Raw genomic sequence first — 144,179 nt, forward strand, 5'->3', positions numbered from 1 at the left:
TTTTAAATGCGGGCGTTAAAATACTAGGAAATTTGTTGGTCAATCGCCTCACCTGGGTGATCCCAACTCTCATTTATCCTGATCAGAGCGGGTTTATTTCATTGAGATCTATGGCAACTAATATTTGTAGGTTATACCTGACAAATTTGGAGGCACTGCTGAGATAATGAAGATACAGAGATATGAAGATATTTCATCGTTATCCGGACACAAGGGGACTTCGAAGCAGAGACGGACAGATAATGAGCTCAAACAAGGTAATAAGTTATTCTTGTACCTGTACCATCTCTCCCTCTCTGCTATGATCCGCCCCAGGCCGGGTGAGTTGAAATATGATAAGTCTGTATCTAAAGAACTATGAAATAGATATACTGTGTTGTTTTTATGTTGTCTGTGAAGAAAATGTTCTGAGTGTAAGAAGGTGTGAGCTATGGGGGGTTTTGTATTGTCTCTGTAGAAGTAAATGGTGTGAACAGACTGTGCAGGTTAATAAGGAACAAAGAAAGTAGAATAACTTGTTAAAAGAAAGCAAAAAGGAAAGTTGATGTAAGCAATTTTAGCTGAAGGTTATAGTAGTGATTCTGGTTAAAAACAGTAGTGTCCATGCGGTCAGAGAGTTTCCATTGTGCAACATGTGGCTGAAGAGGTCTCCCTTTGTTATGTGGGGGGAGGGGTGCACATGGAATGCTTGTATTTGCCATGTTGGCATACCTCAACTCAAGGGAATTTGGGCTTGGAGTAAAGATGTGGGCGCGCCAGAGAAGTCTCCTCCGATTATGGCAGGCCAAGCAGGCTGTTGAGGTTCCACAATGTGGTGCCAAAAGTACAGATCTGCGCCATGAGGTGCGGGAGTAGAGAATCTCAATTAATTAAGGATTTTTCCAATTACGACAAGATGGGCAGGGACGAAATTGTAAGTGCTTATTAGTGGTAAGCCAGACCTGTGTCGTGAGTTGTGGGAAAAATCGAAGTATGACTCGCAAGCAAATTCAGTGAGATGATGTTTGTAAACATAACTGGACACACAAAAATGGGTGAAGGAAAAAGCAAGTCAATGAGTTAAGGAAAGGTAGAAGGTTTAACAATGAACGGTGATAATAGCTGCTATCTGGAGTGGTGAATATAAGTATGTGGATGGAAATGGGCATAAGTTGTATTGTGTTTGTCATTGGATAGCCTATTCTGAACAAAATATGTAAAAACCGCGGTACATAAGAGTTTTCTTATATATATACTTTGTTCAATATGGGAAGTTCTATGAACAGTAAATACAATCCCAGTTTCTACTTCACATGAGATACTTAGCAGTCTGTATATATGAGTGAGTGAAAACCCCAGTGAGTGTGAATTTGTGTGTATAAATGAAGGGCCCGTATGAGAGTTAGATTGTGTTATATGGTATATACTGTTCGGAGGCTAGAAATGAAATGAGGCAAGAAAGACCAAACGCTGAGCCAGACCACAGGGGGTGGAGCTAGGTGATGTAAGGAGATGGGAGGGAAGAACAATAGGAAGAGGTCTTGCTCCACCCTCAACACAGATCAGCCTAGGAGAGAAGTGTGTCTCCATTTAAGTGGATGTTGGTATATATATATATATATATATATATATATATATATATATATATATATATATATATATATATATATATATTGTGGTAATGTATAGAGGGAAGGTCACTCTTAGACTCCATGTTAAGTCTCTCACTTGAACAAATGTAGGTGGCCAAAGGAGGGGCATCTAATTTATTTCTGAGGGTAGTTGTGTGAGATAATAGTCCAAGATTGCCACAGTATATATCAGTATATATATATATAGGTTCTTTGAGTATGTGGAGAATTTAAAAATATTGAGTCGTGTTATTTTGAATATTATTGAATTAAGATACTAAAATGAGATAATTGTGTACTTGAAACACCTGATAAGTACTTTAGTCAAATTAGTAACAAAAGTTCTATTCTAGAGTGTATCTCATTTTCAATTAACAGTATTTTACGTACAGATTGTTACATTTGAAAAATAAGTACATTTTTGATGCCAGTAATTGAGTATATCCCGAATGGTATCAGGGGTACGAGTCCCTTAGTAAACCAGTAGTTTACCATCATTTGTGCAGTTGTTATGGTTGCAGATTGTAATAACAATATTTCCTCTCCTGTTTGCAGTATGTTTTCGTACAGGTACCAGAGATGGTGTGGGGCCCCTTAATATCATGCTTCCTCAAGGGGTCATAAAATACTGTATAGAGTGCAAACTAAACATCTTTCAGCTTCCAGACTAACTATGTATGAGACTGCCCTGCTAGCACCCTCACATATCGCAATCAAGAGGGGTATAGTTCCAAATGCCGTTTCATGTCCTTTACTGAATTCAGAAGGTTGAGAGGAGGGGCAACAGGTGCAGACCATGACATTTAATAGCAAGCACATGATTGTCGGAAGATTAATGAAAAGAGAAACTAGGGGTCCTAACATTAATGTTGTAACTGCCATGATTAATGTAAATCTTGAGTTTTACCCATAGATGGTTCCAAATATCGACGAAATGGACAAGTAAAACAGGCTATGCAATGGTAAACTACAGAAAGAGGTAATTGTACAAAAACCACTCTTTTCCTCCCGAGACACTCAGTTACTCAGGAAATAGAGGTGATGGCGCTCACTGAAATATGTAAGCTGGCTGCAGGTAAGACTGTTTGTCTGCACCGACTTAAGGTACACATTGGGAATCGTACACGATTTCACATCCTTTATGGCACAGTGGAAGTTTCATGGGGTCCTTGAGTAAGCCAATCCAGAACGCAGAAGCAGTGTCTTTGTTCTACAAGGTTTTAGCTCTTTCCACACAGGTGACTTATCATCAGAGTCCAGGCTTATGCCACAGAGACAACCACTGAGGCTGAAAGGGACCAGAGAGCAGGCATCGCAGCAGCCTGACTTCCCTTGAATGAGGTAACGGCTGGTAACCTGCTTGCACCTGAAACAGGGGTAGATATTTCTCTGTTGCTTGAATTACAGGAACAGGCCTCAAAAGAAGAAAAAGGAGGAGTGGAAAAGCGAGCAGAATGCTACTGGGGTCTGGCAGAAAGGTAAATGCCTGTGCCTCCCCTGCACGCTGTACTCCATGATGTCACATCTGATCCCTGAGCTAACCCATTCATCCAAGGAGGTAATATGTGGTATGGTGTCTTCTGCTTGGCTTACCCCAGGGTTCAACACTGCTGCAATGGGGTTTGTACAGGGAGGCACGATATGCGCCCGTTACAATCCAGGCCAATTGGTCAAGGTACCTTCTCGATGCGAGCCAGACTATCTGTATCAGTGACTGCAGGATGATAGCATACAGCTACCACAGGTAGGTGTTTGGAGTTGTTGGTTTGCATAGACCTTTTTTCATGTTATTTGGAGGCGTGGCTTGAGAAAAAAAAAAAATAATAATAATTTTTAACACGCCAAAAATATGACCTAAGAATATGTTTTATGAAAGTAATTTTGAATATTTGGGTACACCAGAAGTAATAATAATAATGGAGGTAAACATTTTATTAGTCATCTACTTGGTCAGAGCCACGCCTAAATATAAGACTAAGTTGAGGCCCTATGAAGGTTTTGTTTGGTAATGCTGCTGTAATAGGCCTATGCCTATTCCAGGCCAAAAAGGAGGGCCTTACCTCCCATGTGAGTGCCTTATATCAGGAGTTATATCATCTGTCACTCATAAATGTGTATTCTCCGTGTTTCCAGATCAAAATGCAAAGAATCCTTTCAAGTGCTGTTAACCACTACGGTCTCAGTGAAACCTCAAGAAAAGCTAATTTGGGTTCATGTCAGACATTGAATAAAGATAATCAAGGAAGGAGACAAATGTGGCCCATAATCCTTTGTTATATGTAGGACCCCTGCGGTCATTGGGCTGTCATTTCTCTTCTTCCTCATAAGGGATGTGGTAAATACATAACTACTAGAGATGAGCGAACACCAAAATGTTCGGGTGTTCGTTATTCGTAACGAACTTCCCGTGATGCTCGAGGGTTCGTTTCGAACAACGAACCCCATTGAAGTCAATGGGCGACCAGAACATTTTTGTATTTCGCCGATGCTCGCTAAGGTTTTCATGTGTGAAAATCTGGGCAATTCAGGAAAGTGATGGGAATGACACAGTGACGGATAGGGCAGGCGAGGGGCTACATGTTGGGCTGCATCTCAAGTTCCCAGGTCCCACTATTAAGCCACAATACCGGCAAGAGTGGGCCCCCCCCCTCCCAACAACTTTTACTTCTGAAAAGCCCTCATTAGCATGGCATACCTTAGCTAAGCACCACACTACCTCCAACAAAGCACAATCACTGCCTGCATGACACTCCACTGACACTTCTCCTGGGTTACATGCTGCCCAACCGCCCCCCCTCCCCCCCCACAGCGCACACCAAAGTGTCCCTGCGCAGCCTTCAGCTGCCCTCATGCCACACCACGCTCATGTCTATTTAGAATTGCGTCTGCCATGACGAGGGACCGCAGGCACACACTGCAGAGGTTGGCACGGCTAGGCAGCGACCCTCTTTAAAAGGGGCGGGGCGATAGCCCACAATGCTGTACAGAAGCAATGAGAAATAGAATCCTGTGCCACCGCCATCAGGAGCTGCACACGTGGGCATAGCAATGGGGAACCTATGTGCCACACACTATTCATTCTGTCAAGGTGTCTGCATGCCCCAGTCAGACCGGGCTTTTTAATTCATAGACACAGGCAGGTACAACTCCCTATTGTGAAGTCCCTGTCGACCCACAGCATGGGTGGCTCCCTGGAACCCACCGGCGGTACACAGAAATATCCCATTGCATTGCCCAACACAGCTGAGGTAGTAATGTCGTGCTTAATGCAGGTGGGCTTCGGCCCACACTGCATGCCCCAGTCTGACTGGGGTTCTTTATAAGTGTACAGATGTAGTAAAAACTCCGTGTGCACCTACAGCATGGGTGGGTGCCAGGAAGCCACCGGCGGTACACAGAAATATCCCATTGCATTGCCCAACACAGCTGAGGTAGTAATGTTGTGCTTAACCCTTTCCAATCCAATTTGTATATGGTTTTCCTAGGGGGCTTACTCTTTTTCTGCCGTTATACAACGGCGCTATATGCTGGCTAAAGCCAGTACTGCATGAGCTGACACGTAGGATAGGCTCCGACAGCAGAGAGGCTGGCAATATACAGTAAGAGAACCCCGACGGACGTCTACCAACAACGGAGCTGTACAGCCTTAAACCCTAATGTCTTCACAGGTCACACAGTGGACTGGAAAGGGTTAATGCAGGTGGGTTTCGGCCCACACTGCATGCCCCAGTCAGACTGGGGTTCTTTACAAGTGGACACATGTAGGTTTAACTCCCTGTGGACCCACTGCCTGGGTGGGTGCCAGGAAGCCACCGGCGGTACATAGAAATATCCCATTGCATTGCCCAACACAGCTGAGGTAGTAATGTTGTGCGTAATACAGGTGGGCTTCGGCCCACACTGCATGCCCCAGTCAGACGGGTTCTTTAGAAGTGTACAGATGTATTAAAAACTCTGTGTGCACCTACAGCATGGGTGGCTCCCTGGAACCCACCGGCGGTACACAAAAATATCCCATTGCATTGCCCAACACAGCTGAGGTAGTAATGTCGTGCGTAATACAGGTGGGCTAAAAATTAATTTGATTACACTGTAGGCGAGGGCCCACAAAAATTGGTGTACCAACAGTACTAATGTACATCCCAAAAATTGGCCATGGCCAGCCAAGAGGGCAGGTGAAACACATTAATCGCTTTGGTTAATGTGGCTTAAGTGGTAACTAGGCCTGGAGGCAGCCCAGTGTAACGAAAAATTGGTTCAAGTTAAAGTTCCAACGCTTTTAAGCGCATTGAAACTTTTAAAAATTGTTCTGAAAAATTATTTGAGTGAGCCTTGTGGCCCTAAGAAAAATTGCCCGTTCAGCGTGATTACGTGAGGTTTCAGGAGGAGGAGCAGGAGGAGGAGGAGGAGGAATATTAGACACAGATTGATGAAGCAGAAATGTCCCCGTTTTGGATGGTGAGAGAGAACGTAGCTTCCATCCGCGGGTGCAGCCTACGTATTGCTTACGTATCGCTGCTGTCCGCTGGTGGAGAAGAGAAGTCTGGGGAAATCCAGCCTTTGTTCATCTTGATGAGTGTAAGCCTGTCGGCACTGTCGGTTGACAAGCGGCTACGCTTATCTGTGATGATTCCCCCCGCCGCACTAAACACCCTTTCCGACAAGACGCTAGCCGCAGGACAAGCAAGCACCTCCAGGGCATACAGCGCGAGTTCAGGCCACGTGTCCAGCTTCGACACCCAGTAGTTGTAGGGGGCAGAGGCGTCACCAAGGATGGTCGTGCGATCCGCTACGTACTCCCTCACCATCCTTTTGCAGTGCTCCCGCCGACTCAGCCGTGACTGGGGAGCGGTGACACAGTCTTGGTGGGGAGCCATAAAGCTGGCCAGGCCCTTAAAGACTGTTGCACTGCCTGGGATGTACATGCTGCTCGATCTACGCACATCCCCTGCAACATGGCCCTCGGAACTGCGCCTTCTGCCACTAGCGCTGTCGGCTGGGAATTTTACCATCAGCTTGTCCGCAAGGGTCCTGTGGTATAGCAACACTCTCGAACCCCTTTCCTCTTCGAGAATCAGAGTGGGCAGGTTCTCCTTATACCGTGGATCGAGCAGTGTGTACACCCAGTAATCCGTAGTGGCCAGAATGCGTGCAACGCGAGGGTCACGAGAAAGGCATCCTAACATGAAGTCAGCCATGTGTGCCAGGGTACCTGTACGCAACACATGGCTGTCTTCACTAGGAAGATCACTTTCAGGATCCTCCTCCTCCTCCTCCTCCTCCTCCTCCTCCTCCTCAGGCCATACACGCTGAAAGGATGACAGGCAATCAGCCGGTGTACCGTCAGCAGCGGCCCAAGCTGTCTCTTCCCCCTCCTCCTCATCCTCCTCATGCTCCTCCTCCTCCTCCTGTACGCGCTGAGAAATAGACAGGAGGGTGCCCTGACTATCCAGCGGCATACTGTCTTCCCCCGCCCCCGTTTCCGAGCAAAAAACAGCTGCCTTTATGGTTTGCAGGGAATTTCTCAAGATGCATAGCAGAGGAATGGTGACGCTAATGATTGTAGCATCGCCGCTCACCACCTGGGTAGACTCCTCAAAATTACCAAGGACATGGCAGATGTCTGCCAACCAGGCCCACTCTTCTGAAAGGAATTGAGGAGGCTGACTCCCACTGCGCCGCCCATGTTGGAGTTGGTATTCCACTATAGCTCTACGCTGTTCATAGAGCCTGGCCAACATGTGGAGCGTAGAGTTCCACCGTGTGGGCACGTCGCACAGCAGTCGGTGCACTGGCAGCTTAAAGTGATGTTGCAGGGTGCGCAGGGTGGCAGCGTCCGTGTGGGACTTGCGGAAATGTGCGCAGAGCCGGCGCGCCTTTACGAGCAGGTCTGACAAGCGTGGGTAGCTTTTCAGAAAGCGCTGAACCACCAAATTAAAGACGTGGGCCAGGCATGGCACGTGCGTGAGGCTGCCGAGCTGCAGAGCCGCCACCAGGTTACGGCCGTTGTCACACACGACCATGCCCGGTTGGAGGCTCAGCGGCGCAAGCCAGCGGTTGGTCTGCTGTGTCAGACCCTGCAGCAGTTCGTGGGCCGTGTGCCTCTTATCGCCTAAGCTGAGTAGTTTCAGCACGGCCTGCTGACGCTTGCCCACCGCTGTGCTGCCACACCGCGCGACACCGACTGCTGGCGACATGCTGCTGCTAACACATCTTGATTGTGAGACAGAGGAGGAGGAGGAGGAGGAGGGTGCTTTAGTGGAGGAAGCATACACCTCCGCAGATACCAGCACCGAGCTGGGGCCCGCAATTCTGGGGGTGGGTAGGACGTGAGCGGTCCCAGGCTCTGACTCTGTCCCAGCCTCCACTAAATTCACCCAATGTGCCGTCAGGGAGATGTAGTGGCCCTGCCCGCCTGTGCTTGTCCACGTGTCCGTAGTTAAGTGGACCGTGGCAGTAACCGCGTTGGTGAGGGCGCGCACAATGTTGCGGGAGACGTGGTCGTGCAGGGCTGGGACGGCACATCGGGAAAAGTAGTGGCGACTGGGAACTGAGTAGCGCGGGGCCGCCGCCTCCATGATACTTTTGAAGGACTCCGTTTCCACAACCCTATACGGCAGCATCTCAAGGCTGATGAATTTTGCGATGCGGACGGTTAACGTTTGAGCGTGCGGGTGCGTGGCGGCGTACTTGCGCTTGCGCTCGAACACTTGCGCAAGCGACGGCTGAACGGTGCGCTGAACTACACTGCTGGATGGGGCCGAGGACAGCGGAGATGAGGGTGTGGGTGCAGGCCATGAGGCGGTAGTGCCCGTGTCCTGAGAGGGGGGTTGCATCTCAGTGGCAGGTTGGGGCACAGGGGGAGAGGCAGGGGTGCAAACCGGAGGCGGTGAACGGCCTTTGTCCCACCTTGCGGGGTGCTTGGCCATCATATGTCTGCGCATGGTGGTGGTGGTGAGGCTGTTGGTGTTGGCTCCCCGGCTGAGCTTTGCGCGACAAAGGTTGCACACCACTGTTCGTCGGTCGTCAGGCGTCTCTGTGAAAAACTGCCAGACCTTAGAGCACCTCGGCCTCCGCAGGGTGGCATGGCGCGAGGGGGCGCTTTGGGAAACACTTGGTGGATTATTCGGTCTGGCCCTGCCTCTACCCCTGGCCCTGGACACCGCACTGCCTCTTGCAACCTGCCCTGCTGATGCCCTTGACTCCCCCTCTGAAGACCTGTCCTCCTGAGTAAGCGTTGCACACCAGGTGGGGTCAGTCACCTCATCGTCCTGCTGCTCTTCCTCCGAATCCTCTGTGCGCTGCTCCCTGGGACTTACTGCCCTTACTACTACCTCACTGCAAGACAACTGTGTCTGATCGTCATCGTCCTCCTGACCCACAGAAAGTTGTTGAGACAGTTGGCGGAAGTCCCCAGCCTCTTCCCCCGGACCCCGGGAACTTTCGAAAGGTTGGGCATCAGTGACGATAAACTCCTCTGGTGGGAGAGGAACCGCTGCTGCCCAATCTAAGCAGGGGCCCGAGAACAGTTCCTGGGAGTGCTCCCGCTCCTGAGCAGGTGTTATTGTAGTGGAGTGAGGAGGCTGGGAGGAAGGAGGAGCAGCAGACAGAGGATTCGGATTGGCAGCAGTGGACGGCGCAGAACTGCGGGTAGATGATAGGTTGCTCGAAGCACTTTCTGCCATCCAGGACAGGACCTGCTCACACTGCTCATTTTCTAATAACCGTCTCCCGCGTGGACCCATTAATTGGGCGATGAATGTGGGGACGCCAGAAACGTGCCTCTCTCCTAATCGCGCAGCAGACGGCTGCGACACACCTGGATCAGGAGCTTGGCCTGTGCCCACACCCTGACTTGGCCCTCCGCGTCCTCGGCCGCGTCCACGTCCTCTAGGCCTACCCCTACCCCTCAGCATGCTGTATTACCAGTGATTTGATTTCACAGACAGGAAATAAATTGGCGCAAGACTGCAGGCCAAATATAATTTTTGCCCTTTTTGGAAAACGAAAGGCCCCACTGCCTCTAGTGAATGAATAATCTAAGTTTAATAACTGTGCTGTGTCCCTGCTAATGTGTCACAGAACGTGAGGGTAGCAGAGTTATTATAACTCTGGCAGAGCAGGTATTTTTTTCCCAATTAAGGAAAGCAAATGGCGAAGCCAGCAGTAAAGCGTAGCTGGGTGCGTATGATTTAGCAATGTTTTTCACGCAGCTCACACGTCTCCACAGGCGTAAGGACGGACAGAGGCTGGACAAATAGATTTGTTTTCAGTTTTTTCCCACCAACAGGCAGCACTGCGTATATTCTATGAATAATAACTGTGTTGTGGCCCTGCCTATACAATTCTTTCCCTGCAGTATCAATGGAGGGTGCAATGGTCTGCAGAGGCGATTTTGAGAAGCCCAAAAAAAATGCAGCACAGCTAACAGCAGCCTGGACAGTACTGCACACGGATAAATATGGCCCTAGAAAGGACCGTTGAGGTTCTTGAAGGCTACACTCACTCCTAACACTCTCCCTGCCTATGCAGCACTTCTGTCCCTAATGCCAGGTGCAACGGTCTGCAGAGGCGATTTTGAGAAAAAAAAAAATCCCACTGCTAACAGCAGCCAACACACAGCTATCAGTGGCCCTAATAAGGACCTTTGGGGGGTCTTGAAGCCTACACTAACTACCAATTCTTTCCCTACAGCAGCTCCGGTATAAACAGCACTGTCCCTCACTAACTCACACGGCATCTGAGGCGAGCCGCGGGAGGGGCCGACTTTTATATTAGGCGAACACCTGATCTCGCCAGCCACTCACAGCAGGGGGGTGGTATAGGGCTTAAACGTCACAGGGGGAAGTTGTAATGCCTTCCCTGTCTTTCAATTGGCCAGAAAAGCGCGCTAACGTCTCAGGGAAGGAAGTGAAAGTAACCAGAACACCGCATGGTGTTCGTTACGAATAACGAACATCCCGAACACCCTAATATTCGCACGAATATCAAGCTCGGACGAACGCGTTCGCTCATCTCTAATAACTACTGATGAAGAGGATTATGACAAATCTAGGAATATTGCGTTGTGGTGCAAATATAATTGGCTATTTGTAGCTCTCCATTTTGTCCTTCATCCTCCATTTTGTATTTTCCTTTTATTCTCCATTTTGTATCTTACATACGAATAGCTATGAACATTCATGTGGCCTTCAACCCTGTTTGGTGTAGGAAGCTTTGATGTAACTGTGAAATGTGACAGAACAATGCTAACTGCATTAACTACAGTTCCATTTGTATAGGTTTGTTTGAGCTCTGTCCATATACATTGTATGGCCAGGAATCTATTGTCTTGTTAATCCTGTGATACCATCATCATTGTCTAGGGAATTGAGTTGTTGATTCTGAACCTTTAATCAATGAAACTGGCTCCTTCAGATGGGGGGGGGGGGGGTCTCAGACTGATAACATCTTGGTTTACAAAGCTTGTGTATGACCTAGCAAGTTTTAGTGTATAAAATAGGACAAAAAAAAAAATGTCAACAGATACAATAAGGTAGCAGTAAGTGTACCAATGTTTCAGCCATATTGTGTAATCAGACCAATGTTAACATGTAACAAACAATATAACCTGAGATCACACTTGGAAAGCCAGTCACATTCAACATGTTGTATCATCTAAACTATGAACAGGGTGGCTTATGCAGAAAACGTGAAATAAAGATCAATCTTTCAGGAGCCATCTACCTAGAATACCGTTGGGAAACTGTAACGTGTTGTTAGGTATTTTCCTTATCCTGGATATCACCCAGCAGTAGGCAGGGATAAGGAAGGTGACAGCTAGGGTCCCCTGTAGGCGGTAGGGAAAGGCCCGAGAACACAAATAGGAAGGAAAAACTATCCAGGAGAATGAAAATACGCACAACAAAGGAGGGAATTGTAGGAGATATCCTATATGTTCACCATTCTGTATGTATTTTCTGTTATCAACTGTGAATATACTGTATTTTGTCTATAATGGTCTGAAACTCTGGGGGAAGTGAAGATCACCCCCCCACCACCTCCACAAGAATTTAAGGAGCAGTGCCTATTGTCCCAAATACTGGTTAAACCAGTTCTAACTGGCCAAACCTTTTTAGGAGTGCTTTGTCTTGGACAGCAGAGAGGAGAAACACAGGATGTTCTTCTCATGAAGCTAAATTCAAGAATGAACTGAGCATGCTCACTGAAGTTCCTCCCAGATGGATGACATCACAAGCTACCTCACAAATACCTCCCTCTGAGGACAACCAATCAGCACGCTAAATAATGTAACTGTATACTTCCTGTGTTGAAACTTATTTAAGTTTCAACGCGCGCAGAATAAAGACAGACTCTTTTGGGAACACATGATGTAGTCCATGTGGTCTTTGAAGGCTCTCCAGGCCTGTACACATTTTATTTAATTTGGAACACATGGTATATCTATAATAGCGAATTTTGCGCTAACATACCTAAACTTGCAAACACCAGCAGATAACTGGGGAGAGCGGGTGATTTGCTTATTAGACGCAGCCAAGGCATTTGACAACATAGAATGGATCTGCGTGTGGCAGGTGATGGCTAGAGAGGGATTTGGTCCCACTTTTAGGAGTTGGGTGCAACTGCTGTATACTGATGATAAAGCCTGCATGGGTGTAGATCGAGGTAATACCAGCACATGGTGGAACGCAACAGGGCTGCCCCCTCTACCCCTTATTATAATAATGGCGTGTAATATAGCGGGATATCACGAGGAGAAAATTGCATTATATGCAGATGATATTTTGGTGTTTCTGGGAAATGCAGGGAAGTCATTAGAAGTAGTTAGCAATATGATCTGGGTCGCCACTCTGGACTTGAAATTAACTGGAATAAGTCCATAGCGATGCCATTAGATAGGCTCCATCCAACAATTAACATAGACCGTGCTCCACTGATATGCACAACTGTCTTTAAATACTGGGGGGTGAATATATCAAAAACATTTCAGACTACACTAATGGGCTCGTGTCCACGGGTGTTTTTCCACCACGTATTACGTATGCTTTGCACGCACGCCTGATACGTGGTGAATAGAGCCTTTCTATGAGCTCTGTATGAAATACTGTTCCTACGCAGGCGTTGCGAGGGGCTGCGTTTTAATACATATCTCCACTCTAAACAGAATTTGAAAAAAAAAAAAATCACACTGCGCATGTCCGTGACGTCAGATCCCAGATATGTGCAGTGCATACTCAGCCCATGCGCGGTCTCTGTCGGCAGAGCATGTGGGCTGTTAGGTGTAAAACGGTGTTGGAATTTAAGCAGAAGTTATTCAATGTTAAGTGCAAAAGTATTGGCGCCCCTGTGTAATGTACCAAATCTAATTCTCTAACTTCCCGATGTTGTACAAACATGAAATTTGGCTCAAGCATTCTTTAGGTCCTAAATGAGGGACATCGGTACATGCAGCCTGAGGAGAATCTAACGCTCCTCTTTGTGTATACATATTTTATACCTCGGCTCCTCTAAAGTAACCATGACTTCATAAAATTTTCCGTACTAGCAACACGTAAACACTTGCTTCAAATTAACTCGGGCTAAGCCGGGTATATCAGTTAGTATAGATATAAAAGCAATGAGCTGCAGTGTAAATCATAGGGGAGAGCCTCAGATATAGATATAAAAGCAATGAGCTGCAGTGTAAATCGTGGGGGAGAGGAGAGCCTCAGATATAGATATTGTAGTAGTGCAGTACACAGAAGGGCTTGTAGAGGACTGTAGACAGGACTTCTGGTGCGAGGGTTAACACAAAGGGGTGGAGCAGGAACTAGAAAAGGGCCAGTTCCTGCCAGAATCAAGAGAGAGAGGACCAGTGCAGCAGAGCTGAGGTGCTGCAGGCTGGTGGCCTAGCAGAGGCTAGAGTCCGACAGGGGCGACAACCCTGGACTCACACCCAAGTGGGGTGCATATGGACGGTGTATATTGACGCTGGATGATATTGCTCTGTTTCGTGATTGCAGTGATAACAAATAAAGGCTGGCAGGAGCCAGATAAGGAAAGCCACATCTCCTGAGCAGTTTCTACACGTGTGGTGTGCCATTTTCATGTGCAAGAGGTCGGCGATCCACAGGCAAGTGTACCCGAACTTGCTACAAATGGTGGAGGATGCGCTGGCAAGTTCTGGAGTGGCGCACAAAGCTGCAGGAGGCAACCAGAAAGAGCCATGCTGGGGGTGTTTGCAGATGAACTTATGTATGTTCTGATGTCCAGTGGCAAAGTGGCCAGTAAAACCCCACTGGTCTGTGTTGGAGGCTAACTGCAAAGCTTTGAGGGCACAACAGGAGGGGTCCCCGCCAAAGGACTGTAACAGAGATCTGGAGAAGAATCCATGAAGTGGTTAAAATGCTGCATAACAGAATGTTTTTCTTGCAGGAGAGTACTGAGAAAACTGCAGTGTCTGCACTGGGTGCAAAAAAGTTCAAAAACAGTACGGTACATAATGTGTTGCATGATACGTTTTCTGTGCACAATGATCCCATGAAAGCCGCACAGTGTGCATGGACATTTAAGGAAGGGTTGTCTGAGAACTGTGTAACCCTGAAATGTCATCTGTGGGGGATGGTGGGATGTATTCTGTGCCTAATATGTGTAGATATATTTCCTAGAAGTTGCTACAGGAAGAGACGCAGCAGAGGCTTGGTCTCAGTGCACACCTGAAGACTATGCAAGATGAGAGAGATGTGTTCCTCAAACAGGTAGAAGCTAAGAGAAACTTGTCAGAGCAGATTGCAACACTTCAGGGTGAGGTGTCTGACCTAAAATATGGACTGGAGTGGAGTGCTGTGTGCTTGGATTTTGCAGAAGAGCAGGAAAGAGAAGTACAAGAGGAGTTAGAAGCTACAAGGCAGAAGTATGAAGAGAAGATAGCTGCCTGTGATAAACTGGAGAAGGTTAAAGTACATCTTCAGCAAGAGATAGAAGATGCTTCTGTGGAGCTTGGTCTCCAAAGGAACTTGTGTCCAAACTGAGGAAGACGCAGACGCAGAAAATATGTGAACAGCGTCTTACAGAGGAGAAAATCAGGTCTGCAAGATATGTCACTGAATGTGAGCGTGCTGAAGAAAGGGTCTGTATGAAAGAGACTGAAGCGCTAACCTTGAAGCGCCCCCTGAAGGTGGTGTCAGAAGAAAAAGTGGTATTGCAAAGGTCCGCTAAGAAGTTAAGTGCAAAGGGGAAGCTCTGGGAGGCAAAGGGTCATATTGCTGACAAGAAGGTTCAGAGACTAGAGAGGTCTAGGGCCCAGTTCAGATAAGTGAAAAGAAAGTAGACCCTGTTGAATTCTAAAAAGAAGATAAAAAGTGTGAAAGGCATTGAGAAAGTGAGAGCTGAGCTACAGATGGGAGGTGAGCAATCCTCTGAAGTTCAAGTCACCAAAGAGAAGGCAGAAGGTGAAACTGCAGAAGCAGAGAAGGCCATGAAGGTGGCAGAGACTGGGGGAAAAGCCTCAGAAAGTACTCCTGTCCGGGATAAGGAAGCTGTGCAAACGAATGGAAGTGTCTCTGTGGTAGAGGGCACACAGATGGAAATAAGGGTACATGCCGCTACTATAGTGCAGACTGAAGAAAGGGCACCTGCAATAGTTGAACAGATGAGTGCTGTACCATGTGAAGTATTCAATGTGGACGTTGAGCTTCAGAAAGTGGCAGTTAGGGCAAGAGACCACCGAACCTGGAGTTTTGACCCTGGAGGGGCAAAAAGAAATTGTGATACGGCCTACAGCCTATATCAAAGGGGTGTGGAGGGGGGAGGGGTATGTAGTAGTGCAGTACACAGAAGGGCCTGTAGAGGGCTGCAGACAGGACTTCTGGTGCGAGGGTTAACACAAATGGGTGGAGCAGGAACTAGAAAAGGGCCAGTTCCTGCCAGAATCAAGTGAGAGAGAGAGAGAGGACCAGCGCAGCAGAGCTGAGGTGCTGCAGGCTGATGGCCTAGCAGAGGCTAGAGTCCGACAGGGGCGACAACCCTGGACTCACACCCAAGTGGGGTGCATATGGACGGTGTATATTGACGCTGGATGATATTGCTCTGTTTCGTGATTGCAGTGATAACAAATAAAGACTGGCAGGAGCCAGATAAGGAAAGCCACATCTCCTGAGCAGTTTCTACACGTGTGGTGTGCCATTTTCATGTGCAAGAGGTCGGCGATCCACAGGCAAGTGTACCCCAACTTGCTACAAATGCGCTGGCAAGTTCTGGAGTGGCGCATAAAGCTGCAGGAGGCAACCAGAAAGAGCCATGCTGGGGGTGTTTGCAGATGAACTTATGTATGTTCTGATGTCCAGTGGCAAAGTGGCCAGTAAAACCCCACTGGTCTGTGTTGGAGGCTAACTGCAAAGCTTTGAGGGCACAACAGGAGGGGTCCCCGCCAAAGGACTGTAACAGAGATCTGGAGAGGAATCCATGAAGTGGTTAAAATGCTGCATAACAGAATGTTTTTCTTGCAGGAGAGTACTGAGAAAACTGCAGTGTCTGCACTGGGTGCAAAAAAGTTCAAAAACAGTACGGTACATAATGTGTTGCATGATACGTTTTCTGTGCACAATGATCCCATGAAAGCCGCACAGTGTGCATGGACATTTAAGGAAGGGTTGTCTGAGAACTGTGTAACCCTGAAATGTCATCTGTGGGGGATGGTGGGATGTATTCTGTGCCTAATATGTGTAGATATATTTCCTAGAAGTTGCTACAGGAAGAGACGCAGCAGAGGCTTGGTCTCAGTGCACACCTGAAGACTATGCAAGATGAGAGAGATGTGTTCCTCAAACAGGTAGAAGCTAAGAGAAACTTGTCAGAGCAGATTGCAACACTTCAGGCTGAGGTGTCTGACCTAAAATATGGACTGGAGTGGAGTGCTGTGTGCTTAGATTTTGCAGAAGAGCAGGAAAGAGAAGTACAAGAGGAGTTAGAAGCTACAAGGCAGAAGTATGAAGAGAAGACAGCTGCCTGTGATAAACTAGAGAAGGTTAAAGTACATCTTCAGCAAGAGATAGAAGATGCTTCTGTGGAGCTTGGTCTCCAAAAGGAGCTGGTGTCCAAACTAAGAAAGACGCAGCAAATATGTGAACAGCAGCTTACAGAGGAGAAAATCAGGTCTGCAAGATATGTCACTGAATGTGAGCGTGCTAAAGAAAGGGTCTGTATGAAAGAGACTGAAGCGCTAACCTTGAAGCGCCCCCTGAAGGTGGTGTCAGAAGAAAAAGTGGTATTGCAAAGGTCCGCTAAGAAGTTAAGTGCAAAGGGGAAGCTCTGGGAGGCAAAGAGTCATATTGCTGACAAGAAGGTTCAGAGACTAGAGAGGTCTAGGGCCCAGTTCAGATAAGTGAAAAGAAAGAAGACCCTGTTGAATTCTAAAAAGAAGATAAAAAGTGTGAAAGGCATTGAGAAAGTGAGAGCTGAGCTACAGATGGGAGGTGAGCAATCCTCTGAAGTTCAAGTCACCAAAGAGAAGGCAGAAGGTGAAACTGCAGAAGCAGAGAAGGCCACGAAGGTGGCAGAGACTGGGGGAAAAGCCTCAGAAAGTACTCCTGTCCGGGATAAGGAAGCTGTGCAAACGAATGGAAGTGTCTCTGTGGTAGAGGGCACACAGATGGAAATAAGGGTACATGCCGCTACTATAGTGCAGACTGAAGAAAGGGCACCTGCAATAGTTGAACAGATGAGTGCTGTACGATGTGAAGTATTCAATGTGGACATTGAGCTTCAGAAAGTGGCAGTTAGGGCAAGAGACCCCCGAACCTGGAGTTTTGACCCTGGAGGGGCAAAAAGAAAGTGTGATACGGCCTACAGCCTATATCAAAGGGGGGTGGAGGGGGGGGGGTATGTAGTAGTGCAGTACACAGAAGGGCCTGTAGAGGGCTGCAGACAGGACTTCTGTTGCGAGGGTTAACACAAATGGGTGGAGCAGGAACTAGAAAAGGGCCAGTTCCTGCCAGAATCAAGAGAGAGAGAGAGGACCAGTGCAGCAGAGCTGAGGTGCTGCAGGCTGGTGGCCTAGCAGTGGCTAGAGTCCGACAGGGGCGACAACCCTGGACTCACACCCAAGTGGGGTGCATATGGACGGTGTATATTGACGCTGGATGATATTGCTCTGTTTCGTGATTGCAGTGATAACAAATAAAGGCTGGCAGGAGCCAGATAAGGAAAGCCACATCTCCTGAGCAGTTTCTACACGTGTGGTGTGCCATTTTCATGTGCAAGAGGTCGGCAATCCGCAGGCAAGTGTACCCCTGCTTGCTACATAATAAAACAAATGAGGTGCAGTATAAATCATGGAGGAGAGAAGAGCCTTAGATATAGGTATAAAAGCAATGAGCTGCAGTGTAAATCATGGGGGAGAGAAGAGCCTCAGATATAGATATAAAAGCAATGAGCTGCAGTGTAAATCATGGGGGAGAGGAGAGCCTCAGATATAGATATAAAAGCAATGAGCTGCAGTGTAAATCATGGGGGAGAGGAGAGCCTTAGATATAGGTATAAAAGCAATGAGCTGCAGTGTAAATCATGGAGGAGAGAAGAGCCTTAGATATAGGTATAAAAGCAATGAGCTGCAGTGCCGTTCACATTCAGCATCTCCAGTGCAGGAAACTCCACTAAGGCCGCATGCACATCTGCGCCATCAGGAAAACGGAACCGCTGGATGATTCGTCACATAACGGAACCGACTGCCGGACTGACCTCATTGGCTGCAGCGCGGTCCGTTCGGTTCCTGCGGGATTTCCTGTAGTATCTGCCCCGTAGGCTCTGATACGGATGTGAATGAGCCTCCACCACATAATGGGGGGCTTTACAATCTAACATGGTCGCATATTAACAGACTTTCCAAAATTCTTGGAGGCCCGGGGTGCAGGACCCCGTACAATAGCAGAACCTGCGCACTTCAGGCCTTATTCTACAACTCCATGTGACTAAAATGTTTGATCCCTTTGATACTGCTGTTGTGGTGTGACTCAGATGGTGTGTATAAAACATTGTCCTCTGTGCACCACTGGAGTTAGACCTCTAGAGGCCGCCAGAACACCAATGACTAATCTGGACATCGTACCCACAATGCATCTCGGCCAGGCTGGTATACGGTATATACTGCAGTGTTTGTGAGTTTAAGCTCTGATACTTACCCGGTGACACCAAAGATATCATGCAATAAAACACATACGTCTCGCTAATAACGGGAAGCGGACCCCTCTATTACTTGTTTATTCTGTCTTGGAGGCCACGATACAAGGCCATGGACAAATGTATAAGGGAATCTGATGCACATAATGCACCCCATTCTTCTTGTCTACCAATCCTGCCATGATGCGAACCAAAAGTAAAGAAGACATCACCCTCACAACCCACACAAGCCCCCTCACAACCCACACAAGACCCTTCACAATCCACACAAGACCCCTCACAACCCACACAAGACCCCTCACAACCCACACAAGACCCTTCACAACCCACACAAGACCCCTCACAACCCACACAAGATCCTCACAACCCACACAAGATCCTCACAACCCACACAAGGCCCTTCACAACCCACATAAGACCCCTCACAACCCACACAAGATCGTCACAACCCACACAAGATCCTCACAACCCACACAAGATCCTCACAACCCACACAAGACCCCTCACAACCCACGCAAGACTCCTCACAACCCACACAAGACCCCCTCACAACCCACACAAGACCCCCTCACAACCCACACAAGACCCCCTCACAACCCACACAAGACCCCCTCACAACCCACACAAGACCCCCTCACAACCCACACAAGACCCCCCTCACAACCCACACAAGACCCTCACAACCCACACAAGCCCCCAAACAAACCACACAAGATCCTCACAACCCACACAAGCCCCCTAACAACCCACACAAGCCCCCTAACAACCCACACAAGACCCTAACAACCCACACAAGACCCTCACAACCCACACAAGACCCTCACAACCCACACAAGACCCTCACAACCCACACAAGACCCCTCACAACCCACACAAGACCCCTCACAACCCACACAAGCTCCCTCACAACCACCCCAGGACAGTGTCTGTCGCAGGACCTTATCCAAGACAATGCTTCCACCTCTCCATATATATCTCCACACCACGGCCCTCCTCACGGGCTCCAGAGGCTTTACAGGTACTTCAGTGGCACACAAGGTACCACGACTCTTAATGCCAGTGTATGATAGAAGGCTGGAGGGGGCTTCACACCTCAACCAACTGCGCTTTATCAAATGCCCGAAAAAATAACAGACTTGGAAAATAAATGGAGTTCCTCTTAAATAACAGTCTATGATCTGCAGCAGACGGTATCTAGATGCCATAAAACGAGCGAGCTCCAAGAGAGAAACCCGAAGACCCAGGGAATCCGGAGGAACAATCTACATTGTAGGGGTCATGGGGAATGAACTTCTTGCTCTACTAACAGAAGAGCTGCCTGAAGCCCTAACTCAAGAAGTGCCACTCTATAGAGTCCAAGGGATAGGGCCTCACCGACTGTTAGATGCCAATAATCAATGTCTTCGACTGGTAATTGTGAAGTATCATCATTGGGCAATGAAAGAATGCATTTTGAAAGCCTACCGTCGCCAACCAGTCCTGAAAATAAGGACCTTCACAGTTTTGATATTTCAAACATTTTCTGCCTGAGTTTCCCAAAAACAAAAAACCTTCACTCCAATATGTCTTTATCTCCAGGAAAAGGCCATAAGGGTCCAACTACTATTTCCAGACAAATTATAGGTGTGGGACAAAGGCCAACAGCTGATCTTTGATGATCCCGATCAGCGCGCCAGCATTTCTGTCTACAAGATGACGGTCAACCGCAGTAAGCCATAATTTGGAGCTGTGTGTACTTCCCACCCAGACGCCAATTCAAAATTTTGATCCAGTATCGAGACTTTTGGACTGTAGTGTGTTACGTAACCTGAAATACACAAAAGCACACACAGAACACTAAGAGAAAGTGAACTGGACTCATGGGCAGACAGACATAACGACTGACAAACGCCCAAAACCCTTACCTAGCATACCTGCACACATACACAGATGGAATAGGTATGGTAGGAGGTATTGGTTCATATTTTGGCTAAGACACTTAAGCCCACGAGCCTGCGACAAGGGTCCTCGTTGTCTTGTGAATCCCTGCTCTCACAAGACAACTTACACCAGGAATCCTATCTGCAAGCGGGCTGATCGTCCCAATAGGGACAGCCCCATGCTGGAACCTGATGCCCTAACTAGCCTTAGATGGGCACACCCCACAGAACAGGACTGTTCATACCACATATCCTCCGGCCACCTGCTCAGACCCACAGAACACGTCACTGTTCACACCATACAGAACACCATGCATGGAAGCAAACACCAGGGTATTGGGAAAGCATCCTCTAGCCAGAGGGGCTGGTACATATGTGCAGCAGACCGGTGGTGATTGGCTGGAGAACACCACACCCAACCGGTACAATTATCCCACACCTGTGAAGGTATGCTCCTGGAAACCCATAGTACTACAAGTCCCAGGAGCACAACCTAACATAGTGTGAACTCTTCTTTTCTTCTCCGGATTGTTTAAACAGCGAGGCTTAGACTTCACTTTAGATTGGAGGTTGTTTGACAGTTTTGTTGGATATAAGGTTTTGACATCAAACTGTTTCTCTCCCTTGTTGCTCTCCAGATTTGACCCGCCAGCACACAGATCCCTTACCTTACCCCAATCAGCCTGCCCTTGTTCGCTGGGACAATATGGGAGCGGGACGGACCACACAATGCAGTCATTATGATGACAAATGTTGGGAACAAAACAGGAATATTTAGTTTCCACGGACAGTAAGCTGCTGTTGTGAAATGTGGCGGCCGCAACACTAATTAACAGAAAGAAGGTCCCAACCCGCGTGACATACAAAGATGGAGGAGATAGAAAAGGTGGAGCAAAACCCGAATGATTGTGATACGACGTAAGAAAATCTAGGACTGTGGATTAGTGCTTGGGATAATAGAGGTGCTGCCAACCAGATAACGCACCACCGAAGTGAGTGTGAATGCCCAGGAAGATAAAGCCAAGAGAACTGGAGGTTTGGTGCAACACTCCGAACCAATCAGCGGCACGTATGGCCGGCAGTGGCGAGGAGAGAGAACTGCTAACTGGTTGCACATTTGTTTGCGCAACAGCGAGTTTGCACAACCGCAATTTAGTTAGCGCGATTGCACGAATAAATGCCGATGCGACTTATTCGACACGTTCACCTTATAAGACGAAAAATAAGGTAAGTGGGAGCAAGGGTTGGGATGTCTTGGATAACAGGGACCACGGTTTTCCTCAATGTTTATGTTAAGGAGTTCTAATTTTGAGAAGGGAAACTGAATTTTTGTGGAGTCATTTGGAGAAAGATAGTTTATGATTCTATGTTATCAAATGGTGATGAGAGGGACTGATTGGACCAGCGTAACCAAGAAGAACATTAGAAAACAAAATTAGGCAAACTGCAATAGAGAAACAATAAGTAGCTCATACTTAAAGGGGTTGTCCCGCGAAACAAAGTGGGGGTATACACTTCTGTATGGCCATATTAATGCACTTTGTAATGTACATTGTGCATTAATTATGAGCCATACAGAAGTTATTCACTTACCTGCTCCGTTGCTGGCGTCCTCGTCTCCATGGTGCCGTCTAATTTTCAGCGTCTAATCGCCGGATTAGACGCGCTTGCGCAGTCCAGTCTTCTTCCTTTCTGAATGGGGCCGCTCGTGCCGGAGAGCGGCTCCTCGTAGCTCCGCCCCGTCACGTGCCGATTCCAGCCAATCAGGAGGCTGGAATCGGCAATGGACCGCACAGAAGCCCTGCGGTCCACCGAGGGAGAAGATCCCGGCAGCCATCTTCGCTCGTTAAGTAAGAAGTCACCGGAGCGCGGGGATTCGGGTAAGTACTGTGCAGTTTTTTTTTTAAGCCCCTGCATCGGGTTTGTCTCGCGCCGAACGGGGGGGGCTATTGAAAAAAAAAAAAAAAAAACTGTTTCGGCACGGGACAACCCCTTTAACTCTACAGAGGAGAACGGATTGTTGAGGAGATGTATAATAACTCAGCGAATCAGGAGGTGTCTGTTAGGAGTCGTCTTCTCGGGGACCCGGTATGGTCTGATCCCATTCTTCCCATCTTCTTAGGCTTGTTTGGGGTGACTTGGATCCAGGAATCCGTTTTGGGGAGAGGGGGAAGATCAAGTGGTTCCTCTGCAGATGTCCAGTCTGGGATTTGGATGTGTGAAAGGTCTAGTTTGTTTAGGACCAGGGGAAGGTCCTCCGGCGTTTTGATGATCCATGTTCTGTTTGGACTTCAAATGGCCAGGCCGAATAGGAAAAGCCATTTATACAGTATTTCTTTTTCTCTCAGTACTCCTGCGAGGGGTTGGAGTTGTCTTCTTAGGTCTAGTGTAACTTTGGAAAGATCTTGGAAAATTTGAATCTCTCTGTCATCATATTCTCCTTTTTTGGCTATTCTGGCTTTGTATAGGATCTCTTCTTTAATTTTGAAGCTTTGTGGGCAGCAGAGGATGTCTTGTGGTCTGTCAGATTTCGCGGATCTAGGCCTAAAAGCACTATGAGTCTTTTGCAGTCCAAGATCCGCGCCTTCATCTCTCTCAAAGAGACCATTGAAAATTTGGGAAAGAGCGGTACAAATTTCTTTGTCAGCAATGTTTTCTGGGATTCCATGTATGTGCATATTGTTGTGTCTGGAGCCGTTCTTCAGATCATCTTCAGATCATTCTTTGGCGGTGAAGTTCTTTAGGCTGGTTGATCAGAATGGTTTCTGCATGGTTAATCATTATGGCGCATGAATCCTCCAGGGTGTTAATTCTGGTACTTCTTTTACGTCTCTCCTTAGGTCTGAGATCTCTTCCTTGACTATTTGGGTAAATTCTTTAAAACATCTTAGATACAGTCTTTGGTGGACAGAATGTCTGAGTCTGAAGTTATTAGTAAATCATCTTCATATTCACTTTCTGAGACCGGAGAAGAGGCAGAGGGGGTCTTGTTATCCTCTTCCAGTGATGTCTGTTTGGGTTTGTTTATTTGCAGAGTATCGAGAGAAGATTTTCTGGATCTTCGGGTCTTTGGGTCTCTGGTGTTTTCAAAGTTGACAGGTTTTAATTACGCTGGGAGAATCCAGATTGAATTGTGCTGACCTTCTGTGTTTTATTGTAGCATTTTTTTCCAGGTCTAATACCTTTATAGAGGTTGTAGGTTGTTATATTGCTTTCCGTGTTAGAGATGAAGCAAGTCCCCATCAAGCAAAGGGGTGTGCTGTTATGTTGGTGGAGTAGGCCCTCTAGAAAGTTGAGAACATGGGTGATACTGCTGTTTTAATTTTGTCAGAAAGTCCCTAGGTAACGTCTATACAAGCTGCAGCCCCTCTTCTCCAGTGAAGCTGATGGGGTCTCCACAGGTAGATGAGTTCCTGGCTGTTGGATGGTAAAGCAGGCCGGTGGGCACCAGGCAAGTGACAGCTACCAGGGGGTATGACATCAAGCCTCTGCCTGTGCAGTGATCAGCAGCATTACCAACCGCATCTCCGGGTCAGCTTTAGCTCAGAGGAGAGTGAGAAGGTCCTGGGCCGACGTCTGTAACAGGGGGAACCGGTGGGAAAGCCGGGGTGACGGGCCAAAGAGTGTCTATGCTGGTCGGCTGAGTCGAACTCTACAGGCTGGTAAAGAGGAGGCCTCAGTAGACCTTGCACTAAATTGATATTAAAGCGGAATGTATAGCCTCTGCAAGGGTCCCCAGAGGTAGGAGAAGATAGCCTGAAGGTAGATGAGCTGATGGGGAGTCACGGAGGGCTAGGATGGCTCAGATTGGTTCCAGGGATCCTGGAGCTCATCCATTCCCATGGATGGCTAGGCCACACACCCATCTCCATCACTGTCTACATGCATTATGTCACTTGGGTTTTCTCAGCACCAGGTCACGTCCTTCTAGATGCAGTTTTTGTGTCCCCTTAAAGTGTGTTTCTAGACGCAACACTAAAAAAGGAGCAAATGTGAAGGTCAAAGTTATCACAGAAATGCCTCCATGCAATCACTGCGGCACATAAAAGGCCTGGAAACCTCCAGAAGGTATTACCGCCATCATACAGCTCCATACAGCTCAGTACTCGTATGGAGACGCATTCAGTGAGGTTCTGCTTTTCTTTTTCTAGTATTCTTCATTTAATTTACTTCTTTATGACTTACAGACTTTACAGAATCCCTTTATTAGATAATACCGGCGTGTCACATCGGCTTTATTTCAGCCTCGGTACAGTAAGCTGCACCATTACATATCTGTGGGCATTATTCCAAATATACGGCGGCCACAGAGGTACAAAAACCTCCAAATTACCGCCATAATACGCTGAGGACCTCTCAGAACCCGTACGGAGTCGGAAGAAATGCACGAACTTGTTATCTTGAGGTTCTGCTTTTCCTTTCCTCATGTTCCTCATCTCATTTATTTTTTCAAGGCTATAAGCGTCCATCCACCCCCCCCCCCACCTCCACCTCCATCTCCTCCCCACTGCTCGGACAGCAAGCGGATGTATGTCCGTGTGCGCTCCAATGCGATTTGCGCTCAACAATTTTTTAACTCGTATATGCCCGTGTGAATGAGCCCTGTTTGTTAGTGACTCGGTGCTATATTCCCTGCTCGCCCTCGTCCCGCTATATTCCCGGCTCGCCCTCGTCCCGCGCCACCCGTCCCGCTATACTCCGTCTTTGTCCTCACAATTGTCAATGAACTTTTGTCTCTGCAAATCCCTCGGCTCCCAAATCTCCGTCCTGAAGCCTTTTTATAGACGTCCAATCAGAGCTGGGCGCGGCGGCGCGGTGACCCGTGACGATTCAGCACCCCCTCATCAATATTTGCGCAGAAATATTGTAATATGTGCGGCTCCACATCAGCGCCGGCTAATTACCGGGGATGGGGAATATTCATAGGTGAGGAACGGCGCAGATTGTGTTTGCTGATGATACAGATCTTCTGCCTGACTATTGTGGAGGATGGGACCTGAGCGTAATCACGCTGAGCGGATTAATATTAGCAGCTTATCAGATATAGGTCAGGTGGGCGGCTTTAATCGCCGCAGACACTTTCCCACAAGGAGAGAAAAAGATAGCGACAATACCGTTAAACTTACACCAGTGCGAGAAATCCGAACGCCGCTCTCCACAGCTCGCAAAAAAGCAGACTAAATAGTAAGAAAGGTCGTACGGCTGCGATTAGCGGTGGCGGCTCGCGTTTTCTCGCCAAGGGCCGGGCTGGACCTGCGGGCAAAGTGCTAACGGTGGTCGTGTAATAGCAGCCTATTATACCGCTTAGATGAAAAGTTTGGTGCGGTGGGCGGCATCACTATACATCTAGGCAGGGGCATGCTCATTGCCAGATAAAGTCCCACGCAGTGCCGCATCGGCCGAGGGGAATCTGCGCTGCGCACCGCGTCAGAGCCGTCGGCACATCCATTGTTAGTGGCCATGTCATTTTGTAGGTAAAACTGCCATTTATCTGCCAACCCATGTGACTATTCACAGGCTACATGAAAACTGCACCACCTGCCAATTGGAGCGTCTTTGGACAGACTTGATGTTATGCAGGACTGGCGTCAGCACCTGGCGCACCGGGCAGATGCCAGGGCTCACAGCAGTCACCACAATGGTTGTAGGCGGAAGTGTGTTTAATGAAAAGTCTGAAAAATCTCCATAGCGTCGCTCTCCTGTGAAGGGCGCCATTGTCCTCCGCCGACTCCCACTTCTGTGTTGCGTGATCATATGACAGTCACATGATCGCTGTAGTCACTTCCCATCGTCAGCGATAGTTAAGGTTGGGGAATGTCAAACAATCATAACTCTTCGATTCTTAGCGGTCTTAGCGCTTGTTTTCTTGCAGGAAGAGTTGTACATTTTTTCAATGGTGCCATGTGATGTACTGGAAACCTTTACGCATGCTTAGGGCTTATTCAGACGTGCGTATACAGGCCCGGACGATATACGCTGTCCCTCCCATTTACTGACTCTCCTTCTCCCCTCCGAGAGGTTTGCAATGGGAGTGGGTGGAACGGGGGCGGAGCTAAGCTCTCTCCCCTTCCCCTTGTCCATAGCCTCAATGGGAGTGGGTGGAATGGGGGCGGAGCTAAGCTCTCTCCCCTTCCCCTTGTCCATAGCCTCAATGGGAGTGGGTGGGATGGGGGCGGTGCTAAGCTCTCTCTCCTTCCCCTTGTCCATAGCCTCAATGGGAGTGGGTGGGACAGAGTGGAGCTTAGCTCTCTCCCCTCAATTGCAAATGCAGGAGTGGAGGAGAGAGGCAGAGAGCCGGTGGGGGGAGGGAAGGGGGCGCTGCTTAGATGAAAGCGTATATCGGCCGGCCGTGAAAACACCAACCAATATATGCCCGTGGGAATAAGCCCATAAGTGGATTGAAATGAAAACAAAATGCAAGGGCTCTTTTTTTTGAGGGACGACCTTTCATTTCCATTGGTACCACGTTGGAGTGCCGACAACTTTTTGGCCGCTTTGTATGAAAAAAGTTTTTGGAAAACAAGGTGACCAAAAAAAGTGCAATTCTTGCGTTGTGTAGTTATTTAAGATGAAGACATTCACCATTTGGAACAACTGATGGGGTATTTTGAAAGACTTTTATGAATATGATGATGCCAAATAGGTTGTTTTTTTGGTATTTTTATTTTCAATACTTTTATTATACGTTATTTTTTAGTTACTCGCTCCTCTTTTCTTCCTTTTTAGTCCCCAAATGGGACTTGAACTTCCAATTGTTTGATCTCTCCTACAGTATAGCATTATACTGCATTCTAACAGGCAGGCTATCAAGATGTGCCACAGACATGCCTTGATAGGCATTGCTTAATGGCAGCCCTGGGGGTCTTCAAGACACCCGGCACCCGCCTTGCTTGCAGCAGGATTGGCTGCCCATCCCGTTCCATGTATATCCTCATCCCCATGACATATATATATGCCCTGTGGTTTGAAGGGGTTAAAATGTTGTGCCTATACACTTCTGTAAGTAGGGCATGCTGGGAAATGCGGTGCTACAACCAGTTGATTGTGGTAGCCTTGTTCCACGGGTCAATGTATCTCACACCCAAAGTGCAAATCTAATGAGGTCATCAGCTTCTAACTGTTCCTAACGAGTTGTTGATGGGAAGCGGACGGAGCGGTTGTGATGACTTAATTGAATTCTATCCTGTGGAAGGAGCCGCTCCCCAGACGCTCGTTATACCTGGAGGCGAGAGAAAGACTAATAAGGAGCGGTGTGTTCCATCGTACACAGCAGGAAAGTGCGCACGTGGCTCCGCGGTTTTCTCACATCACTCTGGGACCAGCGTTTAACCAGCCTCAAGCCCTAAGGGATAAATTATATTTTATAGCAAGGGTTAATTAGAAGGACTGTGTGGTGTTTACTACAGCAATGTATGATGATATTACGCACTTTGTAATAAACCCTCCGGCCCCAGATGAAGTTGTCGTTCTGCTGCAGACCCCGTCCTGCGGTTCCATCTCAGGCAGATCTGTAAATAATGAGAGTTGTGGTGATTAGATGGACGGTCTTGTCACCGGAGGCCCTAAAAGTGGTTCCCCCCTTGGCCTATAAGAGGCTCTCGGAGGCTCCTTGTGTGTAGTGACCTCTTCTTCTGCTTGTAGAGCTTGTTGGCCACTAGATGCCTCTACGACGCAGAGAAGAGATTTCACCTCGGTACCAGAGGGGGGCGTATTATTGGGATGTGAGAAGCTGGAGGGTCGTATCCATGAATTGTCCCCCACCGGGCCGTTCTGACCAGACTGTTAGGAGGTGTTGGGACCAGTGGATGGGGGCACACAAGGTTCAGGATGCCCCCTACAGACCACCAATAGAGAGGAGCGTCTGACCAGACTGTTAGGAGGTGTTGGGACCATTGGATGTGTTAGGACACACAAGGTGACTGGGCACAGGACCCCCTGACAGACCACCAGTAGACAGGAGCGTCTGACCAGACTGTTAGGGGGTGTTGGGACCAGTGGATGCTGGAATACAAGGTCACCGGGCTCAGGACGCCCCCTACAGACCACCAGTAAACAGGACCATCTGATCATCCGACATGCACCAGCAGCTCCAACTGTTCCATTGACTGCCATCCAGAGACAGGGGGCGCCATTGTTACACCCCTGTGTCTGTCGAAGTAATTTCCAGGCACTTGGCTGAAGGACATTTGTTCTCACGGCCCCCATTATACGTACGGCTTCTGACCCCCACCGTCGCCTACATTACATGTACGGTCTCTGACCCCCACCGTTGACCCCATTACATGTACGGCCTCTGACCCCCACCGTCACCCCCATTAAATGTATGGCCTCTGACCCCCACCGTCGCCCCCATTACATGTACGACCTCTGACCCCCACCGTCACCCCCATTACATGTACGGCCTCTGACCCCCACCGTCGCCCCCATTACATGTACGACCTCTGACCCCCACCGTCACCCCCATTACATGTACGACCTCTGACCCCCACCGTCGCCCCCATTACATGTACGGCCTCTGACCCCCACTGTCACCCCCATTACATGTACAGCCTCTGACTCCCACAGTCGCCCCTATTACATGTACGACCTCTGACCCTCACCGTCACCCCCATTACATGTACAACCTCTGACCCCCACCGTCGCCCCCATTACATGTACGGCCTCTGACCCCCACCGTCACCCCCATTACATGTACGGCCTCTGACTCTCTCAGTCGCCCCTATTACATGTACAACCTCTGACCCCCACCGTCGCCCCCATTACATGTACGACCTCTGACCCCCACCGTCACCCCCATTACATGTACGGCCTCTGACCCCCACCGTCGCCCCCATTACATGTACGACCTCTGACCCCCACCGTCACCCCCATTACATGTACGACCTCTGACCCCCACCGTCGCCCCCATTACATGTACGGCCTCTGACCCCCACTGTCACCCCCATTACATGTACAGCCTCTGACTCCCACAGTCGCCCCTATTACATGTACGACCTCTGACCCTCACCGTCACCCCCATTACATGTACGGCCTCTGACCCCCACCGTCACCCCCATTACATGTACGGCCTCTGACTCCCTCAGTCGCCCCTATTACATGTACAACCTCTGACCCCCACCGTCGCCCCCATTACATGTACGGCCTCTGACTCCCACCGTCGCCCCCATTACATGTACGGCCTCTGACTCCCACAGTCGCCCCCATTACATGTACGACCTCTGACCCCCGCCCCTATTACATGTACAGCCTCTGACCCCCATCGTCACCTCTGTTTGCAGTGGTGTCATGAACAATGAAACTAGACGCTACGGAGGAGAATCGGGTGTTTTCAGCGATGAATCCAGGTTTAGTTTGGGTGCTGGCGACGGCCATGTTCATGTCTGTGGACCTCGGAGTGAGCGCCTCAATCCTGCCTTTGCTGTGGAGCGGCACACTGCCCCCTGCTGGTGTGATGGTCTGGGGGACATCACATATGACAGTCGGTCCCCCCTAGTAGAGGTACGAGGGACAATGACAGCTCAGCGATATGTTCAGGACATCCTGCAGCCACATGTGTTCCTCTCATGGTGGCTTCCAGCAGGATAATGCTCGGCCGCACACATAAGGGGGTCACAGGAGCCCCCACAACATTGTCACACTTCTGTGGCAGCCAGTCACCAGATTTATCACCAATAGAACATGTATGGGACCGTCTGGGATGCCAACTTCCACAGTCTATGGGTTTACAAACTCTAGAGGCTCAATTACAGCAAATGTGAAGCGGTATACTGCAGGAAACCATACAGAACCTGTATGCCTCCATGCCCGCCCGTATCACATCTTGTATCCAAGCTAGAGGCAGTACAACAGGGTACTAGAGCCTCCATGCCTGCCCGTATCACATCTTGTATCCAAGCTAGAGGCAGTACAACAGGGTACTAGAGCCTCCATGCCCCCCATATCACATATTGTATCCAAGCTAGAGGCGGTACAACAGGGTACTAGAGCCTCCATGCCCACCCGTAGCACATCTTGTATCCAAACTACAAGCGGTACAACAGGTTACTAGAGCCTCCATGCCCGTCTGTATCACATCTTGTATCCAAGCTAGAAGTAGCCCAACAGGGTACTAGAGCCTCCAGGTCTGCTCGTATCACATCTTGTATCCAAGCTAGAGGCGGTACAACAGGATACTAGACCCTCTGTAGTGTCCCAGAGTTACAATGTTTCTCTTGTCTTTTTCCTGGTGTCTTGTGTCACTTCAGCATATGTATTTTGGTATGTTCTCTCTCCCAATCTTGCTGAGTGTGCGTGATGAGTCAGGAACTTTGGGAGGGGAGCCAGAAGAGAGTGGTAGTCGGGGAAAGAGAGAAAGGAGGTGATGCAGGAGGGCAGCAGTGAAAGTTGCTGGACTCAGAGAGTGGAGATGTGATAGAAAAAATAGGCCATCCAAGGGGGAGACAGGAGATCTGAGGCTTACCCGAGTCCCAGGCTTACTTCCACGTTATGGGATGCCTTTCCTCTGGAGAGTGTAAGGAGCAGATCCTGTTTCCTTGGAGTCGGTGGTGGCGAGTGCATGGTCTCTCCATTCATCTACCGCAGTAGTAAGCACAAATGAGAACTGAGTACCCCAATGTTTGAGCGTGACTGTAAGAGAGAGATGGAAGCGCATGTGGTATATGCTCAACAAGTATCGGAAGCACCCCCAGTAACTGTCTGTCAGATAACTGAGACTGCAGATATTCAGAGGTTGAAAATGGGAAGAATAAGGAACAAAAGTGTTTGCATTGTTATGCCTAAGACTGTTTAATGCCATCTATTGCAAAAATCTAAAGTGACTGTGCAAGTAAAAGAAAACCCCGTGCCTCCAGTTTAAAACTATTTTCTTGACTGTGGACTTTGTTAAAAAGGGCACTGACGTCACGAGGACAAACATATAATAAAGCTATTCAACATGGTTACTTATACTGGGTCCTGTGTGCTGCTGGGCCCACTACGCCTTAGGTGTTTAAGGAGGAAATGGTAGAGCCACCTGTGACCTTATAAGACTTTATCCCGCTGTCTTCCCCGACCCAAAGAACTGACCCTGTCCACTCCACTACACCTCCATGCCCACCTGTATCACATCTTGTATCCAAGCTAGAGGCGGTACAACAGGGTACTAGTGCCTCCATGCCGACCCCTATCACATCTTGTATCCAAGCTAGAGGCGGTACAACAGGGTACTAGAGCCTCCATGTCCGCCCATATCACATCTTGTATCCAAGCTAGAGGTGGTACAATAGGGTTCTAGAGCCTCAATGACCACCCGTATCACATTTTAAGCTAGAGGCGGTCTAACTGGGTACTAGAGCCTTCATTCTTGCCCCTATCATATCTTGTATCCAAGGTAGAGGTGGTAGAGCAAGGTACTAGAGCCTCCATGCCCCCCATACGACATATTGTATCCAAGATAGAGGCGGTACAACAGGATACTAGAGCCTCCATCATCCTTGTATCACATCTTGTATCCAAGCTAGAAGTGGTACAACAGGATCCTAGAGCCTCCATACCGCTTGTATCACATCTTGTATCCAAGTTAGACGCGGTACAACAGGGTACTAGAGCCTCCATCCTCCTTGTATCACATAGGTGTTTAAGGAGGAAATGGTAGAGCCACCTGTGACTTTATAAGACTTTATCCCGCTGTCTTCCCCGACCCAAAGAACTGACCCTGGCCACTCCACTACACCTCCATGCCCACCTGTATCACACCTTGTATCCAAGCTAGAGGCGGTACAACAGGGTACTAGAGCCTCCATGTCCGCCCATATCACATCTTGTATCCAAGCTAGAGGTGGTACAATAGGGTTCTAGAGCCTCAATGACCACCCGTATCACATTTTAAGCTAGAGGCGGTCTAACTGGGTACTAGAGCCTTCATGCTTGCCCGTATCATATCTTGTATCCAAGGTAGAGGTGGTAGAGCAAGGTACTAGAGCCTCCATGCCCCCCATACGACATATTGTATCCAAGATAGAGGCGGTACAACAGGATACTAGAGCCTCCATCATCCTTGTATCACATCTTGTATCCAAGCTAGAAGTGGTACAACAGGATCCTAGAGCCTCCATACCGCTTGTATCACATCTTGTATCCAAGTTAGACGCGGTACAACAGGGTACTAGAGCCTCCATCCTCCTTGTATCACATCTTGTATCCAAGCTAGAAGCGGTACAACAGGATCCTAGAGCCTCCATACCGCTTGTATCACATCTTGTATCCAAGTTAGACGCGGTACAACAGGGTACTAGAGCCTCCATCCTCCTTGTATCACATCTTGTATCCGAGCTAGAGGTGGTACAACAGGGTACTAGAGCCTCCATGCCCGCCTGTATCACATCTTGTATCCAAGCTAGAAGCAGTAAAACTGGGTAGTAGACCCTCCATGTCCGCCTGTATCACATCTTGCATCTAAGCTAGAGGCAGCCCAACAAAGTACTAGAACCTCCATGCCTGCCTGTTCAACCAACACCTCGTATCTAAGCTAGAGGCGGTCCAACTGGGTACTAGAGCCTCCAGGCCCACCCATATTACCATTTGTCAGCATATCTAGGGATATATTTCCCCCTGCAGTGGCCGTCATTAGCATTTCATTCAAATGAATCCTAGCTGCTGACCCCCGCAGTGACTTCCATATGCTCTAGTGATGGATGACCTCTGACTTCCCTCTGACCAGCTCCTTTATCTTGCTATGCACCCTGCAGATGGATTGTAAGCTCTGCAGGATAGGAACGCTATGCCTGATCAGTTCTGTCTACAGTACTATATAAATGAACACATAAGGCAATGCCTAGTCTAGCGACATCTGGCAATCGCCCTAGTTTTTCTGCCTTTGCCCCCAACTGTCCAGGAAGGGGTTAAAGAAACATTATCCTTTCATCGGCCTAAGGAGAAAAACAATCATCCCCGGCCAAGATCATGTAAAAGGAGGAATCAGAGCTTATGTAGGGAATCTGACATCTGGCGGACCGTCTCTAATCAGATCACCACCGCGGTCCCAGGGCGCGGACTTTCTGCGCTGCCTCCTGAGGACTGCGAGAGTCCTTAGCCCGTAGTCTAGTGTGGTCAATGCTCTGTAGTCAAAAGTGAAGCTGGAAGCTCCGGGGTCTCGGGCCACGATCTGTAATAGCCCCTCTCCCATCTACCATGTACTGTTTATAATACTGGGGTCTCCAGTGCATGGTTGTAGAAGTCATAGCAGTTGCAACGAGACCCCACGGCTAATATCCCCACACTAACGCAGACTGGGCTGATATGTCTGTAATGCTCTGCTGCCTGACAGCGCTGCATGCCCATGTGTGTATCTTGACTCGGACCAGGGACAGAGGAGGAGGAGTCAGGATATGCACGCTGACGCATTTTAAGCTTCCGCTGTCAGCCCATCAGCACACCCCAACCCAATAGAGTCACTTAGTTCTGCTACTGTATTTATGTTATGGTTCTTTGGTTGTATCCGAGGTGACCAGAGGTCCCAATTTAGGTGGGACAATCCCACTTTGGGACCCTGTGTCCCACCTTCCCCATGGTCCTAAGCAGGACAGCCTTGGCTCCCCACTGGTAATCATTCAATGGCACTGCTCTGGGATACACAGACTAAAGACAGTGTGTGCACCCAGGATCTTCATCCCCTGACCTCTCATTTGTTCTGCAGGGGGTGAGGAGGAAGGAGGAGGCATCCGGGCGCACACACTTCCGCCCACAGCAGCACAGAGAAGAGGAGCAACGGTGCTCTGAAGAGCAGGAGAAGGATGAGTATATTGGTTTCAGGGGGTTACTATTACTACGGACGGCCACTGTGGGGGTCACTATTACTACTGAGGTCACTATTACTACTGGGGCTCCTGTTGTGGGCACTATTACTGCTGGGGCCACTGTGGGGGGTCACTATTTCTACTGAGGCCACTATTGGGATCACTATTACTACTGGGGTTGATATAAGGGACGCTATTAGAGATGAGTGAGCATACTCACTAAGGGCAATTACTCGAGCGAGCATTGTCCTTAGCGAGTACCTGCCCGCTCGGAAGAAAAGATTCAGGTGCCGGCAGGGGGCGGGTAGCGGCGGGGGAGGAACGGAGGGGAGATCTCTCTCTCCCTCTCTCCCCCCCCCACTTCCCCCCTGCTCACTCCCGCAACTCACCGCCTCCCTGCGCCGACACCCGAATCTTTTCTTCCGAGCGGGCAGGTACTCGCTAAGGACAATACTTGCTCGAGTAATTGCCCTTAGCGAGTATGCTCGCTCATCTCTAGACACTATTACTACTGGGGCTACTTTTGAGGTCACTATTACTACTGAGGCCATTATGGGGGACACTATTACTGCTGAGGATACTATGGGGGACACTATCACTACTGAGACCACTCTGCCCATGGAAGAATACCTCAAGCTAACTTATGGTATATTTACCTGTGGCAAAAATGCTGAGGAATGTCCTGGGCATTTCTGCATCCAAAACACAGTCAAAATCTGTACCATTGGTGCGGCTTTTGAGTGGAAATCCGCTGCTTACCTGCAGGTGATTTCATACAATGCGGTGCTCCCCCTCACCCCCTCCGAAGGCTTCCCACAGTAAGTGCCCCCTGGCTTCCGGTTCCCAGCGGCGCCGCTGGTCAGGTGATGCTTGTCAGATGAGACCACTACAGGCTGCTGGGAACCAGAAGTCAGGGAGCGCTGACAGCGGGAAGTCTACGGAGGAGGTGAGGGGGAGCGCCACATAGTATGAAATCAGCTGCGGATACACAGTGGATTTCCAGTCAAAAGCCGCATCAATAGTATAAATTTTGACTGTTTTTTGATCGCGGGATTCGCTCCCTGCCTTTTTTTAAAATGGCTCTGTACTTTTTTATAACGACGGAGGTAAAATCATACTTTAGGATAAGCCCCGCCCCTGACCACACCCCTCTGTCCAGCTTTGAACCTTGGAAAATGTGGTCACCTTACTGTTTCTATGTTGTGAGCTTTGTTCTGGTTCAGTATTTATGTATTGAAGTTGGTTATAGTGCTGTATGTATTACATGAGCTTGGTTCTGGTTCTGTATTTCTTCACTCAGTTGTTCTGCTATCTCGCTGCTTTCTACCTATCAGTGCAATACATTTTTTTTCTTTTATGGCCGCTGGACGGAGAGATCACAAATAATTCTGCACAGAATGTTATCTAGCCTGAGGTCGGCACTATTCGTGAGACACAGAGAAGGGGCCATGGATGATGCCTAAAAGTCTGGCTGTTTATTTAGATTTCGGTCTCCATCTAGTTTGACTTTTCAATTTCTTTTCTAACAGGACAATAACCCAAAACTCAGGATGTCGAAGGACCATCTGTGGAAGAGAAGGAGTGATGGACCCTGCAGAAACAGAAACCCACCTCAATAGGGTTTAGTCTAGGGCCAAAGTGTGATGGAGATAGCTCAGTGCATAGAAGATGGTTGAGAAGCGGCAGCAATAGCTCAGTACATAGAAGATGGTGGAGAAGCGGCAGCAATAGCTCAGTACATAGAAGATGGTGGAGAAGCGGCAGCAAAAGCTCAGTACATAGAAGATGGTTGAGAAGCGGCAGCAATAGCTCAATACATAGAAGATGTGGAGAAGCGGCAGCAATAGCTCAGTACATAGAAGATGGTTGAGAAGCGGCAGCAATAGCTCAGTACATAGAAGATGGTGGAGAAGCGGCAGCAATAGCTCAGTACATAGAAGATGTGGAGAAGCATCAGCAATAGCTCAGTACATAGAAGATGGTTGAGAAGCGGCAGCAATAGCTCAGTACATAGAAGATGTGGAGAAGCATCAGCAATAGCTCAGTACATAGAAGATGGTTGAGAAGCGGCAGCAATAGCTCAGTACATAGAAGATGGTGGAGAAGCGGCAGCAATAGCTCAGTACATAGAAGATGGTTGAGAAGTGGCAGCAATAGCTCAGTACATAGAAGATGGTGGAGAAGCGGCAGCAATAGCTCAGTACATAGAAGATGGTGGAGAAGCGGCAGCAATAGCTCAGTACATAGAAGATGGTGGAGAAGCGGCAGCAATAGCTCAGTACATAGAAGATGGTGGAGAAGCGGCAGCAATAGCTCAGTACATAGAAGATGGTGGAGAAGTGGCAGCAATAGCTCAGTACATAGAAGATGGTTGAGAAGCGGCAGCAATAGCTCAGTACATAGAAGATGGTGGAGAAGCAACAGCAATAGCTCAGTACGTAGAAGATGGTGGAGAAGCGGCAGCAATAGCTCAGTACATAGAAGATGGTGGAGAAGCGGCAGCAATAGCTCAGTACATAGAAGATGGTGGAGAAGTGGCAGCAATAGCTCAGTACATAGAAGATGGTTGAGAAGCGGCAGCAATAGCTCAGTACATAGAAGATGGTGGAGAAGCAACAGCAATAGCTCAGTACATAGAAGATGGTGGAGAAGCGGCAGCAATAGCTCAGTACATAGAAAATGGTGGAGAAGCGGCAGCAATAGCTCAGTACATAGAAGATGGTTGAGAAGCGGCAGCAATAGCTCAGTACATAGAAGATGGTTGAGAAGTGGCAGCAATAGCTCAGTACATAGAAGATGGTGGAGAAGCGGCAGCAATAGCTCAGTACATAGAAGATGGTGGAGAAGCGCCAGTTTGCAGGATTTCACTGCTCTTTACAAAATGTGGAAAATAGTAAAAATAATGAAAAACCTTCTATGAATAAAAGCGTCCAAACCCTTGACTGGTAGCAGACAGGACGTCCGCTAGTGACCCCAGTAATCCACCTCTGTCCATTAGCCGTGTCAGAGCACTCAGCTACATGGAACACAGAATATCTGTACAACTGGGAAGGAAGTAATGGCAGGTGAACCTCCCTACCGACTCCGCAGTCTGCTGACATTTAGTCGTTGGCGCTTCTGATGCACCAAAAATTGTTTACCTTCATAATGTGCGCCACGAAATTCATTCTTTTGCTGTGAAAGTGCTGTGAGAAGAGCCGTGAGTCACCAGGAGTCGGCGTGTTCAAAGACTTTTAGACCGATTGATTTATTGTAAAGCCAGGAAAAAAATGGTACAAATTTTAGTGCAAATCTACTAGATTTGATTAGACTTCACTTTCAGACTTTACTGTAGAGCAGTCTAAAGCGTGCCAAATTTAAGAGGCGTGCGCCTCCACTCCGATAAACGCTTTTTGAAGCAGACATCAGACTTATTACACACGGACTTATGGTTTTTTAGGTCCAAATTCTTTGCTAATTAATATCTTTGTATATTTTGTTAGCGATCAGATCCGATTTTCTGATACAGAGCTCCAAGTCCCCTGCGAAGACAAGCAGTGATGATACTATTCTTTCTGCCTGTAGCCACCAGTGGAGAGAGATGACTGCATACAGTATGTACATTGAACTCCATGTTAACACAGTATACAGTAAGTTCCTGAGCTCCCCCTAGTGGAAGCTGCAGGCAACCAGAATTTTATCGTTTAACTCTAGGTCTATTCACAGGATTTGTAGCTCTGTATCGGAAATATAACACTTGCATGTATGTAAAGATATATTAAAGGAGTTGTACCATAAGTACAAGCTATCCCCTATCCAAAGGGGATAACCTGCCGATCTCGAGAATGGGATTCTTATGTCCTGATCTCCCCTGGCAGTGACGTCAACATAAAGGGAGCGCTGGCTGAGCATGTGCAATCAGTTCTCCATTCATTTCAATGGGGCAGTCACATTGAAAGTGAATGAAGCACTTGTGCAACCAGCACTTCATTCAGTCTTCTCCTCACTGTGGGGGTACAGTAACGTCACAGTGAGAAGGATGGGGAACAGGGAACCCCCATTCTTGAGATTGGTTAGGGTGCTGAGACCCTCACCAAGTAGCATGTTATATTCTATCCTGTGGATGTCCTATGGATAGGGAGTAACTTGTAATTCTGGTACAACGCCTTTAAGTAATCAGTGCGAAATTGTGCAAATATTTAATTAAAATAAAACAAAAAAATGACATCTAGGAACAGACAATCCCTTTAAGCACTTGAAAGTTTTGACCCATTAAAGAGGTTATTTTTTCCCAAAAGCTGTTCAGCCTGCAGTACCAGCATAAGAGAGGATATGTTCAGCTTCTCCGCTCCCCTTCTGCTGGTCCCACCGGTCTACAGTCATGGGTGCAGGGAGCCAGTGATGATGTCATCAAGACCAGGGTCATGTGACCAAGTGAAGACTACAAGAGACTGAGCACCAGTGGAACGGCAGCAGGGAGGATGAGTATGTTGGGAGGTAACTATAATGGGTGCAGAGCATGCGGCTGTACTCGGGCTCCGGAGCCTCACGAGGACCAGTAGCATGAATGGGGCCCAGCAGCTGCGAGTTATATCTCTGACGTCTTCCTTTATGCTGGTACGCATTTTAGCTCCATTTTTTTGTGTATTTTGTTTTAATTAATTTTTTCCATAGTGTTTGCCATACAGGATAAAAGATGTGTTCAATTTATTGTACGAGTCGTCACGGATACGGTGACAACAAATGGGGTTTTTAAATTTCTTTTTAAACATAGCAGGAAAAAGTTTTCCTCTCTACTTTTTTTTTAATGCGTTTTTTTTACTTTATTTTTTTACGTCCCTCTATGGGACTTGAACCTGCGATGCTATGATCTTGCCGATAATACTCTGCAGTACCTCTATACTACAATGCATTATTGCTAATCATAGCGATCACAGGCCATGGCAACTCATCATCTCTGCGATTACATGGCAGAGGGCCGATGATGTTACAGAGAGAGCGCCCTCCCTCTGTGAACCCTTTACATGCTTCAATCAACAGCATGTAAGGGTTAAACAGCAGGGATCGGTATGCTCACCGATCCCTGCTGTTGCAGTGGGAAGCCAGCTGGCAGTAACAGTCAGCTCCCGCTGCGGATGGCATTGGCCCCCGCTTCTCCATTTACGGGAATGTATGTCCATTTGTGAGAACGGCTTCCCAGCCTGGATGTACATTTACGCCCTGCGACCGGAAGGAGTTTAGCGCGCTCTCACGCATACCGGAATACTGCCAAAGATGCTGTGGAATATTCCGCACAAACCCCACATTTCTGAATGCAGATTTCGCCTCGGTTCTACGGCAGAATTAAACCATTTTCAGATTCACGAGAAAATCTGCTATTCATGTGGATTCTGGTGCAGAATGGAATATTCCGAGCGTCCTGCCTAATATTCTGGGGAAAGGAAGGCAACACGGCTTCCAAGATGCTGACACCAGCGAGCTGTGCTGAGATGAGGTCTCCCCGGTATTAGAAATGATTAAACTGCTGGAAAGTTTCTTTACAAGACATCAAATAATTGGAACTACATGTGACTCCATGCCGGTCCCCGGGCACAGGAGCCTCACATCTCATGGCAGTGCCAGTCAGTGCCAACCTCCGACAGAAGAGGAGCTTCCTACCTGGTCCCGACAGCTCCGGTGTCTGCAGTCCTGGTTAGATAGAAACTGGTTTGCATGAAGAGTCATCGCTGATATAAAGAAGACCAGTAAGAGGTAAGCGGAGAAGGGAACCTCGTATATTGTTCTCATCGCTGTGAGAACTTAGACTACGGGCGCTAGTCAATAATTGGAAAATATTAGAGAGACACCATCGTAGAATACCTCAAGGAGAACAACGGAATAACTCCTCACCAGCATGGGTTCATGAGGGGGCGATCATGTCAGACCAATCTGATCAGCTTCTACGATGAAGTAAGCTCTAGGCTGGACCAGGGAGAGTCTATTGATCTCGTATATCTGGACTTCTCTAAAGCATTTGACACCGTGCCACATAATAGGCTGATATATAAAATGAGGCAGCTCGGATTGGGTGAAAACGTGTGTAATTGGGTAAAGAACTGGGTCAGAGATAGAAAGCAGAGGGTGGTAATAAATGGTTCATACTCTGATTGGGCCCCCATCACTAGCGGGGGCCACAGGGTTCAGTATTAGACCCCATTCTGTTCAATATATTTACCAACGACCTGATAGAGGGGCTGCACAGCAAAACATCAATATTTGCAGATGACACAAAATTATACAATATAATCAATACAACGGAGGACAATGTGCAGCTACAAACGGACCGAGATAAGCCAGGGGCTTGGGGGAGGGGGGGGGGGGAATGGCATATGAGGTTCAATGTTGATAAATGTAAGGTTCTGCACATGGGCAGGAGAAACGGATGTCACTAATATACACTAAATGGGGTACTGCTAGGGAAAAGTGAGATGGAAAAAGACCTGGGGGTACTAGTGGATTGTAGACTAAACTGGAGCAACCAATGCCAGTCAGCTGCTGCAAAAGCCAATAAAGTCCTGGGGTGCATTAAAAGAGGTATAGGGGCGAGGGACGAGAACATTATCCTCCCACTATATAAGGCACTTGTCAGACCTCACATGGAATACTGTGTACAATTCTGGACACCGGCGCTCAGGAAAGATGTTACAGTGCTGGAGGGGGTTCAAAGAAGAGCAACTAAACTAATACATGGAATGACGGGACTGGAATACCCAGAGAGGCACCAAAACTGGGATTATTCACCCTGGAAAAAAGACGGCTAAGGGGCGACCAAATAACTCTGTATAAATCCATGAGGGGACGATACAAGGATCTCTCCCAGGATCTGTTTATACCCAGGACCACGACGGTAACAAGAGGGCATCCGCTATGTCTAAAAGAAAGCAGGTTTCATCACCAACACAGAAAAGGGTTCTTTACTGTAAGAGCAGTGAGACTGTGGAACTCTCTGCCTGAGGATGTGGTGATGGCAGGATCCATAGAGGAGTTTAAGAGGGACTAGATGTCTTTGTAGAGTGCTATGATATTACAGGATATAGACATTAGGTGACCAGCGGGGTTGTTGGTCTTGGAGTCTAGTAGGAACTATCAAACATTGATCCAGGGATTATTCTGACTGCGGTTATGGAGTCGGAAAGGAATTTTTTCCCCCAAAAAACGGTCTGAATTGGCTTCTGCCTCATTGGGGTTTTTTTTTTGCCCTCTGGATAAACAAGGGGGGGAAGGAAACAGGCTGATGTAGATGGACCTTGCCTGCCTTCAGCCTACCATACTATGTTACTATGCATGTTACTATGATATTGTACGGGCACAGGCGGCGGCTGCTCTTAGAGATAATTGCCAGGCGAAGTTCGGTTGCAAAAAATAGCAGCATAAAGTGCAGTTGCAAACTGCGTACAATTTTTGGCACATTTTACTACAAACATAGTAAAAACACACCTGGTTTCACCAAGGCACTTTTTGGTTTGGTTTTTATTGCAACCGAACCCCTTGTGAATGGAGCCTAAAAGTGCGCGTCCAAGAGCAGCCCAGCAATTACTGCAGCTCTAAGGGCCGCTTCACACGCACAATACACACTGAACACAACATGTCTGCATTCTGTACCAACATTTCATTTGTGCAAAAAAAAACCCGCAGCATGCACCCTGTTCCTGCACATTAAAAGTCTCCATATAAGTCAATGGTGGCACGCAATACGCAAGGAGATGCGTGATCCGCTGTGTAATTCTACTGGAATAAGAACACATCTGGAACTCATTACACTAAATTAGCCACTTCAATCGGTATATTTGTTCACCGCGTGCAAATAAACGCGGGCGGAAAAAGTACAATAAAATGCACAGATACGTGCGCAAATATGTTGTGCTGAGGTGCGCGCAGATACGCATACACCCGTGTGAAGGGGGCTAATGCTGGTTTCAGACGAGCATATAAATACACGTCCGTAATACGGATCACACCTCGATATCAGAAATATCTACATCCGTATTTGCCCCATAGAAAAATACAAATAAGGACACAAAAATGTAGATCAGGCTGTGTTTTCAAAAAATATCTGTAAAAAAAATACCGCCAGGTGACTATCCCTGTCGATAAAGGCCTCCGGCACACGGCAGCAGCGGTGCACGCGCGTACCTGATCACTTTCATTTTCATCTGTGCCGCGAATGGTCCGCACGGCGAGCCGGCAGACAGTTTTCTTAAACTCCTGCTTTTCCCGCATCATCACCCAGCAATGACGCGGAATCTGCGACCTTTCCGCACTGTGATTGCCAAAGGCCCGCGGATCGGACAGCTTCCATTCACTTTAATGGAAGCCATCCGCACACAAATTGAGCATGCTATGACTTTTCCTCCGCTTGCAGAAACCACACTTAGTTTGCGCAAGTGTGCAGGAAGAATCAATTTGCCATAGCATGCTCTGGGCGCTATTTGGTGCAGATGCCCACCGTGGATTCCACAGGAAACACCCGTCCATGGGCAGGAGCCTAAACCTCAGTGTCCAACCAGCGACCTTCAACACGGACCGAATATGGAGCAAAAATATGCTTGTAAGCGGCCCAGTATTAGGGGCACTCATGTGGGGCTGCTGCTACCGGAGCAACATTATCACTCGTGTCATAGCGGGAATTGCTGCACTGCGTCCGTGCTTGCGGGTTCAGCTCTGCAATCATCAGGAAAATGCAAGTGCCAGCGGCAGCCACCAGCGCTTGTATGACAGCAGCCTTCGGGCTTATTTACATCAGCGAGAAAGCCGCTTCAATGGAAGCCATCTGTGCATAGCCTGCACAGAATCCCAGCATGCCACCATTCCTCCTCCGCAAGCGGAAAATCGTAATCCATTTCCACTCATGGAGATGAAATCCCGTATTTCCATAGCATGCTATGGGCGGTATTTACTGCAGAGTCTGGAGGCGGACGCCCGCAATGCGAATCCACCCGTGTGCAGGCGGACTAAAGGGAAAAGTGAAAAAAAGTAAAGAGAAATTTAAAATGGCCACAAATACTTCCAGTGTGACGGCCGTGGTATGGAAATGGTTAATGTAACAATTATTATATTTATTACAGTATGCTACCAAAAATACTGAAAAATAATATAATAAATGATTGTAAAAGAATAATAGTAATATCTGAGCAAAGAGAGAAAAGCCCAGCGAGTATATCAGACGGTGAGCCATGCGGGTGTGAGGGACGGGGATGACATCAGGGCTGCACCGCTGGGTCATAAATAGCCATAATAATAAGAGAATGGTAAATTTACCGCAAAGAGGGACAAATAGAGAGAGTAAGAAAAGAGAGATGAAGAGGGACGGAGAGAGAGAAATACAGACAGGAAGAGGAAAGAGAGAAAGAGTAATAGAAAATAAAAGCAAGAGAGGAGAGAGAATGAAAGAGTGTAAGAGAGTAAAAAGAAATAGAGGGAAAGAGCAAAGGGGACGAGGGAAGGAGAGAGAGAGAAATAAGAGGGAGAGAGAGAGACAGAAAGAAAGGAAAGCAAAGAAAGAACTCGAGAAGGGTAGTAAGAGAGATAACAGAGAGAGTAATAAAGCAGGAGGAAGAGAGAGACTGAGTGAAAAGAAAGAGAAAATGAAAAAGAGAGGGAGAGAGAATATAAAAAATGAAAAAGTGGGAGGGAGGAAGAAAGAGTGTGAGAGAGAAATAGAGAGAGTAAAACGAAATAGAGAGAGAGCAACAGAGAGTAAGATCAAGGGAGAAGGGGGAGATAAACAGAGAGGAAGAGATAGAGAGAAGGATAGAGAGAGGAGGAACTAGAGAAAAGTAGAAAGAGAGATAACACAGAGAATGTGAGAGAGGGAGTAAGAAAGCCGGAGGAAGAGAGAACAAAAAGAGGGATAGAGAGAGCGCAGGAGAGAGACAGAGTGAAAAAAAGAGGAAATGAAAAAGAGAGGGAGAGAGAATATAAAAGAATGAAAAAGTGGGAGGGAGAAAGAAAGAGTGTGAGAGAGAAATAGAGAGAGTAAAACGAAATAGAGAGAGAGCAACAGAGAGTAAGATCAAGGGAGAAGGGGGAGATAAACAGAGAGGAAGAGATAGAGAGAAGGATAGAGAGAGGAGGAACTAGAGAAAATTAGGAAGAGAGATAACACAGGGAATGTGAGAGAGGGAGTAAGAAAGCCGGAGGAAGAGAGAACAAAAAGAGGGATAGAGAGAGCGCAGGAGAGAGACAGAGTGAAAAAAAGAGGAAATGAAAAAGAGAGGGAGAGAGAATATAAAAGAATGAAAAAGTGGGAGGGAGAAAGAAAGAGTGTGAGAGAGAAATAGAGAGAGAGAGAGAGAGAGAGAGAGAGAGTAGAACGAAATAGAGAGAGTAAGATCAAGGGAGAAGAGGGAGATAAAGAGAAAGGAAGAGATAGAGAGAAGGATAGAGAGAGGAGGAACTAGAGAAAAGTAAGAAGAGAGATAACAGAGAATGTGAGAGTGGGAGTAAAAAAGCCGGAGGAAGAGAGAACAAAAAGAGGGATAGAGAGAGCGCAGGAGAGAGAGACTGAGTGAAAAAGAAAGAATGAAAAAGAGAGGGAGAGAGAATAAAAAGGAATGAAAAAAGAATAGAGAGGAGAAAGAAGGCGGGTGGGAGAGAAGATAAGAGAGTGAACAGCAGAGAATGTGACGGAGAGGGGTTGGTGCGTCTAGATTGGGATCACATCTGTACAGCGCCGCGGTATGTGTCAGCGCCGGGCAATAATCATCTTATTACAGAACATGTGGAGAGCTGCAGCCCGGACCCACTGCAGTACGTGGCCATGCAGTGTACTGTCCAGCTGTTGGTCACACATCAGCTCTGTATATATGAAGTGTAAGCACCGGCAGGAGGGAAGAGGTGTGAGACGGAGTAAACCAGCAATCTTCTTAGGAGGCTTCCTGCACAAAGCAGGGATTAAACACATACTGGCAGCTCCAAGTAATGCTCTGCTGCTGACCTGGAGGTCACAGGCTGCCAAACTGCGGCGCTCCGCGCAAACACACCGATTGTTTCACCAATTGGGAACTTACTTGGAATTCTCAAACGGGGGAATTTTACTAACGAGGGTCTGACAAGCGGTGGGCACAAAAGAGGAACCTCCAGGGGCGACTGACCCGCGGGCATTATGTGCAGGACCCTAAAAGTGCCAGCCTAGAAGTGAGGATGCCTAGTGGGGGCCACATCACACATGTGTTACATTCTGCAGGATGGTGCTTTGTTGCTGGATTCTTGGCCCATTGATATGGAATTTACTGACTTCTTAACTGAAGATAAAGGCGATAAGAAGAAATCCGGCGGTGGATACAGGACTGTGTGCAGGACCGCGGCCCCATAGGGGGAGATGAGAGGGGAAGACAAGTGGACACAGCAAGACTGCCTGCAGAACTTGGCAGGGAGCTGTCCTTGGTGCTGAAATCCTGAACTTGGAGACTTCTAAGGGTTAAACGAGGCAGTAATCATCCTATAATGTCCTGCATACAAAGTTTATAATGGACTCTTGAAGGGTAAGTGACTGTCCTTGGCAACCCTTGTGTGAGGTCTGCATTACCACCCATAGAATAGCTATACAGATAGACAGATAGGAGATGATAGATAGATAGATAGATAGATAGATAGATAGATAGATAGATAGATAGATAGATAGGAGATAGATAGATAGATAGATAGATAGATAGATAGATAGATAGATAGATAGATAGATAGATAGATAGATAGATAGATAGATAGATAGGAGATAGATAGATAGATAGATATGAGATAGATAGATAGATAGATAGGAGATAGATAGATAGATAGATAGATAGATAGATAGATATGAGATAGATAGATAGATATGAGATAGATAGATAGATAGATAGATATGAGATAGATAGATAGGAGCTAGATAGATAGATAGATATGAGATAGATAGATATGAGATAGATATGAGATAGGAGATAGATAGATAGATAGATATGAGATAGATAGATAGATATGAGATAGATAGATAGATATGAGATAGATAGATAGATATGAGATAGATAGATAGATATGAGATAGATAGATAGATAGATATGAGATAGATAGATATGAGATAGATAGATAGATAGATAGGAGATAGATAGATATGAGATAGATAGATAGATAGATATGAGATAGATAGATAGATAGATAGATAGATAGATAGATAGATAGATAGATAGATATGAGATAGATAGATAGATATGAGATAGATAGATAGATAGATATGAGATAGATAGATATGAGATAGATAGATAGATAGATAGATAGGAGATAGATAGATATGAGATAGATAGATAGATAGATATGAGATAGATAGATCGATAGATATGAGATAGATAGATATGAGATAGATAGATAGATATGAGATAGATAGATAGATAGATAGATATGAGATAGATAGATAGATATGAGATAGATAGATAGATAGATATGAGATAGATAGATAGATATGAGATAGATAGATAGATAGATATGAGATAGATAGATAGATAGATAGATATGAGATAGATAGATAGATAGATAGATAGATATGAGATAGATATGAGATAGGAGATAGATAGATAGATAGATAGATAGATATGAGATAGATAGATATGAGATAGATAGATAGATATGAGATAGATAGATATGAGATAGATAGATAGATAGATAGATAGATATGAGATAGATAGATAGATAGATAGATATGAGATAGATAGATATGAGATCGATAGATAGATAGATAGATAGATAGATAGATAGATAGATATGTTTTCTCTGATATCAGTCACCATTCAAGTCAATGGTTGTGCAAATAATGCACTGTACACAAACTGACATCCTTTTTCACGGACTGGAACACGGATGGAAAAAAATGGGCCTCTTTCTGTTTTTATGGTGTTTTTTGCATTCATGAAACAGTTATGACACGTGAAAAAAAGGTCACATAAGGCCGTATTTACACGGCTGATGTATTCTCGCAAGTCTGCAATGGGTTCTATTTGTATGTGCGATGTTTCTCTTGCAGCAATGCTATGAGATTAAAAAAACACACAGCATGTTATTTTTTTTCTGAGATTCCATAGAAAATCTGCTCATTATTTCCTGGGGGCGAGTTTTAAAAAATTGCATCATATTTTCAAGTTTCATACAAGTGCGACTTTTACATTTTCCTATTGAAACAACATGCTGTTCTCACACCCGTCTTTCATCAATGCCGTGTGTTTTTTTTCACAAAACGCCTCACACTTGCAGGCCAAATCGCAGGTTTCAAGCTGTACTTATACAAGCGAGATACAGAATACTTGCATGGAAATAGGCCCTACTGTTTTCAATGGGCTCCTTTACATGTGAGGTTTTTCCCATGCAGCGGTGCTCCAAGAGAGGACAGTTATAGATTCCCAGAGAAGTGTACTGGATTCTGGGATTACAATTTCAATTTAATTAGTAATTAAATTATATTAAAAACTTAACTGCAAACTATAATGTGCCAAACTATAAGATCTAGGTGGGCAGGCAGCGCAACCGTCCTGAAAAGGGCGATCCCACACTAAAACCTGACCTGCCTCTCCCTATCTTTCCTTAATTAGAAAAAGGGCAAAGATAAGAGAAGGGGAGGTATTATATACCAAGGTCAGAGTTTTTTTGCCATTATTTCCTATTGGTGAGTGATAAATTGCATGTACATGTGGGTGCAGTGCATTTTTTTTTAAATTTCTATTGCAAAAATTGCAATTTTCATGCTCATGAGAAACATGCCTAAAATCGCATGTTCAGCAATATGATGTGATTTTCTACAAAAATGCACCAATTTTGCAATTTTACAAGTGTGATATTGGTCCAGGTTTCCTACAATTGCCCGTGAGAATGTAGCCTGAGCATGACACACAGAGTCTAATCAGTCGGGTTTTTTTTTGCATGCTCGTAGGGCCTTAGTAGCTAGATATTAGTAAATAAGTAGTCATCACATGAAGAGTAATAAGTAGTGCAGCCTGTAGATGGTAAGGGGTTAAATCCATAGCATACAATAATAATAAAGCATCCTACTAGAACCAATCACAATCTAAACTAATAATATGCTAATATATGCATACAGAAACCACCATAATACTAATATAGAACCAGAACCCCGCCCACTGCATCCTAAACTCTTACAGCAGATTAGTGGCAGAGGTCACATTATGAAATCCGCTAAGTTCCTCAGAGGAGAAGTTTTCTGCCCCTTCAAGGAGCTTTAAGACCAAAATTGAAGACACACTTGATACTTTGTATAAAGTTAAGAGATTCTGTATTGTACTGCGCTAATCCTGGCGGCTGCAAACTCCTCCCCCCGTGACCCAACATCTGGACCAACAAGGGGGGGAAACAGGCTGATCTGGATGGACATTGTCTGCCTTCAGCCAACATATTATGTTACTATGTTCTCGCCCGTGTCAAACCGGCCTAAGGGTGGAGTGATTTATGTCCATTGTTGTATCACTGCATATGGTGCCTCTGAGGAGTCTGGGGCATCGCTGGGGCATCCATTGCTGGGTTTCTCATGCTCTCCATGTGGGGCATCATCCAAGTTGATGGGGATGTAGAGCCATGAACACTCTGTAGCCACTGACAGTAGTCAGAGAAGTATGGCGTCACATGGCAATGGGAAGCCCTTAGTAAGTTGCCAATGATTAATGCAGATCCTAGTGCACAGTGCCCATATGGAGGTAGGAAAGCAATACTTGGTATGACTAAGGTATATGATGGAAGACACCACCACGAATCTGTGAAGTAATAGTCTTCATGTGAGACCACAGACATGCGGTGGTGCCTGACAACATCTATGGGTGACAGCTTCATGCAGGAACTGTAATACAGTGGAGTGTATATAGTGGAGAAATAGGGCAGAATAGTGAGTGCAGCTCTGGAGACGTTCTGTACCGATATGTGTCTCTTGCTCCTCCCACTTGCTAGTAACTACATAGAGATCAAGAAAATGGTTGCTGGTCATCTGTGCTGGGTGCAGGATATTGTATTATACTAGAGCCCCCCCCCCCCCCCTCCATATCACATCTTGTATCCAAGCTATGTATGTTGCACATTATATTCTGTATATGGTATATTATCCCAGACATCACCAGTACTGAACCCCTCAGCATAAGCTGTGATACCATATAGCGGCCGCTCACACAACTGCTAAAGGCCTTGTCTCCACTGAGAAGGTTATTGTAAAGTGACAACCAAGATGGCTGCCCTTCCAGTTGTTCCTTTTGCAAAAAATAGTTTAGGTAAAAATTTCCCTTTTAAGCCAATTTTACATATAAATCCGATATTTGTGAGAGATTGGTGCAATTACGGGCACATAATGAAAAAGGGACTCGTTATATAAAAGGGAGGAGTGTTGGGTAGGCCAAGCTGCTGCGGCAGAACATAGGCAGCGGTGTAATGGGAAGTTCCTGTATCCCCTTCTAGCCTTTTATACTCTGGGTGAGAAGGGGTTCCCACGAATGGGCGTACTGTTACATCTTGTGGATGGCGTGCCATCTGCAGTGGGAGTCACACATGTAAAAGGTTCACGCATGGAGGGCGCTTCCTCTGTGACATCATCAGCCCTCCACCATCTGATCACGGAGGTGCCGATGGGTTGCCATTGCAACCAGACGCCAGTCAATGACATCTCAGTCTGCCATAGCCTGTAATTGCTATGATAAGTGATGATTCATTGCAGTACAGAAGTATTGCAGTGTATTATCAGAGCGATCATAGTATCGCAGGTTCAAGTCCTCTACAGGGACATAAAAAAAAAACGTTAAAAAAATTGAAAAGAAATCTTTTTTTGCACACTTGCCCTTTTTTTATTTAAAAAATATATATTTAAAACACGTTTTATATCTTCGCATCCATAACGACCCATAGAATTAATTAAACTTTTTATCCTGCACAGCAAACTCTTTATAAAAAAAAAACAGAACTAAAATGTTTTTTTTCTGTCCGTCTGCCTCCCCAAAAAACGCAAGAAAGTGATTGGAAAAGCCAAAACGGTACCAATAAAATCTACAGCTCGTCACACAGAAATCTACAGCTCGTCACACAGCCGCAATCAGCTGGCGGCACCCATGGACTTCTATGGGAGCTGCCGGGAAGGGGAGGGAGTCCTGCGAGGCTGGCGCTGCTAAGTGATTTAGCCGTGACCTATTCGCAGCTTTTTACGGCTCATACGTTTTTGCGACTGGCTTAAGAATGCATCGGCCGTGTGAAAGAGGCCTTATGCTGCCAGATTAAGGGTACATGCACGGACGCTTTTCCGGTCCGAATATTGGACAGAAATAGCACCCATCCATATGAACAGGGGTTCCTTATACTTGTACTGATAGTCTAGGTAAAATAAATCTCAGTCACATGGGCGATCGGTCTGGTCTGCAGCTGCACAGCCCCATATACAGCAAGCTGCGATGCCCTGAGTGATCCCACACCTTTCTATCATCGCCAACAGGGATCAATCAGTAATTTGCCCAAGTGTCGCGCTCTCTGGGATGGGACCAGACGGAGCCATGAGTACCCATCTCACTGTCGCTGGGCACCAGTTGCCCTTCCTTGTACCACTTTTGGTGGTCCCTAACCGCCACATACTGGGACACCCCACAAGTCTGATCGTTCTGGAGATTGCAATTTCACATTTGCAAAAAAATGGTCTATCTGTCACTATTGCCCTGGGTTGGGTGGCACTCATGGGTTACAGCGTACGAGCGGGCGCTCTGCTCTTCGCCTCTCCCTTAATAAGCCAGCAGGGATTTGGTGTTCTCATTGCAACTCTTCTACAAATCCTTCTTCCTTGTGCTGACAAAGCGAGGAGCATTAAGATGCTTCTAATCCATTCACTTAATTCAGCTGTAACATATTCTACGTCAGCCTGCGATTCCTCCAGCATCCTAAGGAGCTGGGAGGGCTCATGGGAATTAAAAATGGACGCCCAATTGTAGTACAATTTTTATTTTTTGGGGTGGGGGGATTCTGGCTGCTGCTCCCCTACTTTAATCAATGGCCACAATCAGTGCAGCTGCATAATCTATAGGCGTCTGAAATCCACCTGCTGGCTCATCAGAAGCTCAGGCTGCTTTTCTGTCCCTCATACTTTATACTGCAGCAGTCCTTGCTCATGTTGGCTGCAGAATGCCAACACCAGTGTATGTAGAGTTGGCTACGATTACAACAAAAGCAGGAGGGTTATAAATCATAAGCAGAACATAAAGATAAATGAGCCTCAGTAAGGAGGATGTCTTGATGGGTTTAAAAGCATTCTTCACTTTGGACCATTTGTTAGAAGGGTCCTTTAACGATAAGCTGATTACACGTTTCCCCCTGCTGGGATTCCCAGTAATTAGCTTTAAATCTGTGGGGAAACCTGGTAGTAAATGTTCGGTTTCCCCACAGCACCCCCATAGGAGGAATGATGTATTACACAGTGTTCATTAATATCAATGTGCTGTCTGTGCAATACAAATCAGGATGGGTCCTCCACAGTGACAGACGCTCTTAGTAATTGCTGTCCACTCTGGTGAAGAGATGGGGATCCTAAACAGATAAACTCCAAATTCACTAATGGGGTGTAGAATAACGGTCAGGTAAACTAGGCATGCCCTTTAATTCCTCATTTTACAGCATTTCCTCCATATATAAGCTAAACTAATAACGGAATTACAGCACCGGAACTAACCTCAGTGCATACAGTACCAGGATCAAACTAATAACATAAATACAGAAACAGAACCAAGCCCAAGCTCATAACACAGATACAGCACCAGAACCAAGCTTATAACATAAATACAGCATCAGAACCAAGCTCCAAGTGTAAATACAGCACCGGGATCAAGCTCATAACATAAATACAACACCAGAAGCAGGGTCAGTACATAAATAAAACACCAGAACCAAGTGCATAACAGAAATACAGCACCAGAACAAAGCTCAGTACATAAAAACAGCATCAGAACCAAGCTCATAGCTTAAATACATCACCAAATCTAAAATAATAACAGAAATATAGCACCAGAACCAACCTCAATGCATACAGTACCAGGATCACACTAATAACATAAATACAGACACAGAACCAAGCCCAAACTAATAGCACAAATACAGCACCAGAACCAAACTAATAGCATAGCGAAAGGGAACCAAGCTCAGGACATAAATACAGCATCAGAACCAAAGTCGGTGTGGAAATACAGTACCAGAACAAAGCTCCAAACATGAATACAGCTCATAACAAATATAGCACCAGAACCAAGCTCAGTACGTAAGCGCAGTAGCAGAACTAAGCCATTGTGTTGCTGGGGCGCTGATGGGCTGACATAGGTGCCTCAGTACATCAGAAGGGAGAAGACAGAACCAGGAGGGGGAATCATGTATCTCCACGAGATGCTGTAACAGATAAGCAGATCATCTGGTTGGGCAGACCTATTGGGGGGGCAATCATCTTCAGCCTATGTTCACCTGGTGCCCCCAACCTACAAGCTGGTGACTGGCGCCCTATGTGACCGCATGTGTTGCATGTAGCTGAAGTCGGCCATGTGTGTAACATCGTACTTTGTATTTCCCATGACAAATGATCTGTCTTCTTCTTAACATCGTTTAATCTAAATTCGCTGACTCAGCCCTGAAGTGAAATAAATCACAACCCTGACATCAGATATTGTATTGCGGTGTTAAACAGGATTTAAAGAAGGTTTTTCAGCTAGCACAAACAATGGAATTAACTCTTGCCCTTCTTCCATTTCATTAGTATAGATGTAGCAGAGCCAAGTTTGTCAATATGCAGCAGCTCTGCCATTAGACACTTTGTGATATCCTAACTACTGTTGAGCGAACCGGTCAAACTCTGTTTCGGGTCAAACTTTGCCAAAAGTTTGGTTCGCAGTGGTTCGCACCATTGCCATGTAGCGCTGGGGTTTGAGGTTCAATCAAATCCTAACAAGAGCAACATCTGCATGGAGTTTGGATGTTCTTCCGGGGTTTGTCTGGGTTTCCTCCCACAGCCCAAAAACATACAGATAGGTGAACAGAGATTGTGAGCCCCAATAGGAACAGAAAGCATCAGGTGATGTGAAGCACCTTGTAATATGTATGGGTTCTATAAAGAAAGGGGATTATAATGTAACACAGGAAGTACATACAAACTCCATGCAGATGGAACCAAGGACTAGCTAAAGGCTCATGGGCCCGGGTGCAAAACTTTATCTTGGCACCCCCCAACTTCTCTAAACGCAGAGGCGTAACTTGAAGCTTCTGGACCCCAATGCAAAACCTTAACAGGGTCCCCAACTATAATGCTTTATTCATAGTACTGGGCTCCCCATATGGAGAGGAGAGGCTTTATGGGCCCCCTAAGGCTCCTGGGCCCGGATGCAACCGCATTCCCTATAGTTACGCCCTTGTACTGAATGGCAACAGTGCTAACCACTGAGGATTACTGTTCGAACTAATTCAGACCCAACCAAGCCTTGTTTCTGAAATTCAGCGAACCCGCTGAACTTAAGTTTTCGCTCATCTCTGATCACAATCACGACATGTTGTTATCTGTAGGTCTGCATGCAGTAGGTCTAGGGGTCAACTGCGCAAAATCAAATTAGTGAACTCTGCTACAGCCATGTGTTGCCAACAACAAACAGATACGCAAGGGTTAAAGGAAGTCGGTCATCATTACCTATGAGGCTTGGGTCCTAGCATGAAATGGGCATTAAGGGTTTTTCTGGGCAAAAACTATTGATGACCTGTCCTCAGGGTAGTTAATTGTTGGGGAACTGCTGCTGTCTGGGCAACAGGTCAGATGTCATCATAGAGAACAGGAGAAGAAGTGCCATAACTGGACTTCACTCTCATTGAAATCAATGGAAGCTGAAGGGGCTATTACACTTCCACCTCCGATATTGGGGTCAGACGTGGAAGTGTAATAGCCGATTCTGCTTCCATTGATTTCAATGAGAGTGAAGTCCAGTTATGGCCCTTTCTGTCTCAAATGCTATGAGGATGCCTGTCCCGCTGCACTGAGATCAGGCTGGACAATCAGGTGATCGCCAGGGATCCCGAGCGGCGGATCACCTGCAATCAACTATTTATGACCTATCCTGAGGAGAGATCAATAGTTTTGCCTGTAAAACCCCTTGAAGGAGGGAAGTGTGATCATATCTTACAAGCAGCTGATACTGCAGCCCTCACTAAGAAACCACTCATTCGGCATGAGTTGGAAACCGCCTGATGGGGGTCTTTCAACACATACTGGTTCTGGCTATTCACTCAGCCCTCTCTGGCTTGTAAATGTCAACTCTTAGGCAAGGGGGAGGGGAATGCTAGCCTTTCTTGTCTGGACAAATGCTGTATAGCATAACTGAATCTGGACGGACCCTATTATAGTCAATTGGTCTGTTCATAGCCGTTTGGTTCCATCATAGAATGGATCCATTTAGGCAAAGTTTCCATTTTTCTGCTCCCATAAAGGAACAGGAAACCAGAAAACCATAACGTAAAGCCACCGCGGTTGGGAAAAGGGCCTCATTAACAAATCATGGGTTCAAGCATTTGATTTGGTCTCTACCAAAAATGATCCAGTGTTGTTTTTGAAATCCAAAAATAAATGTTTCTTTTTCCTCCTCAGAACCTACCGTGGTTGGAGATTCATGGCCAGTGAAGGACCTTAGCTTTACCGTAACAAGCTACAAGACAATGTTTTATCTTTCCTCAAGTCTTGGAGACTTCTTGTTGAAGAGATCAAGGCTCCAAGGTCCAAAACAGCTTCAAAACCAAAGACCTACAAGAACGTTCCCATTTCAAGTGATTCCTTGGTGCTTTCTTTTAGGATTACTCATGAAGCCTTTGGGCGTGCAGAGTGTCAACTTTACAGTGGGCATCGTCGGTCCTTGGAAATGTGACCCGCTCTTCTCTAAGGCCTTGCCAGAATTGGCTGCACTTTTGGCGGTCAGAAAGATCAACAATGACTCAACGCTCGCTTTGTCCCATAAACTGGATTACAAAATTTTGGATGAAAATTGTGAAACTTCCAAAGCTTTAGTGGACTTTGCTGGTTTTGACAAACTTTCTTCGGCATTTGTAGGCCCACTAAACCCCGGGTACTGTGATTCCGCCTCACTTTTGGGCAAAAATTGGAACAAAGCTATATTCTCTTGGGCTTGTGTCAACCATGAACTAGATAATAAAATTAGTTTTCCAACCTTTGCCAGAACTGTGCCAGCACCAACCAAAGTTCTGTTTCACTTCATGAAGTATTTTAGATGGGCGCATGTTGGGGTGATATCTTCGAATGAGGATATTTGGGTGGATACCGGACGGAAAGTAGCTAGTGCTCTCAGGAATCTTGGACTTCCCATTGGTATTGTAGCTAATATAGGCAACGGAGAGAAAGGTATCAAAGCTACATTGCAAGCTATAAAGGAAACACATGATCTCCGAGGTAAGAAGAAGAACTTGGAACTAGTAGAATATTATTCTATGGGTTGTTTCACATGGCCACATAAGGCACATTTCAATACTAATATTATGGCTGCACCCTACAGTCATCCCATCTTACACATAAGGTGACAGTTGTCCAAACTTGCCACATTTGGTGAGATTGGACTATAATCTTAGGTGCATGGGGCCTCCAGAATATCCCTAACTGTAGATATTGTGGGAAAGAGGGGTCGGGCATACTGGATTTCAATATGACCGATCCCTTGCTGATGCTTCTGAGGAGAGATAAGCCACTGCCAGAGGGGCCTTGAAGTGGTTTACTGCCCTCTCCTCATTTGACCTGCAAGCTCAGGTCAACTCTACAGAAATGTTTATGGTGAAGTCGAATGAAATATCTGTCAGACATATATGTGTGTGATCATAATAAGTGACCCTTTGTGACATTTCCCTTGTAGCTATCTGCAACACCACATCCTCTGTTGCACTCTCAGGGCATATGGAAATGGGATGCCGACACCGGATTCCAAGTAGAAGTCAGCTAAGGGATGTCTTGGACTTAACAAGTGATGACCTATCCTCAAGATAGGTCATTAATAGTTGGTTGACAGCGGTGTGCAGCTTGGGATCTCCACCAATCAGCTGATAGCAGGCCAGTTGTCATTGTAGACAGAGCTGAGGCATCACTGTCCATAGTGCAGCAATACCAACCCAACTGTTGCATTACAGACAGAGCTATCTGTTTCAGCTGTCTGCAATGACAGCAAGTCTGACAAACAGCTTCTGGGTGGGAATCCCAAGCAGCAGATGCCTGCCAATCAACAATTAATGACCTATCTTGGGGATCGGTCATCAATAATAAAGTCCCAGATACCCCTTTGAAGCCATGCATTGTACATTTACAGCTGTATAGTAGAAGCTATATAATACAGCTGATACTCTGCTGCAATGACCAGCATTGGAGATAAGAACTCAGATCCTGAATGTCTAACCCCTTAGATGTCCCAGCCAATGCGACCGCAGCATCTAAACAGTTGACAGTGCCTTTACAGTGTGCTGATGGGTTGCTTCGGTAGCCCAAGGCCTAGCAATGGCCCCCAGGTCTGCCATGTATAAAAAAAGTTTACAAGGCTCCTATGGGTGAGGGCATTGGTTTCCATTTCAGACACATAATAGGATTCTCGAGATCGGACTATTTCTTTGAAGGATTTAGAAGTCTAATTTTTATACACCTAGGGCCGTATTTACTACACCTCCAACTAAATGCTTTGACCCCTTAGGGACGCAGCCTGTCTGCACCTTCATGACCTGCTAATATTTCAGTTTTTTTCATCGTCGCATTCCAGGAGCGAGAACGTATTAATTTTTCCGTTGACGGCCAAGAGGGGGATTACTGTTTGCAGGACAAGCTGTATTTTTAATGGCATCATTTATTAATATTTTTTAGAAGGATTGGGGGGGAAAAAGAAATATCTGCCATTTGTTTTTTGGATTTCCTTTTTACGGGGTTCAGGGTGCAGAATACATTTCATGTGATGCTATTACTCTCTGGTTGCACGATCCCGGTGATATCGAGTTTGTACAGTTTTTTATGTTTTGCTATTTTTGTACCTGCAAATTTTTATATATTTTTTAAAGATTTGCTTTGCGTTGCCGCATTCCAGGAGCCAGGACATTGTTATTTTACCATCGCCGGCGCTCTATTAGGGCTTCTTGGATATTGTGGGATGAACTCCAATCTTCATTTTTTTGGGGGGGGGAACATATAACATTTTGCTGATTTTTATTCAATTTTTTTTCTAGCGGCAAACTCAACGAAATCTGCAATTCTGGCGTGTTTTTCTGTTTTTATTTTGAGCGGCGTTCTGTTATATCAGTTCTGCAGGCCGCTACGATTACACCAATACCAAATGTATATTGGTTTTTTTTTTCTTGCAACTTTTTAACAAAAATGTATTTTTTGCTTATCGCTGAATTCAAAGACCCCTAACATTTTTATATTTTTTTTCCTGTGAAAGGGGATTTTTTTGCGGGATGGGTTGTACTTTTTAATGGTAGCATTTTTTGATCCATGCGATGTTTTGATCACTTTCTAATCCATTTTTTGTAAGGTGAGATGGGCAAAGTTAACTATTTTCACCGTGCTTTTTGTATTTTTTCCCCATGAAGTGCACCGTGGGGGTTAAATAATCTACTAACTTTCTTCTTTATGAACGCAGCGAGACCACATGAGGGATTTTAATTTTTTTTACATAGTAATTAGGGAAAGGTATTAGGGGTTCTGGTGTTTTTTTCCCAATTTTTATTACTACTTTTTATATGCTTAAACTTTTTATTTTTGTCCCACGAGGGGACTTGAATATCACCATATTTAATCATTTATCTCATACACTAATATACTTCAGTATAGCAGTGTGTTATATAGCCCATCAAGCTCAGCCAAGGGACGAGACCACTATGGGTGCCTTGGCTGAGCTTCATGGGCTCCGGGTGCCAGAGCAACTCATTGGGATCCGACAATCACATTGCAGCGGTCCGATGGGTGGCAGAGGAAGCCCTCTATCAGCGTTTTGCATGCTGCAAATGCACTGACCACGGCATATAAGAGGTTAAACACTGGAGATCTGAAGCTTCTACCCGGCTGTCATTTGACTGCTGAGCACCCGCTCCCCCGGCATGGGAGATCCGCAGTGGGCCCCTAAAACTGCGCCAATAGAAGACTGTGCTGCAGAATAAAGCCCGTTAACGGTTGCTGTCTGGGAGGTCGTCAAGGGTTTCCAAGTGATCACAATATCGCATCTTCAAGTCCCGTTCTAAGGCCGCGTGCGAGTTTTGTGCCTTGCGAGACATACAGAACTCGCACTGAGTAGACTGCATTCTATTCAATGGGTCTATTTACATGTGCGACATTTCTCTCGCAACGATTCTGCAAGGTGGAAAGATCGCAGCGTCTTCTATTTTTCCGCAGAAATCTCGCCCCGTTTCCGGATGAGTTCGATGCAATTTTACCCATTGAACATACATGTGATGCTCACATGGTCAGCAATGCGATTTTCTCACAAACCGCAACACATTCGCAGTGAACTTCGCAATTTTAGAAGAGCGATATCGCTCTGAGTTTCTCGGACCGCTATTGCGCTCGCCCGTGGGGAAGGCACTCTAAGAAGTGGAAAAAATAACATTTCTATAAAGTTTAAACAATACCCACAGTTTGGCGTCTTTCCCCCAAAAAACAGGCCCTCATACGGCTGTGGACAGAAAGACGTTCTGGTTCTTGGAATCCGCTGGTGAAAAGACGAAAAAAAAACCACTTGGAAATTAGTGACCAATAGGACATCACTAAGCGGACGGTTTAACTGCGGAGGCCGGGCTCACACGGCCGGATTTGAATTGCGGATCCCGCGGACACTGTACATCCGTGTGAAACGCGGTTGCTCATAGGCAATCAATTGCATTGGCTTACGCAGTTCTGCTGTGTCAAAATTGCATAATCCACAACTGGAAAACGGAACGCAGCATGTATCCATTTAACTGCAGATATCCGTGACATAGAGCGCATTGTACTCCATGGTCGCGGATATACCCGCAGCCCATCGGTAATTACATTGTGTACGGGCTGCGGGTGCCGCGTCATCGCGTCATCATGACCGCCTGTGTGAGTACGCAGCTATGCGCAGTCAATTCACAGCTGTACGCAGGGTGACGGCCGCGCTCACTGGGAGGCCCGCTGCGGATCGCACTTACAGCCATGTGAACCCGGCTTTAGTGACGCGGCCCATTTTTGGGCCTCGGATTTCGGGAGGGATTTTTATCACCACTTTTCACACTTTTTTAGACACAAACGCCTCCCATCCGCCGGAGTTTCACAGCCAGATATCTCGCTCGACCGTGCGAAATTAGCCTTAAAGGGGTTGTCCCGCGAAAGCAAGTGGGGGTATACACTTCTGTATGGCCATATTAATGCACTTTGTAATGTACATCGTGCATTAATTATGAGCCATACAGAAGTTATTCACTTACCTGTTCCATTGCTAGCGTCCTCGTCTCCATGGTGCCGTCTAATTTTGGTGTCTTCTCGCTTTTTTAGACGCGCTTGCGCAGATGGGTCTTCTCCCTTCGGCTCGGCTCGGAAGCAGTGGCGTTTTGGCTCCGCCCCTTGTACGCGTTATCGCGTAGCTCCGCCCCCGTCACATGTGCCAATTCCAGCCTCCTGATTGATGTGATCATTTTTGTCTGCGGGTCAGTGCGATTACGACAATACCAAAATTATGCTTTTTCTTTTTTTTTTTGCATCGCTGCACTCAAAGTTCCATAAATTTTTTATGTTTCCATGGGCGGAGCTCTGTGAGGCCTTGTCTGTGCTGTGACGAGCTGTCGCTTTTATTTGTACCATTTTGGGGTACGCACGTCTTTTTGATCACTTTTACTGCTTTTTTTTGGGAGCAATTTTGGCGCAGTTTTTTTTACAGTCTTTGCCATGCAGGATGAATAGTGCGTTCAGTTTAACATACAGATTCTTACGGATGCGACGATAGCAAATATTTTAGGGGGGGAGGATATACGTAGATGGGAAAGTATGCAAAAATGACTATTTACTGGGTTTTTTTTAACTATTTTTATTTTTTTTTTACATTTTTTATATCCCTGTATGGGACTTGAACTAGAAAAGTTCTGATTGCTCTAATAATGTACTGCAATACTTTTGCACTGCGATACACAATCACTTACCATAGTGATCACCGGCCATGGCAGCCGCGGACACCATTGTGCAAACAAACCGCGGCATGTTCCGGCAGCCGGCACATGAAAGAGCCGGGGCCACGAGGCGCAGGTGAGTACGCGCTGCGCTCTTCAGACGCTTGGGTCGGGTCCCTCGGCGAGAATTCTCGCTGCCGGATCCGACCCGGCCGTCTGCAGGCGGCCTAAATGTTAAAAAAATCCCAGATAGGAGAAAAATTGGTTTTAAAAGTTACCAAAGACAAAAAAGTCATAAAACATAAAAAAATGCAAACTTGGTAACCCCATAATCATGATAAATCATATAGATGACAGAAGTCTAGGGTCCCCCCCCCCCCCCCTCCTCCGCAGTAGGGCGGCCATCTTTGTCGCTAGACCTGACCTTATAGATTTAGGATTTCTTTTTTGCAACTTTTTAAATTGACACTTTGAACTTCTGATAACTAAGACCGTGAAGCCCTCGGACATTGAAGCAGTGAAATGTAACCTTTGGCAGGAGAATGTTTGTGTTTTCATCCACCAAACCGTAAATGCCAGCGTCTCTTCCATCTGACAGAAGAGTTTCCCGTGGGACTGAGCAAATAAATAAAAAGTATACAAAAAAAGATAAAAAAAATGGAAATGTGTAAATATTCTGAAGAGCCGGAAAAACTGAGACGTGTCTGGCAATGTGAAGCGGCCGTCAGAGAGTCAAAGTGACATCTCAGTCACACTGTGACCCCACAGTCCGTGTCCGCACCGTAATAACGGTATAATAATATATAACAGTACAAAGGGGGGGGGGGGGTAAAAAAAGAAATGCCGTTGCATCATTGTTGTTTGTACAGAGTTCATAGTGCAGTAAGCATGACACGAGTTTGTTCTGCACATCGCTGCGATTACGGCGATACCAGATTTATATCGCTTTACTATTATTCAATTTTTGTTGGGTTAATTCCCCCCTCCCTCAATTCTGGCATTCTGTACTTGTTTTTTTATGGCATTTTGATATTTTAATACTTTGGACTTTTGCGGGGGAAAAAAACGATACCAAATATGTGGGTTTTTTCATTGTTTAGTTTTTTTCTAAAGTGGGGGGTGTAGTAGTGCAGTACACAGAAGGGCCTGTAGAGGGCCAGAGACAGGACTTCTGTTGCGAGGGTTAACCAAGGGGTGGAGCAGGAACCAGATAAAAGCCAGTTCCTGCCAAAGAGAAGAGGAGAACCAGCGCAGCAGAGTGAGGTGCTGCATGCTGGTGGCCTGGAAAGGCAAGAGGTTGACAGGGTGACGCCCCTAGCCTCAACACCTGAGAGAGAGGACCAGCGCAGCATAGGAAGGTGCTGCAGGCTGGTGGCCTGGAAAGGCAAAGAGTCCGACAGGGATGACGCCCCTGGACTCCCACCCAAGTTGGGGTGCTTATGGACATTCTGTGATTTGATATGCTGTGACGTACTGTGCAATAAACGCTGGCAGGAGCCAGACAAAGATATCTGCTATTCCTGAGCCGTATGTACCCATGTGGTGCCCCATTTCTGGTACGAGAGACCAGCGATCCCGAGGCAAGACTACCCCCCTTGCTACAGGGGGTTTGAACTTTTAATATATATTTTTTTTACTGTTTAAAAAACTTTATTAAACCATTTCGTATATTTTTATTTAGTTCCAACAGGGGACTTGAACAAGCAAGTAGTCCATCACTTATACTGTATACTGCAATACACCGATATTGCAGTATATGGGGATTTTTTAATGTTGTCTATGAAGCCCTGCCACAGGCATCTATGCATGACAGCCCTGGGAACTTTACTAGGGTCCAGGCTCCTATGTTAGCTAATCCCAGCATTGCATCACATGGGAGGAGCCAATGGAGCAGTGGAGAGGGTCACCCCCTTTGGCTGACTGTTTAGATAGATGGTCAGCTTTGATCACAATATCAAAACAGTTACTGACAGGATTGGCGCTAGCTCTGATCATGGCAGATACTGATGGCTGTTCTCTGTAGGAAACAGCAGATAGCTGTTGGGTATGGATCAGGCTCGGCTCCCGAATTCGCTCTATACATTCTTGATGACCACATGCAGTCTGGAAGGAGTTAAAGAAGATGTATAGGTTTTTAATTTGGGTACAGGAAATGTAAAAAGTTATTTAGATAAACACTTACAGATTTGATTTAGCCATGTCACAAAAAGTTTAAAGGGTGTGCATACTTTTGCAACAGTTTTATTTTTATGTCAAGGTGACATCAATTATGGAAGTTCGAACGAGGCATGACAGTGGGTGCCAGACGGATGGGACGTTCCATTTTCAAAGTTGTGCGGACATTTAATATGCCTTGATCTACAATGTCACGTGTGTACCAGGGATAAGTCATAGAAGGCATTACCCCCCCATGGGTGCTTAATTACTGCAACTGGCTGTCTGGCTAGATTTATAGACAAGCAACTTTGACAGAAATAGCTTCCATGGGATACAGGAGCAGAAGATCCACCAGAGCGCCTCTATTATCACCATGACACCAGACAAAGTGCCTCACATGGACTCGTGAGGTTGCTATCTGGATCCTAGAGTACTAACAACACGTGGCACGGTCCAATGGCTTATAGAACCCATTGATTTAGGTTGTTGGTTGGGTTCCTGTGTTACGCAAACCCCATGAAGCCATGAGCTCCAGTAGTCAACAAGGCACTGTGCAGTGTGGTGGTGGTTCCATACCGGTGGGAGGTGTGTTCTTAAGACACTGGTCTGCCTAAATACATCATTACCAGTGCCCACTATGTTTCACTGCTTGGTGATCATTTACAGCCCTTCATGTACCCCCACAATAATGGAATATTCTGGTTAGATAAAGCACCATGCCATCAGGTGCAAGTTGTCCAGAATTTGTTCTGTTAGCGCAATTTTCGCTATTCGATATTCTGTGGGTGCCATATTAGATAAGAATTATGTACAGGCCTGGAGAGCCTTTCAAAGACCACACGTCTACATCATGTGTCCCAAAAGAGTCTGTCTATATTTAGGCGGGTAAAAGTTTATATAAGCTTTCAAATCAGGAAGTTAGGTAATTTAGGATACAGGTACATTATTTAGTGTGCTGATAGGTCATTCTCATAGGGAGGTATTTGTGAGATAGCTGTGAGATCATTCACCCGGGAGGAGCTTCCCTTGAGCATGCTCTATTCATTCTTGACGTGTTGTCCGAAGGAAGTACTTCCTGTGTTTTCTCTTCCAACCAGCCATTTCCTGTCCCTCTGCACAAAGACATTCCTAGATAAGTAGTTCTCTGCTGGTTAGAACCGGTTTGACCAGTTTATGTACACAAAGCACTGCTCCTTCAATTCCTGTGGAGGTGGTGGTGGGGGGGGGGGGTGATGTTCCCTTCCCCCAGAGGATTAGATTAGAGACACAATATAGCATCTTCACAGTTGATAAAAATACAGAAAATACAGACAAAATGGCGAACCTCTCAGCCATCTACCACAGTTCAAGAAGCCTTCTCGAGAGTTACTACAAATAGTGCATCCTGCACATTCACCTGACATGAGTCCAATTGAGCATTTATGGGATGTGGTGAAGAGGTCCATATACCCCCGAGAGCCTGCATCTAAAAATACCACAAAGCTGTGGGTGACTATACAGACGGCTCAACATCCCTCCAGACATCTTCCATCTCCTTGTGGAATTAATGCCACATTGAGTTGCTGCACTTCTCCGGACTACAAAGAGTCGTACATGATATTAGTTCCTGTCCATGACTTTTGCCATTTCAGTATACTAAAATATCATATTATTTATCCCTCTAAGTGAAAGACGCAAAAACATGCGCAACGCTATCAGGTTTTTTGGTCACCTGCCTTCCCTCTCACAAATGGAATAAATAATGATCAAAAAGCCATATTATAACAAAACGCTGCCAATACATTCAACAGCTCCCACTGAATAAAAGCAGCTCTATGGGCGTTAGAAAAAGGCAACACAAAGCAAACTTTTTTCTTTTTTTTAAAGTCTTTTTTTAACTTTTTGAATGTACACTCATTGTTAGAAGCAATCGCACCCCTAGGATTTGTTGTTTTGCTTCAAAACTTGGCATACAGTTCCATCTCAGGCAGATATGTAATGATGAGTTGTGGGGTGAATAGATGAGCGGCCTAAAAGTGGTTCCCCCATTCGCCTATAAGAGGCTCTCGCAGGCTCCTTGTGTGTAGTGACCTATTTTTCAGTTTGTAGAACTTGTTGGCCACTAGACGCCTCTACGATGCAGAGAAGAGATTTCACCCCATTACCAGAGTCTGAGAGGGGCACATTATTGGGATCTGAGAAGCTGGATGGTCATATTGATGAATTGTCCCCCCGTTCAGCCGTTCTGACCAGACTGTTAGGAGGTGTTGGGACCATTGGATGTGAGAGCGCACACAAGGTGACCGAGCTCAGGACCACCAACAGACAACCAGTAGACAGGAGCATCTGACCAGACTGTTAGGAGGTGTTGGGACCAGTGGATGGGGGCACACAAGGTGACCGGGCTCAGGATGCCCCCTACAGACCACCAATAGAGTGGAGCGTCTGACCAGACTTTTAGGAGGTGTTGGGACAAGTGGATGTGTAAGGGAACACAAGGTGACCGGGCTCAGGACCCCCGACAGACCACTAGTAGAGAGGACCATTTGATTTCACTGTACACCATCCAGAGACAGGTGGCACCATTGTAACACCCCTGTGCCTGTTGGAACCAATTCCAGGCACTTGGCTGAAGGACATTTAGTCTCACGGCCCCATTACATGTATGGACATTGAACTCTACCGTCGCCCCCATTACATGTACGGCCTCTGACCCCCACCGTCACCTCTGTTTGCAGTGATGTCGTGAACGAAGAAACTGGATGCTACGGAGGGGAACCGGGTGTCTTCAGTGATGAACCCAGGTTTAGTTTGGTCGTTGGCGACGATTATGTTCGTGTCTGGAGACCTCAGGGTGAGCACCTCCATCCTGCCTTTGTTGTGGAGCGGCACACTGATATTGCAGCTCAGCTCTATTAAAGTGAATGAAGCTGAGCTGCAATACCGCACACAACCTTGAGACAGGAATAGCGCTGTAAGAAAGCAGCCATGTGTTTCTTACCCTGTGCAACAGCTACAATATAATAGAAAATATGGTGCATGCTATTTCTCTATATCATGTGACCTTGTATGATGTTGATATTCCAATTATATGTTTAATTTTGTCCTATTCCTCTTGTTGTAGTAATCGTCATGTGCATGCATTCAGTGCTGGTTGGAGGGGAAGAACAAGCCACCTTCCTAATCCACGCCCACAAGATGGGACTTACAGATGGAAGATACGTCTTCGTACCTTACGACACTTTACTTTACAGCCTTCCCTATAAAAACAACTCATACGCCATCTTTGATACAAATAGTAAACTTAAAGACGCCTACGATGCTGTGTTAACCATCACAATGGACTACGATGAAAAGTCATTTTACGATGTCTTTGCAGAGTTCAAAGAGAACGGAGAAATAGAGACGAACCTGGAGCCACAGCAAGTAAGTAACTATAAGGCTGCACTGCCACCTAGTGGAAAAATCACTGTGAAGCTAAAGCTTAGAAATCCATACAAAGATTTGTCCATCTACTCTGTAATGGCACTTTGTCGATATGGGACGTATTGTGCAATATTAGGAGGCTGCTGTGCTCTACAGTTGTACATGACACAAGGATTAGGAGCTTTGTACTGCTTTGTACTTGATCCTGCTAATCTTATTAGAGGAAAGTGGCATCTTCCTTGCCTTCCAACAGAATGTAGATCCACATTCCCTGTTAGTGGCCTTTCAAAAAACATTTACAAACCTTCTGGGTCACCAAAAAAGAAACAACTGTAGCAAGTGTAAAACAGTAAATAGAAGAAAGGGAGGAGAGGAGAGGAGGGGGATGCAGCTGCAGTTTTGTATTCAGCATTTCAGTGAAGCAGTTGGAGAGGGTGAACCAAGGAGAAACCACTGAGGAGAGACATCTAATTACCTCAGGGCATGCAATAAAGCCTGGTCATGATAAAAGAAAGACCCCGCCCACTTAGAAAGCATGGAGAGAGAAGGCAGGGAGCCAGGGAGGACAAAAGATGTAAAATCTGCCACACATCTACAGTGTCACTCTTGTCTGTAGGCTGTTTGATATGCAAATGAATAGGGCTGATCTGGAATACAGAAAGGAGTAGAGGAGGGGGATGCAGCTGCAGTTTCTCATTCAGCATTTTGGTGAACCAGTATGGAGGGGAGCGTGGTCAGTAGAGGATGCACATCTGATTGGGTCAGAGCACACCATATGTCTTTGAAATGACAGCATTAAAAGTGTTGTACCAACATTACAGGTTATCCCCTGCAGGATAGGCAATAAATTGCTAATCGTTGGGAATCTTCCCTCTGAGCCTCCTGCCAATCTTGAGAACAAGGTCCCGTGTCCTCTGTCCTCCTCACTGTGGGGTTACTGCATTCTCCTCAGTGAGGAGGAGACTGAATGGAGCGCTGGTTGCACAGGCGCACTGATGCTCCTTCCTTCCGCCTTCAATCCAACTGCAAAGATACCCAAGCAGCAAGAGCTTGAGTATTTCCCTCAGCCCCTACTGAAATGAATGGAGCGCTGGCCGCCCAGTACTTCATTCATTCTGACGCCACCGCAGGGGAAAAAGCGAGCCCCACAGTGACAGGCAGTAGGGGACAAGGGAGTCCTGTTTTCAAGATTATTGGATAGGGTATAACTTGGCACAACCCCTTTAAAGGCACCACCCATTCAGCAGGCATGGAGAGAGAGAATGTGCATTTACATGATCCAGCTAAGGAAAGGCAAAAGATCCGAAATCTGCAGATTGAACACAACATTTTTAGCGGCTACACCTCATACACATCTACAGCACTAATCTTGTTCATAGGCTGTGTCTGTAATGCAAATGAATAGAGCCGAGCTGTAATAATGGGATGAGGAGGGGAGCGGAGGGGGAGGCAGCTGCAGTTTCTCATTCAATATTCCAGTAACATATTAAACAGTGAACCGGTATGGATGGGAACAGGAAAAAGGGGGATCAGCAGAGAATACACATCTGATTGGGTCAGAGCACACCACAATGTCTCTGACATAACAGCATTAAAGGCTCCACCCACTCAGCAGGCATGAAGACAGAGAAAGAGAGAATGTGCATTTACATGACCTAGCATAGGTAAGGAAAAAGATCCAAAAGCTGCAGGTTGCACACAAAATTTCTAGTTGCTACATCTCATACACATCTACAGCACCAGTCATATCCATAGTCTGTGTCTGGTATGCAAAGTAATGGTGCGGTAATACCAAGAGCAAGAGGGGAGCAGAGGGGGATGCAGCTGCAGTGTCTCATTCAGCATTTCAGTGAATCAGCAAGGAGGGGAGAAGAAAGTGGGATCAGAAGGGGAGATACATCTGATAGGCTCAGAGCACATAATACAGTATTGTCATGATAGCAGAAAGATGCCACCCACTCAACATGCATGGAGAGAGAGAGAATGTGCATGTACAATACTTGACCCTGCAGAAGGAAGGACAATTATTCAAAATCTGCAGGTGGCACACAACATTTTTAACTGAAACACTACATATACATCTACAGCTTCACTCCAGTCCATAGGCTGTATCTGGTATACAAATGATTGGGATTGAGCTGTAATACAGTGAGGAGGAGAGGGGGGGGGGGGATGCAGCTGCAGTTTCTCATTCAGCATTTTAATCAACTAGCATCAAGGGAATACAGGGAGGAATGAAAGCTAATTGGTGCAGAACACACAAGATTCTGACATGACAGTATTAAAGACTCCACCCACTCAATAGGCACGGACAGAGAGAATGTGCACTTATGTGAGGCAGCACAGGGATGGAAAAAGATCCACAATCTGCAGGTTGCACATATTTGTATCTGATACATGTAATACACATTTAAAGCTCCAATCTTGTCCGTAGACTATGTCTGGTATGCAAATCAATGGGGCTGAGCTGTAGTGTAGGGAAAAAGGGAGAGGAGGGGGATGCAGCTGCAATTTCTCATTCAGCATTTCAATGAACCAGGATGATTCATAGAATGGTAGAGTTGGAAGGGACCTCTGGGGTCATCGGGTCCAACCCTCTGCTCAGTGCAGGATCACTAAATCATCCCAGACAGATATTTGTCCAGCCTTTGTTTGAACACTTCCATTGCAGGAGAACTCCCCACCTCCCGTGGCAACCTGTTCCTCTCATTGATCCCCCTCACTATCTAATATCTGATCTGTGTCTCCTCCCTTTCAGTTTCATCTCATTGCTTCTAGTCTTTCCTTGTGCAGATGAGAATTGGGCTGATCCCTCTGCGCTGTGACAGCCCTTCAGATATTTGTAGACAGCTATTAAGTCTCCTCTCAGCCTTCTCTTCTGCAAGCTAAACATTCTCAGATTCTTTAACTGTTCCTCATAGGACATGATTTGCAGACCGCTCACCATCTTGGTAACTCTTCTCTGAACTTGCTCCAGTTTGTCTATGTCTTTATTAAACTGGGGTGCCCAGAACTGGACCCAGTATTCCAGATGAGGTCTGACTAAGGAAGAGTAGAGGGGGATAATGACCTCACGTGATCTAGACTATATGCTTCTCTTAATACATCCCAGAATTGTTTGCTTTTTCGGCTGCTGCATCACATTGTTGATTCATGTTCAGTCTATGATCTATTAGTATACCCAAGTCTTTTTCACATGTGCTGCTGCTTAGCCCAATTACTCCCATTCTGTATGTGCTTTTTTTCCCATTCTTCTTGCCCAGATGTGGAACTTTGCATTTCTCCTTGTGAAATACCATTCTGTTAGTCGCTGCCAAGCTTTTCTAGATCTTTTTGAATCCTCTCTCTCTCTTCCCTAGTATTAGCTATCCCTCCTAGCTTTGTGTCGTCAGCAAATTTGATCAGTTTCCCATCAATTCCCTCCTCCAGATCATTTATAAAAATGTTGAACAACACTGGGCCTAGGACAGAGCCTTGTGGTACCCCACTTGATACATTCTTCCCCATGGATGTGCAGCCATTTATGACCACTCTTTGAGTACGATCACTCAGCCAGTTGTGAATCCACCTAACAGTTGCCTTGACCATCCTATATTTGGTCATTTTTTTTCAATAAGTATGATATGAGATACTTTGTCAAATGCTTTACTAAAGTCACAATATATTATATCCACCGCATTTCGCTGATCCATCCAGTCAGTGATTCTGTCATAGAAGGAAATTAGATTCGTCTGGCATGACTTGTTTGTTACAAACCCATGCTGGCTCTGGTTAATTACTCCATGTTCATCCAAGTACTTGCATACATGCTGTTTAATCATTTGTTCAAAGATCTTTCCCAGTATAGAAGTCAGGCTCACAGGCCTGTAGTTTCCTGGATCCACCGTCTTCCCTTTTTGAAGATAGGGACAACATTTGCCCTTCTCCAATCTTCTGGGACTTCTCCTGTTCTCCAGGAATTTTCAAAAATTATGGCGAGTGGTTCAGCAATTACCTTCGCTGCTTCTTTTAGTATCCTAGGATGTAATCCATCTGGACCTTGGGACTTGAATTCATTTAAGTTAGCTAAGTGTTCCCTCATCATCTCTCTGCTTATAGATAGCCTGCATTCTTTTATTCCCCCAATAGCACAGGGAAGATCCGTTGATGTTACATCTACTTTCTGAGAGAAAAACAGATACAAAATATGAATTTAAAAGTTCACCTTCTCAACATCATTTTTAACCAATTCACCAGTTTCATCTTGTACGCATCCAATAGCATCTTTGACTTTTCTTTTGCTTTTGCCATACCACCAAAATCTTTTTTTATTGCTTTTGGCCTCTGTTGCAATCCTCAGTTCATTATTAGCTTTAGCTTTTCTGACACTTGCCCTACAGTTTCTGCAGACCCCATTATATTCTTCTTTAGATATTCTCCCCTCTTTCCATTTAATAAACATATTGTTCTTCCTTTTTAACATGTGTACAAGTTCTGTGTTCATCCATCCTCGTCTGTTTAAATGCTTTCCATTCTTCCTTCTTTTATGGATTGGTAACGATTGTGCTTTGAGAATCACATTTCGCAATATTTCCCAACCTTCTTGGACATTTGTATCCTTAAAAGGGTTGTCCCGTGAAAGCAAGTGGTGTTAAGCACTTCTGTATGGCCATATTAATGCACTTTGTAATATACATTGTGCATTAAATATGAGCCATACAGAAGTTATACACTTACCTCCTCCGGTGCTGGCGTCCCCATCTCCATGGCGCCGACTAACGCTGTCTTCTCCTTCCATTAGGTGCGCTTGCACTGTGCGGTCTTCTGTTCTGTTGAATGGGGCTTCTCCGGTGTGCTCGCGCCGGAGAGCTGGTCTACGCATGCGCAGAAGACCTCGCTGCGCGAGCACACCGGAGAAGCCCCATTGAACAGAACAGAAGACCGCACAGTGCAAGCGCACCTAATGGAAGGAGAAGACAGCGTTAGACGGCACCATGGAGAGGAGGACGCCAGCACCGGAGGAGGTAAGTGTATAACTTCTGTATGGCTCATATTTAATGCACAATGTATATTACAAAGTGCATTAATATGGCCATACAGAAGTGTATAACCCCACTTACTTTCACGGGACAACCCCTTTAAGAACATCCATCCATTGTATTCTTCCTACCCTCTTTCTGAGTTCAGATGAGGGGCTGAAGGGAAGGGTATCAGCAGAGGACAAAAATCTGATATCTGTCTCAGAGCACGCAGTACTGCACCTCCATGACAAAAGAAAGACTCCACCCACTCAGCAGACAGAGAGAGAGAGAATGTGCATATACATGACCCAGCATAGGAAGGAAAAAGATCCCAAATCTGCAGGTTGCACACAAGTTCCTAGCTGTTCCATCTAATACACATCTACAGCACCACTCTTGTCCATAGGCTGTGTCTGATATGCAAATGAATGGGGATGAGCTGTAATACCAGATACAGTCTGTGGTTACTAGAGTGGCGCTGTTTCTACAAGAAAGCAGTCATGTTTCACCTGACCAAATATTAATATGTTTTGTACTTTCACAGGTTTCTCCTCTCTTTGGAACCATCTATAATTCCATGTACTTAATGGCCAAAGCAATGAGCAGCGCGTGGAAACAGGGGGCCTGGAGCTCAGGATCAAACCTTGTGGAGTATACCAAAAACTTGGATTATCCTGGATTTACCCAGATGCTCTACACAGATGGAAAGGGAAATGGACTCAGCACATTTGTGGTTTTGGACACTGATGGTAAAGTCAATCAGCTATTCCCGACCTACTCTGTGGAGATGGCCTCCAATTTAGTGCGCTTCTTGGGAAAGACCATACGTTTTCCAGGTGGGACTCCTCCTCCTGGTGACTCCAGTTGTTGGTTTGATCCAGACACTTTGTGCATCGGAGGTAAGTTGTCCTAATGGTGCTCAGTGGATTTGTATTTCTATATATATTCCTTAGATATGCTGAAACATTTCCCCCCCGGCAAATATCTGGTGGAAAATGCAGGCAGATGGATAGATCAATGGTTGTCCATGCAAGGTTTGTCTGCCGAGGGAAAGCCGGGGGCGTATATAGAAAATGCTGGGCTCCGTAACAAGTATTATTGCTACTGGCCATGGCTGGTTGGGCTTCTCACCTGCTCCTTCTTTTTCCGGTCGCGACCATCAGTGTCTTTTACCCCTTACCTCCATTACACCAAATCTTAATACTGGGAGATCACCCTTTGTTTTTTCATGTGATGTCATGTTACAGATAGCAGTGGTTAGCCACTATCCAGTAAGGATACCCATTTTGGGATGACATGTCTGGCAGGGAGAACCTAGGGTGGGATGAGGTCAGAGTATCTTGTAAACAATGTAATACTGTCTGACTTAAGCCCTCTTTACGTGGAACCATAATCATTCATTTTAAAAACGGGCCAATAACCAACGAGAATCGGGCACTCATTGGTCATTCAGTCTTGGCTGGCATAAAAATCATTGTCGGCTCGGGCATTTATTGTACCATTTAAACACTGTTCATTCAGTATTTTACATAGGAATGTGAGACACTGAATGATAAGTACCCGAGGACTGCCCAAGCATGAACGGGCTGGTGATGACATCACCAGCTTGTTCCATCGGGCAAATATGGTCATTTGGCTATGGAAGTAAAGACTGTGGTAAGGTATTGAATCAGATCACCATACAGTTGTGAAGTAAGCAGGTAGATATAGAGGGATACGTACTTTCCTTATAATCACGGAAATATAAGGTGCAAGAGGCAAGGAAAGAATCCTTCAACTTCATTAATCAGAGCAGCTAACACCGAGAATGGAGTTGTAGACCTGCTTCCTGGTTAGTCTTCTACCTGACCCAGTCTGCTGCACCAGTCGTCCGAAGGGAAGGTACACTTAGCAAGGGCATACACCCGACGATGGTACCAGCTAACCCTCTTGGATTACTGCATCACACACTTGTCAGAAGCTCTCATGTTGACTCTCTTATTCTGTCTACCACCAAGAATCCCTCTCTTTGTGAGAAAACTATTCCTAGATAGATATAGCTTTGTCATAGGACCATGTCAGGAGCAACTCAGCGTGTCCACAACACTTGTGTTCTCATACCGTTTAAGGGCTAACTGCTTCCGGGTTGTTACACCTCTGTGCCATATTGGAAAGCAGCCTGCAACATAACTTGGGGCCCTGAAACATAAAATAACAGCACTTCATCTGCAAAGAATGACAAACACAAACAAAATATAGCATAGCATAAAACAAGAACTCCAGTCTCATATTCCATAAGGACTCATTTTATATAATTTCTTCTCCGATTTTTGATGCTTTCTTTCCTTTTCTTCTCCAGCCCACGCAGACCATCATGACAACATCTCCCAACAAATGTAAAGTTTGTTGCCCAGGCATCATTGACCCTCTCATTTTTGCAGCCCCTATAGCAACACAAATACAGTAAATTCAGTCTCTAGATCAGACCCTCAAAATAACTCACCTTCAATAATCCTCCTTTATGTATGGATAAGGGTTATGTACATAGAAATGGAGATACAAGGGTTTAATTTTATAGCATGGAAATTATGACTCTAAGGAGGAGTGTATGTAATTCTGCAGATTGTTCTGAATTCTAAACTCATTGCTGCTACATTTGTATAATATAGAAGGATTGCCCCCCCCCATTACAGTACCCTCTATTGCTATTAACCATTGTGATGCTGATGGTGTTTCCCAATATGATGATGATGGCTTGGCTCCACTACATGTCTGCTGCGCATGTAATAAATTGACCACCCTATCCAGCCACAGTAAGAGCCATTGCTTGTTAGCAACTCTCCGCCCTGGATCACAGGTGGGCATTTTGAGTGGGTGGCAACCAATAGTATGCTACCTATATGCCCAAGTAAACCACATGAACAGGATTTCTGCTTATGTGACACCATTTAAGTGTGTGGCCTGTAGACAAGAAATGCAAGCCATAAGAGCTCCTTAAATTTATTTTAGTGACCCAAAATCAATTATAGCCATGCCTTTCAATGTGCAAGGGTCCAGATCACTTTAAGCCCAACCATGGGTGAAGAACCAAGTGTTCAATAAATTTCACATATTAACCATTTTACAAGTCATTTACTGCTTCAGTATTTTAGATCTTTTTCTTAGATATTTCTATGGTTACTGAAGTACAATTCTAAGCATATTTACAGAGTTGGCCCTTATTTTTTCAAGACTTCTGCACTTCTTCCTGGCATGCTGGATATCAGTTTCTGGGCTAAATCCTGATAGATAACAACCCATTATTCATAATCATTGATTATAGCTTATCACAATTTCTGTGTTTTTGTTTGCCCACCGGCTTATTGAGGATTGACCACAGGTTCTCAATGAAATTGAGATCTGGGAAGTTTCCTGGTCATGGACCCAAAATGTAAATGTCTTGTTAACTTTTGCCTTGTGACATGGGGCTCCATCATGTTGGAAAAAAGCATTGCTCATCGCCAAATTGCTCCTGGATGGTTGGGAGAAGTTGCTCCTGGATGGTTGGGAGAAGTTGCTCCTGGATGGTTGGGAGAAGTTGCTCCTGGATGGTTGGGAGAAGTTGCTCCTGGATGGTTGGGAGAAGTTGCTCCTGGATGGTTGGCAGAAGTTGCTCCTGGATGGTTGGGAGAAGTAGCTCCTCGAGGAGGTTTAGATTCCACTCTTTATTCATGGTGGTGATCTTAGGCTGTGACTCCCTTGGATGAAAAGCAACCCAACACATGAATGGTCTCAGGATGCTTTACTGTTGGCATGGCACAGGACTCGTGGTAGCGCTCACCTTTTCTTCTCCGGACCATTACTCTTCCAGATGTCCCAAACAGTCTGAAGGGGCTACACCACAGAAAATAACTTCCCCCCAGGCCTCTGCAGTCCCTGTTCTTCCTGCAGAATGTCAGTCTGTCCTTGATGCTTTCCTTGAAGAGAGGTGGCTTCTTTGCGGTCTTATTTTCTACAAATATTGTGGAGTTATAGCTGCCTTCATCTGGTTGAGCCTGCCCATCGCCCATTTACCTTCTGTCCATCCTACTGGACCATATGAATGGTATCCTACCTTCCTTGGTTTTATTTATAGGCTTAGTCCCAAGACAGGAGCATTCTACCCATCTTTCCCAGGTTAAGATTAGACCACCTGGTATTAGTATTAGGAGGACCTATCTGAAAGCTCGGTCACCTGGACGTTGGTAGATGGGCCAATATGATTCGATCGAATTACATACCAAGAGCCTTGCATTATTTCATGTGGTTAGAGTATTGATTATAGGTATGTATACCTCTGATAGTGAATGTATTCTGAGTGCTGTTGCCACTTTTTGGTTTCTAATTCTATTTACGTCACAGAGGGGAAAATATAAAAACATAAAAGCAATCACAGAAAACGGCCATTCACTTCCTGACTAAGGAGGGCAGACAGCTGCATCCTCTCACCATGCAGGCAGCAGACTACCAGATGAGGGAGCTAATTACACCTGTGTGGGACACCAATGAGACAGCCACTCACACTGCCTCCTAATATAGATGGGGGGTGGCTGCTTAGTGTATACTCCCACACAGAGTGGATACACAGTGTCAGACCTTCTGATACATGTAGTTCACCATGCAGACCAGCAACCTTAATAATGACACCATAATAGTTCAGAAGGTTGCCCTGCAGTTCCATCAGTGAACCACATTGGTACTGCCACCCTGGGCTCCCCCTGGAGTTTGAAAGTCGCACTGCATGTGAATGATAGATGATAAATGCAAGGCATTAACTGGATTTTGGCCAAGATACATGAGCTCACTAACCACGTCAAGGTTCCTTGCTTGTAGTGGGTCCCTACACTAATATAAGTATGTCACAGAAGGGGAAATATAGAAACCTAAAACCAATCACAGAAAACGGCCATGTACTTACTGACTAAGGAGTGCAGATAGCTGCATCCTCTCACCATGCAGGGAGCAGACTACCAAATGAGGGAGCTAATTACACCTGTGAGGGACACCGATGAGACAGCCACTCACACTGCCTCTTAATATAGAGGGGGGTGGCTGCTTCGTGTATACTCCCACACAGGGTGGATACAAAGTGGCAGACCATTCTGATACATGTAATGCACCATGCAGAGCAGCAAGGTGTCCCTCACAGGTGCAATTAGCTCCCTAATTTAGTAGTCTGCTGCCTGCATGGTGAGAGGATGCAGCTATCTGCCTTCCTTAGTCAGTAAGTATATGGCCATTTTCTGTGATTGCAAATTCTATTTAGGAGCAATCTGGTGATGAACAATGCTTTTTCCAGCATGATGTCACAAGGCAAAAGTGATAACTAAGTAGCTCGGTGAGCAAAACATTTACACTTTGGGTCCAGGCCAGGAAACTCCCCAGATCTCATCCCACTGAGAACCTGCGGTCAATCCTCAAAAAGCGGGCGGACAAACAAAAACACAGAAATTGTGATAAACTCCAAGCGCTGATAAGAAAGAATGGCTTGTCAACCGTCAGGATTTGGCTCAGAAGCCGATATCCAGCCTGTCGGGGAAAGTGCAGAAGGCTGGAAAATAAGGGTCAACACTGTAAATATGGAGGCTTTACCGAAACTTCATGTATTTGTCAATAAAAATGCAAAAACTTATGAAATGCTTCTCATTGGATTTCAGTAACCATAGAATCATCTGACTAACAGATCAATACACAATGAAGCAGCAAACTTTATGTCAGTCTCAAAACCTTCGGCCACCACTGTACAATTATGTCTGGATGTATGTTAAATTATAGGTATGACCGTCAGGTATGCATCGATATGCTGGAGGTCATGTACAGTATGTAGTAGAATTTGAAATTTGGTAGCATGAAAAAATTGGGTGACAACCCCTGTAGGGTCTATTGTAATGGCTGTCACACAGCTTTCCTAAAAGCAGGACACTTAAGAAACACTTAGTAACTTGATAGAATATAAGGGTCCATGGGTCTACATAAAGGAGGGTTGGTATCTACAGCCAATGGGGTCACCTAGTGGGCTTCATTTTAGAGTAGCCTGGCTGCCAAAAAGGTGCCATGGCAGCCCCCTTTGCACCTCTGCACAACTGATGTTCTCCTATGATGTTTTGAAGCTTCTGGGGGGAGACATTGCAGATTATGGCAGACCGACCACTTTTGAGGGTGCAGTCCCATGTAGCGGTCACCGCATGGCTGGGTTGTGGCAGCAATGTGGCCAAGAACCCTGCTAGAGATTTGTGTGGCTTGCTAATGAATTAAGTGTCTACCAGATATGCATTGTTACCACCTATGTAATTTTAGGCAAGCCCTAGTGAACACGTAATTCATTAGCACAGATTTCACAGACCTGAATCACCAGCAGTGACGGAGCCTCTTGGCAACTGCTACATGGGACCTTACCCTAAGAATGTATACCGCTCTTCTAAGTCAAAATATAATGATCCGCAGAGACTTGAAGAACCCTAGAAATAGTTTTGAAACCCTTTCCAGACTGCTAAAGCGACCCTCAGGTTTTAGGACAAACTTCTGTCCTGTGACAGGAGGGGATATAATATTTATGGAAGATCTTGTTTGCCGCCCCTCTGTTCCTCTAGTTCGGGGTTGTGATATGGAGACTGGCAGACCGTCAGCCATTTTTTTGTGTGTGTCAGACCTTCGAAGATATACCACAGTGTAAGGACTTCCCGTTTGCTTCCAGTGATTCTGCACAATCAGAACCTTGGGCCGAACGTTTTAAATATCTCACCATTGCCACCATATATCATGCATGGGAGACAGGAGAGATGGGGAGACCCTGATCAATCCTGCCTCTATCACTGATTTGTCACAGATCAACTCTTTCGAGCACTCCCACTGCTATGACCACGTGTCATGGCAGAGCCTTGATCGATCACTCGAGTGGAATTGCAAGCACAGGGTCATTAGAATACAGGAGGATTTGTACCCAGCTTTCCCAGGCTTCTGCACGCATGCAATATGAAAGCTCAAATCACCCCATGGTCCCATCTAATGCCTCCAGCACTCTACAATACCCACACACACTCGCTGCCACCACCAGCTTTTGTTTCCCAGGTAAGCTGGAAACCTCACTTATGAATTTTTAACACAGTCTTCGGAATCATAGTTCGTTTTAAAATGAACAAGGTTTGACTAATACATTACAGATTTATTCTAAAAATAATTAGCTGTGATATATATATATACAAAAATATACAGAAGAAGATGTTACAGTGGGGGCAAGGTTTACAGGCATACACAGCAGGCAGTATTTAAAATAAAACAAGGAGAAAATAAAATAAAGATACCAGACTTAGGATGTTCGGCCCAAGGTTCTGATTTTGCGGAGTCACTAGAAGCAAACGGGAAATTCCTTACACTGCGGTTTATCTCTGAAGGCTGATGGCCATACTTTGTTATGGGATAACCCCATTAAGCAGAGCAGAGAATCTTGCTTCTCGCAGTCTGAGGGTCCTTTAGGGTCTTTTTGGTAACTCCAGGTTGCTTCCATGTGTCTTACTGAGGAGGCTTCTTTCTGGCCGCTCCGCCATAAAGCCCAGATTGGTGGAGGCTGCAGTGATGGTCGACCTTCTGGAAGTTTCTCCCATCTGCACACAGGATATTTGGAGCTCAGACAGAGTGACCGTTGGGTTCTTGGTCACCTGCTTACCAAGACCCTTCTCCCTCAATGACTTAGTCCAATATTCTTTTATGTAACAATTATGTAGACGAAGGGGCTCTTGTTAACTTTCTGTGAAGCAGAATTGTTTTTGTAGCTTCTCCAGATCTGAGCCTCCATACAATCCCATCTTTGAGCTCTACTCATGGCTTGGTTTTGGCTCTGATCTGCATTGTGAGCGGTGAGACCTTATATAGACTGGGAAGGGGGGGGTCCTATGTCCAACCAGCTGAATGTAACACAGGTGACCCCAATCAAGGTGTAGAAACATCTCAAAGATGATCAAGAGAAAGTCAAAAAGTCAGAGCTAAAAGTCAAGTGTCATATCAAAGGGTCTGAATACTTATGTCAATGCAAACATGTTAGTTTTTAATTTATAAAAGAAATACTAACATTTCTAACATTCTGTTGCACAAGGCCACAATATAACAAAATGTAAAAAAAGGTGAAAGGGTCCGAAGACTCTCTGGATCCGCTATATGTAAAACCACTGAATTCCCATGGTTCATGTGGAATGACAGTATATACTGCAGAATGTGCAATAACTTGTGTTCCTTTATCAGTACTGAATAGAGCTACTGATCTGGCTCCTACTTCACAAACTACTGTACAATCTGCATTGGTGTAGCTAAAGGCTCATGGACTCTGGTGCAGAAGTTAAGCTTCTCTCCTTGTACAACTTTTCTTCGTGGCCATTGGCCACAGCCTGCCAATAACTCCCATCTTCATTACTAGCAGTGTTCCTTCTGTCTTTGTAGCTAGTACACAAGCCAATTAGGGACTTGGGTACCATTCTGCTGAAGCTGGGCAATACACAGCCACATTAAATAAGTATTAGCGGACAGCACCCTAATATATCACTGTAAAGCAACCCGATACACAAGGCCACATAAGATCTATGCAAATAGTATTTAACAGCATCCAGATCTAGTGCGGTGAAGGTTGGCTACATTACTGTTGATCTTGGATAATGTAAGACTTAGTGTCATAATCCCTGGTGGTCTAGGGCAGTGAAGAGGTTAAAGTCAGTAAAACTGGTGGTCTAGGGAAGTGAAGGAGTCAATGTAAGTATTTCTAGTGGTCTGAGGTAGTTGGGGGGGGGGGGGAGGAGCTAATTCCAGTATCCCTGGTAGTCTAGGACAGTAAAAGAGTTGCTGTAAGGAAGCCCTTCAGTCCTGGGCAGTCAAATGGTAAATGTTAAGATCTCAGGTGGTCTAGGGCCGTGTAAGTGTTAATGCTGTCCAGTAGTTGCCCTGGTTGTAGCTTCCTGCACTGATTATTGGGATGAGTGCAGGTAGGGAATATAGAGGACTATGTGACTGTCACTTTATAGATATACAACTCCTGAATTGGTCCATAATACAACTGCATTGACTTCTATGTGCATAATTGGATATTTTACCATTAGAATTAACAGAAGTAAAAAAGATTAACATAAAATAAAATATATAAATATAACATAAAATATTGTGCACAACTAAGCAAGACCACTGCTCCTTACACAAGCGGCCTCAGCCACAGTAACCTGCGAGGCTTCTCCTTAGCAATCATTTGGGGCACTTTGAATTATAGGGTAATCTCTATGGAGGGCTTCTGACCGGAAGTAGTCATTTTCTGTTGTGTATTTCAGGTATTGAACCATCCATTGTCATCTTGGTATTTGGTTTGGTGTTTGCCTTGGCTTTATGTGGCGTTGGCGTCTCTTATCTCATCAGGTAAACATTTTACATTTTTTCATCATCTATATCTTTAAAAGGGTGTTGTTAGGTCTGCTATCCGTGTCTGCTGTCCTCTTGCTGTTCCGGGTGGAGTCAGGCATCACTCTGCTCCTTCTGTATAAATGTACTTGTTGCTTCTATTTTCTATCAACACTGAAGGAGTTAACCAGTTTTCCTTGCTCTCAGCCCAGCTGCAGGGTTAATAGGCATTACACCTCTATTTAAGCTGGGCTGATGCACTTGCTCCTTGCCTCAGTATTGTTGTGTGTTTGTTTCAGACACCCAGAACATCTATGTCACCTTTCTCAGGATTGTTTTCTCTATTTGATCCTGTATCTGTTTATTCTGTATGTTCTTTGCCTTGTGCTTTAGCCTGTGTGCATTTATCCATTTTCTTGTAGCCTGTGCATCATTTCCGTCCCTGGAGTAAGTCAGTTCTGTATAGTGTTCTGTGTGCCCTGTGTTCAGTACTTTGTCTCTGTGTCCTGTCAGGGATAGTTAGTCCCAAGGTTCCAGCGCAGGGCCGTTCTTATCAGAATGCCTACCCTGCTTTTAGGCAGGGGTCTTCCCACATTCCTAATTAACTAAGGGCAAGATTCCCCGTCTGAGATTGCCTTGCAACTGGGGTCAGCTGCCAGCCCCACCAGGTCTTGTCCCAAAGCCAGGCTGGTTGGTTAGCACAGTGGGTCCACAATCAGTATCAGGTGTGTATACTATTGCACATAGTCTTGGTTGAGTCTTGGGGTTAATCTACAGACAGGCGCAGAGGAGGAAGAAGGTACCATATGACCGTAGGACCTGACTACACAGGGTTTGTTTGTAGTCTGTAACCATAGAGATGGACATAACCTTTAGGCTGCTTCCACACAATCGCAATAAGGACACATTTCTGTGGCCATATTATGGATGATTGTTCCAGTCCAAAAGCGGGACTGTTGACTCAAACTCACAGTAGCATAAGTCCCTATGCTACTGTGAGTTTGCATCAGTAATGCTGTATTATGCTCGTCTATGGGCAGCCATAAGTAACACAGGTTTGGTCCAACCTAATACTCTTATTGGCAGTTGGTCAACAGTTGGACAGTAGTTATTTAATCCCAATCATGTCCTTGCCTTCACAGCCTTGTACATCAGCCTCTAGTGCAAGGTATAGCTCCCATGATGCTCATCGTCGTCCAGCTGGGCCAGGGCTCATGTTTGACGATACAGTGAAGTAATCTCAGGGATTGAGTTTGTCATCATTCCTTAACGTGTTCCAAATCCTTAAAACATGAAAATGTAATTGATTTCCTGTATTTATCAGAAAGCTAAGTCGTTTTTTTATGTGTTTTGCATCAATAGACCATAGAGAGAGAGCGATGACTACAACACAAAGATTATAGTCCTATAATCCTAAATACGTCATACTTTAATCCTGGTGGACACAGGAAGCATATATGGACATCAGGGGACCCGATAACGGGATGGTGGGACTTCTGCCCTGGGGGTTGGTTGGGAGGGGGGTGCAAAATAGAAGAAGAATCAACATCTATCAGACACCTCTGATGCCACCAAATTTAAGTACCGTAATTTGGGCCTTTAGAATCCTACCTAAATCCATAGGAGCACCGGATCGAAAATTGCTATAAGGGTTAGGACCAATCGTGTAACTTGAAGCTTCTGGGCCCCAATGCAAAACCTGTAACAGGGCCCCCAACTATAATGCTTTACTCATAGTACTGGGCTTCCCATATGGAGAAGAGAGGCCTTATGGGCCCCCTAAGGCTCCTGGGCCTGGGTGCAACCACATCCCCTATAGTTATGCCAGTGATTAGGCCGATTCGTGATTGTCCCTAAAATACCCTGTTACTGTATGGCTCTTAAGAAATATGGCGAAGTGATCACCCTGGTATGGAGAGCATGTTAAAGCCTCAATGGTCTCACACACCAGGTACAGGTCCCTACACGTTTCACCTCAAACTGGAAATTAGGTGGTTATAAAGCTTACATAGGGTGCAAGATATAAAGTAATTCAATTGCCCAAACTGCTGTGGGGGCCAATGGTAACTCACCTGCTGCTCGATCATGAATGAGCCTAGATCAGCAGCCACTATTTCTCTACGGTAGTAGCGGCCGCCATGACCCGATGTGTCACTCTCAGGATCTCCTGATGACGTCAGTACATTGAGCCGAGCCATGGTACATCCACCTCCCCTCCTTCTGGCGCACTAGGACGCATTTCTATGTTAAGACAAGAAGGGGGGGGACCAAACCGAATCACTGCCCAGGGTCAAACCAAGCTAAGGAAAGAGGTGGAATCCCTCTCCCTTCAATATTGACTATTGAAGCATATGGAAATGATAGCAGGATTCCTTGCTCAAGATCCCCGCTCTGCAATTACAGTTGCAATCAAAAGGAATCAACCACCATTGCAAGTTAGGTTTATTTGCTACATTTACCAACTTTAAGCTGTTTGCAAAAACACTATCAAACAAGAACAATGTTAATATCTCAACACAACTAATATAAGCGGTTTCTCCAAATTCACCATAAAATGCCCCTTTTACTGACCCCTGCAGTCTTAGAATTGTTCACCCCTGAATAGAATCTCTCATAAGATCACACGTTTGCACATCGGATGCGGTGACAAACATACCTGATGTGACTAATCAAGGGCTTCATTAGTTACAACAGGTGTACTTGAGATGAAATACACCAAGTGCCTGAACTGGCGAGGGGTATATTGGGGGGACATTTGATTGCATTATAGAAATATGGGTAAGTCAAGAGAGTGGTCCGAAAACCTAAGAGATCATTGGACAGAGAAGGAAAAGGATACAAAAAGATAGTAAAGACGCTGAATGTTCCTAGAGATACTACTGGAAGTAGTTCGCAAGTTAAAAGTTACAGGAACGCTGGCTGCACTACCTAGATGTGGCAGAAAGATGGCGTTCTCATTGGCTGCCACCAGATACCTGAGTAGGCTGGTGATCAATAACCCTGCAGTGACTTCAAAGGACCAACAGCAAGATCTGGTGGTCGCAGCACTAAGGTTTCCGTTTGCCCAGTAAGGAACAAACTAAACGCTGAAGGTCTTCATGGACGACCTCCAAGACGTCACCTCTACTGACCCAAAACAATAAAATTTTTCTCCAGAATGCTCAAAACCATATAAATAGCCACAGAAGTTTCTGCGGATTCTGTTCTGTGGAATGATAAAAAAATAGAACTTTTTGGGCCTCTGGATCAGCGGTGTGTCTGGTGGAGGAAGAATGAAACAGATTCTGAAAAGAACACCTTGATTACAGTGAAGTATGGTGGTGGCTCGGTGATGCTACAGTGAAGCATGGAGGTGGCTCGGTGATACTACAGTGAAGCATGGAGGTGGCTCGGTGATACTACAGTGAAGCGTGGAGGTGGCTCGGTGATGCTTCACTGAAGCATGGTGGTGGCTCAGTGATGCTTCACTGGAGCATGGTGGTGGCTCAGTGATACTACAGTTAAGCATGGTGGTGACTCTGTGATGCTACAGTGAAGCATGGAGATGACTCGGTGATGCTACAGGTAAGGATGTAGGTGGCTCAGTGATGCTACAGTGAAGCATGGCGGTGGCTCGGTGATGCTACAGTGAAGCATGGCGGTGGCTCGGGGATGCTACAGTGAAGCATGGAGGTGGCTCAGTGATGCTACAGTAAAGCATGGAGGTGGCTCGATGATGCTACAGTGAAGCATGATGGTGGCTTGGTGATGCTACAGTGAAGCATGGAGGTGGCTCCGTGATGCTAGAGTGAAGGATGGACATGGCTCGGTAATGCTACAGTGAAGCATGGAGGTGGCTCGGTAATGCTACAGTGAAGGATGGACGTGGCTTGGTAATGCTACAGTGAAGCATGGTGGTGGCTCGGGGATGCTACAGTGAAGCATGGAGGTGGCTCAGTGATGCTACAGTAAAGCATGGAGGTGGCTCGATGATGCTACAGTGAAGCATGATGGTGGCTTGGTGATGCTACAGTGAAGCATGGAGGTGGCTCCGTGATGCTAGAGTGAAGGATGGACGTGGCTCGGTAATGCTAAAGTGAAGCATGGAGGTGGCTCGGTGATGCTACAGTGAAGGATGGACGTGGCTCGGTAATGCTACAGTGAAGCATGGTGGTGGCTCAGTGATGCTACAGTGAAGGATGGAGGTGGCTCCGTGATGCTACAGTGAAGCATGGCGGTGGCTCGGTGATGCTACAGTGAAGCATGGAGGTGGCTCCGTGATGCTACAGTGAAGGATGGAGGTGGCTCTGTGGTGCTACAGTGAAGCATGGAGGTGGCTTGGTTATGCTACAGTGAAGGATGTAGGTGGCTTGGTGATGCTACAGTGAAGCATGGTGGTGGCTTGGTTATGCTACAGTGAAGCATAGAAGTAGCTCGGTGATGCTACAGTGAAGCATGGAGGTGGTTCGGTGATGCTACAGTGAAGCATGGCAGTGGCTCAGTATTGCTCTGTAGCTGCTTTTCTTCTTCTGGAAACCTGCAGTGTGAGGAGGACAAGATGGATTCAATCGCATATCAGGACTTCCTTGAAGAAAATGTCATGCCTTCTGTGAGGAAGCTGAAGCTTGTTTGTCATTGGACCTACCAACAGGAAGGTGATCCCAAGCAGACCTCATAGTCCACCAGGGCTTGGTTTCAGAAGATGTGAAGGATTCTGGAGTGGCCCTCATAGTCCTCTGACTTCAACCCCATAGAAAATCTTTAGTGGGATGTGAAAAAGGCGACTGCAAATAAGGAGGATGGAACAATACCTCTGCAAATCAATGTCCAACCCATTATACAGGTCTGGGCAACAATGATTGGGAATTGAGAACCAAACCAGAATCCATTCACAGACAGCTGTTTCGGGGTGTTTGCCCCTCATCAGTGTACAGTAGGATCCTTGCTTGGGTAGTGAGAGGCCTATGACGGGGGCGGGAGGCGTATCGTGTCTCCTAAAGGAAGGCGGCTGCACACAAACCCAACAATATTAGTGACCTGGAGGCCATTGGCCATGAGGAACGGGGTAAGACCCCTGAAGAACGCTGCCAGAAGCTGCTGTCTGGTTATACATCACGTCTGCAGCCGGTGAGAATAGCAAAAGGTTCTCTACTGAGTATTGAAGATGCCAGTCATGGGGGGGGAGGGGGGGGGGGGATAATTCTGAGATGCAGGAGTCAGTAAAAGTGGCATTTTATGGTGAATTTGGAGAAACTGCTTATTATATTAGTTGTGTTGAGATATTTAAATTGTTCTTGATTGATTGCTTTTTGCAAACAACCGAAAGGCCGCCTGCAGACGAGCGGGTCGGATCCGGCAGCGAGGATTCTCGCCACGGGATCCGACCCGAGCGCCTGCAGGGACGAGCGCGTACTCACCCGCGCCCGGCGGCCCCGGCTCTTTCATGTGCCAGCTGCCGGGCAGCCAGCGCATGCGCAGACCGGAGCCGGCGGCTGGGTGAGTGACGTTTGTGTGTGAGGCTCTGCGAGCCCCGCACAGAAATAGGGCATGCCGCGGTTTGTTTGCCGCGCGAGATTTCACGCGACTAAGCCACGGCTGTCTGCATAGGATTGCATTCGTTAACGCAATCCTATGCAGGCTTTGAGCGGGGGAAATCCCGCTGCGGGATTTCCGCCCATGTGCAGGCGGCCAAAGTTTGCAAATTTGGCAAATAAAAATAATAATAATAATCTTTATTTGTATAGCGCCAACATATTCCGCAGCGCTTACATAGACAAGGGGAATACAGAAAGACAAAAGTACAAACATTACAGTTACATAGTAATCAGTTGATGGAGACAATAGGGGTGAGGGTCCTGCTCCAACGAGCTTACATACTACAAGTAATGGAGTGATACAGAAGGTAAAGGGCTGGAGATGTGCGCGGTATGGCGGGGTGGAGCGTGTGGGATTCTATACACAGACAATGGTCAGGCTTAAGCCGTTTATAGTGACTGAATCTGTATAACTGCAGGGGCGGTTGATTACGTCTAGCAGGGATTGCAGTCGGTAGGTCAGGGATCATGTTATCAGGGGGGTACAGGGGGGTTTGGTTTAGGGGATGTGGTATGCCTCCCCGAAGAGGTGCGTTTTTAGAGTTCGCCTGAATTTTTTTTCTGTTGGGAATTGCCCAGATAGTTTTGGGTAGCGCATTCCAGAGGACTGGTGCTGCTGTGGAAAAGTCTTGGAGGTAGGAATGAGAAGTTCTAATTAAAGGAGCACTCAGTCTGATTTTGGTAGGAGAGACGAGGGCCCGGGCTGGGTGATGGATTGGGAGGCAATGTAGGGCAGTGCGGTGCTGTGTGTGGAGAGCTTTGTGGGTGAAGGTAGTAAGTTTAAATTGAATTCTGTATTTAACGGGCAGCCAGTGCAGTGACCGGCACAGGGCAGAGGCGTCCGAGTAGCGGCTGGACAGGAAGATGAGCCTGGCTGCCGCATTCAGGATGGATTAGAGGGGGTAGAGTCTGGCGCGGAGGAGGCTGATCAGTAACGAGTTGCAGTAATCGAGCTGAGAGTGGATGAGGGCAACAGTGAGCATTTTTAATGTGTCTGCGGTGAGAAAAGAGCGGATTCTTGCGATGTTCTTGAGGTGCAGCTGACATGTTCGGGCCAGAGATTGGATGTAGGGAGTAAAGGAGAAATCAGCTTCAAGTATAACCCCAAGGCAGCGAGCATGCTGGGAGTTATAGTGCCACACACTGAGATGGAGATGTGAGGATGAGGTCAGTTAGTGGAGGGTGGAAATACCAGCAGGTCAGTTTTAGAGAGGTTTAGTTTTAGGTAGAGAGAGGACATGGTGTTACAGACAGCAGACAGACAGTCGGTGGCATTCTGGAGGACCGGCGCTGTGATGTAACGGGAAAAGGTGTATAACTGGATGTCGTTAGCGTAAAGGTGGTATTGGACACAACTTTACAATAGGGGGGTGAATAACTTTGATTGCAGCTGTACAATGACACCCATTGGTTTCAGTGGAGCTCATGTATTTCTTCATTTACTGCTATGCCACTTTGAGAAATTGATCAGATGTTGCTGATTCCCATGGAAATAATAACCAATCATTTAGTCAGCGGAGGGTTTGTGAAATATTTTAAGTCTAAGCTGCGATAATGGTGAATAGTGTGGAAGACTATGGAATAAAGCATGTAGTCCCGGCATGCCATAGGTTTGGAGGGGGGGATATATAGCGGCTTGTAGGACTTTGATGACATTATTTATGAGACGTTCTACAATGTCCCCATTCCTGTAACATTCCAGACACAGCCTCCTGCAGATACAACTGGTGAAGGGACCCAACAAGATACTCCTGTCTCTGGATGACCTGACATTCATCAACCCCAAGCTGAGTATAAAGGTAAGTTGGGAAGTCAAGTCATCTCTTTATGGTGGTTCTTGTTCCCCATCTTGTTTCTTATCTTTGTCCTCCATCTTTTCCTCTGCTTCCTCCTCCATCGATTCCTTTTCATCTATTTTCTTCCTTTTCTCTTTTCCTTTTCTTCCACATCACCTTTTTTCCGCTGCCTTCTTCCTTCTTATTTCCTCTCCTCCTACATCCTTTTCTTCTTCTCGTTTTCTTCCCTTCTCCATCATCATCTTCTTCATCCATCTTTTTCCTTGTTTCTTTCATGATCTTCCTCTACTATATCCTCTTCCTCTTTCTCCTCTCCTTCACATGGATCATCTTCCTGTCACGGGAGGCGGCAGGTGACACAAGTATCGGGGGTGAGGAGGACAGTCCCTGTCAGTCTCTGTATTGGTGTTCACAGCTGTTGGGTATTACCGAGGGCCGTCCTCACTTACGAATCTCCAGTCATATGTCGATCTATATCGTGTATGATGAGATCTTTGGCTTTCGTTATTGGCACTGTATCAGATGTGATCTGCTTGCTCTGATGTGGGATGTAACTCTTTGCAGCCGTCTGCACCAGTTCCCTAAGCTGTCATTCCCTGTAAATGGTATTCCTGGGTTCTGCAACCAACTGTAACTTACTTTCAGCTAACTATCTCTCCCAACAGTGTTCCCCGGTGCCAGCTACAGCTTAGATGGCAACACTGTATACAGTATACCTGCTCCTTATGCAGTGCCACTTCAGCCGGCTCAAACCTCTCACTGGCGCCCGGCTGCCTTTCAAACAGCCAAAACAATCTTCTATCATAGATTTGCACTATAATTTTGCATGATCTCTACTTATTCCACTTACAGTGACAATCTCATGAAGACCACCCCTATATATATATTCCATTAGAGCATAGGATTGTCATAGAGGAGGGTCTGTCTTTCAGTTCATAGAGAGCTGCCCTTTTGCTGGGTGTGACCACTATGTAAATACTACACGTTGCGATGCCTGGATGGTTATGGCTTCAGCATCTCTGATGAGGCAATGCATTTAATAGATTTGACCTAAACTGTGTCTCTTGGTACCCATGCCCACTTTTTGGGTCACTTGGGAAATTTGAAAAGTCAGGAGTAAATTTCCAAAAGGTGTGCAAATTTTGCCCATGTTCCAATGCATTTTTTATGACCAACTTAAATACACAGAAACACAAAACCCTTCCCTTTCTTCTCCATAATTTTCTTTCAGTCCCTCCTTCTCTTTTAGAGCCTCCATCTAGTAGCACGTTGGACCCCTCTTTCACCTTCAGAATGGGAACAACTTGTTGTGGCATAGACGCCACAAGGTGATAAAATCGTCCTGCAGGAATATCGGCCCCTGCGGACAGGAAGCTTCTTGTAGTTGCTGCAGATTAGACGGCGGTGCTGACATGTTCTGACCAGCTGACAGGAAGGGGTCAGCGATTCATGCTGCTTGCACCAAATTCTGACTCACATCAGCAACGGAAATCTGGATCTATCTGACCAGGAGATCTTTTCCCGCTGCTCAGTGGTACAAGTTTTGCGCTGTTTTGGGCTCTTTTGCCCACTGGAGTCTTTCTGTTTCTCTTAGGCACAGTGGCGCTGGAACTGGTCGTCTGCTGTTATAGCTTATCCATGTTATGGGATGGCGAGTTGTGCATTTGGTCACGTTAATTTGAGCTCCAGCGTTGTATTTAGCTGACTGTGGTCAAAATGATTCCTGACATCCTCCTCCGACCCCTTTCAGTGATGAGTTGTTTCCAGTCACAGGATCCCCTTTACTGGATGTTTTCATGCCATTCTTCATATACTCTCCACATCATTACATGAGGAAAACTCCCCTGTGGTTGGCAGCGAGGCCCCGGCTAGTCTAGCACTGATGACCGGCCTCGTTGGAAGTCGCTCCGATCGCTGGATTTTCCCATCTAATGTGGATTCACACAAACTGATCCACTGAAAACTTGTCACATGATTTTATGCTCCGGGGTGCATATATTGTATTTCAGCTGCATTTCAGTAGCGGTGAGCGATTCCAGCGACCTCATTGGTTGTTGGGTACACACCCCCCCCTTTAGAGATGTGCACGAGTGCTACTTCACGAGACCAGCGGGGGGTTAGGGTTTAGGGTTAGGGTTTAGGGTTAGGTTTAGACTTAGGTTTAGGGTTAGGGTTTAGGGTTAGGTTTAGGGTTAGGTTTAGGGTTAGGGTTTAGGCTTGGGTTTAGGGTTAGGTTTAGGGTTAGGGTTTAGGGTTAGGTTTAGGGTTAGGGTTTAGGGTTAGGGTTAGGTTTAGGTTTAGGCTTAGGGTTTAGGGTTAAGTTTAGAGTTAAGGTTTGGGTTTAGGGTTGGGGTTAGTTGACGACCCTCCTACGGCCCTGCTGCTGCTTATTTAATGGGCCGGCCACTCGTGCACATCTCCAAAGGGGTGTGTGTACCCACCAACCAATCAGGTCGCTGGAATTGCTCACCGCTACTGAAGTGCGGCTGAAATCCCAAATATGCCTCCGGGGTCACGGGGAAAATTTTGTAGAAGGAAGTGCCAATTGTGAGAGGGCCGGGGGTCTAATAAAGAGGCATTCAGTGTAGATGATAACTGATTGGATACTATGCCCATGCTTCGTTACTATTCTATAGTGACATTTCTGACATTATGTATCATTCTAATCACTTCCTGTATCAAATAAAAGGATAAAACACACATATAAATGCGATGAGTGGCGTGCGGAGCCGTGTGTGACAGAGGAGGTTGGAGGCGGATTATGAAGCTGTCATATGTCCTCGGCATTAGATGGGACTTATGTCTGTATTTGTATCATAAGCAGAGAGTTATAAACCCCTGAGACCCGGATTATATCCTAATGGATCCTCATGTACAATTATGTAATAATGATAACAAAGGCCACAAATCTACCAACCGCTTCATCTTCACGTTGGATTTCATCGGGAACCTCAAAAAGTGGAGTTCTTCCGAAATTAGTGAGACAATGCTTTCCATGTGACCCGCCGAGGCATGTAGCCGTCATTTGAAAAGCCGCCATGTAATATTACCTGCAGAGGTCACAGACTACAACTATCCCCGGTGATTACGGCTCATTGTCCGGTTGGCTTCACTTTAGAGAGTTGGTTCTACTGATGAGAATGAATTTAAGGGATTGTTCAGGGTTATAAAAATATGACTGCTTTCTTCCAAAAACAGCGCCACACCTGTCCACAGGCTGTATCTGGCCAAGTTTAGACCTATCATGTGAATAAAGCTGAGCTGCAATACCACACACAGCCTGCAGATAGGTGTGGCGCTGTTTTTAGAAAGAAAAAAAAAGCAGCCATGTTTTTCTAAATCTAATCAACACCTTTCATGAAAAACTGCATGCAGATGTTGTCCACTGAACCCAGGACCACCACTCCGTGCACACCGGACATGGACATGCAAAAAATGAGCACGGAATGCCTGGAACTGATATTTTACTTTCTTTTCTTTCCCTAGAAGCTGAATATCGATAACCTAAGTGACACCAAAAGTGTTTCGGAATGTAAGAGCTTGAAATCCTTCGCTCGTTCCGTGTCCACTAAAAGCACCGGAGTCAACCATGAGAATTCCAACGTGGCTGTATACGAGGTAAGGTGGTGCTGAGAATCAGTGTGGCGTATGTACAAAAGCCCTTAAACCAGAACTCTGCTGCCAAAATGTCACAATTCCAAAATTGCAACTTTACACGCTATTTAAAAAATGGGTGGGACCGAGCATAACGGAGCATGGCCCAAAAGATTTCCTATAATTAATGAGTACAGTCTAGAGGAAACCTATGCCAGCTCAGAGGATTCAGTATGGCGCACGGAGGTGTCGCCAGATGTGACAAATGTATTAATGAGCCAGCAATGATGAGAAGAGGGGGACACGAGACCCCTGTTCTTGAGATTGGTTGGGGTCTCAGTGGTAAAACCTCCACTGATCAGACTTATATGGATTGATGATAAAAGTCCAATTTGGGAATGCCCCTTTAAAACATTTGTCGCACTTATACCGGCACAAAGCTTACTTTGAAAGGCCAGTCTGAATATGCCCCAATGGGTTTGGTGCTTCGGACTCCCACCTAATATGGAAGCAGCTATTTTACTGCAGCATGAAATCAAGGAAAACTCACATTGGACCCCATTCCCAAATGAAGAGCATCACCACATGTACTCTTCCTTTATTATAATATTCACATCTGATGTTTAGGTTTAATAATATTTCCTGTATAGAGGGCGCTGTTCTTTTGACTAATAAATCATGTAATTCTATTTGCCTATAGCCACCACTAGGGGGAGCTCATTGCATATGGATGTATACAACTAGTATTAAATTCAGTCGGCGCTGTAAACGTCTGTATGTAGTGAACTCTGCCTATTGGAGGCTGCAGGTAGCCGCCATGGGTATTATTGTATCTTGACACCTCCAGGAAGTCCTGGTGGAGGCAAGATTGACAGGAGGGTGATGCCCCCTGTACCTGATTGGCTGCACAGCGTCCTGGGCTACAGGTCCTGGCAGCCCACTAAGCAACAAGTGCAAATCCAAGCAGCCCACTAAGGAAAAAGGGAAAATCTGTATTATACTCCAGAGCTGCACTCATTATTTTGCTGGTGGAGTCACTGTGTACATACATTACTTATCCTGTACTGATCTTGAGTTACATCCTGTATTATACTCCAGAGCTGCACTCACTATTCTGCTGGTGGAGTCACTGTGTACATACATTACTTATCCTGTACTGATCTTGAGTTACATCCTGTATTATACTCCAGAGCTGCACTCACTATTCTGCTGGTGGAGTCACTGTGTACATACATTACTTATCCTCTACTGCTCCTGAGTTACATCCTGTATTATACTCCAGAGCTGCACTCACTATTCTGCTGGTGGAATCACTATGTACATACATTACTTATCCTGTACTGGTCCTGAGTTACATCCTGTATTATACTCCAGAGCTGCACTCACTATTCTGCTGGTGGAGTCGCTGTGTACATACATTACTTATCCTATACTGATCCTGAGTTACATCCTGTATTATACCCCAGAGCTGCACTCACTATTCTGCTGCTGGAGTCACTGTGTGCATACATTACTTATCTTGTACTGATCCTGAGTTACATCCTGTATTATACTCCAGAGCTGCACTCACTATTCTGCTGGTGGAGTCACTGTGTACATACATTACTTATCCTGTACTGACCCTGAGTTATACCCTGTGTTATACTCCAGAGCTGCACTCACTATTCTGCCCTATTCCCCCACTATATGCACAGTACGGTATTACAGTTCCCAATTGCATGAAGCTTTCGCCTCTCACTCTCTAGTTCCCCTTTAATATCTGGATCATTTCTTGACTCGGGAGCCTTTTGCCCATAATGATGAGTTTCTGACGTGATATTATTTTGCAGGGTGACTGGGTTTGGCTGAAGAAGTTTAAGCCAGGTCCGTACCACGAGCTGCGGCAGAGCACCACCAGCACACTGCGGAAGGTGAGGTTATTATATGGTGTATATATATATATTGCTGCCGACTAACTGATGACTTTAGAATCCTGTCATCTAATGGGGCACCCCACTGCTGGCTCACCTCTCACTTACCTGCTTGGTTCTACAGAGTGGCTCCACTCCAAGGTACAGATATTGGATTTGTCTGTGTTGAGTCAGTTTGGCACTTCTGCATCATTTCCACCATTTCCAGCAGCCATCATAGAGGGTCTGCCATGTAAAGCCAAGACCACCACAAATCATAACGACTTCAGGACCACCAAAGACTATGAACATCCTGCGGTCCTGAAGTCTGTATGGAGGGGCTCTAGTTCTGAGAGTGGCCATTAACTGTTTAGATATCCCGGTCAAATATGACCACACGTCTGAAAAGTCAGCGGGGGGGGGGCCTCTTGCCGCATCACATTGGCAACCCCCGCTCTTAGGCTACATTTACACGGGCGAACGTGATATCGATCTGAGAAACTTGGACCAATATCGCACTCGCAAACATGCGATTCTGGATGCGAAACGCATCATATCTATGAAATTTCGATTTTCACACTTTCAAGATTGCAAGTGCTTCCCATAGAGTTCAATGGTGTGGCATGGCGCTTCTAATCCAAACGAGCTCGGTGGGACCACCACTTGCCGTCATCCTCTGTAATTGCATCTTCCACTTTCTTGAACTTTTCTGTTTGCAGATGAAGGATTTGAGGAATGAAAACGTCAATCCTTTTCTGGGCTTTTTTTCCGACTGCGGCATTTTTGCCATTGTGACTGAGCACTGCTCTAGAGGAAGCCTGGAGGATCTGCTGAGGAATGAGGATGTCAAGTTGGACTGGATGTTCAAATCCTCATTAGTTTTAGATCTGATTAAGGTATCTATGAAGCAGAGGGGTCGAATGGGGATAAAACGAGAAAATAAAAAGAAAAGCACAATACCAGCCATGTCCACAAGGTGGCACAATAAAGAGCAGCCATTTCCACTATAAACTATACAACAATGTAATTTGTAGAGTCTGCTAGTTAGGAATCCCATATACCATATAAGTGCGGATAAACAGAAGTGTGGGGTGATAGCCCATTGTAGGATATTCCCCCTGCAGGTACCTTTCCCATCCTGTTTTTCTACTAAGAGTAGAGTCTAAGTCAGCTGCGGTCACCTAACTACATTTTGGGGGCCCAACAGTGTCCACTACAAGGTGCAAATAAAGTCACAGCCAAAGAATGGTAGAGTTGGAAGGGACCTCCAGGGTCATCGGGTCCAACCCCCTGCTCAGTGCAGGATCACTAAATCATCCTAGACAGATCTGTCCAGCCTTTTAAGACTCCCATTGATGGAGAACTCGCCACCTCCCGTAGCAACCTACTTGATCCCCTCACTGTCTAATATCTAATCTGTGTCTCCTCCCTTTCAGTCTAGTCGTTCCTTGTGCAAATGAGAATAGGGCTGATCCTTCTACACTGTATAAAAGTCAGGCTCACAGGCCTGTAGTTTCCTGGGTCCACCTTCCTCCCCTTCTTAGAGATGGGGACAACATTTGCTCTTCCCCAAACTTCGGGGACATCTTCATTGCAGCTTATACAAGAATCAATACTTTCCCCATATACTATGATAACCACAAGGTACCTTCCAATCCTTGCACTACTTGAGGCAAATCTTTTATGTTAGGGGACGCTAGACCATACCTTTTTTGTCCCTTCACAGTAATACTGCTTGTTAGTAGTCCTCTCACAGTAATAGTGCCACATAGTAACCCCCTCAGTAATAATGCCCCCAAATGACCCCCTCCTTCATAATGCCCCTGCATGCCCACTCAGTAATAATGGCTCCACATGTCCCCCTCAGTAATAATGCCCTTGAGTGCCAACTCAGTAATAACATCAATGCATGCCTCTCAGTAATAATGCCTTCGCATTCCCTCCTGTACTGCAAGTCCCCCTCTGTAATAATTATTACCCCACTTGCTTCCCCTCAGTAAAAAATACCTCTGCATGCCCTCCTTAGTAATAATGCTCCTTGTATGTCCCAGTAATAATGCCCCACATGCATGAAGGCACATGTTGGAAGGCTGAGTCACCCTTGTGCCACCTACCTGACCCAAGCAGGGATTAAACCCACAACCTTCAGGTCGTGAGCGAGAGCTTAGGACTGCATCTCTGCTGCCCTAACACTCTTTGTCACACGGGGCTCTTACAAGACCTCACAAGTCCCCTTCATTAATAATACCCACACGTCCCCATCTGTAATAATGGCCCAGTAACAGTACCACCCCACCGCCCTCAGTAATAATGCCTCTTTTTATGCAGTAAGACAAGAAACAGCCTATAATTCTCTCTTTTACTCCCCTCGGCCCTCTGGTCTGCACCACTCTGGTCCCCTGATCACTACTGGGTAGCATGATCACATCATTGCCACAACCATTCCCTGGTCTCAGAGTTGGCATGGCTGAAGCCAGTGATTGGCCACATTGATCATGTGCTTGATGGCACGTGATCGCGGTCCCTGGAACTGAGGAGCGGACTGGAGCAGTATGGAGGACTGGAGCAGTGTGAAAGAGATGAGTAAAGGCTGGTTTTTATTTAACTGCATTCCCACCCACCCCTGTAGGACTTGTCTCCAGGCCCCAAAATCTGGGACAGTTGGGAGACATGCCAGCCAAGTGCATGCATTTACAGTATGAGTGCAGCCATGTGCTCCGCATATAGAGGGCAGTCACACGTGCCCTCCAAATCCAACCATACCCCCAATATAGAGTGCAGCAATGTACTAAGCAGACATAATTATGAAAGCTTACTGAGTCCAGTAATTGGTGGAGGAAGTAGGAGAACCGGGGGCTATAGGGTGGCTATGGTCATACAAGCCATTGGGTTAGGGACTCTGGTGGAAGACATTGGTTAATTGGATTTTCATGTTTTTTATCCCCCTTTTTACTATGTGAATTGTTTTGCCTTGTTTTATCACAGGGAATCAGATATTTACACCACAGAGACTTTCAGCATGGACGTTTGAAATCCCGGAATTGTGTGGTGGATGGAAGGTTTGTCCTGAAGATCACCGATTATGGCTATAATGAAATTGTGGAAAACCAGAAAATCACCCGCGATCCTTATCCCCCTGGAGGTGAGAACGGCCCGTGTTCATATGAGGAGTGATCATGAAGACAAGACATTAAAGTACTATTTCTTTCTTCTGTTACCTGATAGTCTCAAATTTCTGCTAATTTTGGGAGTTGGGAATACCCCCTTACTATTTTTGAGAACATCAATTGGTACCTTGTGAAGGGGGTCGGAGGGGGGCACATATTTATGGTAATCCTGGCATGGACTTATTTAAAAGAGACCTGGTTTGTTGACTGCAAGGCAATAGGGATGTAGAGACCATAATGGTAGCCGATGCACCTACTGTGGGGTCATGAAGAGGGGGGGGGGGCAGCTCATCATGTTCCCATAATCTTACTATCTTGTGCGAGGAACCACCGGCATCAATTAAAGATCACAGTAGCCTTCTCTAAAATGCGGGATTGGACAGCTACGTGAAAACGTATGCACAGTTGACCCAGTTAAAAAAAGGCTGTGTTTTGATTTTTGCCAAGAGGCCCATTACCTCTATGCATCTATTGATGACACCATGACCATTGCCATAACATTTGCATAAAACACTAAATCACTTGGTTCACTCTTTCGCTTGGTGGAGACCACAGGCTGATGTAGGAATACTTATAGGCCTGGTAATACTCCCTGAAAAAAGGTATGCAAATTAGCTCTCCCCACAAGGAAGAAAGCCTTCTCTTTACTGCCACCTATTGGAGGTCACTAATCCATAAGTTAATGTTAGAGACATCATAGGGTAGCAGCTTCCAAGAGGCATCACTAAAGAGACACACTTCTTCATTTTGGAGGAAAGCTCATTTATTTGCATCCCTAAATCATGCCCACCCTCTCCTCATGGGCAGTCTGTGACATTAGCTCCTCATGGGAGGGGCTAGATATTTGCTAATAACTGTCATATGATTCTCTCATGCAGAATTGTTTTGGACTGCTCCAGAACTACTACGAGATCAAAACCTGGCCAGGAGAGGAACCTTTAAAGGGGATGTATTCAGCTTTGCTATCATACTGCAAGAAGTCGTTGTACGGGGTCCACCATATTGCATGTCAGGACTGTCTGCTGAGGGTAAAGCTCTAGAACGTTACATAGCAGTGCATAATCTATTATAGTTCTTCTTGTAGTACATTGAACAACCCCTTTATTAGATCCCCCTTCCCTTTATTAGACCCCAGCCCCTCTCACGATTGGGGCTTCCCCATATAGAAATTCTCCCCGTGACCCCGGAGTGCAGCATAAATCACCTGACAAGTTTTCGTGGATCCGTTTCAGTGTGAATCCACATCAAATGGGAAAATCCAGCGATTCGAGCGACTTCCAACAAAGCCCGGTCATCGTGGCTAGACTAGCCGGAGTCTCACTGCCAACCGCGCGGGGGGGTCTAATGTAATGGTGTAGAGAGTATACTGAGAATAGCATGATCGAGGAAAACATCCAGCGAAAGGGGATCCTGTGGACCGAAACAACTCTACCCTGTCCGACCCGGCAGAGGATCGCAGAGTTTCTCCCATTGTTTTCAATGAGAGAGCTCACATCGCTTGCACATGGCGCGATGCTGCCGCCAGCCACATTGACAACAATGGGGGTGGGATGCGAGAGCCCACAGAAAGATAGGGCATGTCGCAGTTTGACACTATTTTTTAGTCCCTTAAGAGGCCTTGGAGTTGCGTTTGTTCAATCACTATGATAATACACTGCATTAGCTGTGCGGTGCATTCTACTAAGCCTATGACAGCAGCCTATTTGATTCTTCTGAAGGCGGGGCCTAGTAGGCTGCATTACATAACAGTCCCACTATTTGTATGTTTCAGAGATCATCAGGAAGGTGAAGAAGCCGCCACCTTTGTGTCGGCCAGCTGTGGCCCCCGATCAGGCCCCTCTGGAGTGCATTCAGCTCATGAAACAATGTTGGAGTGAATTGCCAGATAGGAGACCGACGGTTGATGAAATCTTTGATCAGGTTGGTGATAGAAGAAATTTTGGTTCATTTCCTCTTTATCCCTACCACATTTGGCTGAGAGAGGGGCTTAACAATAGGGTGGGGCTTATTGTTCCTGGTCTTCCACTGCAGACAGGGAGGGGGGGAGGCTCCTGCTGCAGTCAGATCTCTTACAACCGGAGATGGGTCAGATCTAAAGTTTGTGAGAATAAAGAGGGGAAATGGCCATATTAAAGATATCCTTACGTGTACAGATGTAGCAAAGTTTAACTTGACACTTGGGCTGTGTTCACACGGGGCGGAATTGCCTCGGAATTTCTGTGCGGAAAGTCCCTACGGCAATTCCACCTGCGCCTCCTAATCCGGGGATTAGCCAGCAAAGTGGACGAGATTTTGCAAAAATCTCATCCACACGCTGCGGCCAATCTGTTGCGGCCAAGCCGCACGAAAACTGACATGCCGCAGGGAATTAAATTCCACAGCATGGCAATTCTTTTCTCTTTTTTGCAGTGGCCTCTCTATGGGGAGAGAAAGCTGCAGCAGAATGCTGACAGCAAAACCGCTACGCTTTTCTAGCGGAATTCTCGCGTTTTTTCTGTGCGGCCATTCCACGAGAATTCCACTGAAGTTCCGGCCCGTGAGACCGCAGCCATAATGTATTAAATAAACTGCAGAACTTTGTCTTGACTTTTGTTGTGTTGCTGCAACAAGTTGTCTTAGCAGTTTTGGGTTACGTTGTGCTACATCTGTGCATAATGCACTTGTGATTGCACTGGGGTAATAGTAAGTGTTGTGCTAAGGACGTCTGCGCTGCAGAATATGTTGGCGCCCGGTCACCAGATTTCTTTTTGCTCTTTCTGCTCTAGATGGGTTTTTCACAGGCCAGACAGACAGTGACCATTTTCTAGAATTTCTGGACAACCCCTTTAAGCTCCACCTCTTTATTAAGCTCCTCCCTTTGCTTTGTTATATTCTAAAATGCAAAAAGTTTTGCTTTTGAATCATTGAGGCCGAACAGGGCTATGCTAAGTGAATGTAGTGCAGGTAATAGGTCAGGCTTACACAACATACGGCCTGCGGCCCACAAGCAGCCTGGCAGTGGATTTCTGTCGGACTGTGACATGACTATGATGTTAAAAAGCCAGCCTCCTGACATCATACCGTGTTTCGCCGAAAATAAGACAGTGTCTTATATTAATTTTTGTTCAAAAAGGTTTAACTTTTTTACATGTATAGCTGCCTGGACGCTATTTAAATTGACTTTTTTAATTAACTGTTAGCAGGGCTTAATTTTGGAGTAGGGCTTATATTTCAAGCATCCTCCAAAAGCCTGAAAAATCATTTTGCATCCTCAAAAATTCGGAAAAATCATGCTAGGTCTTATTTTCAGGGTATGTCTTATTTCAGAGAAACAGGGTAGTTATGTCAGACTAGTGGTAAACTTAACCTGGTTAAGGACCTTCCCAGACAGTCACATGACCGGACTCACTGCGCAGTGAGGGAGAGGATAGCGGGCGTCAGCTGCCTCACATTGAATACACAGCTGCGGCTGGTCACATGACTGTCATTTAGGGAAGGTCCTTTAAGCCCCCGGATGGCAGTACAAGCAGCAGCGGCTGCCAGTGCAGGAGCAGAAGGCATGCAGCAGCTTAGAATCGCTCTAAGGCTTAAAAGGGCCGGTAAGCTTGCATATTGCAATGTGTAAGTACGTATATATGTGTGGATATAATTAAATTGTAGATAGATCGGTTTGTAGCAACTTATTCTGTAAGTAAAGGCAATGATTTGCAAATAGTTTGCCTTTACTTGCAAAGCGAGCCGCTAAAATCTTACCTGCGGCCACAAGAGGGTTGCGGATTCTAATTTAGCCCCGACCTCCTGCCAAGTTGTGTAGGCCTACCGAGATGCCCCCCCCCCCCCGCCCCCATGTGTTGAGATAGTCCGCACTACGTAATAAAAGTCTCAAATTTTTATTATATTTCAGTTTAAGACCATCAACAAAGGAAAGAAAACCAACATCATCGACTCCATGCTGCGGATGCTGGAACAATACTCCAGCAACCTGGAAGACCTGATCCGAGAAAGAACCGAGGAGCTGGAGGTGGAGAAGCAGAAGACCGAAAAACTCCTCTCCCAAATGCTGCCTCCGTGAGTAGATACCGCGCCATTGTGGTCCCGAAGCGTTCAACCCGTACCCCCGATGCATTAACCCCTTAAGGACATAACCTAGTTCGGTACTTAACCACTTTCGGACCAGAGATTTATCACTTTTTTATTTTTGTTTTTTCATCCCAAATACCGTAACTCTTTCATCTTTCCGTTGACATGGCCGTATTTGGGGCATTTTTGCAGGACGAATTATATTTTTGAATGGCCCGTATAATATACGGAAAAGCTTTTAAGAATTTTTTAACTGGGAAGAGACAGAAAAAAATTGCAAATTCACCAACTTTTTACAATTTTTTTTATTAATTGGGCTTGTTTTTTGTGTGTGTGTGTGTGTGGGGGGGGGCTGTAGTCTTTAGCATTACCATTTTGGGGGTGCATATATCTTTTTGATCACTTTGTATTCATATTTTTTGGGAGCTGGGATTCCACACAAAAAAAAAACAAAAAAAAAAAACGCAATTCTGGCAATCCGTCCTTTTCTTTTTACAGACTTCACCGTGCGGGACAAAGATTGTGATATTTTAATAGTTTGGACTTCTACTTACATGGTGACACCAAATATGGGGGATTTGTAATTGTTTAGCTTTTTTTTATAGGAAAAATGGGAAAAGGTTCTTTTTTTTTTAATCATTTTTTTATTTTCTTAACTGTTAAAATCATTCTAAAATCTTTTTATACACCTTATTTAGTCAATCCAGGGAACTTATACTTGCGATCATTCATTGCTTGTACTATATACTGCAGTACTTAAGTATTGCAGTATCTAGAAATTATTGAAGTTGCCTTCCAAGCGCTATATTGGACGGAGCTTAATAGTCATCTCTGGTGCATGGCAGCCCTGGCAGCCTTCAGCAAGCTCTGAGCTGTATACTAGACCATTTGTGCCTTCTGATCGCGCTGCGGGGGGTGTTGATGGGACATGGGAAGGGTCACCTCCCTTCCCACTGACTGTTTCGACGCGTAGTCAGCATTGGCTACAAGACCTAAACAATTAACTGCTGCAACCAGAGATAACTCTAATCGCAGCGCTTACAGAAACAGCTGATAGCCACCTGGTATGGAGTTGGGACGGGGTAACAAAAGGCTGGAAACGTAGAAAAGTGGTACAAATGAAAAACAGCTGGAGGGTCAATTTTCTACTAAGTCACATGACTGGGTGTATAAAGAACATGTTAGAGAGGCCGAGTCTCTGAGAAGATTAGAAATTCATCAATCTGTGAAAAACTGCATCTAAATATTGTGGAACAATTTCCAAAAAAATGTTCATCAATGTAAAATTACAAAGACCTTGAATATCCCCCCATCTCCAGTACATAATATAATCAGAGAATCTGGAGATATTCATGTGCACAAGGGACAAGGCCAATTGTCAATATTGGATGCTGAAGATCTATGGGCCTCAGGTGGCACTGCATTAAAAACAGGCATGATTCTGTAATGCCAATCACTGCATGGGCTCCCAAATACTTCAGAAATCATTGTCTGTGAACACAGGTCACCATGTAATCCACAGATGCAAGTGAAATCTGTATCATACAAAGAAGAACCCATATATCAACACAATCCAGAAACACCGGTGTCTTCTCTGGGCCAAAGCTCATTTAAACTGGACTGAGATAAAATGGAAAACTGTTTTGTGGTCAAATGAATCAAAATGTGAAATTCTTTTTGGAAACCATGGACATCGTGTCCTGCAGACTCAAGAGGAGAGGAACCATCTAGCTTGTTATCAGCAGACAGTTCTGCATCTCTGATGGTATGGTATTACATTAGTGCCTATGGCATGGACAGCTTACACATCTTGAAAGGCACTATTAATGCTGAGCTGTATATAGAGGTTGTAGAACAATATATACTCCATCCAGACAACGTCTCTGTCGCGGCTTGTCGGTCACAGCAGCGTAGTGGCCTGGTGGCCTCGACGTAGGCCGAGACCTGTTGCCTTGTTATGCAGGATAAGGGTTAATGCTCCATGTGCAGAGACTGCTGGGTGCTGTCTCTCTTTGCTGCAAGATGCATGCTGTATTAGTCATTCCTGGGAGAAGGTTGGAGGTGTGCTTCTCTAATTGCTCTGCCAGTCCTCGGATGTGGAGTAGCTTTATATTCTTACCCTTCCCTTTGCTCAATGCTGCTTATTCAGCTCCACTGAGGAGTAATTGAGAGTCGAGCTCCTCTGTGCTGGGTGTACTGGTACTTGCAGATAAATTGCTGAGGTTTACTTTTCAGTTGTAGTTTCTGTTTTCTTTTCTGTATTGCTTTGCTGTTTGGTTCGTCTCTTCAAGGGCCTCTATAGGGACGGTCAGGGCCCAGGAACAAGACCGTGGGGCCACCTCTATCGAGACAATTACTCCACTCCTAGGCAGGGACCCTTCACCTCCCTGCTAGGTTAGGGCCAGGCTTCCTTCCCCCTGGAGTGTTCAGCATAGCCACTGTTCAGCATAGCGTGGTGTGCGTCTCTTTCCAGCAGTGTGTACATTACCTGACGCCGTGCTGAGTGTAGTACTGCTATGTCGCATGGGCTTCACATACTGGTTTTCATACTCCTGTTGTGGTGCGCACTGTTCTACAGTACATAGTATTATCAACTGCAGTGGTTGTGAACGTCAAACTGTGTCTGTGCTGAGTGCGGTGCTTGTGTGCCGCACGGACGTGACAATCTCCTTCAGGGAAGACCATGTATATTTCAGCATCCAACACAACAGCATGGCTGCACAGAAGAAGAGTCCGGGGTGAACCGGCCGCCGGCAGTCCAGACCTTCCACCAATAGAAGACATTTGGCACATTATGAAACAAAAAATCTGGCAGAGACGACCGAGGACTGTGGAGCAGCGAGAATCCAACATCAGACAAGGGGACAAGATTCCTCTCCCAAAACTCCAGCAGTTGGTCTCCTCCCTTCCCAGACACTTATAGACTGTTGTAAGAAGAGGGGAGGCCAGACAATGGTAGACACGGCCGTGCCCAACATTTATGAGATGTGTCGCTGCCATCAATTTCTAAATTAGTTCTTTTATTTTTTTTAATGATTGGAACTATGTCTCCCCTCCCCCTCTGATATGGCCTATTGTGGATATAATATAGTTAGAGGAGATCTCCAAATCATTACATTCTTATTTTCTTTACACGTCACAGACCACCACAGCCTCTTTGGAATGAGGGTTGCCCGTGCTATGAAGTTACGGTATTTCACGCTAACTACTTCCCTCCCATGATGTACAAGTGCATCATGGGTTGGGAAGGGAATAAAAGGTTTGTCCACCATGTGCCTAGAGGTTGCTTCCCCCAACAATGAGCTGATCATGAGGCGCCAACTGCTGAGACCAACTAGCGGTCATCCTGCAGTCCAGCGGCTAGCAACCTTGCAGTCTCCTTTGAAGCCAAAGGACATGTTGATTTGCCCCGTAAGAGACGATCTTCTAGGAGCTCTTTTTGTTCTGGCTAATAGAGAAGAGTATTGAGTTGGGGACCCTGTTCTGCCAAATAGGGCATATAGAGGGTGGTTGTCCCAAATTATCACTCACTGTAAAGGGGTCCTACACAGTGAAGACGAGGACCACAGACTTCCAAATTGGGACAAGCGTGACAATCTAATGTACACCCCATGCAAATACTGCCTTTGATCGAATAGCTTGTGAGGAAAGGGTTGGAGTTGGGTCTTGCCTAAAACGTCTCCTTAAGCAAAATCAATCCAGTACATCTTCTTAGTTCCCTTCCAAGTCCCACTGGACCAAGGGCCAAGTACCACGGAGGTAGTCAACGTAGCTGCTATGGGGCCTCTGAAGAGCAGGGGCCTCTTTGCTGTTGGGTGACAAGAACCACCAAATAGGCGCTAAATGTTAGATCAGTGGAAGTCCGACGGATCCAGTTCTGATCAGTTTTAAGATATCTGCTTACTATCCGTGAACAGGAACATTCTTGCTTACAATGAGAGACTGAAAACCTGTCCTGATCTGTCCTTCTCCCAGTGGAAGGTTTGTTACAGTTGTATCCACTCTATAGAATCCTCTGTGAGGTAAACCGATCAGGAGAACAGATCTCTATCCTGTCCTGATCATTAGTTACAATGTATCAGTGCAGGTCAGGTTACAGTCACATCTGCGTTCGGAGCCTCCAGCACAAATCCAGTGCAAAAACCCAGATTAAATATCACAGCTGCACTATGTTATTCGGGAAGATTTCGTCTGGAAATGGATTCCATTATAGACAATGGGGTTCATCCAGCGCCATTCAGATCCACCATGTGCTGCGGTTCCGGTATTTTTACTTTTTTGGCTCCATGGATGGAAATGGACTATGGAAATCAGGCAGTCGGCAGGACGTAGATGTGAACTTGGCTTATCATGTATCAGTCAGTCTGGGGGGTCACAGCATTGACTCGGACTCGGAACTTTATGGCTTTTCTGTATAAGGTCTAAATATTTTTTCAGCTTCTGGGTGTAAAGATGGCCATTCCTATTCACAGACTGAAAGCAGAGATCTTGAAAATAATGAAATTCGGCACACAAAGTTGCAGCTAAATAGGCTGGGAGGGCCTCAATAAGGTGCTGGTAGGTGGTCTCAGGTATCTGGAGCCACGCTGACTGCCTCCACAGCTGCTGGAGGGTGCGTGAAGGGGGATCCGTAGAGCGAACACGATGATTAAGGTGGACCAACAGATGTTCTTATGGATTCTAGTTTGGGGAATTAGGGGCAAGAGAAATACTTGGATGTCTTGGTTGTGCTCTTCCAGCCACTGTCGGAGATTTATATCTGTGTGACATGTCGTATTGTCTGACTGGAAGATCCCATCTGCCCCGGGGAAGACAATCAGCATGCATGGGAGTATGTGATCTACAAGGATGGATTCATAATCGGTTCAGAGTGCCTTCCACATGGGGAACGCCACGAAAAACCTCCCCAGACCATAATGCTGCCGCCACCAGCTTGTGTCCTTCCAGCAATGGTTGCCCGGTACTTGTTCTCTGATGTTGCCCACCTGACATGCCAATGTCCATCTGTTCGATGAAGCAGAAAACGTGGCTCATCAGAGAAGGCAAACCTTAGCCAAACAGCAGCGGCCCAATTCCAATACTGCTGTGTAAATTGAAGCCTTTTCTTCTGATGCACCTTTGTTGGCCGTGACCATCCATCTGCTTCGGAGCCCCATTTGCAGTTGGGTTCACTGTGTTAGACACGTCTGGTAGCCCCCCGCTTCATAGTCATGGTGAGCTGCTTCACTGTCCCTCGTGTACTTTCATAGGCAATGTTCGCCTCTCACATCAATGGCACGTGGTGCTCCGCAGTTTCCACGTTGGTTATATCCAATGGTGCCATTTGTCTGATCACGATACACTTTCACCAGAGCAGCATGTGAACAGTTCACAAACTGCGCTATTTAAGAAATACCGCCACCCTCGGCCCGAAAGCCAATAAATAACTATTTTTGCAACTCTGATAAATCACTACTTTACCCCTGACAACAAGTGATATGTAAGCAGAGGCCTACCTTATATACCCATCAAGCCACCCACGAGGCATCACTTCCTTCATTTGCTATGCTCTGCCAATGTCACAAGTAGGATGTGGTCATAATAATGTGACTGGATTGTGTATATGGCTTTTCTGTATTAAAGCTAAATTAGTTTTTCAGCCTCTGGTTGTAAAGAAGGTCGTCCGTGTTTACAGACAGCAAGCAGAGATCTTTAAAATAGTGAAAATTGGATAGACAAAGTCTACCAGAATGTTGCAGAGGTTTTCATTATGTAGATATTAATAAGGAGTAAGTGCAAGGGCCATATAATGGGTGCAGATACAGGGCACAGTATGGCTCCTGTATATTTAGGGTACATTATACAGTAAACATCTATAGTAAAAAGTTGACAGTTTCCCTTTAAGAGCCTCATCCGCGCCCCTGGTGACTCCGACTAACCCTTCGCTTTCTGTTCTTCAGATCTGTGGCTGAAGCTCTTAAAACCGGAGGGACCGTGGAGCCAGAATATTTTGATCAAGTCACAATCTACTTCAGTGACATTGTCGGATTCACCACAATATCAGCCCTTAGTGAACCCATCGAGGTGGTCGACCTTCTGAACGACCTTTATACACTATTTGATGCAGTTTTAGGAAATCATGATGTGTATAAGGTAAGTAAATGGTGGCAACCACTAACCCTAGCCATTGTAATTAAAGCAGTCTGTCTGTATTCTGCTTGTGCAGAGAGCAGCAAACTAGCAGCGTACCCACACCAGAACAGTTCAGTGAACACTGTACCAGAACCAAGGTCATATCTAAATGCATCACTAGAACCAAGCTCATGCCATAAATACAGCACCAGAACCAAGCTCATACCCTAAATACAGCACCAAAACCATGCTCATATCTAAATACAGCACCAAAACCATGCTCATATCTAAATACAGCACCAGAACCAAGCTCATACCCTAAATACAGCATCAATACCATGCTCATATCTAAATAAAGCACCAGAAGCAAGCTCATACCCTAAATACAGCATCAATACCATGCTCATATCTAAATACAGCACCAGAAGCAAGCTCATACCCTCAATACAGCATCAATACCATGCTCATATCTAAACACAGCACCAGAACCAAGCTCATACCCTAAATACAGCATCAATACCATGCTCATATCTAAATACAGCACCAGAACCAAGCTCATACCCTCAATACAGCATCAATACCATGCTCATATCTAAACACAGCACCAGAACCAAGCTCATACTATAAATAGTTAGCATGTATTAACCTCAAACCAAACTATAACATAAATACGGCATAAACCAACCTCAGTACATAGATGTCATGCCAGAACCAAGCTCATAGCATAAATACAGCACCAGAATCAAGCTGATCACATAAATAAAGTAGCAGAGCTAAGCAATTGTGTTGCTGGGGCTGATGGGCTGACAGTGGTGCTCTAAATATCTGAGAGGAGGATACAGAGCCAGGAGGAGGATGATTCATGTAGTTCTACAAGACACTGCCACACAGAGGAAGAGGTTTATCTGGCCGTGTGGACCTAAGCCTACATCCGTCTGGTGCCGGAATACGTCACACATAGCTGAAGCCAACCATGATGAGAACCTTGATGCCAACTGGATCCTTCAGGTCTTCAGAACACTGTACTAAGACATGAACTGTCTCTTTGCAGGTGGAGACCATCGGTGATGCCTACATGGTGGCCTCAGGGCTTCCCAAGAGGAATGGAAACAAACATGCAGCTGAAATTGCCAACATGTCTCTAGACATCCTCTACGCTGTGGGCACCTTCCAGATGAGACACATGCCGGACGTGCCGGTCAGGATCAGGATAGGTTTACACTCAGGTATACTGGAATTCTAAAGAGTGAAAGCCCAATTCAGGACAGCAAAGTGAATTCAAGACTAATCTTTTCATTCTTGTCATCCAATCTAGGGCCTTGTGTAGCCGGAGTCGTTGGCCTCACTATGCCACGTTACTGTCTATTTGGAGACACCGTGAACACAGCTTCACGAATGGAATCCACAGGACTGCGTAAGTCACAAAGTCAGTGGGATCTATGGGGAGGGTTGTAGGTAATAATTTGGACCAGTTAAAGTCTATGAGCTCACATTGTTGTATGTCTAGTATGATGAAAAAATACACAGTTGTGCCCTATATAAAAAAAAATGAAAAATGTGAAAACCCTACAAGGGTCTAGGGTGATAGATGGCATAACACTGATATCCACTATCCATGGTGGTCTTTGATGGTAGGTTAATTTCTAATACCCATGGTGGTATAGGGCGAATTCTTATATCTGTTATTCTTGGTGGTCTATGATGATTATGGTTATTATCTAATATCCCTGGTGGTCTACGGTGATAAAGGGGTTAAAACTAATATGCATTATCCATACTGGTCTATGATGATCAATGATTAATATCTCTGGTGGTCTAGGGTGATAAAAGCTTTAACACTGATATTCATTATCTATGGTGCTCTGTGATGGTCTGTGATTAATATCCCTGGTGGTCTAGGATGATGAAGAGGTTAATATTGATATCCAACATTCATGGTGGCCTATGTTATTGTTAGTTAATATCTAATATTCTGGTAGTCCAGAGTGATAAATGGCTTAATACTGATATCCATTATCCATGGTGGTTTGTGATTAATATATTATTTGTGATTAATATATTATATCCCCGGTGGTCTAGGGTGGTAAAGGGGTTAGCACTGATATCCATTGTGGTCTGTGATGGTCAATGATTAATATCTAATGTCCTTGAAAGCCTTGTGTGTTAACATAGATATCCATCATTTCTGGTGGTCTATTATGCTTAATAGTTACTATCTAATATTGAGGTTAATATTGTTAATTGTAATCTAATAAGTTAATATTGCTATGGATTCTTCTTGGTTGTCTATGATGGTTAATATTTAATATCTTATATCCCTTGTGGTCTATGGTGATCAATGGCCTAATATTGATATTCATAATACAGGGTAGTCTCTGAAAGCCAATGATTAGTATCTAATGTTCCTGGTGGTCTATGGTAATAAAGGGGTCAATATTGAGACTGACTCATCATTTATGGTGGTCTATCATGGTTATACAGTTGATATTTAATATCCCTGCTGGTCTATAATATTGATACATTCATTATTCTTGGTGGACTATGATTGTTATAGGCTAGTATCTAGCATCCCGGGCTGTCTTGAGTGTTATTTAGTTGACATCCATATTTCCAAGACGTCACACTATGTGCTTTATCATTGGGTACTCCAGTATTATCTACACATCAGCTTGCGGTCTGTTGGATCATGTGATTTTATAGCTATATTTATGGTCCATATCTTGCTGCCATCGTTGACCCTATAACTCAGTCTATTTTAGTTAGAGTTGTACTGGTGAGTTGCCTCCACTTATATATGTGGGAGAAAACAAGGATTCATTATATTTTAAATGCTTTTCATGTTTTTTATTTTTCTTGCTTTTTTATTTTTTGATGTGTTCAAAAATATATTCAGAAGTAAATAAACAATTTTATTGAAGTGCGCTACTTTTCATAATTGGTCTCTCTGCTTTTGACTACAAACAGGGGGTCATAACATTATGGGGCGATCCCACACATCTTGTATCCAAGCTAGAGGCGGTATAACGGGGTACAAGTGCCTCCATGCCCCTGTATCACATATTATATCCAAACTAGAGGCAATACAACAGGGTACTAGAGCCTCCATGCCCACCAGTATCACATCTTGTATCCAAGCTAGAGGTGGTACCACAGGGTACTAGAGCCTCCATGTCCACCTGTATCACATCTTGTATCCAAGCTAGAGGCAGTACAACAGGGTACTAGAGCCTGCACTCCTGGCCGTATCACAGCTTATATCCAAGCTAGAGGCAGTACAACAGGGTACTAGAGCCTCCATGCCTGCCTGTATCACATCTTGTATCCAAGCTAGAGGCGGTACAACAGGGTACTAGAGCCTCCATGCCTGCCCTTATCACATCTTGTATCCAAGCTAGAGGCGGTACAACAGGGTACTAGAGCCTTCATGCCTGCCTGTATCACATCTTGTAGCCAAGCTAGAGGCAGTACAACAGGGTACTAGAGCCTCCATGCCTGTGCGTATTACATCCTGTATCCAAGCTAGATGCAGTACAACAAGGTACTAGAGCCTCCATGCCCACCTGTATCACATCTTGTATCCAAGCTAGAGGCAGTACAACAGGGTACTAGAGCCTCCCTACAAGGGGTCGGTTCTCTACAATAAATGATTGTTTTGCTCTGATATTGTAATCACGTATAGAAAGTTTCATCCTATTTTGCCAACATTCCTTGGTGTATTATTTGTTTTGTCAATGGGTTTATAATCTGACGATGGTTTAAAGGGACCGAAATCACCAGAAGCAACAGCAGAAGTACTTCAATATATTATCATTCAACCTTTTACAGCTTACAGAATCCACGTCAACCAGAGCACGGTGGCCGTACTGCGGACCCTGAAAGAAAACTATAAGATAGAACTTAGAGGAAAAACAGAGCTAAAGGTAAGATGAAGTGATGTGGTACGGGGTAATACTGCTAATAATACCGTTCTGCTGGACCTATAGTAATAGTCAAGGGGGGGGGGGATCATGAGAACAAATCAGTATCTGCTTCTGCTCTTCTGTTTTTTTTTCCCTTTAGGGCAAAGGTATAGAAGAAACTTTCTGGTTAGTTGGAAGAGATAGCTTCACCAAAACGTTACCAAAACCGCCAGATGTAAAGCCAGGGTATGAATATCATTTTTACCAAGTTTATACTGTATATGTAATTTTTGGGCTGGAATCTGGGGTCTGAATTTGGGGGTTATCAACTCATACTTGCAACTTCACATATAACTTGTAGAGATGAGTGAACCTGCGCACAAGTAGAGCTTATTGGTTGCAACCCAGAGAAAGACGCCAAATCTAAGAGAAGAATCTCAAGAACATAGGATGCAGGCCCACTCACCTAGATTAGGGTAGGGCACCTCCAATCACTCTAGAATGCTCAACCAATCAACATACAATCCCTACACTGTCAATGGTTGTATCACATAGATTATGGAGGTTAGTCCTATATTTTATGCGCCTGTCATTGCCCAGAAGGGTCTTTGGCTCTGAAATTAGGGAGACTGCTCATAATATGGAGAATGACCTGCTGCCTACATTCAGGGCCAGACTTATGCTGGATCAAGCACCTCCTCATATGGTATACTAGTACTGGTGCCTAATTCTAAGTACTATACCATATGGCGCTCAAATAACATTACCAAATAAATAACACATATAGTTACATAAATAACAATGCTATACGGTATTCAACCACTGTTCTCTATGAAACAATGGACCGTGCTACACATGCTAAGTATATACCGCCATACAGTGCTTCAATAATACTGTTATACAATGACCACAGTTTCACACATAAAGTTATCTCAGAGAGGAGGACACAGGGCAATTAACATTCTCAAAGGATTTCAGAAGGGACCTCCAGGGTCATCGGGTCCAACACCCTGCTCAGTGCAGGATTCACTAAATCACCCCAGACAGATGTCTGTCCAGCCTTTGTTTGAACACTTCCATTGAAGGAGAATTCCCCACCTCCCATGGCAACCTGTTCCACTCATTGATCCCCCTCACTGTCTAATATCTAATCTGTGTCTCCTCCCTCTCAGTTTCATCCCATTGCTTCTAGTCTTTCCTTGTGCAGATAAGAATAGGGCTGATCCCTCTGCACTGTGACAGCCCTTCAGATATTTGTAGACTGCTATTAAGTCTCCTCTCAGCCTTCTCTTCTGCAAGCTAAACATTCCCAGATCCTTTAACTGTTCTTCATAGGACATGATTTGCAGACCGTTCACCATCCTGGTAACTCTTCTCTGAACTTGCTCCAGTTTGTCTATGTCTTTTTTAAAGTGGGGTGCCCAGAACTGGACCCAGTATTCCAGATGAGGTCTGACTAAGGAAGAGTAGAGGGGTATAATGACCTCACGTAATCTAGACTCTATGCTTCTCTTAATACATCCCAGAATTGTGTTTGCATTTTTGGCTGTTGCATCACATTGTTGACTCATGTTCAGTCTGTGATCTATTAGTATACTTAAGTGTTTTTCACATGTGCTGCTGCTTAGCCCAATTCCTCCCATTCTGTATGTGCTTTTTTCATTTTTCTTGCCCAGATGTAGGACTTTGCATTTCTCCTTGTTAAATACCATTCTGTTAGTCGCCGCCCACTGTGCAAGCTTTTATAGATCTTTTTGAATACTCATCTCTCTTCCCTAGTGTTAGCTATCCCTCCCAGCTTTGTGTCATCAGCACACTTGATCAGTTTCCCATCAATTCCCTCCTCCAGATCATTTATAACAATGTTGACCAACACTGGGCCCAGGACAGAGCCTTGTGGTTCCCCACTTGATACATTCTTCCACTTGGATGTGCAGCCATTTATGACCACTCTTTGAGTACGATCAATCAGCCAGTTGTGAATCCACCTGACAGTTGCCTTGTCAATCCCATATTTGGTCATTTTTTCAAAAAGCATTGTAAGAGATACTTTGTCAAATGCTTTGACTAAGGTCAAGATATGCTATATCTATGGCATTTCCCTGATCAGGCCAGTCGGTGATTCTGTCATAGAGGGAAATTAGATTTGTCTGGCATGACTTGTTTGTTACAAACTAGAGATGAGCGAACCGACTCGTTTAGGACGATTTTGCACTCGAGCAGCGCTTTTTCCGTGTAACTGACTACTCAGACGAAAAGATTCGGGGGGCGCCGGGGGTGAGCGGTAGGTTGCAGAGGGGAGTGGGGGGGGGAGAGAGAGCTCCCCACTGTTCCCCACTGCTACCCCCCGCTCCACCAAGCCGCCCCCCGAGTAGTAGTCATTCGACTTGTTCCAAGTCTTTCTCAAGCCTGGGATGTAATTCATCTGGACCTTGAGACTTGAGTTCATTTAAGTTAGCTAAGTGTTCCCTCACCATCTCTCTGCTTACAGATAGCCTGCATGCTTGTATTACCCCAATAGCACAAGAAAGATCAGTTGATGTTACATCTACTTTCTGAGAGAAAACAGACACAAAATAGGACTTTAAAAGTTCGGCCGTCTCAACCTCATTTTTAACCAATTCACTATTTTTATCCTATAAACATCCTATTACGTCTTTGACTTTTCTTTTGCTTTTGACATAACCCCCAAAATCCTTTTATATTGCTTTTGGTCTGTCTTGCAAGCCTCAATTCATTATTAGCTTTAGCTTTTCTAACACAGGCCCTACAGTTTCTGTAGATAACATTATATTCTTCTTTAGATATTCCTCCTCTTTCCATTTGATAAACATATTTTTCTTCCTTTTTAACATGTGTGCAAGTTCTGTGTTCATCCATCCTGGTCTCTTTAAATGCTTCCTGTTCATACTTCTTTTAGGGATTGGTAATGATTGTGCTTTGAGAATCTCATTTCACAATATTTCCCAACCTTCTTGGACATTTCTTTCCTTAAGAACATCCAGCCATTGGATTCTTCCTACCCTCTTTCTCAGTTTATTAAAATCTGCCTTTCTGAAATCCAACCTTGAGGTCTGAGTTTTCTCAGGTCTTCCTCCCCTTTTCATCCAAAATTCAAGGATATCATGATCACTGCCTCCTAAGGTCCCAGCCACCGTTACTTCCTCAACCATTCCCTCCCTGTTGGTAAAAATTAGGTCCAAGATAGCAGATCCCCTTGTTTTCTCTTCTGCCTTTTAGAAGATAAAGTTGTCAGCAAGAGCGGATAAGAATTTGTTGGATCCATTACTTTTACCTGAGAGATTCCCAACAAATGTCTGGATGGCTAAAATCTCCCATGATCACTATGCTGGGCTTTTTTGAGAGCTTGGCCATCTGATGTAGAAAGAGTTCCTCCATATCTTCTGCTTGTCTAGCCGGCCTATAGTAAATGCCTACAATGGGGTCCTTTCTGTTGTTCTCTCCTTCTATTCTTACCCAAACAGTTCCTACCGAACTCCCAGCTCTGAAGCTTGGATCGCGGTGGAGATGAAGGTTTTCCTAACATACAACACAACCCCTCCTCCCCTTTTATTAGGTCTGTTTCTCATAAATAAGTTGTATCCTTCAAGCCTTGTATTCCAATCATGTGTATCATCCCACCAAGTTTCCGTGATGCCTATGACCTCATATTTCTCTTCCTGTGTTAGGAGCTCCAATTCTCCTTGTTTGTTTCCCATGCTCCAGGCATTTGTGTAAAAACATCTTAGTTTGTGATCGGTGTCTCTTGCTCCTCTATTTGCCTTCTGAATTTTTTGTCTTTGTTCTTTCTTTTTACTTCTAATAGCAAGGTTCTCGAATGTATTAATTAGTTGTATATTTTTACCTTTCTAGCAAGGAGTCCATCATATAGGTAATTCACTCCATGGTCTAGAAGTCCAAATCTTTACTGACGGCATCATCAACGTAGCCAGTTGTTCACCTCTAGAATCCTTTTCCCTCTTCTTATTCCATGGCCATCCACTGGGAGGATGGATGAGAAGGCCACCTGTGCTCCTAGTTCCTTCACTTTCTTTCTGAAGTCTTCGAAGTCTCTGCAGATAGTTGCAAGGTCCTTTTTTGCAGTGTCAATGGTCCCAACATGTATTGGTGTTGTTCTGTAGGACTGAAGAGTCGTGACAGCCTATCACACACATCTTTGATTTATGCACCTGGAAGACAGCACCCCTGTGACTGAATATTATGACTGTATAGTAACTAAATAATACTTCCCAGGGGCGTAACTATAGAGGATGCAGAGGATGCGGTTGCACCCGGGCCCAGGAGCCTTGGGGGGCCCATAAGGCCTCTCTTCTCCATATAGGGAACCCAGTACTATGAGTAAAGCATTATAGTTGGGGGCCCTGTTACAAGTTTTGCATCGGGGCCCGGGAGCTTCAAGTTACGCCTCTGATACTTCCATATAGTGAATGAATAATGCGAACATACAGAGACTACATAATAATATCATATACTAACTGAATAATGCAACTATGCAGTGAATGAATAGCACTACCACGTATCTACTGTGATTCTACTATATAGTGACTGAATAATACCAACATGCAATGACTAAAAATTGAGCAATTCAGTGATCAACTAATGCTACTATATAGTGACAGAATAATATCACCATACAGTAACTGAGTAATACCGCCATACTATGATTGAATGGTAGCACAACACAGCAACTAAATAGAACCACCATGTAGTGACTGTACAATACTACCATCCATACAGTAGCTGAATAGGAATGGTTTCAAACCACATTATCAAGATTGGCTCTCGTGTAATTGGAATAGATTCTATTATAAGGAAGAAAGGAAGTGTTTCCTAAGTATTTGATTAGACAGTGGTTCATTTTTACCTTGAACCGAAACCTATTCCTACTTTTGGTTATAGAGGACCTATCTTGTCCGCATGTCAGCGGTGCCAGCTACATAGCTTTGCAAGCACTGCCCCACACTGACTCCATTCTCTTTTATAGCTTTTTCTTAGATTTGGCTCCCATAGCTTGGAATACATCAAGTGGGAGGTCCTCAGCATCCCCAGTGCTCTAGGGCAGTAAATGAAATAAATGTTAGCATCCCTGGTGGTCAAGGCTAATGGAGGGGTTAAAACCTGGTAGGAAGTTGAACACTATCTGCTCATCGCTTCCACCTTCCCCTTCCTGCCCTCCACTGCTCTAATTGATCTGTGCTCAGTCCCCTCTTTGATTGAGCAGAGGATTTAATAAGCACTCTGCCCCATCACTAAGGGAAACTTAGATAAGTTGCACCCCTTACCTACCCCTAGAAATAACAATAACAGCAAGGATAGAAAGATCAGATGATTGACCCACATAGACTGTCTCAATGTACACAAGCCATTAAAGGGTTGTCCAGTCTAGAAAACCCAAATCCATTTTCATATTCCCTCTTAGAGAATTTTTAGCTAATAGAGGGAGGGAGGGGGTCCTCTATTCAGGATTCTCATCTATTAAACAGAGTGAAGAGTCGTTATACAGTGTGTGTCTTCCTCTGTAGGACCCGTCCTGTACTGCATTACACAGATAACCCATTGATAAACCCGGGTTTGGAAAGTCCTCGGACCTTTCACTTTTTACATTTTGTTATGTTGTGGCCTTCTGCAAAGTAAAAAAAGAGCCATTCTGCACTCCATACCCCATAATGACAAAGTGACAACAGAATAGTAGTTTTTTATATTTAAAAATTTTGCATTGACATAAGTACTCACACCCTGTACTCAGGACTTAGTTGAAGCCCCTTTGGCAATGGTTCCTGCCTCAAGTCTTCTTGGGTATGATGCCCCAAGTGTGTACACCTGGACTTGGGGATTTTCTGCCATTCTTCTTTGCAGATCCTCTGCAGGTCAGATGAGGGCTATTTGTGGACAGCCAATTTTGTCCCAAAGCCCCTCCTGTGATGTCTTGGCTGGGGTCTTAAGGTCATTGTCTTGTTGGAAGGTCAACCTTCTGCCCTGTCTGAGGTCCCCTGCCCTCCGGATCTGGTTTTCATTATCTCTGTATTCCATTCAGCTTTCCATTAGCCCTGACGTGTCTCCCCTGCCCCAGCATGATGCTCCACCACTAGGCTTCACTGTAGGGATGGTATTGGGCCGATGATGAGCGGCGCCTGGTTTCCATCCACCTTTACCGGTTTCCCTCCCCCAGCATGATGCTCCACCACCAGGCTTCCCTGTAGGGATGGTATTGGGCCGATGATGAGCGGCACCTAATTTCCTCCAGATATAACGCTTACAGGCCAAGAGTTCCATCTTTGTGTCCTCAGAGCAGAATCTTGTTTCTCACAGTCCGAGGGTGTTTTTTGGTAACTCCAGGCAACTTTCATGTGTCTAACTGAGGAGGCTTCTTTCTGCCCCCTCTGCCATAAAACCCAGATTGGTGGAGGCTGCAGTGATGGTCGACCTTCTGGAAGTTTCTCCCAACTGCACACAGGAGGGAGGATTTATCAAAGCTGCCTTAGTTACCCATAACAACCAATCAGAGCTCAGCTTTCATTTTGAATTCTGCTCTGGTAAAATGAAAGCTGAGCTCTGATTGGTTGTTATGGGCAACTAAGACAATTTTTCTTTTAGACATTTTCATAAATCTGCCCCAGATCTTTGAAGCTCAGCCAGAGTGACCATTAGTTTCTTGGTCACCTCTCTTACCAAGGCCCTTCTCCTTTGATTACTTAGTCTGGTGGGCTGGCAACTATAGGAAGAGTCCTGGTTGTTCTTCTTCCATGTAAGAATTATGGAGACCCCTGGGCTCTTGGGAACTTTCAGGGCAGCAGAAATGTTTTGTACCTTTTGTAAAAAAAAAAAGTGAAAGGCTCTGAAGACTTTCCAGACCCGCTGTAAATGGATACTGTGAAATACTTAATTTTCTCTGTGGGGGTGCTGTAGAGGAATTGAACACTTACCGCCAGATTTCCCCACAGGGGGACGTCCCAGCAGGGTGACACCTTTTGATCAGATTATTGTCAATGGACCTTTCCAGCGAGTACAGGATGTCTAAAGTAGAGAACTCTTTAAATGGGCTTTCCATTTTCTAGCTATTGATGTCTTATCTATAGGATAGATCATCAATAGCAGATCAACAAGACTCCATTGCTTGAGGTAGTCCAAAGGCCTCTTTGTTATATTAGAAGATGCCACTTCTACCTCAATGGAGTTTTTTTTCCTTTTTTTTTCCTTCCTCTGGATCAACATTGTGGGGGTAATAGGATGAACTGGATGGACATATGCCTTTTTTCGGCCGTACGGACTATGTTACCATTATAAACAGCACATGGTAGGTGGGGCCATGTTAAAAATTTTGCATTGCTCCCAGAAGCTTCAAGTTCACGCCATGACGAAACCACAAGTATTGATTTGTTATGCGATGACAGCTTAAAATTCAACTTGAGTTACTCTTGTTGAACACGATCACTAATGACATATATATATCTACTACAGGTGTAATGCCCATGGGTTAACAGCGGAGGAAATTGCAGAGTTCAAAAGGAAAAAAAGCGGAAACGCTGCTTGCTAAACAGGAGTAGAGCTGAGGTAGAGGCAAAACTCTCGTGTTGTCTGGTCATTCTGTATGCATGATATATATCATTTTTATGTATCTCAGACAGGAGCCAGCAAAAAAAAAAATGTTAATTTCCAAGATTTTGTGCATTTTTGTTGGTGGAGGGGCTTTTGCATTATGACCTACAATAAAATGGCAGCTAGATTCTGATTAGTAGCTATGACTTGTAATCTAATTGCAAAGCAAAATTTGTGCCATAGCCACATCTCCTGCATCTCTGGACCATGCATAATGTTATGGCCACCGTCCATGGCTGGTGGTGTCTCGCCTCACCTCCCCCTTCTGCCTTTATGGCATGCGCACACCTATTAAAGGGCCAGCCCAGTGTGCACACAACTTTCCTATCCCCAGCCTATCCAGATGTTCCCAAGTTGTTTAAGGTAACCTTCCCCACTGGAGGATGCCTGAACAAAAAGTTCCTTGTGAACGTGTTTGCTTTTTCTTTTGCTACTTGGTTTTGGCCCTTGCCTGTGTACCCGCTATTCCTGAACGCTGCTGAACCCAACTTCTCCTATGATTTTCCTGATTGCCACCTGCCATGACCTCCTGCCTGACTTACTGTATTGCATGAACTCTGCCTGTCCTGACCCTAGCTTGTTATGTTGGCTATGCCATTGCTTGTTCCTTTGGTACCATGCTCTTTTGCCTTTGACCCACCAGGGTCTGTTGTCATTGCATTAAGTTTACTGATGAAGAAGTGACCTTGTCACCTTGTCATGAAGACTAGATGCCTGAAAAAAGGATTTAAAGGGTCAAAACCAGGGGATCCCTTACTGCATCTCAGGAATAAACCAAAGCTAAATCAGTCAATGACCCACCCACTGCGTTACACATAACCCATGAGCCGAGATGATGTGCACCCTTTTGACCACGATTGATTTTGTGCTGACATTATCAAGGAATTAAGGCTTGAAAATCTTCCAATTCTTTCCCACTAACCTTCTCCTCGAGGCATGATTTTTCTCAGTAGGATCCCCAAGTGACTATCCTTGAAGTATCCACTAGTATTCAAGTGGTCTACCAGAGAACCAATGGATTCTACATGGGGGTTACGCTCTAATACAGTAATGGGCCCCAAATATTCAGCTGAAGACAAATCCCTAGTAAACATAGTTAAAACTAGCCAAGCCAATCAGAACACGGGACAGTGTAGCAGGCACCTAGAGTGCTATACTAGGGCAATGCAGAATGGTGGACCATTAAACTCCTCTGCTAATTGTCCAGCTAGAATTTGGTTGTTAAAGGTTGCAATCAGTTTACATAGTTTCCAACTGGTTTAGCAATCTGTGTGCCATCACTATGCCACCTCCAGCAACCCTAGACCATGCATAACTACGAAGATGATGTGAGCCCTCCTAACTACAGTTGATTTGGTGCTGGCATTCTCAAAGAATAAAAGCTAAGGAATCTTTCCATTCTTTCCCCTATCTAAGAGGCTTGGCCTTTCCCAATTGACTGACTAGATAGCTATAGTTGGAGTAGCCACCAGGATTCAAAAGACCCACTAAAGTACCAGTGGATCCTCCAGTTGTCCCAGGCTGTTGTATAGTAAGGAACCCTGCTGAAGGCAACCCCATCATAGCCTTAGTTAAAATACGCCAATCCCCATTATCAAGAACACAGGAAAGTAACAGGCACCCAAAGTGTCATACAAAATGATACGCAGGCAAGGCAGGATGGTGGCTCGGCCCTTTAAATCCTCATTCCTAATGACCTCATCAGCATACTTCAATCGCCAGAAGTTATAAATGAAGAACCAGAGTTGGCTACGTTGGACTCCGGACATGTAAGTAATAATAGCTAAATATTTACTCAGTTAGGACTTGAGTGAATATTTGGTTATGCATGCAGTAGAGCATTGGAGGCATTGGTTATGGCGCTCAGTTCTTATTAATGTTGGTACTACTGACATCCTGTATGGCGCAGGATGTGTAAGTAGGGTGGACTAGTCTGTAAACAATGCACTTTTTTGTGTAATGTAGCATAGCCTAGTACTTGTAATTATTAGGATCTCTATATTTAAAGGAACCCTCTGCTTTCTAAACAAAATTCTCTCCTGGTACTGGATGGTAGGGGTATACGTAATAGGTCGGCCTAATTTTTGGCTTTCTAAGTTGGCTGTACCAATTTTCTGACTATCTGATGCACACTGTGCACTGCTCTCTGATTGGTCAGTGAGCAACTCTGGCCAATCAGAGATCAGGTATTCTAATGCTGCAAATGCACAATGGTAGATTAGGTAGTCTGAAGATTACATTGGCCATCTTGGATGGCTAAAAATGGGAGCTGGAATTGGTAGATGAGATGGTAAAGAAGAACAACAGCAAGTAATATACCCCCTACCACTCTGGCCCTGGGACAACATTTTGTCCTGAATCCAGAGGGTTGCTCTAAGCCTCTGTTGTCTTAATAAGTAAGGGTTCATTTTTAACATCACAATCCATGATACGTTTGAGTTGCAACATCATACCTGGGGTGTGACATGGGGTGGTATATTGTATTAAAGGGTTTAGGGGGGAAAAGAATTGATGACCGATCCTATGTGTGATCGGTAAAGATCTCACTCCCTGCATCCCCACCCATCAGCAATGTGAAGGGACCAATGAGAACAGTACTTTAACTGTACACCCGAGCACTGTAGTTCATGCCATTGTACCTAATACTGCAGCTCAGCCTGATTGACTGCATATATAGACGAACTGCTATACCTGAATAAGCATTGAAAAGACCCCTTCATTTTGCTCATTGGTAGGGATCCCTGGGGTTGTACCTCCACTAATCACACATTAATAGCCTGTCCTAAGGATGAACCATCAATGTTTTTTTTTACTCTAAACTCCTTCAGCTGTGGTTACACCGTTCCCTGGAATTAGGCTGGGAGGTACTTAAAAAACAATTCTATTCCTCACTGATATATACTATACAACCTTATACTATACAAAACTACACCATACAATACAAGCTTATCCTAGGCTATTCTATACAATGTTATACTATACAATTTTACTATTACTGCTTTTTTTTACAGGGATGACTGGCAGGAATTAATTAACAAGGAAATTAAAACAATATTTTGGAAGAAAAGAAGGAGTGTGGCAGTATGAACACAAGTGGATTTTTTGGAACTTGGCAGCTTCCCTCCATCTTGAATTTGGTGGATCATCCTACAATTTTCTGGAGCACTTCACTACTTGATGATTATTCTGATTGGACTCTCGGCCCAAGGGAGCAAGACTGAAAGATTCAAACATTGAGATCGATTGAGGTGAACAGGATCAATGATAGTCAACGAAAGTCAATGAATATTTTTGGTTCTCAGTGTTCGGTAGAATGGCAGGTGATGTAGATCTACTGTAGAAAGTTCTATTATCATGATAGACTGCTGTATATAAATATAAGCTGCTATCTATATTCTGAATTCAAAGCAGTAAAGTGAGCAATATGGACTCTTAAAGAGTCTCGCTAAAGGTCAAAATACTTTGAGAGGAGTAGAATTTTTAACTACTTTAAATTTGCTAAAATTAAGGTAAGTATTATGTGGGATTGGCAATATTTCCAGCTAGCTACACCCATGACTAAATGTAAATTTCTTGGGCAAAATATCTTCCCTTAACATTATAGCTTTTTCTGTAAAAATTAAATTAGAAGAAAAAAAAACACAACTGCAAAAAAATTAAAAATAATAAATAACTAAAAATGATAAAGGGTATCAAAAAATAATAGTAAAAAAGAAAGAGAAAGATGTAAATGTCTGGGGAATTTAATAGGTATTCAGTAAATGATGGCACTTGATTTGGAGCCGGACAGCAGGAGAATAATAAAGAAGTATAAATAATACAAGAATGACACCGTTGATTATAATACAGTAAATAAATGTAGGAGATTGTAAAAAAAATTCTATTCATTTTAGGGCTAAATTTAAATTTCCTAATTTTTAAATTAAAATTTTTTACATTCAAATTCATTTTCTCAAAGTCTGTTCTCCAAATGTCTGTAAAGGATATAGCGTCTATTTGGGAAATACAAAGGTTCCTTAGAGTTAAAAACAATAATCATAAAAATAATTAACGTTTGGTAGAATAAAGAATTCTAATAACAAAAGAGGTAATTAAAAAAGAAAGGAAAAATAAAAGCACAATAAAAAAAAGTTTCTATATTTGCTAAAATTACAAATAATTATATTAAGTCATGTAATCAATTAGTTAAGAACGTTAAAGTAATGTATCCGTTCTATTGTTTGTTTGATCCCAGGGAAATCCTAAAATATGGAGTGTCATTTTATAGAAAGATAGAGTAGACCAAAATATTACAAAAATGTCATAAATGTCCTATTCAAACTGGAAGTGACACAAAATAAATTACTGGAAATACGTGATCTTACCATTTTTAACAAAATGTGAAAATATGGAATTGCATATGCAAATTAATGCAAATGTTGAAACAAATTACACAAAAATGAAAAGAGTCCACCTATTTTTACTTATTTCTTTATATTTGAGCTCTACCAAATATTACGTGGTTATAGGAAAAATGTCCCTAAACAAAACTTTGTATAATAAGGTATTCGAGGAGATTGTTTTCAGCAGTGTTTTATATTAAAATGTCTAATATTCCTTGATGTGCCTTTTTACCATCTTCATTGGTGTATACAAGGACATACAACATTCCAGGAATTACCTTCAAGTTGGTGTAAATTATCCAAAAAGTTCTCATTCGTGTGATACATTTCTCGGCACAGACAGTGTGTACCCAGTGGGAAGTTGTCTAAAGGTTATTCATTGAGATCCAAAGAACACCGATTCCAAAAATGTTGGGGTGCTGTGTAGGATGTAAAGAACTCTTAAGAACGTAAGGATTCAGAAATCTTATGTAGCCATATTAATTCACAATAGAACACAGAACACAAATCATCACAATGCGTGTGAATTTCTGCCGATTCTCCGAAGCTTCTGATGATATTATGTGCTGCAGTTGGGGGAATATTCAAAGTCTTTGCAATCTTACACTGAGGAACATTTTTCTGAAATTGTTCCACAATGTTTAGAGGCAGTCTTTCAGATTGGTGAACTTCTGAGCATCTTTGCTTCTGAGAGACTCGGCCTCTCTAACATGTTCTTGCTATACTCAGTCATTGAAATTGAAAATTGATCTCCCAGCTGTTTTGCATTAGTACCTCTTACTTCTGCAGCCATTTGTTAACCTCTTCCCAACTGTTTTGAAATGTGTTAATTTTAAATTTCTTTAATGATATGGAACCATGTCTCCATTTCCCCCTTCTGATGTGTGCTCTATGCTTCATTGCGAAAAAATATGGCTATATATGTACTAGTTTCTCCCTTAAAGTGGAAAAAAAACCTCTCTCTGTAGCCGTGTAAAATCAGAGACATACACAGGTACATTATGGACTTATAGACTTTGACAAGACACAACTTATAGCTCCCCACAACTTTGAGTTGTTAGAAGCCATAAAATAGCCATGTATATGAGGTCTTAGCCAAAGTTTAGTAAATTTGTCTTTTGCTTTAAGAGATATTGAAATCTTTGTGTCTGGTGGTGGCGGCCGTTTTTGTAAAAATAGCAATAGCCATATTAGTTGTCACCTCTCAATTAGCAGCTGCAGCCGATGGTAAAACAGTCCTTTTATGGTGGGAACATACTGGAAGAAGGACTAAAGCTAATTCAAAAGTGATAACTAATATGGCTGTACTTCCTGTTAGTTAAGCAAAACATTGCCAATTTCTCTGTAAGTAAAAAATATATAATTACCAAACTTTGGCTGCTTCTTTAGCTTCTCATTTACTAATAATGTTTTTTGTAAATTCTACAATTTGGGAAGTCTTTGATAATTTATATTCATGACCCCCATTGGTTGGAAAACTATGCAACAAGAACAAAAAGGGCTATAGACATAATGATTTTCTTAAAGGTGCTTTCTAAGATTTGGAAACATTTCTGAAAATTCCTTTATTGTGACCTATGTAGGAAAATAACAATTTTGGAATTATTGTACTATATTTAGGAAAATTTTTTTTTTTTAATTACTGTGTCCTATAGAAGAAAAACAATTAAATCTCCCTATAGGCTTCCAAAAGGCTGCTTCCACAACCAATGCCAGATCTCTGTTTAGAACACCTCTAAACAGAGAACTGGTAAGAACTGGTTACTATGGTGACATCACATGACCATGGTAACCAATCATGGCATTCACTGGGATTTATTGCCATGGTTACATGACATTACTTTACACCCTGCTGTTGCAAACAGAACACAGTAGTAGAGGAAGCAGCAGGCCTGAGCCGGAAGAATTTTACCACAGAGGGCACATTGGGGTTTTCCAAAATTTATTTTAAGTGATTGGTAACAACCTATAGGGATATTTCATATTTTTGTGATATAAATTTTGATGAATTTTGACCCTTTTTGACAATATTACACATGTGTATGTGGCTGCCATTGACAATATTAACAAATACTTAAAACCTTTTTTCTGAATTCTTTTCAATCTTCTTGTTTGGCTGAGGGATGGACCCATTTAGTTGTTTTTAAACAATATTCAATATTTTATCCATTAAAATTAAATTTTTTACATCTCTCTTCAGAAAAAGAAAACAGATATTAATGACCAGTCGTTTAAGTATTGACCAAATGTCCTACTAAATATTTGGCTGAAATTCCAAATAAAAATGTCAAAAATAAAACCATGTATGAGAATGTATGAGCGGGGCTGCGGTGTTGTTTAGGGGGTTGTAGAGTTCAGCAATGTATATTGTTATGTAGATTGTAGATAGCGCTCTACATTTTTCTATGTTCAATATTTTTAGATTTGTAAAATATATTTCTGTAAATAAATATTCTTTGGTAAAATGTCGTGTTTGATCAGATAATTCATGACAGCAAAGACCACAAAAAAATGTAAAAGTCCTAAATATTGGTAAAAAATACATAATCAATAGAGATGAGCGAGCACCAAAATGCTTGGGTGCTCGTTATTGGAGTCGAGCTTTTCGTAAAATTCGAGAGCTCGCTTCAAATAACGAGCCCCATTGAAGTCAATGGGAAACCCAAGCATTTTTGCAATGGACCCACCGGGTGCCGAGTTTTTTTTTTAAATCTCTCTTTCTCTCTGCTCTCTCTTTTCTCTTTTCTCTCTGCTCTCTCTTTTCTCTCTGCTCTTTCTTTTCTCTTTTTTCTCTGCTCTCTTTTCTCTCTGCTCTCTCTTTTCTCTCTACTCTCTCTTTTCTCTCTGCTCTCTCTTCTCTCTCTGCTCTCTCTTTTCTCTCTGCTCTCTCTTTTCTCTCTGCTCTCTCTCCTCTCTGCTCTCTCTTTTCTCTCTGCTCTCTCTCCTCTCTCTGCTCTCTCTTTTCTCTCTCCTCTCTCTGCTCTCTTTTCTCTCTCCTCTCTCTGCTCTCTTTTCTCTCTGCTCTCTCTGCTCTCTTTTTCTCTCTGCTCTCTCTTTTCTCTGTGCTCTCTCTTTTCTATCTCCTCTCTCTGCTCTCTTTTTTCTCTTTTCTCTCTGCTCTCTCTTTTCTCTCTCCTCTCTGGGCTCTCTTTTTTCTCTTTTCTCTCTGCTCTCTCTTTTCTCTCTGCTCTCTCTTTTCTCTCTGCTTTCTCTCCTCTCTCTGCTCTCTCTTTTCTCTCTGCTCTCTCTTTTCTCTCTGATCTCTCTCCTCTCTCTGCTCTCTCTTTTCTCTCTGCTCTCTCTTTTCTCTCTCCTCTCTCTGCTCTCTCTTTTCTCTCTGCTCTCTTTTTTTCTCTGCTCTCTCTGCTCTCTTTTTCTCTCTGCTCTCTTTTTCTCTCTGCTCTCTCTTTTCTCTCTGCTCTCTCTTTTCTCTCTGCTTTCTCTTTTCTCTCTCCTCTCTCTGCTCTCTTTTTTCTCTTTTCTCTCTGCTCTCTTCTTTCTCTGCTCTCTCCTTCTCTCTGTTCTCTGCTCTCTCTGTTCTCTGCTCTCTCTTTTCTCTCTGCTCTCTCTTTTTCTCTCTGCTCTCTCTTTTCTCTCTCCTCTCTCTGCTATCGCTTTTCTCTCTGCTCTCTCTGCTCTCTTTTCTTTCTCATCTCTCTGCTCTCTCTTTTCTCTCTGCTCTCTCTTTTCTCTTTTTTTCTCTCTGCTCTCTCTTTTCTCTTTTTTCTCTGCTCTCTTTTCTCTGCTCTCTCTTTTCTCTTGCTCTCTCTTTTCTCTTTTCTCTCTGCTCTCTCTTTTCTCTCTGCCTCTTCTCTCTTTTCTCTCTGCTCTCTATTTTCTCTCTGCTCTTTTTTTTCTCTCTGCTTTCTTTTTTTCTCTCTCCTCTCTCTTTCTCTCTGCTCTCTCTCTTCTCTTTTATCTCTCTGCTCTCTCTCTTCTCTTTTCTCTCTGCTTTCTCTTTTCTCTCTGCTCTCGCTGCTCTCTTTTCTCTCTGCTCTCTCTCCTCTCTCTGCTCTCTTCTTTCTCTGCTCTCTCATTCTCTCTGTTCTCTGCTCTCTCTTTTCTCTCTGCTCTCTCTTTTCTCTCTCCTCTCTCTGCTATCGCTTTTCTCTCTGCTCTCTCTGCTCTCTTTTCTTTCTCATCTCTCTGCTCTCTCTTTTCTCTCTGCTCTCTATCTTCTCTCTTTTCTCTCTGCTCTCTCTTTTCTCTTTTTTCTCTCTGCTCTCTCTTTTCTCTTTTTTCTCTGCTCTCTTTTCTCTGCTCTCTCTTTTCTCTTGCTCTCTCTTTTCTCTTTTCTCTCTGCTCTCTCTTTTCTCTCTGCTCTCTGTCTCTTCTTTCTTTTCTCTCTGCTCTCTATTTTCTCTCTGCTCTTTTTTCTCTCTCTGCTTTCTTTTTTTCTCTCTCCTCTCTCTTTCTCTCTGCTCTCTCTCTTCTCTCTTTTCTCTCTGCTCTCTCTCTTCTCTTTTCTCTCTGCTCTCTCTCTTCTCTTTTCTCTCTGCTTTCTCTTTTCTCTCTGCTCTCGCTGCTCTCTTTTCTCTCTGCTCTCTTTCTCTTCTCTCTTTTCTCTCTGCTCTCTCTTTTCTCTCTGCTCTCTCTCCTCTCTCTGCTCTCTCTGCGCTCTCTTCTCTCTCTTTTCTCTCTGGTCTCTCTCCCTTCTCTCTTTTCTCTCTGCTTTCTTTTTTTCTCTCTCCTCTTTTTTCTCTCTGCTTTCTCTTTTCTCTCTGCTCTCTTTTCTCTCTCCTCTCTCTGCTCTCTCTTTTCTCTCAGCTCTCTCTTTTCTCTCTGCTGTCTTTTGTCTCTTTTCTCTCTGCTCTCTCTGCTCTCTTTTTTCTCTCTGCTTTCTCTGCTTTCTCTTTTCTCTCTGCTCTCTCTTTTCTCTCTCTATCTTTTCTCTCTGCTCTCTCTTTCTCTCTGCTCTCTTTTCTCTCCGTTCTCTGCTCTCTCTTTTCTCTCTCCTCTCTCTGCTCTCTCTTTTCTCTCTGCTCTCTCTTCTCTCTGCTCTCTTTTCTCTCTCCTCTCTCTGCTCTCTCTTTTCTCTCTGCTCTCTCTTTCCTCTCTGCTCTTTTCTCTCTGCTCTCTCTTTTCTCTCTGCTCTCTCTTTTCTCTCTGATCTCTCTATCTTCTCTTTTTTCTCTCTGCTCTCTTTTCTCTGTTCTCTCTTTTCTCTTGCTTTCTCTTTTCTCTCTTATCTCTCTACTCTCTCTGCTCTCTCGTTTCTCTCTGCGGTCTTTTGTCTCTTTTGTCTCTGCTCTCTCTGCTCTCTTTTTTTCTCTTTGCTTTCTCTGCTCTCTCTTTTCTCTCTGCTTTCTTTTTTTCTCTCTGCTCTCTTTTCTTTCTGCACTCTCTTTTCTCGCTCCTCTCTCTTTTCTCTCTCCTCTCTCTTTTCTCTCTGCTCTCTCTCTTCTCTCTTTTCTCTCTGCTCTCTCTTTTCTCTCTGATTTCTCTTTTCTCTCTGCTCTCTCTCTTCTCTCTCCTCTCTCTGCTCTCTCTTTTCTCTCAGCTCTCTCTTTTCTCTCTGCTGTCTTTTGTCTCTTTTCTCTCTGCTCTCTTTTTTCTCTCTGCTTTCTCTGCTTTCTCTTTTCTCTCTGCTCTCTCTTTTCTCTCTTTATCTTTTCTCTCTACTCTCTCTTTTCTCTCTGCTCTCTCTTTTCTCTCTGCTCTCTCTGCTCTCTTTTCTCTCTGTTCTCTGCTCTCTCTTTTCTCTCTCCTCTCTCTGCTCTCTCTTTTCTCTCTGCTCTCTCTTCTCTCTGCTCTCTTTTCTCTCTCCTCTCTCTGCTCTCTCTTTTCTCTCTACTCTCTCTTTCCTCTCTGCTCTTTTCTCTCTGCTCTCTCTTTTCTCTCTCTATCTTTTCTCTCTGCTCTCTCTTTCTCTCTGCTCTCTCTGCTCTCTTTTCTCTCCGTTCTCTGCTCTCTCTTTTCTCTCTCCTCTCTCTGCTCTCTCTTCTCTCTGCTCTCTTTTCTCTCTCCTCTCTCTGCTCTCTCTTTTCTCTCTGCTCTCTGCTCTCTCTTTCCTCTCTGCTCTTTTCTCTCTGCTCTCTCTTTTCTCTCTGCTCTCTCTTTTCTCTCTGATCTCTCTATCTTCTCTTTTTTCTCTCTGCTCTCTTTTCTCTGTTCTCTCTTTTCTCTTGCTTTCTCTTTTCTCTCTTATCTCTCTACTCTCTCTGCTCTCTCTTCTCTCTTTTCTCTCTGCTCTCTCTTTTCTCTCTGCTCTCTCTTTTCTCTCTGCTTTCTCTTTGCTCTCGCTGCTCTCTTTTCTCTCTGCTCTCTCTCTTCTCTCTCCTCTCTCTGCTCTCTCTTTTCTCTCAGCTCTCTCTTTTCTCTCTGCTGTCTTTTGTCTCTTTTCTCTCTGCTCTCTTTTTTCTCTCTGCTTTCTCTGCTTTCTCTTTTCTCTCTGCTCTCTCTTTTCTCTCTCTATCTTTTCTCTCTACTCTCTCTTTTCTCTCTGCTCTCTCTTTTCTCTCTGCTCTCTCTGCTCTCTTTTCTCTCCGTTCTCTGCTCTCTCTTTTCTCTCTCCTCTCTCTGCTCTCTCTTTTCTCTCTTCTCTCTGCTCTCTTTTCTCTCTCCTCTCTCTGCTCTCTCTTTTCTCTCTGCTCTCTCTTTCCTCTCTGCTCTTTTCTCTCTGCTCTCTCTTTTCTCTCTGCTCTCTCTTCTCTCTGCTCTCTCTTTTCTCTCTGCTCTCTGCTCTCTCTTTCCTCTCTGCTCTTTTCTCTCTGCTCTATCTTTTCTCTCTGTTTTCTCTTTTTTCTTGCTTTCTATTTTCTCTCTTATCTCTCTGCTCTCTCGTTTCTCTCTGCGGTCTTTTGTCTCTGCTCTCTCTGCTCTCTTTTTTCTCTTTGCTTTCTCTGCTCTCTCTTTTCTCTCTGCTTTCTTTTTTTCTATCTGCTCTCTTTTCTCTCTGCACTCTCTTTTCTCGCTCCTCTCTCTTTTCTCTCTCCTCTCTCTTTTCTCTCTGCTCTCTCTCTTCTCTCTTTTCTCTCTGCTCTCTCTTTTCTCTTTTCTCTCTGCTCTCGCTGCTCTCTTTTCTCTCTGCTCTCTCTTTTCTCTCTGCTCTCTCTTCTCTCTTTTCTCTCTGCTCTCTCTTTTCTCTAAGCTCTCTCTTTTCTCTCTGCTGTTTTTTGTCTCTTTTCTCTCTGCTGTCTTTTTCTCTCTGCTTTCTCTGCTCTCTTTTCTCTCTGCTCTCTCTTTTCTCTCTCCTCTCTCTTTCTCTCTGCTCCCTCTCCTCTCTCTGCTTTCTTTTTTTCTCTCTCCTCTCTTTTCTCTCTGCTTTCTCTTTTCTCTCTGCTCTCTTTTCTCTCTCCTCCCTCTGCTCTCTCTTTTCTCTCTGCTCTCTCTTTTCTCTCTGCTCTCTCTCTTCTATCTTTTCTCTCTGCTCTCTCTTTTCTCTCTGCTTTCTTTTTTCTCTCTCCTCTCTTTTCTCTCTGCTTTCTCTTTTCTTTCTGCTCTCTTTTCTCTCTCCTCTCTCTGCTCTCTCTTTTCTCTCTGCTCTCTCTTTTCTCTCTGCTCTCTCTTTTCTCTCTGCTCTCTCTTCTCTCTTTTCTCTCTGCTCTCTCTCTTCTCTCTTTTCTCTCTGCTCTCTCTCCTCTCTCTTTTCTCTTTTCTCTCTGCTTTCTCTTTTCTCTCTGCTCTCGCTGCTCTCTTTTCTCTCTGCTCTCTCTTTTCTCTCTGCTCTCTCTTCTCTCTTTTCTCTCTGCTCTCTCTTTTCTCTAAGCTCTCTCTTTTCTCTCTGCTGTTTTTTGTCTCTTTTCTCTCTGCTGTCTTTTTCTCTCTGCTTTCTCTCCTCTCTCTTTTCTCTCTGCTCTCTCTTTTCTCTCTGCTCTCTCTTTTCTCTCTGCTCCCTCTCCTCTCTCTGCTCTATCTCTTCTCTCTGCTCTCTCTCCTCTCTCTTTTCTCTCTGCGCTCTCTTCTCTTTCTTTTCTTTCTGCTCTCTCTCTTCTCTCTGCTCTCTCTGCTCTCTCTTTTCTCTCTGCTCTCTCTCCCTTCTCTCTTTTCTCTCTGCTCTCTCTTTTTTCTCTGCTTTCTTTTTTTCTCTCTCCTCTCTTTTCTCTCTGCTTTCTCTTTTCTCTCTGCTTTCTCTTTTCTCTCTGCTCTCTTTTCTCTCTCCTCTCTCTGCTCTCTCTTTTCTCTCTGCTCTCTCTCTTCTCTCTTTTCTCTCTGCTCTCTCTTCTCTCTTTTCTCTCTGCTCTCTCCTCTCTCTTTTCTCTCTGCTCTCTCTTTTCTCTCTGCTCTCTTTTCTCTCCGTTCTCTGCTCTCTCTTTTCTCTCTCCTCTCTCTCTTCTCTCTGCTCTCTCTTCTCTCTGCTCTCTTTTCTCTCTGCTCTCTCTTTCCTCTCTGCTCTTTTCTCTCTGCTCTCTCTTTTCTCTCTGCTCTCTCTTTTCTCTCTGCTCTCTCTATCTTCTCTTTTTTCTCTCTGCTCTCTTTTCTCTGTTCTCTCTTTTCTCTTGCTTTCTCTTTTCTCTCTTATCTCTCTACTCTCTCTGCTCTCTCGTTTCTCTCTGCGGTCTTTTATCTTTTTTGTCTCTGCTCTCTCTGCTCTCTTTTTTTCTCTTTGCTTTCTCTGCTCTCTCTTTTCTCTCTGCTTTCTTTTTTTCTCTCTGCTCTCTTTTCTCTCTGCACTCTCTTTTCTCGCTCCTCTCTCTTTTCTCTCTCCTCTCTCTTTTCTCTCTGCTCTCTCTTCTCTCTTTTCTCTCTGCTCTCTCTTTTCTCTCTGCTCTCTCTTTTCTCTCTGCTTTCTCTTTTCTCTCTGCTCTCGCTGCTCTCTTTTCTCTCTGCTCTCTTTTTTCTCTCCTCTCTCTGCTCTCTCTTTTCTCTCAACTCTCTCTTTTCTCTCTGCTGTCTTTTGTCTCTTTTCTCTCTGCTCTCTCTTTTCTTTCTGCTTTCTCTGCTTTCTCTTTTCTCTCTGCTCTCTCTTTTCTCTCTGCTCTCTCTGCTTTTTTTTTCTCTCCGTTCTCTCTTTTCTCTCTCCTCTCTCTGCTCTCTCTTTTCTCTCTGCTCTCTGCTTTCTCTTTTCTCTCTGCTCTCGCTGCTCTCTTTTCTCTCTGCTCTCTCTTTTCTCTCTGCTCTCTCTTCTCTCTTTTCTCTCTGCTCTCTCTTTTCTCTAAGCTCTCTCTTTTCTCTCTGCTGTTTTTTGTCTCTTTTCTCTCTGCTGTCTTTTTCTCTCTGCTTCCTCTGCTCTCTCTTTTCTCTCTGCTCTCTCTTTTCTCTGTCCTCTCTCTTTTCTCTCTGCTCCCTCTCCTCTCTCTGCTCTCTCTCTTCTCTCTGCTCTCTCTCCTCTCTCTTTTCTCTCTGCGCTCTCTTCTCTCTCTTTTCTTTCTGCTCTCTCTCTTCTCTCTTTTCTCTCTGCTCTCTCTTTTCTCTCTGCTCTCTCTCCCTTCTCTCTTTTCTCTCTGCTCTCTCTTTTCTCTCTGCTTTCTTTTTTTCTCTCTCCTCTCTTTTCTCTCTGCTTTCTCTTTTCTCTCTGCTCTCTTTTCTCTCTCCTCTCTCTGCTCTCTCTTTTCTCTCTGCTCTCTCTCTTCTCTCTTTTCTCTCTGCTCTCTCTTCTCTCTTTTCTCTCTGCTCTCTCTCCTCTCTCTTTTCTCTCTGCTCCCTCTTCTCTCTTTTCTCTCTGCTCTATCGTTTCTCTCTGCTGTCTTTTGTCTCTTTTCTCTCTGCTCTCTTTTTTCTCTCTGCTTTCTCTGCTCTCTCTTTTCTCTCTGCTCTCTTTTCTCTCTCCTCTATCTTTTCTCTCTGCTCTCTCTTTTCTCTCTGCTCTCCTCTCTTTTCTCTCTGCTCTCTCTTTTCTCTCTCCTCTCTCTGCTCTCTCTTTTCTCTGCTCTCTTTTCTTTCTGCTCTCTTTTCTCTCTCCTCTCTCTCTGCTCTCTCTTTTCTCTGCTCTCTTTTCTCTCTGCTCTCTCTTTTCTCTCTGATCTCTCTATCTTCTCTTTTTTCTCTCTGCTCTCTTTTCTCTGTTCTCTCTTTTCTCTTGCTTTCTCTTTTCTCTCTTATCTCTCTACTCTCTCTGCTCTCTCTTTTCTCTCTGCGGTCTTTTGTTCTCTCTGCTCTCTTTTCTCTCTGCACTCTCTTTTCTCTCTCCTCTCTCTTTTCTCTCTGCTCTCTCTTCTTTCTTTTCTTTCTGCTCTCTCTTTTCTCTTTTCTCTCTGCTTTCTCTTTTCTCTCTGCTCTCGCTGCTCTCTTTTCTCTCTGCTCTCTCTTTTCTCTCTGCTCTCTCTTCTCTCTTTTCTCTCTGCTCTCTTTTCTCTCTCCTCTCTCTGCTCTCTCTTTTCTCTCAGCTCTCTCTTTTCTCTCTGCTGTCTTTTGTCTCATTCTCTCTGCTCTCTCTGCTCTCTTTTTTCTCTCTGCTTTCTCTGCTTTCTCTTTTCTCTCTGCTCTCTCTTTTCTCTCTCTATCTTTTCTCTCTGCTCTCTCTTTTCTCTCTGCTCTCTCTTTTCTCTCTGCTCTCTTTTCTCTCCGTTCTCTGCTCTCTCTTTACTCTCTCCTCTCTCTGCTCTCTCTTTTCTCTCTGCTCTCTCTTCTCTCTTTTCTCTCTCCTCTCTCTGCTCTCTCTTTTCTCTCTGCTCTCTCTTTCCTCTCTGCTCTCTCTTTTCTCTCTGCTCTCTCTTTTCTCTCTGCTCTCTCTTTTCTCTCTGCTCTCTTTTCTCTCTCCTCTCTCTGCTCTCTCTCCCTTCTCTCTTTTCTCTCTGCTCTCTCTTTTCTCTCTGCTTTCTTTTTTTCTCTCTCCACTCTTTTCTCTCTGCTTTCTCTTTTCTCTCTGCTCTCTTTTCTCTCTCCTCTCTCTGCTCTTTTTTTTCTCTCTGCTCTCTCTTTTCTCTCTGCTCTCTCTCTTCTCTCTTTTCTCTCTGCTTCTCTCTCTTCTCTCTTTTCTCTCTGCTCTCTCTTTTCTCTTTTCTCTCTGCTTTCTCTTTTCTCTCTGCTCTCGCTGCTCTCTTTTCTCTCTGCTCTCTCTTTTCTCTTTGCTCTCTCTCTTTTCTCTCAGCTCTCTTTTCTCTCTCCTCTCTCTGCTCTCTCTTTTCTCTCAGCTCTCTCTTTTCTCTCTGCTGTCTTTTGTCTCATTCTCTCTGCTCTCTTTTTTCTCTCTGCTTTCTCTGCTTTCTCTTTTCTCTCTGCTCTCTCTTTTCTCTCTCTCTCTTTTCTCTCTGCTCTGTCTTTTCTCTCTGCTCTCTCTTTTCTCTCTGCTCTCTCTGCTCTCTTTTCTCTCCGTTCTCTGCTCTCTCTTTTCTCTCTCTCCTCTCTCTGCTCTCTCTTTTCTCTCTGCTCTCTGCTCTCTTTCCTCTCTGCTCTTTTCTCTCTGCTCTCTCTTTTCTCTCTGCTCTCTCTTTTCTCTCTGCTCTCTCTTTCCTTTCTGCTCTTTTCTCTCTGCTCTCTCTTTTCTCTTGCTTTCTCTTTTCTCTCTTATCTCTCTACTCTCTCTGCTCTCTCGTTTCTCTCTGCGGTCTTTTGTCTCTTTTGTCTCTGCTCTCTTTTTTCTCTTTGCTTTCTCTGCTCTCTCTTTTCTCTCTGCTCTCTTTTTTTTTCTCTACTCTCTTTTCTCTCTGCACTCTCTTTTCTCGCTCCTCTCTCTTTTCTCTCTGCTCTCTCTCTTCTCTCTTTTCTCTCTGCTCTCTCTTTTCTCTTTTCTCTCTGCTTTCTCTTTTCTCTCTGCTCTCGCTGCTCTCTTTTCTCTCTGCTCTCTCTCTTCTCTCTGCTCTCTCTCTTTTCTCTCTGCTCTCTCTTTTCTCTAAGCTCTCTCTTTTCTCTCTGCTGTTTTTTGTCTCTTCTCTCTGCTGTCTTTTTCTCTCTGCTTTCTCTGCTCTCTCTTTTCTCTCTGCTCTTTCTTTTCTCTCCTCTCTCTTTTCTCTCTGCTCCCTCTCCTCTCTCTGCTCTCTCTTCTCTCTGCTCTCTCTCCTCTCTCTTTTCTCTCTGCGCTCTCTTGTCTCTCTTTTCTTTCTGCTCTCTCTCTTCTCTCTTTTCTCTCTGCTCTCTCTTTTCTCTCTGCTCTCTCTCCCTTCTCTCTTTTCTCTCTGCTCTCTCTTTTCTCTCTGCTTTCTTTTTTTCTCTCTCCTCTCTTTTCTCTCTGCTTTCTCTTTTCTCTCTGCTCTCTTTTCTCTCTCCTCTCTCTGCTCTCTCTTTTCTCTCTGCTCTCTCTTTTCTCTCTGCTCTCTCTCTTCTATCTTTTCTCTCTGCTCTCTCTCTCTTCTCTCTGCTCTCTCTCCTCTCTCTTTTCTCTCTGCTCCCTCTTCTCTCTTTTCTCTCTGCTCTATCTTTTCTCTCTGCTGTCTTTTGTCTCTTTTCTCTCTGCTCTCTTTTTTCTCTCTGCTTTCTCTGCTCTCTCTTTTCTCTCTGCTCTCTCTTTTCTCTCTCCTCTATCTTTTCTCTCTGCTCTCTCTTTTCTCTCTGCTCTCCTCTCTTTTCTCTCTGCTCTCTTTTCTCTCCGTTCTCTGCTCTCTCTTTTCTCTCTCCTCTCTCTGCTCTCTCTTTTCTCTCTGCTCTCTCTTTTCTCTGCTCTCTTTTCTCTCTCCTCTCTCTGCTCTCTCTTTTCTCTCTGCTCTCTCTTTTCTCTCTGATCTCTCTATCTTCTCTTTTTTCTCTCTGCTCTCTTTTCTCTGTTCTCTCTTTTCTCTTGCTTTCTCTTTTCTCTCTTATCTCTCTACTCTCTCTGCTCTCTCTTTTCTCTCTGCGGTCTTTTGTCTCTTTTGTCTCTGCTCTCTTTTTTCTCTTTGCTTTCTCTGCTCTCTCTCTTTTCTCTCTGCTTTCTTTTTTTTCCCTCTGCTCTCTTTTCTCTCTGCACTCTCTTTTCTCTCTGCTCTCTCTCCTCTCTCTTTTCTCTCTCCTCTCTTTTTTCTCTCTGCTCTCTCTTTTCTCTCTGCTCTCTCTCCCTTCTCTCTTTTCTCTCTGCTCTTTTTTCTCCCTGCTCTCTTTTCTCTGCTCTCTCTGCTCTCTTTTCTCTCTGCTGTCTTTTTTCTCTCTTTTCTCTGCTCTCTCTTTTCTCTCTGCTCTCTCTTTTCTCTCTGCTGTCTTTTTTCTCTCTTTTCTCTGCTCTCTCTTTTCTCTCTGCTCTCTCTTTTCTCTTTTCTCTCTGCTCTCTTTTTTCTCTCCGCTCTGTTTTCTCCCTGCTCTCTCTTCTCTCTTTTCTCTCTGCTCTCTTTTCTCTGCTCTCTCAGCTCTCTCTTTTCTCTCTCCTCTCTCTGCTCTCTCTTTTCTCTCTGCTGTCTTTTTTCTCTCTTTTCTCTGCTCTCTCTTTTCTCTCTGCTCTCTCTTTTCTCTCTCTTTTCTTTTTTCTCTCAGCTCTCTCTTTTCTCTCTCCTCTCTCTGCTCTCTCTTTTCTCTCTGCTCTGCCTCTTTTCTCTCTCCTCTCTCTGCTCTCTCTTTTCTCTCTGCTCTCTCTTTTCTCTCTGCTCTCTCTCTCTCTTTTCTCTCTGCTCTCTCTCTCTCTTTTCTCTCTGCTCTCTCTTTTCTCTCTGCTCTCTCTTCTCTCTGCTCTCTCTTTTCTCTCTGCTCTCTCTTCTCTCTGCTCTCTCTTTTCTCTCTGCTCTCTCTTTTCTCTCTGCTCTCTCTTTTCTCTCTGCTCTCTCTTCTCTCTCTGCTCTCTCTCTTTTCTCTCTACTCTCTTTTCTCTGCTCTCTCTTTTCTCTCTGCTTTTTATTTTCTCTCTGCTCTCTCTCTTCTCTCTTTTCTCTCTGCTCTCTCTTTTCTCACTGCTCTTTCTTTTCTCTCTGCTGTCTTTTTTCTCTCTTTTCTCTCTGCTCTCTCTTTTCTCTCTGCTCTGCCTCTTTTCTCTCTCCTCTCTCTTTTCTCTCTGCTCTCTCTCTCTCTCTTTTCTCTCTGCTCTCTCTCTCTCTCTTTTCTCTCTGCTCTCTCTACTCTCTGCTCTCTCTTCTCTCTGCTCTCTCTCTTCTCTCTGCTCTCTCTTTTCTCTCTGCTTTCTCTTTTCTCTCTGCTCTCTCTTCTCTCTCTGCTCTCTTTTTTCTCTCTGCTCTCTCTCTTTTCTCTCTACTCTCTTTTCTCTGCTCTCTCATTTCTCTCTCCTGTCTTTTTTCTCTCTTTTCTCTGCTCTCTCTTTTCTCTCTGCTCTCTCTTTTCTCTCTGCTCTTTCTTTTCTCTCTGCTCTCTCTCTTCTCTCTTTTCTCTCTGCTCTCTCTTTTCTCACTGCTCTTTCTTTTCTCTCTGCTTTATTTGCTCTCTCTTTTCTCTCTGCTTTCTTTTTTTTCTCTCTGCTCTCTCTTTTCTCTATCCTTTTTTTTCTCTCGGCTCTCTCGGCTCTCTCTTTTCTCTCTGCTCTCTTTCTTTTCTCTCTGCTCTCTCTCTCTTTTCTCTCTGCTCTCTCTCTTCTCTCTGTTCTCTCTTTTCTCTATCCTTTCTCTTTTCTCTCTGCTCTCTCGGCTCTCTCTGTTCTCTCTACTCTCTTTTCTCTCTGCTCTCTCTTTTCTCTCTGCTCTCTCTTTTCTCACTGCTCTCTCTTTTCTCACTGCTCTCTCTTTTCTCACTGCTCTCTCTTTTCTCACTGCTCTCTCTTTTCTCACTGCTCTCTCTCTTTTCTCACTGCTTTCTCTTTTCTCACTGCTTTCTCTTTTCTCACTGCTTTCTCTGCTCTCTCTGCTCTCTCTTTTTTTTCTCTGCTCTCCCTCTCTGCCACATACTGCTGTGGATATGCACACACTGGCACGTCACAGCAGGAAGTGGTAATGCGGGGAGGGGTCGAACACGGCGTGGTACTTGCTCGAGTAATAAGCACCATCGAGTATGCTAATACTCGAACGAGCATCAAGCTCAGACGAGCATGTTCACTCATCTCTAATAATCAACCAAAATTCAATTTTTAAGAAAAAAATTACCCTCATAATTGGGTCTTTTATTTTCATTTAATCCTCTATTTCACAAGAGATTAATCGATTACCTCTATGCAGTCATTTCAGCATCCTCACTGGCAGGATTACAATGACGAGTATCGCCTCTGTATACAGCAGGATTCCCCATTGCCAGAGACCGCTGAGCTGCTTCGCCCCTGTAGTTCCGCTCCCTACGACCCACAGAGCACGCTCAGTACACACTACCGATGCATCATTGTCTGACTGAGGTTTCTTATATGCAGATAACTGCTATAAAGAAAGTCTGACAGTTAAGATCAAAGCAGAGAAATTGCATTAACTAGTTAGCAACCTACAAGTAGCCTCCCGGTCAGCACAATACGGAGCGCAGTATAATCAGCATAAATATCATAGAATAGTAGTAACTTTCTGCTGGGAGGAGAGAGAAGCTGTATGCGTCAAATTCCGACCTCCCATCAGCCCGGGGCAGCAGAAATCTGGATCCATCAAACATACAATTTTGCGCTCTTTTGCCCGCTGGAGTCTCGTTTTCCTGTTTTCCTTAGATGCAATGGTGCTGGAACTAGTCGTCTGCTGTTATAGCCCCTCCCTGCTAAGGATCGTTGAGTTGTGCGTTCGGACAGTTGGAGCTCCAGCATTGTGTCCGGCTGACTGTGCAGCCTGTTGGTCAGAATGATTCCTGACATCCTCCTCTGACCCCTTTTGGTGATGAGTTGCTTCCATCCACAGGATCCCCTTTTGCTGGATGTTTTCCTCGATCACACCATGCTCTCTATACTCTCCGCACCGTTACACGAGAAAACCCCCCCTGAGGTTGGCAGCGAGACCTCAGCTAGTCTAGCACCGATGACCGGCCTCGTTGGAAGTCGCTCCGATCGCTGGATTTTCCCATCTAACGTGGATTCACACTGAAACTGATCCACGGAAAACTTGTCACATGATTTTATGCTCCGGGGTCATGGGGAGAATTACCATAGAGGGGAAGCACCAGTTATGAGAGGGGTGGGGATCTAATAAAGGGGAAGTCAGTGTAGAGCTAAGCAAAGCCCAGTGACTGCATCCATTGCCCAAAAATAACCTTACAATGCTTACATAGGTTCCACATACAGGCATATAGAACCCTCAGAGAGGCTATAGGGTGCCAATCTTTACCCACATAGAGCCAAAATGCTTCCTACAAGTGCCCAGAGAGTGCCATACATATAGATACATTGCCCAGATAAATGACGGATTTCGGCCCCAGCTTAGCACCTACCTCTCCATCTTTTCTGGACTGTGCAGGAGGATTGTGCTGCCCTCTGCTGGCAGTGCCGGTCAATCCACTGACATTACTAATAACAGCAAGTTCTTTAGAAAGGATCTGTCGCCTCTTCTTCTGGCATGTCTGGTTTAGTACATACTATACCTGCATTCCCCTATGAAATACCAATTCTGGATCATCTTTTCTTAGAACCTTACCTTGCTTGCTGTTCCTCTGTTGTTCCTCCTGAAATTGCATCAACAAGTTGACAACTGGGCGTTAACATTCCCTTTGTCAACGGCATATATACCTGGAATTGTAAGCGCTGATTGGTCGGTGTTAGAGTATGCAGGGACACTCACAGCTCTAATTAGTAACACCTTAAGAACCTAAGAAACCCCCCAGCAGAATCACATGAAGCCTTTTTACTCTGCAATGTACCTACTGCAGTATATACACACAGCCCCAAATACTGGTTGAGTGACAGTCATGTATGGTGCGTCCGGTCACATGACTGTCAGTCACTGACGGTCATGTCACGCTGGCCACTACTGCTGTTAGCCACTGTGGCTAGCCTCCTGACATCATAGTCATGTTCCAGTACCAGGGCCACCAGAAATCCTCTGCCGGGCATGCGGCCCATGTGACATACGTTGTGCAGGCTGATACAAGTGGACGGGACCGTGATTCTGTAGTCCTCCAAATACACAACCACAGAAGTACTACTGGTGAAAATATAGTGGTCAGAACGAAGTGCATGGATGGACATATAGAGAGAGAGATAGGCATGGGGGAGTGTCAGGACCCAGACCCAGGAACTCCTGTACTCCAGGTGGTGCGGTTTTCCTTCAAAAATAAGCCCTTCCCCTATTTTCAGGGGGACGGGGAATTGAAATGTAAGCCCTAACCCAAAAATAAGCCCTAGCTACACTAGGTAAAAAAATAAAAATCGATACTCACCTAGCCGCCATCGTCTGTGTCCCTCGTGCTAGTCTGTGGCGCTGTGTCAGGCTGCAGTCCTCAGTGCTGACAAGATTCTCTTTTGGTAACGGGGCTTTGAATACCCCACCTCCGGTAAGAGGGCTCTTTGATTGGATCGAGCGCCAGCCAATCAAAGCCAGCGCTCGATCAGTCACAGCCATTCAGTGAATGACATTACTGAATGGCTATGATTGGCTGGTACTTGATTCAAACACACCACTTACCGGAGGCGGGGTATTCAAAACCCCGTCACCAGAAGAGAATCTTGTCAGCACTGAAGACTGCAGCCTGCCACAGCGCCGAAGACCAGCGCGAGGGAAACAGATGCTGGCGGCTAGGTGAGCATTGCTTTTTTTACCTCATTGCTTATACTCACCTAGTAGCCGGCATCTGTGTCCCTCATGCTGGTCTCCGGCCCTGTGGCAGGCTGCAGTCTTCAGTGCTGACAAGATTCTCTTCTGGTGACGGGGCTTTGAATACCCCACCTCCAATAAGCGCTGTGATTGGATCAAGTGCCAGCCAATCAGGAGCGGTGCTTAATGAACCAATCACAGCGCTTACCGGAGGCGGGGTATTCAAAGCCCCATTACCAGGAGAATCCTGTCAGCGCTAAGGACTGCAGCAGCATGGGGACCAGCGTGAGGGACACAGACGCCGGCAGCAAAGTGAGTATAAGACACCCCCTGAAAATAAGACACTTTGCCTCTTTTGAGGCAAAAATTAATATAAGACAGTGAAACATGGTAGCTCTACCTGCTGAGCTCTTCAGCCCTTCGGATAGCTCCCCTGCTTGATGTTGTCCATGTTTCCTGCTCCTCATGCAGTTTCCTGTTCGGCTCTACCCTGTTCTCCCAGATTGGAGCTCCTATAAAAGCCCGACCCCTCCACCTCCTCATTGCATGATTATTTGTGCTTCAAGCCTATAATCAAGCTCCATCACCAGCCTGCTTCCCTGAACTCTAACTGGTGCTATCCATGTACCAACCCCTGGCTTACCCTAACCATGCTCTACCCGCACTGGTTGCAATACCAAGGCTCCGAACCTGAACCGGACCGTGAGATAGATAGATATGAGATAGATAGATTAGATAGATAGATAGATAGATAGATAGATAGATAGATAGATAGATAGATAGATAGATAGATAGATAGATAGATAGATTAGATAGAGAGCGCGAGAGAGACTATATATATATATAATAAAGAAGATCCATGTAAAAAAGAGCAATATTTAGTCATGTTATACACATGCATGCACCACCAGAGGGCAGCAGAGCTGTTCATATGGATTTTTTAAACAAGACGAGTTTGATTGTTCCCAGTAAGAGAAGCCAAGGAATGTTGTAGATGTGAGACCTTTTAATGGCTAACAAAAATACATGATGTTACAGCGAGCTTCAGACCTCACAGGGCTCTTCTTCAGGCATAATCTTATCTACAGGATTGCTGGGTTTCTCTCACACATCGGATTTTTATTTCCCTTAATTCAATTATTTCTAATATTATTCCTGTATTTGGTGACCCCGGAGACCAGCTGACCGCGGCGACTATCTGTACAACATTTAATGATTTTATGACACCTACTGAGATTGGCCGGGCCTACTGGTTCCTCCTATGGCTCTTATCTGGCTAGATAGATAGATAAAGGGATAGATAAGAGATAGAACCACAGAATGCTGGACAGAACCAGGGGGGGGGGGGGGGGATGTATCATCACATATCAGCACTACTTTATCATCCACACAATCCTGGCCAGAAGAAGCCAACGCAGAGGATGGAGGTGAGGGAGTTTATTAACTGAGTTTACTGCTGTGCATAGTGGGGCGTATAAATAACAGAGGGGGAACAGTTGGGTTTATAAAGACTCATGGAGCATAGTGGGGCCTATAGGGGACACAGGGCGCAGTGAAGCCTAAAAATGATTCAAGGGACATAGTGGGGCCTATAGATGACACAGGGTGCAGTGGGCCTTATAAATGACTTGTGGGACATATAAATGACTCAGGGAGCACAGTAGACCATATACGTGATTGAGAGAGCACATTGGGGCCTATAAATGACTCGGGGAGCATAATGGGGCCTATAAATGACTCGGGGCACAGTGGGACCTATAAAAGACTGAGGGCGCTGTGGGGTCTATAAATGACTCAGGGAGTTTAGTGGGGCATATAAGTGACACAAGAGGCATAATGGAGCCTACAAATGACTGACGGCACAGTGGGGTCTTAATGTTTTAGGGAGTTTAGTGTGGCCTAAAAGTGACACAGGAGGCACAGTGGAGCCTATAAATTACTAAGGGAGCAGAATGAAACCTATAAATTACTAAGAGGGCACAGCGAGGTGTTTGACTTGGGTAAACTTGTTTTTCCAATAAGTAGGGGTTGTTCCTTTGTACATTACTAAGCCCAGCCACCCCGCTTTGTCTGGCAATCACCTCATTTTACAAGAAAAATGAAAAATTAAGTTAGAGAAGGGGGGGGGGGGGCTCTACAGCTCAACAGTCAGAGGGTCATAAAACACCAGTGGCCCGGTCTCTATATCCAGTAATTGAGTTGTCTTTTCCGTCAGTGTACTGTTCTAGGTTGAAGGCTTATGTATTAGGGGACTAGTTTTTTTTTTCTTGGCACCATTTTGGCAACATATAATGTATTCATCAATTTTTTTAAATATTTTTTTTGTGTGGAAGAAACCGCAGTTCAGCCTTTGGTTCTTGCATTTTTTTTAAATGCGGTTCACCATGCAGATTAAATTCTATAAATTTCCCGTATATACTCAAGTATAGGCCGAGTTTTTCAGCAAATTTTTTTGTGCGGAAAAAGTCCCCCAGCTTATACTGAGGTAAAAAAAAACACAATACTCACCTCCCAGCGAGCGCCTCTGTCCTCGGCGGTGAGGCAAGCTGCTTGAGAATTCTCCCCGCTGTCATCTCCCTGCTCGGCTTTGAATTCCCCTGCGGTCAGCACTGTGTAGCTTAGCAGTGTGATTGGATTGAGAGCCAGCCAATCACAGCTGGTGCTCGATCATTCACAGCCATTCAGTGAATGACATCACTGAATGGCTGTGATTGGTTTATCAAGCGCTGGCTGTGATTGGCTGGCGCTCGATCCAATCACAGCGCTTACTCACACAGCGCCAACGGCAGGGGAATTCAAAGCCGAGCAGGGAGATGACAGCGGGGAGAATTCTCAAGCAGCTTGCCGCACCACCGGGGAGACCATCGCGTCGGGGACACAGACGCCGGCTGGGAGGTGATTTTTTTTTTTTACCTAGTATATACTAGACTATAGCTCGGCTTATAATCGAGTCAGTTATTAGTGGTAAAACTTATTGACTCGGCTTATACTCGGGTCGGCTAATACTCCAGTATATACGGTATCATCATTTCGATTACAATGATAGCAAATTTATTGGATTTTTACATTTTACTTCTTTTGCAAAATAAAATAATTTTTTAAAATCATTCGCTATAACTTTTTTTTAAGTGTTGACAAAGCTTTATGAGGACTTTGGTTTTCATTGGTACTATTTTGGGGTACATATAACTTGCTGATTAACTTTTATCCCTTATTTTGGGAGGGGGATGAACTATTGTTGTTGTTAGCTGTTTAGTTGTTCACAACCCTTGGCACTCCTAAAGGCGAGATCCCTTCCTCCATGGTTTTCGATTTTGCACTGCTTCTTTCAGTTGTGTGATATCCATGCCAGTATCCGCTCTGACAGTATCAGCCATCAGGGTACTAGAGCCTCCATGCCTGCCCGTATCATATCTTGTATCCAAGCTAGAGGCAGTACAACAGGGTACTAGAGCCTCCATGCCGACCTGTATTACATCTTGTATCCAAGCTAGAGGCGGTACAACAGGGTACTAGAGCCACCATGCCCATCCGTATCACATCTTGTATCCAAGCTAGAAGTGGTACAACAGGGTACTAGAGCCTCCATGCCTACCTGTATCACATCTTGTATCCAAGCTAGAGGGGGTACAACAGGGTACTAGAACCTCCATGCCTGCTTGTATCACATCTTGTATCCAAGCTAGAAGTGGTACAACAGGGTACTAGAGCCTCCATGCCTACCTGTATCACATCTTGTATCCAAGCTAGAGGCGGTACAACAGGGTACTAGAGCCTCCATGCCTACCTGTATCACATCTTGTATCCAAGCTAGAGGCGGTACAACAGGATACTAGAGTCTCCATACCTGGCAGTATCACATCTCATATCCAAGCTAGAGGTGGTATGACAGAGTACTAAAGCCTCTCTGCCCATCCTTATCACATCTTGTATCCAAGCTAGAGGGGGTACAACAGGGTACTAGAGCCACCATGCCCGCCCGTATCACATCTTGTATCCATGCTAGAGGCCGTACAACAGGGTCCTAGAGCCTCCCTACAAGGGGTCGGTTCTTCACAATAAATGACCCTTTTGCTCCCATATTGTAATCACTTCCTTAATGGTTATAATTCTTATTATATATTTTTTTCAATCCAAAGTAAAAAAAATGTTAATTTTTGTGTATACAGTTTTCAATTTCACTCTTTTTTTCTTACATTTTCTGTAGTCGGTATACAGTAATGTA

The 144,179-nt window shown here is 45.1% G+C and overlaps 1 protein-coding gene across 1 annotated transcript; it reads left to right on the plus strand.

Annotated features, from left to right (window-relative positions):
* Window positions 1-43,718: 43,718 nt before the first annotated feature.
* LOC136607110 (retinal guanylyl cyclase 2-like) lies at window positions 43,719-118,138 on the plus strand. Its single transcript, XM_066589024.1, has 19 exons — window positions 43,719-44,169; window positions 55,064-55,876; window positions 65,828-66,129; window positions 71,674-72,028; window positions 80,429-80,513; window positions 87,771-87,867; window positions 91,351-91,482; window positions 93,288-93,368; window positions 94,067-94,243; window positions 96,333-96,489; window positions 97,393-97,542; window positions 98,286-98,434; window positions 100,398-100,561; window positions 106,513-106,705; window positions 107,736-107,910; window positions 108,000-108,098; window positions 110,510-110,604; window positions 110,744-110,829; window positions 118,063-118,138. Exons 1-19 carry the CDS (start codon window positions 43,719-43,721, stop codon window positions 118,136-118,138), a joined length of 3,837 nt encoding a protein of 1,278 aa, XP_066445121.1.
* Window positions 118,139-144,179: the final 26,041 nt, after the last annotated feature.

This window comes from Eleutherodactylus coqui, chromosome 1 (assembly GCF_035609145.1).
Source record: "Eleutherodactylus coqui strain aEleCoq1 chromosome 1, aEleCoq1.hap1, whole genome shotgun sequence".
Taxonomy (NCBI): Eukaryota; Metazoa; Chordata; class Amphibia; order Anura; family Eleutherodactylidae; genus Eleutherodactylus; species Eleutherodactylus coqui.

Bases quoted from the DNA above. Each gene is read 5' to 3' on its own strand.
- LOC136607110 (XM_066589024.1), top strand. From the start codon at position 43,719: ATGGTAAATTTACCGCAAAGAGGGACAAATAGAGAGAGTAAGAAAAGA. The intron at 98,435-100,397 runs GTTGGTGATAGA...ATTATATTTCAG, and splicing joins TTGATGAAATCTTTGATCAG to TTTAAGACCATCAACAAAGG. The intron at 110,605-110,743 runs GTAAGATGAAGT...TTTTCCCTTTAG, and splicing joins GAGGAAAAACAGAGCTAAAG to GGCAAAGGTATAGAAGAAAC.